This window comes from Bos javanicus, chromosome 3 (assembly GCF_032452875.1).
Source record: "Bos javanicus breed banteng chromosome 3, ARS-OSU_banteng_1.0, whole genome shotgun sequence".
NCBI lineage: Eukaryota > Metazoa > Chordata > Mammalia > Artiodactyla > Bovidae > Bos > Bos javanicus.
In genome coordinates, this window is record NC_083870.1 from 92,345,483 (window position 1) to 92,464,520 (window position 119,038).

At 42.6% G+C, this 119,038-nt stretch overlaps 3 protein-coding genes and 1 non-coding gene across 15 annotated transcripts; 2 read left to right on the top strand and 2 right to left on the bottom strand.

Moving 5' to 3' along the window:
• Nucleotides 1-22,237: 22,237 nt before the first annotated feature.
• Nucleotides 22,238-66,395, bottom strand: TCEANC2 (transcription elongation factor A N-terminal and central domain containing 2). 3 transcript variants are annotated; one of them, XM_061411865.1, is made up of 5 exons: nt 66,305-66,395; nt 65,074-65,217; nt 48,408-48,549; nt 30,622-30,815; nt 22,238-23,274 (listed from the first exon to the last, which is right to left on the bottom strand). In XM_061411865.1, the coding sequence occupies exons 2-5, from the start codon at nt 65,173-65,175 to the stop codon at nt 23,086-23,088; spliced, it is 627 nt and encodes a 208-aa protein (XP_061267849.1). In that variant the 5' UTR covers nt 65,176-65,217; nt 66,305-66,395; the 3' UTR covers nt 22,238-23,085. The 3 variants fall into 3 exon arrangements, with proteins under 3 accessions (XP_061267849.1, XP_061267851.1, XP_061267848.1); XM_061411867.1 differs by lacking the exon at nt 66,305-66,395 and adding an exon at nt 66,050-66,266; XM_061411864.1 differs by lacking the exon at nt 66,305-66,395 and adding an exon at nt 66,004-66,265.
• On the bottom strand, nt 46,379-46,508 carry LOC133245454 (small nucleolar RNA SNORA42/SNORA80 family). Its single transcript, XR_009735711.1, has one exon. It is a non-coding gene; the product is annotated as a small nucleolar RNA SNORA42/SNORA80 family (small nucleolar RNA).
• Nucleotides 66,396-66,470: 75 nt separating the features above from the next.
• Nucleotides 66,471-92,177, top strand: TMEM59 (transmembrane protein 59). 4 transcript variants are annotated; one of them, XM_061411860.1, is made up of 9 exons: nt 66,508-66,757; nt 70,646-70,678; nt 71,690-71,795; nt 73,587-73,681; nt 76,683-76,835; nt 78,892-78,973; nt 80,631-80,715; nt 82,981-83,089; nt 91,534-92,177. In XM_061411860.1, exons 1-9 carry the CDS (start codon nt 66,569-66,571, stop codon nt 91,687-91,689), a joined length of 1,008 nt encoding a protein of 335 aa, XP_061267844.1. In that variant the 5' UTR covers nt 66,508-66,568; the 3' UTR covers nt 91,690-92,177. The 4 variants fall into 4 exon arrangements, with proteins under 4 accessions (XP_061267846.1, XP_061267844.1, XP_061267845.1 ...); XM_061411861.1 differs by having other exon boundaries at nt 66,511-66,757; nt 80,634-80,715; XM_061411862.1 differs by lacking the exon at nt 70,646-70,678 and having other exon boundaries at nt 66,471-66,757.
• A 6,731-nt stretch (nt 92,178-98,908) lies between these two features.
• LDLRAD1 (low density lipoprotein receptor class A domain containing 1) lies at nt 98,909-111,055 on the top strand. 7 transcript variants are annotated; one of them, XM_061411868.1, is made up of 7 exons: nt 98,938-99,099; nt 100,090-100,369; nt 103,544-103,672; nt 105,754-105,891; nt 107,626-107,673; nt 108,040-108,168; nt 109,585-111,055. In XM_061411868.1, the coding sequence occupies exons 1-7, from the start codon at nt 99,001-99,003 to the stop codon at nt 109,731-109,733; spliced, it is 972 nt and encodes a 323-aa protein (XP_061267852.1). In that variant the 5' UTR covers nt 98,938-99,000; the 3' UTR covers nt 109,734-111,055. The 7 variants fall into 7 exon arrangements, with proteins under 7 accessions (XP_061267857.1, XP_061267854.1, XP_061267852.1 ...); XM_061411872.1 differs by lacking the exon at nt 98,938-99,099 and adding an exon at nt 100,886-100,940 and having other exon boundaries at nt 100,252-100,369; XM_061411870.1 differs by lacking the exon at nt 103,544-103,672 and having other exon boundaries at nt 98,934-99,099.
• The last annotated feature ends 7,983 nt before the right edge of the window (nt 111,056-119,038 follow it).

Sequence of the window (119,038 nt, forward strand, 5' to 3'; positions counted from 1 at the left end):
CATACACATAGCTGATTCACATTGTTGTATAGCAGAAACTAACACAACATTGTAAAGCAACTATACTCGGATTAAAAAATAAATGAATGAATACATTCACACTGTTGTGGAGCCAACACCACCATCCATTGCCCTCTCTCCTTTCATCTTTTAAATCTGAAACTCCACCCATTCACCAAGACCTCCCCATTCTCCCCTCCCCACCAGCTCCTGGCAACCACCATTCTGCTTCTTGACTGTATGGTTTTAACCACTCTAAGTACCTCATACACGTGGAATCATACAGTATTTGCTTATTTCAATCAATGTCCTCAAGGCTCACCCATGTAGCATATGTAGAATTTCCATCTTTCTTTGCTGCTGCTGCTGCTGCTAAGTCGCTTCAGTTGTGTCCGACTCTATGCGACCCCATAGACAGCAGCCCACCAGGCTCCCCTGTCCCTGGGATTCTCCAGGCAAGAACACTGGAGTGGGTTGCCATTTCCTTCTCCAATGCATGAAAGTGAAAAGTGAAAGTGAAGTCACTCAGTCGTGCCCGACTCTTAGCGACCCCATGGACTGCAGCCCACCAGGCTCCTCTGTCCATGGGATTTTCCAGGCAAGAGTACTGGAGTGGGATGCCATTGCCATCTTTCTTTAAGGTTGAATAATATTCTATTATTCAGTATCTGCCACACTTTATTTATTCACCCTCTATGAACATGTGGGTTGCTCCTACCTTTTGGCTATTGTGAATCATGCTGCTTTGAATGTGGGTGTGAAAATCTCTCTTGGAGACCCTACTTCCGATTGTTTTGGCTGTATGCCCAGATGTAAACTTGCTAGGTTATAAGGTGATGCAAGTTTTAATTTTTTGAGAGACCACCATACTGTTTTCCACAGCAGCTGTGCTGCCTTACACCCCCACTGACAATGCACAAGTTTCCAATTTATCTATATTCTTGCCAACACTTGTTATTTTGCTTTTTTGATATTAGCCACCCTAATGGGTGTAAGAAAGTATTTTAAAAAATAATTTACTGAGGTGAAATTCACATAACATAAAATTAACCATTTTAAAGCAAACAATTCTGTGGCTTTAAGTACATTCACAATGTTGTTCAGCCAACAACCAATTCTAAAACATTTTCATGACTCCAAAGTAAAATCCCTTACCTGTTAAGCAGTTTCTTCCCATTCTTCCTCCTCTCAGCCTCTGGCAACAATCAATCTGCATTCTGTCTTTACGGACTTTTCTATCTGGACATTTGATTTATAGAACCATACAATATGAAACCTTCTATGTCTGGTTTCTTTCCCCTTACTTAATATTTTTGAGGTTCATCTGTGTTGTACCATCTATCAGTACTTAATTCCTTTACATGCTGTGCTATGCTAAATCACTCAGTAATGTCCAATTCTTTGTGACCCCATGGACAGCAGCCTGCCGGGCTCCTCTGTCCGTGTGGATTCTCTAGGCAAGAATACTGGAGTGGGTAGCCATTTCCTTCTCCAGGAGATCTTTCCAACCAAGGGATCAAACCCGGGTCTCTCGCATTGCTGGCAGATTTTTTTTACTGCCTGAGCCACCAGGGAAGCCCTCATTCCTTTATATGGATGAATAAATCCCACTGTATGTACAGTTGTCCTTTGGTATCTGTGGGGACTGTTCCAGGACCCCTGTGGATATCAAAATGCACAGATGCTCAAGTCCCTTACATGGTATAGAATGGCACATTTTCCAGTATACTTTAAATCATTTCTAGATTACTTATAATATCTAATACAAAGTACATAGTTGTTAATACAATGTGAGTACCGTGTAAATTGTTGCCAGCCCTTGCCAAATTAAAGTTTTGTTTTTTGGAACTTTCTGCAATATTTTCCTGAATATTCTGGATCCACAGTTGGTTCAATCCATAGATGTAGGACCTGTGGATATAGAGGGCCAACTGTACATACTACAAATTGTTTATCTGTTGATGAACCTTTGGGCTGTTTGGGTTTACTTTTGACCCCTCTAGCTAAGTCCATACAGTTGTTTGGAGGGGACAAGTCTGGATGAGGAAGATGGATGCAAGCATAGGTCACTGACGTGGGAAGACAGAAGGGCTGCATTGATTTAGAAGGCAGGTGGTTGTAAGTGCTAGAGGGAGGAGTGAAAAATGTCTCCCCAGTTCATTGCTCTTGAGACAAGCTATAGGGGAAGAGAAGTTTCGGGAGAAGATCATGAGCTTGGTTTGGACCTTGCAAATTTGAGTTGCTTGTGGACCATCAGATGCAAATGCCCTCCAAGGCGTTAGAGATGTGGATCTATGTGCATCTGGAACTCAAGAAAAAGTCTGGGCAGAAGAGGGGTTTGACAGTCATCAGTTTGTAGCTGAGATTATCAGGAGGGAGTAGGGAGGTGGCAGGAGGGAGGAGGCTCAGAACAGGACCCCGAGGGTTCTGGAAGGCAGTTCCTGCTCATCCTGATCATCTTGCTCACCACTGAGTAAGCAGGCCCAGGTGCAATGACGGACACAAACAAGTAGCGACATAAATCCTCGTTGAATGAATGAAACAATCCACAGAGGCCTGAGAGACCTAAGAGGAGAAACCAGAAGACTGTGATGTTGGAAAACTTGAGAGGAATTCAAGGATGAAATGGTCCGCAGTGCTGATGTTGCAGCCGTTATTCTGGGTAAGAACCAGTGACCTTGACTTCTATCTGGGAAAGAGGAAAGCACTGATGACCCAGGCAAGTGACACAGATTTGCAGTGGTGCAGAGTCGGGACAATCCCGAGAGGCCTTGCAGGAGCGGAGCTCGGAGCAGAGAGGGTGAGCTGCAAGGTCCCGTCTGGTCAGCCTAGGCTCTGGTCAGGAAGCCAGGATCTGACTGAGTGACTTGGCTGAGTCCCTTCCCTCTCAGGCATTTGAATGGCCACTCCTGGAGAATCTGCAATGACTGCTATTCATCCTCACTAGCTGTAATCCCACCTCCCAGAGCCTCCCCAGAACCTCCTCACTTCACAGGTCCCTTGGCTCTGCATAGGGAAGGGCTTATCTCAGGGAACACTAATGAGTCCCTCGTTTTTTTAAATATTTGGCTGCACTGGGTCTTAGTTGTGGCATGGGGAATCTCTGTTGCTGGGCAAGGACTCTCTAGTTGTGGCGGTGAGGGTTTAGTTGCTTTGCAGCATGTGGTATCTTAGTTGCCTGACCAGGGAGCAAACCCACATCCCCTGCGTTGCAAGATGAACTCTTAACCACTGGCCCGCCGGGGAAGTCCCTGGGGTCCCCTGTCTATAACTGGCCCTCAGAAGTATGTAGGTGGAGAAGGGAGAACCAGAAGCTTCTGGCTGCTCGACCAGCATTTCCAGGGTTCCATAACTGTTTTCTTCTCCTTTTTCCGAAGTTGAGGTTTTTCATAAGCCCCAGGCACATCAGATGGGAAGAGGAAAGGTATCTGGGAGAGGCTGAGAGACCCCAGGAACACTGAAAGTTAGAGGGAGGGCTGACCTTGCATCCAGATGGCTCACAGAACACCCCCCACCCCCCCCCCCCCCGCCCCACACACACACAACTCCCTGCTAGCTCAGAGGAGATGCCCATATAGGTGGTGGGAGATCTAGACACCCGGGGCTTTGGATCTGGCTTCTCTCTGCTTCACTGAGTGACCCTGGGCTAGGGCTTCTCTTCTCCAGGGCTGCTTCTTGTCTCTACCATGGATTCACTTGACTGCCTCATGCCCTGACATTCTAGAGCTTCAAACTGCCATACTGAGACCAATGTGGACACAGTACAGCACAGCAGATCCCAGCCAATGAGGGGCTGATAGACTCTCCAGCTCCCTCACCCCTTGACTGGGACAACTTTGAGGCACATTCTATGTCATCACCCAGAATTCCTTGGTGGAATCCTTGGTTATCAGAAACTTATTTGAGGGCCTCCCTGGGTGGCTCAGTGGTAAAGAATCCACCTACCAATGCAAGAGACATGGGTTCAATCCCTGATCCAGGAAGATCCCACATGCTGCAGGGCAATTAAGCCCAAGTGCCACAGCTGTTGCGTCTGCACTCGAGTCCAGGAGTTGCAGCTACTGAGCCGGGGCACCACAACTACTGAAACCCGAGAGCCCTAGAGCCCGTGCTCCGCAACAAGAGAAGCCACCAGCGGGAAGCCTGCTTACCACAACTAGACAGTAGCCTCCACTCGCCACAACTAGAGAAAAGCCTTCACAGCAACGAAGACCCACACAACCAAAAATAAATAAATCAGAACAAAAAAAATTTTTGTAAAGAAACATTTGATAACATCCTCCTTTCCTTGTCTCATCTTCCAACATGCCTGCAGGTGCTCTCTCTTGTCTCAAATCCTTATTTTAGGGACTGTTCCTGGGGAAACCCAGCCACAGACAGTGCAATAATAGTAATGGTGAAAGTGAAAGTTGCTCAGTTGTGTCTGACTCTTTGCACCCAGTCCTATCGAGTGCAAGGAGTGGACCCCCTTGTGGACTGAAAGCTTGTTTGGGAGTCCTGGGTCAGGCCACCTCCGCTCTGAACCTGAGGCATTTCAACAGAGACATAGAGGTGGGGGTGCAGCTAGTGAGGGTGTATAGTTGTCATTGCAGATTCTCCAGGAGTGGCCACTCAAATTCCTGAGAGGGAAGGGACTCAGCCAAATCAGTCAGTCAGATCCTGGCTTCCTGACCGGAGCCTAGGCTGACCAGACAGGACCTTGCATCTCACCCTCTCTGCTCCGAGCTCCTCTCCTGCAAAGGCCTCTTTGTGACCCCATGGACTCTGAAGTCCATGGAATTCTCCAGGTCAGAATACTGGAGTGGGTAGCCTTTCCCTTCTCCAGGGGATCTTCCCAACCCAGGGATCACACCCAGGTCTCCTGCATTACAGGTAGATTCTATACCAGCTGAGCCTCAAGGGAAGCCCAGGAATACTGTAGTGAGTAGCCTATCCCTTCTCCAGTGGATCTTCCCGACCCAGGAATTGAACCAGGCTCTCCTCCATTCAGGTATATTCTTTACCAACTGAGCTATCAGGGAAGCAATAACAACAGGAACTGCCGTTTACTGAATGCCTGATATGTGCCAGCCTTCATATTATATAGACCTCATGTGATCCTCCCAACGAGCCTTCCAAGTGGACGTTATCACCTCTATGTCTCTGTTGGGATGCCTCAGGTTCAGAGGGGAGGTGGCCTGACCCAGGACTCCCACTTGACAAGCTTTCAGTCCACAAGGGGGTCCACTCTTTGCGCTCGATAGGACTGGGTGTCGAGGAACCTGAACCCAGGGGCCTGGCCCCAGTGGTTATCACACCCAGAGCAAAGGCAGTGTGGGGCACTTTCAGGCACTGACACTGTCCCCACGACAGCACCATGAACAGTGGCGGCAGTGGACTCCTTCCAAGGTGTCACTAGCCAAGGATACTGATGAAGATGGAGTCCGAAGCTGGAGAGGAAGAACAGGCAAATATGGTGACTGCCATCGACAGGCTGGCTTGTGGCTACTCTTGGGGATTCCTAGCAACACCTGGGGGACTCTTTGAGAGAGATAAACTCCCATGTATGCAGAGTGAGGCTCAGGATCATCGTCCTTTGGACGAAAATCGGACTCCATTTTGTAATCACAGGTCATTAAACTTGAGCAGTGTTTAGGCTGCATCCAATACATTCTTAATGTGTTTGTGTAGACAGACTATGCCTTTGTTTATGGAAGCACAGAGATATTTTGCTTTAGGTTTAAGTTTCAAAGCATGGCTCCATAGTAAATATTTTAATTATATAAAAAGAAAGCTAGGGATTTCCCTGGTGGTCCAGGGCTTAAGAATCCACCTTCCAATACAGGGGATGTGAGTTCGATCCCTGGTCAGGGAATTAAGATCCCACATATCACCTTGCAACTAAGCCTGAGCGCTGCAACTAATGGGCCCTCGTGCTCTGGTGCCCGCATACCACAACAAGAGAGAAGCCCGAACGCTGCAACTAAGACTTAATGCAGTCAAATAAGGAAAAAGAAGAAATAAAAATTAAACTGCTGTTATTAAAAAAAAAAGCTATTTGAGTAATAATGAAGTAATACACTCATGTACACTAAAATAAGCTCCCTTGATGGTATTCAGGAGGCTACACTCCACTTCACACTGGGTCTATTTTCCCAAGTGCAGCTCGGAGTAACCCCCCATTTCTGGCCTCAGTTTCTTCACGGGTGGTAAGTGGAGCACCTGGATAAGCCCCAAGCTCTCTGAGGTCCCAGACTTGACAGGGCCGGTGGCTCTCCCTTGGGGCCGTTCAGCAAATCTAGGCAGGTTCCTGCCCCCACTGTCTAGCCTAGAAGCAGATCTGTAATTGAGCCTGCAGGGTCACAGTGACAAGCACAGCCGTAAATCTCAGCTGAGGAAGCAGCCCCCGGGAGATAAATTGTACTGCGGCTGGCTCTTTCCTGTCTCTGGGGTTAACATGGAGAGAAAGGGAGCCGACAAAACCGCTCCCTGTGGATTAGACAGTCCACAGGCTGTGGGCACCAGGACCCAGGCTACCCTTGGCTGGGAGGGAGTGGCTACAGAATGCTGTTTGCTCCTCAGAGCCCTTGAACATGGGCATAGGGTGGTTTAAGCCAAACAGTGACTTGGTCAGAATGAATGCTTTGTCATGGAGTGTCTACATGTCTCTTTCCTCCCCTGGATTCTGCAGCCAGATACTGTGTCTCAGTCAGCTTGGTGTGTCAGCACAGGGGCTGTATGTATTACTGAATACCCATAAAAGATGATAACAATGAGAACTAATATTGAGTGTGAATTCTGTGTCAGCCCTGTGCTTATTGTTCTACACGTATTATTTACTCCTCACAACAGTGCCAGAAGGTACCCTCAGGAGACAGTTGAGAAGACATAGCACAGAGATGTTAAGTAACTCATCTAGCATCACTCAGCTAGTTGGTGGCTGAGCCAGGATTTAAACCCAGGTAGTTTGGCTCCAGAGACGGGGCCCTGGATCACACTGCGAGGTGGTCACAGAGTAGTCATGACAACAACAGTGAAAACGGACAGTCAGGCACAGGAGCCCACCAGGTAGCCTGGCAGTGGGAGCACCGGGTTAAAGACAAGGGGCTGAGAACGGCCACTGCCGTTTGAGGAACGACGATACGCTTGGTACATAATAGGATGTGCTGAGAGATGAACACAGGAAGCTGGGGCCTGACCCCAGTGAGCTCGGGGGCCAAGCTAAGGAACGTGGGCTGTCTCCTGTGGGAGAGGGCAAAGCAGTGACACAGCCAGGCATGAGGACCCCCTCTCACTAGCTCTGTGACCTCGGGCAAGGCACTGCCCCTCTTGGAACCTCAGTTTTCCAAAACTAAGATCAGGGCATTCGGTCCCAATCACTTCACGGTAAATAAAAGGGGGAAAAGCGAAAGCAGTAACATATTTTCTTTTCTTGGGCTCCAAAATCACTGCAGATGGTGACTGCAGCCATGAAATTAAAAGACGCTTGCTCCTTGAAAAGGAAAGCTATGACAAACCCAGACAGCATATTAAAAAGCAGAGACATCATTTTGCCAACAAAGGTCCATCTAGTCGAAGCTATGTTTTTTTCCAGTAGTCGTGTACTGATGTGAGAGTTGGAGCATAAAGAAGGCTGAACGTTGAAGAATTGATGCTTTTGAACTGTGGTTCTGGAGAAGACTCTTGAGAGTCCCTTGGATAGCAAGAGATCAAACTAGTCAATCCTAAAAGAAATCAACCCTGAATATTCATTGGAAGGAGTCATGCTGAAACTGAAACTCCAGTACTTTGGCCACCTGATGTGAAGAGCTGATTCTTTGCAAAACACCCTGATGCTGAGAAAGATTGAAGGCAAAAGAAGGGGGTGACAGAGGATAAGATACTTAGATAGCATCACTGACTCAATGGACATGAATTTGAACAAACTCTGGGATAGTGGAATACAGAGGAACCTGGAATGCTGCGGTCCATGGTGTCACGAAGAGTCAGACACAACTTAGCGACTAAACAGCAATAACATTCATTCATTCCTGCTGCTTTCTGCCTCTCAGGGCCTGGGCAAGGACTAATAAGACAAGAGACAAAAACGATTATATAAATTGTAGCAGATCTGACAGATGCAGGTTGGTGGGAGGCATGGAAAGAAGTGAACAGACAGCAGTTGTGAGAGTAGCCAGCTGTTTTCATCTAGAGACTACCAGATTGCCTCCAACTTTTATTGTTATTAAAAGGAATAGCATTTGCATGAGGCCTTGCTACTGCCATGTGGCTTTTATCACCTCAGTTGAGGGCCCTCAAACCTTTTAAGTTAGATGTAATTATTTATCTTGGGCTTCCCTGGTGGCTCAGACAGTAAAGAGTCTGCCTGCAGTGCGGGAGACCCGGGTTTAATCCTTGGGTTGGGAAGATGCCCTGGAGAAGGAAGTGGCATACCACTCCAGTATTCTTGCCTGGAAAACCCCATGGATAGAGGAGGCTGGTGGGCTACAGTCTATGGGGTAGCAAAGAGTTGGATACGACTGAGCAACTTCACTTTTATTCAGCTTACAAGTGAAGACACCAAGGTGCAGAAAGGTGAGGTGATCCCCGTACCCGCCGAGCCCTACAGGCCAGGGGCAGAGCTGAGCACAGGTTTGGGGTTCCAGGTGCACAGCCGTGTTCTTTCAGGGTCTCACGTGACCTTCTTTATACTGTCAGCTTGTCAGAGCCAGAGGGCAAACCAAGGGCACGAAGGTACAAGGAGACAGGAAACAGCAAGAACTGAAGACTAGAGGTATTTGAGGTCTCGAGCACTGGTCAATAACCTCGAAGGTCTGACAGGTTATAACTTGTCATTTTACCGAAGTCCAAATCTGAATTCTTTGCTGCAAGACCGATAAGTGGGGCAAAAGCCTGTCAGAAAGGCCATCCGGCTGACTGCCCAGTGGGCGGTTCTCAGCTCAACTGCCCGGTTTTCTTCCTGGGGGAGGCGGAGAGGCCTGGGGTTGAAGTTGCACAGGGTTAGAAGCAGTCCATCTGGGGAGAAATCCCAGCTCTGCCACTTGAAGCTGTGTGATGTTAAGTGACTTCCTGTCTCTGAACTTGTTTCCTGATATGGGATATAAGAATAATAACATCTACTTCCAAGGATGTTGAAAGGATTAAATGAGATAGTCATTCATAGGCTCTCAGGACAGCCAAGGAACTGGGTGGTACAGGGCAGCCTCTGGGAGGGGAAGTGGGAGGCAGGGATGCAGAAGAGGGAGGAAGGCTTACTGCTCACCATATACCTTTTTGTAATCTCTTGTTTTGTTCTAATCATGTGTAGAGGGTCCCTTTTCAGATATATTAATAGAATTTCAAAAAGTGAGATAATGCATATAAAATACTTGGCACAGTCTTGACGTATATCACCCCATAACTCTTAGCCTTATAGTTATTATATATATTAGTATAAAGTAGTTATTATGAACTCTTTCTTTGTGGACAATGACTCCCTCCTGCAAAGATGAAACCCTTGATGGAGCTGAAAAGGAGGATGCTAAAACAAGGGCTGTTTCTTACCTAGAGTTTCACGGAGTTTCAGGGGGCAAATACTTCCCTTTGACTGGGCTTCTTGCTAAGAAAGGTTAGGCTGACACCTGGGCATCTGGAGGATCATGGCAGCCTCATTGGAGTAGGAGACTGGCCTTGAACGTGTGTCAAACCATTGGTCCACAGGCCTGGGCTTGGCGCCTGTCTCTGTCATTCACTGGCAGAATAACCTTGAGCAAGTCGCGGAACCTCTCTGAGCCATCCGATTTTCAATTGACAAATGAGGACGGTAAGAGTGGTCTGCCTTGCAGGGCCATTGGGAGGATTTTGAGAGAATTATGTGGTACCTCTCATCATCACGTCTTCATCTTCATCACTGTAAGGCGTCTGTCCTTCATCTGGACACAGCGGGAGCCAGTAAAAGGTTTTCTGCCAGGCGCAGTAGGGTTGGATTTTAGGCATGAGAGGTCACTCTGGAGGTCAGTGTGGACAGGGGACTGAGCAAGGAGGGGACTGAGAAGGATTCTGTGTGGACCCCCAAGCCCACCCCACCTGACCTCTCTGAGCAACACCTTTGGCCATGAATTGTACTCACCCTGGAAAAGGACTGTTCTGGATGTGGCAGGGAAACAAAATCTGATGTAACTAACAGAGCTTTGCCTTATCCACTTGCCTGGGATGGTATTTATGTTAATCCTATTCCCAGCTAAAGCAACTCACTAATAAAATCGGCGCCTCTGCTCTGGGCTCCACACCATCTGTCAGTTCCGCTCGGGAGGCGCTCTCCCAGGGAGCAAGGAGCCCATGGCTGGGCTTCATGGGCCCTCGTGGGCCAGCCTGGAGGTCCTGTTTACCTTGCACATACATACGAAGCCCTGCTGGGGGCCAAGCCCTGGGCCAAGCACTGGGGACCCGGAGGACAGAAAACAGACAAGGTTGCAGGTGCTCCATGAAGCATGCACTCTGTTGCTGCTGCTGCTGCTGCTGCTAAGTCACTTCAGTTGTGTCCAACTCTGTGCGACCCCAAAGACGGCAGCCCACCAGGCTCCCCCGTCCCTGGGATTCTCCAGGCAAGAACACTGGAGTGGGTTGCCATTTCCTTCTCCAATGCATGAAAGTGAAAAGTCAAAGTGAAGTCACTCAGTCGTGTCCAACTCTTCACAACCCCATGGACTGCAGCCTACCAGGCTCCTCCGCCCATGGGATTTTCCAGGCAAGAGTATGGGAGTGGGTGCCATTGCCTTCTCCATGCACTCTGTTAGGAGAGGCAAAAACACAAGTAAACAAATAAGTGACTAAGTTCAGATGGGGTTAAATCCAATGCAGAAAAAAAGCCCTCATGTGTCAGAAAGTGGCCTAATGAGAGGGTGAGGGGAGACCTTGTTGAGAAGGTGAATCACCCTGGCCCATCAGAGTGTGCCAGGCAGAGGGAACAGAAGCAGATCCCCCAAGGAAAGGCCACTGTCAGCGAGTTTGAGGACAGAAACCAGAGCACTGGAGCCGGGGTAGGAGATGAGACGGATCCCGCCCGTGGCAGAGGTCAGGACATGGGGGACCCTGGAGGCTGTGGAAGGACTGTGTGAGAGGAACTACAGGAGGGTTTTGAGTGGCATGACCTGCAGTAGTTTTAGACGTCACACTGGCTGCTGGGTGGAGAGTCCATTGCAGGAGGGACAAGACTGCTCCCAGGAGACAGATAAGAGGCTCTGGCAACTGGAGATGGGAGAGAAGTAAGGCTCGGGGTTCCCTTTGAGGGTAACAATGTGAATAAGATCCAGAGTGTAGTTTACCTAGCACAGCATCTAACACACCTCGGGAGCTCCCTCCATGATGGCTAGGGGTTTGATTATTAATATTTTGATTCTCCTCTGCCGCACAGCTTCTCCAAAATATTACCCTTTAAAAATCCTGATATTTGATCACCTCAGGTACAATGCTATGGGCACTTTCCCTGGCAGGCTGGCCTCCGATCATGTCCCCAGTGGCCACGTACGCTGCTGACCTCCGAAGTGACCCTCCCAGGGGCCATGCATTTATTTCCTGGCTCTGAAGCAATCCAACGTTTAGTGCCTCCTCAGGGAGCCTTGCTCTCTGCTTCAGGCAGGAGGGGGTGGGACTCTTGCACACAGAGAGATTTTGAACCTGACACAGTCCCTGCCCTGGAGCACATATTAAGGTGGAGTGGGAAACAGTGTCTGATGCACTACTCCGTATTTGTTGATTCACAGCTACCCACGTCGTAAGCCCCTCCTACTGTACCTATAACTTTACTTGGGTATCTCCTCATCTCAAAACCTTTAAACTTCTCCAGGTAGAAACTCCCAGCCCAGAATTCAGGCCCTTCACAGACTGGCCCCTGCCTCTTCTCCAGTCTTCACTTCAGGCATTCTGCCTCTTCATGCACTTTGCCTCCTGCCACAAGACACTTGGGCTTCCCTGGTGGCTCAGTGGTAAAGAATCCGCCTGCCAATGCAGAAGATTTGAGTTTGATCCCTGGGTCAGGAAGATCCCCTGCAGAAGGGAGTGGCAATCCACCCCAGTATTTTTGCCTGAGAAATTCCATGGATAGAGGGCTACAGTCCATGGAGTCACAAAAGAGTCAGATATGACAGTGGCAGTCCATGGGGTCGCTAGGAGTCTGACACGAATGAGCGACTTCACTTTCACTTTTCACTTTCCTGCATTGGAAAAGGAAATGACAACCCACTCCAGTGTTCTTGCCTGGAGAATCCCAGGGACGGGGGAGCCTGGTGTGCTGCCGTCTATGGGGTCACACAGAGTCGGACACAACTGAAGCGACTTAGCAGCGGCAGTAGCAAACAACAACAACACACGACACTTCTTATCGTTCCCTGTTCTCTGACATGTCTCTGACTTGCACTACCTTTCCTTGTACCAAGAATATCACTTCTCCCATTCACTACCTGGTAAACTCCTATACATCCATCAAAGCCCAGCTCCAGGGAATTCCCCAGCAGTCCAACAGTTAGAACTCTGCACTTTCACTGCCGAGGGTGTGGTTTTAATCCCTAATCAGAGAACTAAGATCCTGAAAGCTGTGTGGCAAGGGCAAAAAAAAAAGGTCCAGCTCCAACATTAGCATCTTTGCAAAGCCTTTCTGATTGTCTCCAGACTGAGACACTCAATAGGCAGAGTTGGCCCCCGCTCCACGATACTCCCACAGTCTTCCACCCATTACTCTGGCATGCCAGACTGCTATGGATCAGTGATTCAGTCCTTCCATTGGACTGTGAGCCCCTAACGGGTTCATCTCGGTGACCCACAACAGGGCCTAGCTAGAGGAGGGAAGTGGTCAGGAAATAATTTTGTTGGGTGACAAGGATATCGGTGTGGCCACAGTTACAGGTAGATGAGAGGCACAGGCATGAGGCCAAAGTGGCCAGGAGACACCTGGAGGGCAGGGCCTTGGGTGCCAGGGCTTGGGTGGATTTCAGCCACTGGAGAGAAAGATGAGGAAGAAGAGGAAAACCAAATCCCACTTAAAAGACCTGGGAAGGAGAACTATATGGCATTATGATAGGGGATATAAATATTAATTATGTTTACACAATGTTCTCAAAGGCTATTAGCTCTGGGTTCATTGTCCAACATAAATAAGATAACCCTTGCCATTAAGAACTTCAAGTCTACTAATAGGTAAAAAAATACCTGTGCACCTATAAACATATAAAATTGTCTCTTTCTTGACCTCTGACTCCATCTCATCAAACATTCCCTTATGCAGATGTAGAAATCGAGTCATGGAGAGTTGAACTAGCTTGTCTAAAACTTGTTAACTGAAGCAACAAGCTAATGACTATTCAATTCAAAGGCAGTCATGAAGTGCTTTGGAGGAAGAAATCTCACCAGTCACAGAACTTGTTTTTCATCCAGTATGGTTGCTTGTGTTTTCTGTCTTATACATGGATTGATACTCCATGTATCAATGTATACTGTATACTCCATGTATCAATGTATAATGTATCAATGTATCAATTGATACTCCATGTATCTGTGAAAAAAACCCAGATTGGATTACAACCCAAAGTATAAAATAAATATGAGTCCATACTTACATAAAATAAATAATAACTAGGGGGGAATGGGCAAGTCTTCCTTAGGAAGAATTCTGAATACTGTATGTAGATACTGCACCCTCCTCCAGGAGGTGGAGTTTGATTCCCATCACCTTTGAGTATGGTCTGGGGAGGAGAGTCTGAGATGGAGATGAGCACACAGGAAGTTTATTAGGGGCTGCTCCCGGGTGGAGGGAGGGAAATGGGTAAGATTAGGCAGAGATCAGTTGGGGGATGCAGTAGTAAGACCTCAGCTGGTGCCACAGAGCTGTGAAGCTCCCAGTCCTTCAGAGTCGTGCTGAATTGGGACAGTGGAAATAGGCCTTTATAAACTTGAATCAACCTGCCCTGGGGGAGGGGTCTGACCTGGGGGGAGGTAACTCTCCTCAGCTGAGGGAATTCCCAGCAAGGGGTTGCTGGCTGAGGGGGAATGAGGGTGTCAGTCACAGGGATAAGGTCTGGGCAACACAGGACAGCACCCTCTAGAGCCCACACTTTGTGCCATCCAGCCCCACTTCTTGAGTTCTGGGAGCATCTCTTCTGGGATTCCAGTGGGCCTCTTTTCCTGGGGGAAACTTACAGAGCAAAGTTAGTGAGACAAACTGCCAGCCTCAGCACTGTGACTGGTCTGCAGCTGATACTCATCTTCCTCTTCTGTTACCTGTTCTAGATTCCCTTTACCCTCAGCTAGCACCTCTGCTGGGCTCAGTGACCTACGTGGTGGCGTGATCCTGAGAGCCTGTGGTCACCTGATCCTTCTCAGGCCACGGCTCCCACACTGTCTATCTACGGTAAGTATTGGGAAAGGATCCCCTGGAGAAGGAAATGACTACTCACTCCAGTATTTTTGCCTGGGAAATCCCATGGACAGAGAAGCCTGGTGGGCTACAGTCCATGGGGTCACAAAAAGAGTCGGACACGACTGAGCGACTAAACAATCTGCCAAGGGAATGCCAGGGGATTTCCAAATGGATTAGCTGGGTAGGAAAGATATACCTCTCTGCTCTCCAGTGCTTAACAGCAGCCTTACCACTTCCCGATGATCAGGGTTAATTATGCTGAACGAATGGTGACTCTGCTTCTTGCCTGCTGGTTCCTGGAAACCAGGATCTCAAAGTACCTGGGTGTCAGACATGGTGAAAAGTTCAATAGTCGTCTTGAGGTCTCCCCAGCTGAAGTGTTGCCTCTTGGGAACCAGACCTCCAACCCTGCAGATGCCAGAGTTGTGGGGATTGACGGTGAGTGTGAGACCACTCCTGCTTTCATCCTTGGTTTCTGGACCCATGTATTTATTCTCCCTGTTGGAGACAAAGTGCTGTGTAATGGTCTTTGATATACTGCTTCTAGGAGGATGGCATCCTGCCCTCACAGAGTGTTGTTTCTGAGCTGGTGGCTCAGCCGTGCCTTTACAGACAGTTCCAAACTGGCAGCTTAAGGACAGTGCAGTATGTGGAGGGATGAGTTGCCTCCATGGCCATGTGCCTACTGACGTAGAGTCATGCTGGATCCCACACCAGTAGCTTAAACACCCTGTGATCCTTGCAGAATTGTGCAGGATGAAGCCCTACAAAGAAATACCTAGGATATATGTCTATTTCAGGAAGGATGAATCGCAGCTCTTTCCAGGGTAGAAGGGGTTTAACATAATCAAGTTGTCAAGTGGCTATTTTTCTCAAGGAAGGAGATATATCTAAGATTGAAAGTCGGGTTTTGTTACTGGTAGCTTAAACACTTAGCATCAGCCATAGCTAGATGAGTCTTGGTGAGTGGGAACCCATGCTAATGGGCGCATACATTCTCTCTCTCCATGCCATCATGGTTAGTGTTTATTGACACCCCTATTGCCAACACTGGGATGGTCTTATAATGCATATACATGGTTGTTTAATGCTCCCCCTCCCCCCACCCCCGGTCTGGTTGGTGTTAACACAGAATTCAATGACCTTCACACTCGGAGCCCATTTCCATAGGTCCATCCATACGCCTCTAGCCCAGGTCTCCTTGTCCCTGGTTTTCTAATCTTATCCTTCCAGGCCCCCAACCAAGCAGCCAAACCATGCACTGCTGCCCATGAGATCCAGTAATACTCCATCCTTGGGCCCCTTTTCATTCCACAGAGTGGATGACTATGTGTGCTATTCAAAGCCCTGCCCACTGGAATTATTTTCTCCTCCACTGTCTTTCAAGGACACCCCTATGTGAGGCCTGCAATGCAGCAACAGTCTATTTTTGGCTTGCTCACACGTACTGAGCCTACCCACTCTTAAACAAATTTTGGCTTTTTTTCCTCCTTCAGCTGGATATAAGGAGCTCTCCAGGCAGCCGTAGGTGAGCAGAGGAAGAGACACTGGTGCAAAGGTGGGGGGTGACAAGGTGTCTGGGCCACCTGTTCATGCTGCTGCCTTCTGCCCTGTGGTCCTGTGACCAATCCCAGCGGTACCACATCTGTCTCATGATGAACTACTGCAGGCCTTGTCTGACCTTCCAACCTGGTGGATCTGATAGAATCCAGCTCACAACGAGCAGCTCTGGCTGTGTGGTCAACTTGATGATGCAGAGTCAGACGATCTAACCTGGTAGCAAATCAGGAGCTGTATTTTGAAAAGTGTGTCATTCCTGGCTAGAGATGACATGGCCCTGCTCCAGAACCCCAGGGGTCTAGATGGTGATTCTCCTACTAGGCCTTGTCATAAACTCCACAGGCATCTTTTACCACTACAGCTGCCTCAGATACCACGGGTTCTGCCAGATCATATGGTCCACAGAGCAAAGCTACTTGTCTTACAGCCTGGACCTGCTGCTGAGTCCCGATCTAAACTCTGGGTCCCGATCTAAACAGGCAGACCTGGAGGCTTCCCTGGCTCGGATGAAGAATCTGCCTATCAGTGCAGGAGACTTGGGTTGGATCCCTGGTCTAGGAGGATCCCACATGCCATGGAGCAACTAAACCCGTGAGCTGCAACTATAAGCCTGTGCTCTAGAGCCCAGGGGCCACAACTACTGAGTCCATGTGCCCTAGAACCCTGGAACAAAAGAAGTCACTTTAATGAGAAGTTCATGCACCACAGCTAGAGAGTAGCTCCCACTCCCTGCAACTAGAGAAAAGCCAGCAGTGAAGACCCAAAACAGCCAAAAGAACAAATAAATAAAATTACATATATTAAAAAAAAAAAAAACCCAAACAGGCAGGCTCTGTGTTATCTGATATATGGGAGGATATATGGGAGGAAACAGTACGTATTCCTAGTTATGGAGTAGGCTGCCTCCAAAACCCAAAGAGACATTGTGCTTCCTTCATAATGGAGGAGTAGATGCAACACTTTTGTCTTTTACTTTGGAGGGAATGTGTCTGGCAAATCCCCGATGACTGGCCCCTAGAAATTTCACTGATATGTCAGATATGCAGATGATACCACTTTAATGGCAGAAAGTGAAGAGGAACTGAAGAGTCTCTTGATGTGGGTGAAAGAGGACAGTGAAACAGCTGGCTTAAAACTCAACATTCAAAGAACTAAGATCATAGCATCCGGTCCTATCACTTCATGGCAAATAGAAGGGGAAAAAGTGGAAACAGTGGCAGATTTTACTTTCTTGGGCTCCAAAGTCACTGTGGATGGTGACTGAAGCCATGAAATTAAAAGATGCTTGCTCCTTGGAAGAAAAGTTATGACAAATCTAGACAACATACTAAAAAGCAGAGACATCATTTGGCCAATAAAGGTCCATCTAGTCAAAGCTATGATTTTTCCAGTAGTCATGTATGGATGTGAGAGTTGGACCATTGAGCATTGAAGAACTGATGCTTTCAAACTGTGGTTCTGGAGAAGACTCTTGAGAGTCCCTTGGACAGCAAGGAGATCAAACCAGTCAATCCTAAAGGAAATCAACCCTGAATATTCATTGGAAGTACTCATGCTGAAACTGAAGCTCCAATACTTTGGCCACCTGACGTGAAGAGCTGACTCACTGGAAAAGATCCCGATCCTGGGAAAGATTGAGGGCAAAAAGAGAAGAGGGCAGCAGAGGATGAGATGGTTAGATGGGACCACCAACTCAGTATACACGAATGTGAGCAAGCACCAGGAGATGTTGAAGGACAGAGAAGCCCGGTGTGCTGCAGACCATGGATGTCGCAGAGTCAGACACCACTTAGCAACAACATCAGGCTCCTGAATCTTGGTAGTGTTTTCTCCCATTCTCTGTGTCTCACTAAGGTTTCCAGTATACTTGCTGTTTCTTGCTCATCTGTTTCAATTAGCTGATGGGTTTAGTACAATAGATACGTGTGATATTCTGCAAGATACCTAGTTGGTACAGGTCTTTCAAGACTAGATTGTATGACAACATGAGAGTTAACAGCCCTGGAGCAAGACTGTAAATGTATACTTTTGTCTGTTCCAAGTGAATATGGAGTCTGAGCTTTCTTTCTGATATGGAAAGAAAAGAAAAACATTCACTACATCAGTGGCTACATACTATGTACTGGAGAACATATTAATGTACTCCAGGAAAGACACCACATCTGCCATTAAAACTACCACTTGGCTGATCTTGCTCTGGTTCCCTGTCACCTTCCAAGGTACATCTGATTTTTGTAGGGGACAGACCAGTGAATTAAAGAGAGAGATAAAGGGAACACTATTCCTGCAACGTTTAGGTCTTTAAGGATGGCATTATCTTTGCCATTCCCTGATTACCAGTGAGGTTGAGGATTTTCTTATATGTTTATTGGCTTATTTCCTCTTCTTTGAATTCCTGTAATTTGTAATTGTTTACTTTTTAAAAAATGGTTGCTCTATCTTAGTCATCCCTGTGATCCTCAGACTTGGCACATGAGAACTCAACAAATATGCACTGAATCAAAGGTTTTTCTCTCTTTTTCGGCCGTGCTGCCTGACTTGTAGGATCTTAGTTCCCCAACCAGGGATCGAACCTGAGCCTTCAGCAGTGGAAGTGTTGAGTCCTAATGGGAAATTCCCTAAATCAAAGATTTTAACAAGATGAAAAAGTAGCATTTGATTGGACATCCTGGTCATCTGGGATCTTGAAACCAACCTCCTTAACTTATGGGTAAGCCTATTCCTGACAGCAATTGTATCATTTTGGTTGATTTAAAAAGAAAATACAAAGTCATCCAATCAAATCATCTCTCTTCTGAAACCGAGGCAGCGTCACCAAACTAATCGAAGCTCCAAAGCCTTGTTTTCTGGATGGACTCCCTTTGATAGCAATAATGGGCAGTAACAAACTGAGCCCTCAGCCCATCTGGCTGTGATAAACACATCCAAAACACATTACAAATCTCAGAGTGAGGCTCTGAGGCCTGAGGCTGCAGCAAAAGAAAACCAAGGCTGACAGGCACAAGTTTAAAACCCTGATATTTTATAAATGAAAAAAGGCCAGCTGCCTGTTCCTTCACCACTGAACACGGTAAATGAATTATCTGAGCTTCCTGCCATTTTTCAAACCTGGGACTCTCAGATATCATTAGAGTGTATCATCAACTCTAAACTTCATTTGTCCAAAAAAAAAAAAAATCTCTAATTTACTGAATCTCTAGTGTTTCTTTCCTTTGCCTTAAATTGTTGTTGTTTTTAAATCATTAAGTTTTTTTCTTATGTATCTGTTTATACAGGAACGTCTTTATCTTTTTAAAACACACATCTTATTAGGTCTCTCACTTCCTCAGAAACTTCTCATGCCTTCCCATGATCTGAAGGCCAAAGTCCAAACTCCTTCACAAGGCCTCCAGGGCCCTATCTACTTTTTTTTGCCCAATTTCTCTCCATTCCTAAGACCCTTAAGCTTCTACCACCCATTTTATTGCCTTTACTGAAAGAAGCCATGCACTTTATACCTCTGTGCTTTTGCACACATACTGACCCCTCTGCTAAGAACTCTGTGTGAAGACTTCCTTTCCCTTCAGTTCAGTTCGGTTCAGTTCAGTCGCTCAGTCATGTCTGACTCTGCGTTAGAATGGTGTTAATCACCACTTTCTCCACTTCCTCAACATTGTACATAAATATCTACAGTAAGCACTTAATATGCTATACTGTAATTATTTTCCTGTGTGTTTGTCTCTCCACCAGACTAAGAATTCCTGAAAAGTAGAAACTGTATCTTCATTACTGCAGTTTCCCCAGTGCCAGTCTAGTCCCTGGAACAGAGGAGGTGGGCAACATTTGTTTATTGAGTGAATGAACAGACAAGCTCCCTACTCCAAAGACCAGGACCTCCAATTTAACAACCACAAGAAAAGGATCAATAAGCTGCTGGAGCAGATTCTAAGAGTATTTATTCACCCGAATTTTCTCCAGCAACTGAACACACTCAGAAGACATATTCATGCCTAGACTTACGGGCAACTCAGAGGTCCCAAGAACTTCTCTCACCCCATTTCACAACCTGACCCTTTCATTTTTAAGAGGCTGGAGCTCAGAGGTGCTTCTTAGTGGGTGGGCAAGCTTGGATGGATGTCGGCAGGCTTCCCTTCGGCAAGCACTCAGAATAGCTCCATTAGTGTTCATGGAAATTCTGCACGTGCATCAAGGAGAAAACAGCCACAAATAACACAGCCTGCTTTCCAAATCTCCAAAGCACATCTCTGCAATCATTTTACTTTCCAACTATCACCACCAAAGCCTTTCAGCCATAGAGCGATTTGTCTTCAACTTACTCTGGGCTCCTAAGTTAGCAGAACCCTTTGGCTGTTTATAAATGAAGCTTCCTACTTCCGGTCTCTCTCCCTGCTCCAGCTTCTCTTCTACACAGCCACTTATCCAAAATACTAACCAGTTCCTGCATGGCATCAGTCCAAGTACCTTCACCTGATGCTCAAAAGACCCTTCAAACTTGATCCTGGAAATCTAGGGGTTGACACTTGGGAGACAGGGATGGGCTGAAGATACAAACTGGATTGCCATCAGCATGCAAAAGATGCTTGAAACCATAAGCGTGGATGAAATCAACCAGGGAAGCTATATATAGGCAAATCATCTGAGTTTTGAGGCTTAGATCTGCTATTCACTATCCGTGTGACCTTAAGTAAGTTATGAAACTACTGTGAGCCTTACTTTTCTCATCTTTAATTGGGTATTTTTAAAAATGTCCAGCACAGTGCTGAGCAATTATTATTCAATTTCCCAGAGTTACTAGCAGTGGGAAACTGAACAAGATACTTCTTCTTGGTAAGCCTCAGGGTCTCATCTGTAGCTCCCGCTAGGTATCCACAAGGCACCATGGAACGGGTGCTCAGCAAATGACTGCCAAATAAAAGAAGAAATCTAAAAAAACTGAAACAAAACTTAGTAATAAAATAGATGAGATGATTCAACAGGCTTTTTAAAACTGTATAAAGATCAATGTAAATGCTAATAAATTACCTTAGGAAAAGGATCTAGCACTTAGAAGGTAGACAATGTTAGGCCCTTTCTTTCTGTCCTTGCTTTAAAAAACAAACAAACAAAAAAGTTTCTAAAATAAACAAATCTCTGATAAGCTTAATCCACTATAACAGCAAAAATATAAACACAAGTACATATAAAATCATACAAATACATTCAACATCATTACATTGGCATATTTCATTTTGCTAGACTTTTTTCTTCCCCATCTCCTATTTCCTTTCATGCCATCTTCTGGCTCCCCTCTCTTCCCTAAGGCAGCCAGTGGAAATAGTCTGATACATACCCTTTCATACACTGCTCATATAATCCTGTACAAAGACATATATTCATATATAGGATTCTTTTGCTTCCTTTTTATAAAACTGAATTCTTATTAAAGACATTTCTCTGTAAATTCTCACCCCCACCCCCCTGCCCCCGCACTTAATACATCTTGGTCAATCCTTCAGGTCAATGGATGCAGAAGTCATACTTTCTTTTCAATGACTGACTACTCACTGTCAGTCTTCCTCCTCCCACAATAAAGCTGCACACAATGTCCTTACAAGGATTATGTTCTTTAGGAAACTTCTCCGCTGGGTCAGTGTACAGACGTTGTCTTAAATATGAGTAAATATTGGCAGATTATTTTCCAAGAGGGATGTGGTCATTCATATTCCCACCATCAGTGTAAAAAGGGACCATTTCACCACATCTTCAACAGAAGTTGGCATTTTAATTTTAAATGTTTTCCAGTTTTATTGGTGAAATGGCATTGTATTGTTGCTTTATTCTTCACTTTCTTGAATATTTTTGAGGTTCCGCATAGCTTATTGTTTATTGTCATTTGTGATAAAGATCTTCGATGTACACAACTTACTATCAAGAATATCAGAAAAAAAACTGTGTATGAGAGAGAAAATGAGAGCGAGACGGTGTCCTTGCTTTTTTAATCTATCTCTTCCTTTTCTGGATTTTAAATTTCTCTTTTTGGCCCAAGCCCCAAGGCTAACAGGACCTTATAGTTCCCTGACCAGGGAATCTGGAACCCCTGCAATGGAAGCAGAGAGTCCTAACCACTGGACCAAACATGAATTCCCCAAACTTCTTCCTTTCTACTGGCTCCTTCTTTTCAGATTACAAACATGCTCCAGTCTCCCCTAACCTAAAAAGTCTTTTTGGGGTCTCATTCTATCTCCCTAAATTCCTGCCTAATCATTCTTTATTTTCACCAACTATACTCTTTTCTCACCTCAAAACACTTTTCAATGAAAAAGCCATACCTTTGGTTTTAGGGGAAAAAAGCCCCAGTTTATTATTTTTTTAAAAAAAGCAAGTATCAGTTCCATAATTGTTTAAGCAAGCCTATATACAGGTATTTTGTTTTAAAAAAATATGTATATAATTTTTCTCTTACAGTAATTCATTTCAAGAGCAATTCCATTAGGTATCTTCTACAGAGCCCTAAACCGAGGCAGCCAGCATATTCAAATAAACTCCAAGGAGTGGGCACGCTTCAGGCCAGCTCCTCATTAGAAACCCCAGCATGGGGGCTCTGGAGACCAGTGTGCGGAAGGTCTTCCAGGGAGAGCTGAAACGTTCAGATAAGTCAGTTCTGCAAAGAAGGGGTAGCTGGCGGGCTCCAGCAGGCTCACCCCTGGGGTAGCGCAAAGAGAAAAGACGGGGGAGTTCGGAGAGGCACTGGCGCTATCTAAACTCGGGGGGATGGAACCGAGTGAGCAGCAGCGGTAATTGAGTTTCAGTTACCTGCAGGGTGGTGAAATAAAGCAGTAACTTCATCCGCCTGACGCGGGGGAAGTTTAGAGGTGTCCTTGGCATACTCACAGTGAAATCCGTCACCCTTTCACTGTGTTGGGCGATGGCAACCGTACTGCGCTTCCTAGTGACAGCGAGCACTCGTCCTGTTAGGCAGCCCCAGCGCACTCCAGCTAATGAAGCATTTCCTGCAGGCCTGTCTCCAGGGCTCTGCATCCTCTGTCTGAAGGAATGGCACCATGGGAAAATTTAGCACAGCCAGCATCAACCATCGCCCAAACTCAAAAGAATCTTTGAATGGCAGAGAGAGGCCCATTTTCCTTTCTGCCCAGCCCAGTGCTGGAACCACCCTCAGGTCACTTTTTGTGGGTCTGTACAAACGTGCCGACTGGCAGCATGCCGCTCTTCACCTGCTCCCGGATTTCAGCTCGATGCTTTAATGTGAAGACCAGGGCTCTCACTGTCCGCCGGTATGGCCCATTAATGAGGCGGGAGCAGAGATGAAACGTTTCCCGTTCAATATTTTCAACCAGTAGGTGATCCATCTAAAAAAACAGAAAAATTATCAAATTAGGGCCTTGCATTGCATAAAGATTAAAAGCAAGAGAGGCTGGAGCACTTTGCTCAGAGGCCTCCATTAATCAACTGAAATTCAAGGACATCTACTTCCTGTCACAAGAGAAACAGGAAGAGCAAATTAATTCCACCCTGGCAATTAAGGAACAAGGCCATGTGCTTTGTGACAGGGACCTCATTCACAACCCCTGCCGGGTGGTAATATTTGCCATTATAACAGGAAACTGGCTTGAACCAAGCAATGGGTTCTGGGCTCTGGGCCCTGTACTTTACCAACCAGGAAACGAAGACCAAGGATAATAAATCAGTGTAAGAGTTTATACTTTTTGTTTGTTTGTTTGAAAGTGCTTTTTAACCCCTTATAGCATTTTTAAACACTGGGTCTGGATCCTAAATGTGTGTTAAGCAGTTTATAAATCACTTTTCACATTTAACACTTAACAACTCCTATTATCTCATTTTACAGATGAGGAAACAGGTTCAAAGGTAAAGAAATGCTCCAGATTTTACAACTATTAAGAGAAGTTGGGACTCTGACTCGAACACTCATGTTTCTTCCCTTTTACCATACTCACTGCCCCCATAGCCTCCTGAGGGACCATGTGAGTTTGGAGAGACCCCGACAGGGTCAGCTAAGCAGAAAAGGGCCGAGAGGATAGGATCTGTGGCTATGCTGGGGTGTGCGCCTCAGGTCCAAGCCCTCCTGAAGCCACAGGCCTGATCAAAGAAGGATAGGTCTGGGACTTTGTCCACATGCTCCAGATGTAGGCCAGACTGGGCTGCTGGTTGGGGACCCCCTCACTCCTTCCTTTCCAGGCGCATCGCTCACTCTTTGCCTCCCTGGTCCTGACTCCAGCCTAGCCTGAGCATGCTCAGTTGCTTTCACACACCTCTACACCTCTGCACAGGTACTTGCTCTCTCAGCAAGACACAATGTCCCAGGAAACGCATTCCTATTTGTATGTGTAGCTAAAATACAAAAAGCAAAAAAGCTAATCCTAGTTTAAAGGACTACAAGTTCTTCTCAGGGCTGCCATAATCTCCTGAGCTCCCCATAGTCATTTTCACAACAGAATGGTGTTGTCTTCCCTGAGAATGAATTCCTTGAAAACAGGAAACAAATTTCTCTCTCGTTAGCTTTTTTTCCTTCACTCTTTCCCTCCTACCCAACCATATATTCAGATACTTACTCAGCACTTACTATGTGCTTGGGCTGAGAAAAGAGCAGTGAACAATGTCAATACAGCTCTTGACTTCACAGAGAGCACGGGCCAGCTGGAGACAGACAGGAGCAGACCCTGGCAGTGTAGCGAGGGCTGGGAGAGGGAACAGAATCAAGTTCTGGGGCACTGAGATACAGCAAAGGGACCCAGCCCAGGAAAGAGTGAGTGCTTGACGTGAGACCTGGAGAAAGAGTAGGATCAGGCCAGGTGACGTGGCCATTTGCTTGGTGATAAATTCAGTGAGCTGTACATATATGTACTGTACTTATACTTTAAAAAGGACAAGTTTAAGAAAAAAATGCACCAAAAATTAAAAAAGGATTATCTGACATTTGATAAAAAGTGTCCTAACAAAAAAGAGAGACCAACAGACCAAAATGAATGAAGAATCCTGGAAGAAATGAGACCCAAGCAGGGGAGCAGAATCGGACTGAGAGACAGAGAGAGAGAAGATGAATATCCAGGCCCAGACGTCTGCTTAGATGTAACAGACGAAAGACGTTCAGGGAGGTTTGTGGTCCTGATGACTGACTGATCATCTCCAAGGAGGGTGCTGGAGTGGGTTGGCTGGGCGCCACAGCTCTCTAAAACCCAGATTCCTCGAGCGTTCATGGCCTCCTGGGTGGGCAATGAACTAGCCCCCAGCCTGAGGCAGCCCCCGAACCAGACTACTTTACAAGGTGGTAAGGGTGGCTGGCCCTCTGCCCAGCGTTTGTCCGGCAACATTTGCAAGAGAGGCTCCTCACCCCAATGTGGGGTTCCTCATCCCAGTGTGAGGGTGGTTACTTACTGTTTAGAGATTCACTTAATATAACGGGCAAGAAAAAAGTCTGTTTTTTTCCTTCGTTTTGAGGGGAGTGGTTGTTCGGGGAAGAAGGGTACGTGCTCCTTTGCAAAAATAAATCATGGCCATTCCATTAAATTATAGTGTGTATATATATATATATAAAGAACCTGAGAGTACCTTGAAATTCACAGAACTGAATACTTATTCATACTTCATTCAACAAATAGCTATTGAGTTACCACTGAGTGTGGTCTGATTTAGATATTTGAGACACCCAAGCAGAAAAGACCTGACACCCTACCCTTAAGTCACACCCTAGAAAGGAGAGGTGCGTACACAGAAAACCATGGGGCAGGAGGACCGGAGCTATCCCAGCCATGTGATGGGAAGGAGAAGCAAGCAACTAACGATTCTCATGGATGCCTCTTGTTAAATGAAGGCCAGTCAGAATGAAGACATGAAGAAAAACATTCGTAATACTAAAATGTAAACCATAAAGGAAAGTGATTCATCATGTATCCTTGTGTATAGTGTGTTCACTGCACAAAGTGAAAAACGCCTCTTATAACGCCTTTGGATATTCCAAACCTACCCAAGCTAAGAGTCTTTCCCAGTGGGTCCTAACCTGGTAATTTAGGTAAGCCCCTTTGGGTGAAGCATTGAAGCTGAAGCTCCAATACTTAGGTCACCTGATGCAAAGAGCTGACTCACTGGAAAAGACCCTGATGCTGGGAAAGACTGAAGGCAAGGAGAAGGGGACGACAGAGGATGAGATGGTTGGATGGCATCACTGACTTGATGGACATGAATTTGAGCAAACTCAGGGAGACAGTGAAGGACAGAGAAGCCTGGCGTGCTGTAGTTCATGGGACTGCAAAGAGTCAAACACGACTTAGCGACTGAACAACAATAACAACAACTTCAGGTGAAAGGACCAGAGTCTTACTAAGACCTTGAGAAAAAGGGACTTTGCTATGGGACACACGTACGAATGGGAACAAGAATGCTGTAAGGAACCTAGGGAGATTTATTTATGGGCCAAATCCTTTCTCTGTGTCTCTCGTGATCTGCCTGATCTCTTTTTCACATATTTTTGCTCCTTTTCATTTACCTTACTATCAGTTCTAACTGCCTTATTCTCTCCTCCTGCCATACATCTCTCTATCCATAGCTTCTGCTTCCTGAAACTCCTCCAAGATTCCTTCTGTTTCAAAACTTCAATTGTTGTTTCTTGGTATTTCCTAGGTCAGCTTCCTAGAGACAGAAAATCTGATTTGCCTTCCTTATATATTTGTACCTATGGGTTGAAAATGTGTTATTGAGTTGTCCAATCATGGACAAACTGGGAGAAGATATAAAACACATCCACCCCGAGCTGTCTTATGTCAAGGATTTTGGACTCAGAAGAAATGGGGCCATCATCAATTAGTGATGTCTGCCATGACTGTAAGCTTTTTAACAGCAAGGGAAGAAACTCTTCTTAGTGTGTTTATCGGAAGTGCAGAACTTCCCACACTGTATTATAACTTCTATTTGCCTATTTCCCTCAGAAGATTGTGAGTGCCTCCAGGGCTGATACCATGCTAGATCCATTTCTAAATTCCCCATGCCTAGCATAGGTACTGGCACATATTAAGTGCTCAGTAAATATTTGTTAAATGAATTTCCTCTTTCCCCATGTATACCTCCCTCCTTTTCTGCTCTTTCAGTAAAATCCTATATATAGCAGATGAAATATGTTTCTATTTTATATGTATTTTCTAGTGAGCAAATTCCAACCATTCTAAGGCTAGTTCAACTGCTGTCTTTTCCATGGACTTTTCCCAGATTTCCCCATCAGATTTCACTGTTCTGTCTTTTGTGTGTTTACACCTCTTCCTAGTACCACTATTTCAGACAGATTTCATCTTGCCTCATATTATTTGCAGGCTCTTAGTCAGGAGACAGTAAACTTTCTTAGGATAAGGACTGCAGCTCATCTATGTTCGCATTCTCCGCTGGCACCAGTAGTAGCAGAACTAAACACTTGGGGAATTGAACATCCACTAAAGGAAACTTTGTATGAGTTTTCCAATAGCATGATTGAACTTGTACATATATACCCACACTCCTTTTTGACCATTTGAATACATTTATTAAAGAGCTGGTCAAAACCAGAGGTGCAGTCTGAGGCCATTAAGCAAAGAAAAAACTAACAGTCCCATATGGGGATGTACGCCTGACCTGGGTCTCATTAGCACCATCTGACAGCCAACTGGGCCAACCAGCCAGTGCTTCATAACTCTTAATGATAACAGGCTCACTTTGAGAATCAGATTTATTTTTTTTAATGGCATAATAGGAAAATGATCACAGGCCGTGAGGTAGGAAGGGGAGTGGATAATGAGGAAGGGGAAGTAAGAGAATGACACCACAGGGGACGTTCATATGAGGAAAGATCTAAAATGCAGGGAAGAACAAAGAAGATCTAGAAGGGAGAAAGTAAAGGGGAATGGAGCGTGGGTCTCAACAATGAGTTTTTATTCATCTACTCCATTATTCCAAGAACAAGGAAACAATCCACGAATCTGGAAAGCAAGATCTGTAGAGTAATAGAGAGATGCACATTGGGGCTGTGTGTATATATTCTTCATCTGTGGCTGTCACTACTTAGACCAAAACAAATATCATGGAAACATTACTTTCTATAAAAACGTAATAAGTAGATTTGAAAAAAAAAACACATGCTAAAATCAAATTGCAAAAGCTTTTAAGTCACTGGGCCAATAACTTACCCAATGGTTTACTTCTGCCTGATAAAATACATTTATGGAGATCTGATGTCTGATATGAATGCACTCAGCATTATTTATTGTCAAAGACCAGATACTGGATTAGATGGTTCATTGATTTACCCTAACATGAAAATGTTTCAGATGATGATGGGTGTTAAGAGTTAACTTTAAAAAGTGTTTGTATTTATCTTTTTTGATGTATCAAACTATATATAAAAATACTATAAAGTGCTGTTTATGCAAGGAAAAGAGATTGACTTTCTTTGGCCAAGAAAGACAGTAAGATGCACGCTTCTAGTTTTTAAAATTTACTCTTTGTGAGCAAAACCATTCAACTATGCTTAATCTGATATTTTTTTCTAATTATATTGGAAAGCACTAACAAATGTATCACTTTTTTAACTCTGCTTTGTAACACTTGAGTGCTTACCACTTGATGTGCCATTTAAAGGATAATTAATGGATAAACTAAAAGGATAATTATTATGGAGTTTAATATAGCAGGCAAACTGCTCATTAATCCTTACAAGCATAGCTTCGTTATTATCATTTACTTAAAAAGATACCATAGGGAACTGGTATTTACCACCACATTAACTACATATTATATATCCACACTCTATGTTTCTGCAATAATTTTGGTTTATTTGAAAAATAAACTTCTCTTAAAATATCAAATATCAAGTCTTGTTGGCTAATCAATGACTCTGGAAAATTAGACTTACGATCTTCGTATTTTTTTCTCTCTTCCAAGGGCTTAATGTTCATATTAATGCTTCTTTAGGAAAAGTTAAACAAACTTACAGTATATTAATTCACTGAACCATCAAATAGACAGTAAAAGTTAAAAACACAAAAAGTAGAGATAGATAAAAATAATAGAAAACTATATACAAGATGATACTGATACTGATCAAGATTAAATATAACATAAAAATAAATAATTGTCAATTTTGTGCAATGTCATTTAAATAATCAATAAAAATACTTTACGGAACAGCTAGCACATAACATAACAGACTCTTAATAAACCTGGGATAATCATAACTTGACCACAATTCTTTGAAAAAGCTATAATAATTTACCAACAGGAAATGCACCAAAATGTTAACAAGATTATGTCTGGATAGTAGGTTCAATGGTGACTTTATTTTTCCTTTCTATATTTTTCCATTTTCTATCACATTTGTATTAAAAACTCAAAATTTTATTTTTAAATAAAGTAAACAATATACACAAATCCATTTGCCTTTCTTTTGTGGATGCATAATTGAGACAGAAAGGTTAAAATATTTTTTTAGAGAATATAGTGACAGATCTAGTCGAGTATTTAAATCAAACTTCTGAATTGCTTCTTTTTTGTTAACATTATTAAATCATTCTTTAAGGATACTTTATTAGGGGTACCTTGAGAGGAGGAAAAAATACCAATGTTATATGTCTGATTTTCCCAGAATACTAACTGAATATAAGATTCATTTGATGATGATGATTGATATTATTGCTAATGAACAAAAATTTCTCTTCCAGCATTTGTACCTCAAACCACTAACACCATCTAACTGCTGGTCCCAAAGATGATAGAGATTATGTCTAGTCAACTGATTATAAGCATTAGAACTAAAGGTAGAATGCGGACAAAAAATGTAGTAGTCTTTTCAAAAAACAGTTATTTATTGTGCCATTGATATTGCATAAGAGTCCATCTCAGAACTTCTGCTTCAGTGGGAAAGAATTTTACTTATTCATTTATTTTTGTTGAAGTATAGTTGATTTATAGTGCTTTGCCAGTTTCTGAAATATAGCAAAGTGATTCAATTATATGTATGTATATGTGCGTGTGTGTGTGTATATATTCTTTTCCGTTACTGTTTATTATAGGATATGGAATACAGTTGTCTGTGGTATACAGTAGGTCCTTGTTGTTTATCTATTTTGTATACAGTGGTTTGTATCTGCTAATCCCAAACTCTAATTCATCCATCTCCTAATCTCTTTCCCCTTTGGTAATCATAAGTCTGTTTTCTATTTCTGCGGGTATTTCTGTTTTATAAATAAGTTCATGTGTGTCATATTTTAGGTTCCATATATGAATGGTATCATATGGTATTTGTTACGGAAAGGATTTCAAAAATCGGAAAGAACCAACATTCATGAAGTGACTTCTAACCAATAGGCACTATACTATTCTTTTGTACATGTAGTTCATTTAATCTTTCCAAAAATTTTAGGTAGTAGGAATTATAATCTTCATTTTACAGATTGAAAAATAAAGTCTTTGAAATGTTAAGAGACTTGCCTAAGGTGTCACAACCAGTACATACGTAAGCCAGTGTTTTAATCCATGTCTTGCTAGTTCCAATGCCTGCACTCCTTACATAACACTGTCTCCCAGAATGTTTACAAATCCAGAATCTTTAAAAAATAAAATTAGAATAGTTATGGTCCTAAAGAGAATGAAAGTTCATTGTGAAAATGTGAAGGTCATTTAACCAAGAATATCTAATAATCACATTCCAACCAAGACATTACCTCTAATTCCAAGGCTTCTGAGAGTAATTTCTGGGCATTTTTCCTAAATGTCTCAGTTTTGGCATCACTTCGGACTTCTATGGAAGGTCTATTGACATGTTTTTCTATGAAAGTTCTCCACTCAGTGTAAACTTCTCTGGCAAGACAAGCCACTTCTGAATCTGAGTGTTGACGCATCTTGTTCACAGTATGACCTGGAACAAGAGAACAGAAACCAAAGGAAACATTGTTCTGTCTTCTGAGAAGTGTAGGACTGGAAGGACTGATGTGTGGCCCTTAGCAAGTCATTCACATACCTAAGGATGTAGAGGCTCTTGTGCAAATGAAGACCTCTGTCTCAAAGGCTGAGCTAATGAGATAATCACTAGGGAAGAACCACTGGGTCAGCTAATGCAATAAGTCATAAAACAGAAGCATGATCAATAGATACTTAAAACGGAACAGCGAAGGTACCAACTCCTTAATCCAAAACTTGTAATGAAAGAAAATGAATTAAGCATTTATCTTGTCTTTTCAGTACATGTTATATTTTAGGACAACCAAACAGTCCCAGTTATTGATAAAATGTTCTTTATTCAGCTAATGAATATGGTAAAATTGACAGTATTTAAAGAAATTTTTGCGGCCCACAATGAAATAATTTATTTAGGTGACAATCAATAGTGGGTGAACACAGTCAATGAAAAATTGATGGGGAAATCTACAGTGGAAGGATGGGCTGTCATCACCTCCACTGATCAATCTCAGCGTCCTGAGTGGGATTATCAGATGGAGGCAGCACTTCACAGACCTACCTACAAAGTAGTCTTGCACTCTCTTTCTGAGGAAAAAATGAACTACAACCCAACTAACTCATCATTCAAAGCTAACCTCCAGTTAAAACAAAATACGTGAGCCAGAGGAGTAAGTTAAATTATAGCACAAGAGACAAATCCAGAATGTGAGGCATTCTGCAGGACAACAGACTGGTTTCTTCAACTGTCAATGACATTTTTTTATAAAAGGCAGTAAGGTTATAGATTGATAAAGATTAAAAGAGTTTTTGAGTTCAAACTATCAAATGTGATGTGCAATCCAAATTCTGAATGGAAAAAGCCAATCAAAATACACTTGGAGATAAACAAGGAATATGCATATACACTGGTTATTAAATTATGCCAAGGAACTACTGTTGATTTTGTTAAGTATGATAATAGCATTGTGGCTATGTAAGAAAACGTATTTTTTTAGAGATGCATACTGAATGAAGTATGAACTAAAATGACCAAAGGTCTGTGATTTTGCTTTAGAATACTTCAGTAACAGCACAAAAACACAGGAAGGGGAAAGATAAAGTGAATAGGACCAAATTTTAATAGTAGGTGTTCTTTGGAAGGAATGATGCTAAAGCTGAAACTCCAGTACTCTGGCCACCTCATGCGAAGAGTTGACTCATTGGAAAAGACTCTGATGCTGGGAGGGATTGGGGGCAGGAGGAGAAGGGGACGACAGAGGATGAGATGGCTGGATGGCATCACCGACTCGATGGACATGAGTTTGAGTGAACTCCGGGAGTTGGTGATGGACAGGCAGGCCTGGCGTGCTGCAATTCATGGGGTCGCAAAGAGTCGGACACGACTGAGCGACTGAACTGAACTGGACTGGATGAATCAAATATAGGTGAAAGGCCTATGTGAGTCTGTATTCTTGTCTTTATTTTTGTGACTGTCTGAGATTTTCATAATAAAAATGGAAAAAGAGGGAAAAGGTCGAAAACTACCATAGCAAAAATACTTAGATAGAAGTAAACACATAGAAAAGCCAAAAAAAAATCAAGTAAGTACTTAGAATTAAAAAGTGTAAGAATATCAAGGTAGGTGTATTTTTAAAAAAATCAATAGCTTTTTTATGTTAGCCATAAACAGAATATAATAGGGGGAAAGTCATGCTTAAACTAGTGAAAACCATAAACCACTTAGCAGCACATTAACAAGAGGGGGCCGCATGTGCCCGTGCTTGCTGTTTGTGTATGTGCCTGTCTCCTTCGTAGCTCTGGAACCACTTCTAAGCGCCACCTCCATCACCACGGCCGTTACCGCAGGGCATGTCGCCTCCAGATGACTCCAGCAGCCTGCTGGCCTGTCAGCTGAAGTTTGGAACCCTGAATGCCATCTTCCACACTGCAGCCAGAGTGACCTTTATTTAACTTTATTATTTTCTCTTTCAGGGATATTTTTTCTAAAACATTAATCTGACCATTACACTCCCCCACTTAAATCTTTCAATCCCATACCCAAATTCTTCTCTCTTGTCACACAAGGACCTTCACAATCCGCCACCCTCCCGTCTCCCTCCCAGTTTTGTTTCCAGCTGTCAGCCTGCTGTCGTGTGATATTCTAGCTACTGCAGTTCCTACTGCTACTGCTGCTAAGTCACTTCAGTTGTGTCCAACTCTGTGTGACCCCATAGACAGCTGCCCACCAGGCTCCCCCATCCCTGGGATTTTCCAGGCAGAGTACTGGAGTGGGGTGCCATTGCCTTCTCCGCTGCAGTTCCTAAGACACTTCAATAATTTTCTCACCTCTTTACTTTTGAACATATACTCCAAAGAGCATTTTGTCTGCCTAGAGTATGTTTTCTTCTTTCTTCATCTGGTTAACTTCTATTGTGCTCTAGTTCAGGAGTCCTCTCATCCTCGAAGTCTTAATAACCCCCAATCTTGGTTGGTAACTCTCCTCTGTGATTCCTTAGCATCTTACGCTTCTGTTCATCACAATAACTATTATAATTAGTTGTAATTATCTGATCAGTTATCTCTCTTGCCACCAAAGTGAGCTCCTTGAGGGCATGAGCTGTGACACATTCATCTTTGTATCTCCAGCAGAAAACACAGTGGCAGGAAGTAGGGGTCAGGAGAATGGGTGTATGGTAAATGTTGAGGAATGAGAAACCCGTATGAAGAAATACATATGCCTTTACTAAAATATGCAACAGAAAATCTGAATGAAAGAGGAACATATATCATATTATATGATGGAAAGACTAGTACAGAGATGTCAATATAAAAATTAATTTGTAGTTTTAATGTAACTATGATAAAAAACGTCAGTAGGCCACTTTTATTAGAATACATCCAAACAGCTTTACACTCATTTTATTAATTTTTTATTTTATATCTGAGTAGTAGGCCTCTTGAGAAACCTGTATGCAGGTCAGGAAGCAACAGTTAGAACTGGACAAGGAACAACAGATTGGTTCCAAATAGAAAAGGAGTACGTCAAGGCTGTATATTGTCACCCTGCTTATTTAACTTATATACAGAGTATATCACGAGAAATGCTGGGCTGGAGGAAGCACAAGCTGGAATCAAGACTGCTGGGAGAAATATCAATAACCTCAGATATGCAGATGACACCACCCTTATGACAGAAAGTGAAGAACTAAAGAGCCTCTTGATGGAGGTGAAAGAGGAGAGTGAAAAAGTTGGCTTAAAGCTCAAAATTCAGAAAACTAAGATCATGGCATCTGGTCCCATCACTTCATGGCAAATAGATGGGGAAACAGTGGAAACAGTGGCTGACTTTATTTTTTGGGGCTCAAAATCACTGCAGATGGTGACTGCAGCCATGAAATCAAAAGATGCTTACTCCTTGGAAGGAAAGTTATGACCAACCTAGACAGCATATTGAAAAGCAGAGACATTACTTTGCCAACAAAGTCCAAAAGGTCCGTCTAGTCAAGGCTATAATTGTTCCAGTAGTCATGTATGGATGTGAGAGTTGGACTATAAAGAAAGCTGAACGCAGAAGAATTGATGCTTTTGAACTGTGGTGTTGGAGAAGACTCTTGAGAGTCCCTTGGACTGCAAGGAGATCCAACCAGTCCATCCTAAAGGAGATCAGTCCTGAGTATTCATTGGAAGGACTGATGTTGAAGCTGAAACTCCAATACTTTGGCCACCTGATGCAAAGAGCTGACTCATTTAAAAAGACCCTGATGCTGGGAAAGATTGAGGGCAGGAGGAGAAGGGGATGACAGAGGATGAGATGGTTGGATGGCATCACCGACTCAATGGACATGGGTTTGGGTAGACTCTGGGAGTTGGTGATGGACAGGGAGGCCTGGCGTGCTGTGGTTCATGGGGTCACAAAGAGTCGGACACGACTGAGTGACTGAACTGAACTGATAGCTGATTAACAATGCTGTAATAGTTTCAGAATTTTAGACTTATTTTAGAAAAACAAGAGTATAAAATACTATTTTGAAAAAGAGGAATTCTGAGGTATAATTAGACTTATAAGATACTAGAACATATTATAAAGCCACTAAAATTATATGGACTGGCACCAAAAAAACAGATCGATAGATCTACGAATTAAAAAAACGAAGCTCGGGAGCAAATCCTAGTGTACACAAAATTTAATATATAATAAAAGAGGAATCAATGAACAGAAGAAAATGGAGAATTCAAATTTGAGAAGATGGTCAAAACATTTAGAAAATTTCTCGGATCACGCCAACTGCACAGTTCAACACTCGCTGGATTTATTTACTTCCCACACGTCGACTGAAGGCCTACTCTTCGTATGAGGAACTACACTAGTCGTGTGGGGCTGAATGAGAAACCGTCCCTGCTTTAAAGGTTCTGTGAGTAGCATCCTGGAGGTGAGAACAAAATGTAACTTTTAAGGGAAGACAAGAGTCTTTAACTTGTGTCTACCCAATTATCTGTCAAGAATTTTTACCAAGTCTTTCTACTGCCCAGGGAAAGAAGTATATCAACACTCAGTACACAGAGGAAGGGGAAGGGGAGGAATGCGGAGCCCTCGTTAGAAATGGCTCAAGGTGCTTCCTAGCCGGCGATGCTTAGTGAAGTGCTTCTGAAACACATGGCATTTAAAAGTTGAAGTCAGTACTCAACACTTTTCTTTTCTGGGCAGAGTTCTCCATATCCTTGAGATTATTCATTCGGAAAACAATTTTTTGTGCTGTTGGTCACTGTTGTGGATGCCAAAAATACCAAGATAAATGAGACACTGCAGGACCTCAAAGACCTAAATTCAGAGCATTTTATAATTTTATTTATTTTTGGCTGTGCTGGGTCTTCGTTGCTGTGTGGGCTTTTCTCTGGTTGCGGCAAGCAGGGGCTACTCTCTAGCTGTGGTGCACAGACTTCAGTAATTGCAGGAAGTGGGCTCAGTAGTTGCGGCTCCCAGGCTCTAGAGCACAGCTTCAATAGTTGTGGCGCATGGGCTCAGTTGTTCCACATTATGTGGAATCTTTCCAAATCGGGGACTGAACAGGGGGAATGATCCTGCATTGGCAGGCAGATTCTTTATTACTGAGCTTTCAGGGAAGCCCCAGGGCATTTTAATACTTATAGTGAGCACCCACTAACTGCCTGGTGCTGTAGATACACATGAGTGAGACACAGACTCTGGAATTTAACCTACACACAGCCCTGCCAATGTGTGCAAATTAGATTCATGTATAAACATATTCATTACAGTACTGTGTACAGCAGCAACACGCTAAAAACAACCTACAAGCTCACCATTAAGGGTCCAATTTGTTAAATGAAAGGAGTACATCAAGGCTATATATTGTCAGCCTGCTTATTTAACTTACATGCAGAGTTATATCATGAGAAATTCCAGGCTGCATAAAGCACAAGCTGGAATCAAGATTGCCAGGAGAAATATCAATAACCTAAGATATGCATACGGCACTATCCTTATGTCAGAAAGTGAACAGCCTCTTGATGAAGGTGAAAGAGAAGAGTTAAAAAGCTGGCTTAAAACTCAACATTCAAAAAAACTAAGATCATGGCATCCAGTCCCATCACTTCATGGCAAATAGATGGGGAAACAATGGAAACAGTGAGACTTGATTTTCTTGGGTTCCAAAATCACTGTAGACGGTAACTGCAGCCATGAAATTAAAAGACCCTTGATGCTTGGAGGAAAAGCTATGGCAAACCTCGACAGCATATTAAAAAGCAGAGACATTACTTTGCCAACAAAGGACTGCATAGTCAAAGCTATGGTTTTTCCAGTAGTCATGTATGGATGTGAGAGTTAGACCATAAAGAAGGCTAAGTGCTGAAGAATTGATGCTTTTGAACTGCTGTGTTGGAGAAGACTTTTGAGTCTCTCAGACTGCAAAGAGATCACATCAGTCAATCCTAAAGGAAATCAATCCTGAATACTCTTTGGAAGGACTGATGCTGATGCTCCAATACTTTGGCCACCTGATGGGAAGAGCTGACTTAGTAAAAAAGACGCTGATGCTGGGAAAGACTGAAGGCAGGAGGAGAAGGGGACGACAGAGAACAAGATGGTTAGATGGCATCATCGACTCAATGGACATGCATTTGAGCAAGCTCCAGGAGATGGTAATGGACAGGGAGGCCTGGTGTGCTGCAGTCCATGGGGTCACCAAGAGTCAGACATGACTGAGCGATTGAACAATGAATACTTTGCAGCCACTAAAGACTGCAATAGCTCTATATGTAGTAACGTGGAAAGATGATTACTTTATTCAGGTTCTCAGAAGAGCCTGCATAGTATAAGTCAATATTTATTTTTAAAATTACATTTGTATACACACACACACATACACATATAAATACATATATTTGCTCACATGCAGAGAAAGAGTCTAAAAAATGTTGTAAAGAAATTATTTACGAGGGTCTCTTCTAAGTAGTGGGACTGTGTGTATCTATGCAGTTCAACTCAAAATCTCATGGGTTGGCTCAACCTGTAAGGAATCCTAAAAAAGCTGGTAAATGGTATACTATAGGTGCATTTGAGTGTCTTTGGAATAGAGATCTTTCCCTTCATGTGTTCCCCACCTTATCCTTTTCTCTTCCCAAGAAAGGCACTGTTGATGCAGTTTTCTCCTTGAGAAATGAAGATGCAGAAGTCCCTCAAAAAGAGAGTGCTTCTACTTGTCCACTGGACCTTTTTATCGTGATGTTACTTTATCACTCTGTGGCATCTGGCACTGCTGCCTTCTTCCTTCTGAAATATTCTCTTCCACCGCTTTTTGAGGTACCACCTGTTAATGGTTCTCCTCTTCCTTCTCCATCTCTTCTGCTGGTTACGTGCCTTGCCAAACCTTTAATTACCAGTGCAGCCTAGCTGGGGCATTGTCCTTGGCCTCTTCTCTTCTTTCTTCAACTGTTTTTCCTGAGTAATCTTACCCGCTTCTGGGGCCCAACTACCATCTGCAAGCAGATGACTTCCAAAGGCTCTCACTGAGCTCAAGACCCACGTATCCAGCCCCTGCTGGACAGCTCTACTTGCTTATTTTGCAAGCCACCTCTAGCTCAGCATTTCTAAAATGGAAAGTGGAACTCATCACTTCCCCCTCAGTCCCTCCTCCTGTATTTCATGGCAGTGCTACTCACTCATCGTTTTTATCTCCTTAACATTTCTTATAACTTTTCCTTTTTCTCACTTCCCGCTTTAGTCTCACTGCTGCCCTGATTCAGGTCCTCATCACGTCTTCACCGGTCTACTGCAATGACTTACTAACCAATCTTTGTCCCCAGACTGGCTTTCTCCGATTCATCCTCCATATTAAAGTTAATTAACCTTTTAAAAACACAATTTGATCACATCATTCCCTTACTGGAAGCCCTTCAGTGGCTTTCTCCTCTGTCTTCAAATTAATTTCTCAGTATAGATTCAAGCCCTCAATGCCCTGGAACCTCTTTGGCCATATCTCTTACCATGTCTCTCTCTTTCTTCAGTCTCAACCTTCCTACATCTTGCCCCCCAGGGACAAAGTTCTAGTCATAGAGAACAGTTTGCATGCCCTTGTTTGGGGTCAGGCTGTCTGGCCTTCTTAAATTTCTGTACCTTAGCTCACAGTTTCCTCTGCCTAGAAAGGTTAAATGCTCATTTTTTCCTCTAAGCTTGATGTAAACATCTTGGGGGCAGAACTCCACACCTTACTCCTTACTCCAAGATACATTCCCAGCTCCCAGCACAGTGCCTACCACAAATCATTCAAGAAATGTTTGCTGAACTGAATCAGTTATATTAAAAAAAAAAAAAAGTTTACATTTGGCTTTCAAATTGGCTTTGTAGTAACATCTGAATATGGATGCAGCTGATTGGGAAAATCACACAATTGCAAACAAAATAATGGAACTATACTCTAAAGTACTGAATGAAAAGGTTCTAATTCTTACCCACTGCTAAGAATGCTTCTTGTTTACTACTCCAAATTTTATAGGAATTATCTCATTTTTTAATAACTAAAAAATGAATTAAATACTATTGTTATATCTCTTTTTACAAGTGAGAAACTGAAGCTCAGCAAAGCAATCTGCCCTGGCCTCACAGCTAGTAAGCGTGGAAGCCAGAATCTGAGCACAGCTGCCTGACCCTAGAGTCTGCACACTTAACCCAACACCCTGTCCTCCTCAGTCATTAGGGACTGGCATATAGGGAGTGTTCAATAAAGCTCTGTTGAGATAATGTTGTTCACCTTCTTGATATTCCCAAATCAGAAGAGCACAGGTCCTGAGAGGTGGCCAGATGGCAGAAAACGTGGGCTCTCAGGGCAGGACAAGTGATCACTGCTCCTGGCCCGCAGGGGGCAGTATACTCCACAGTGTCCCCCACTGCAGCCCCACCCAGCCTGGTCAGAAGGCTCTCCCAACACCAGGCAAACACTCCAAGCAGGGCAGGTCTAAGGAGAATGGGGGGTGCAAGATTTGCCAGTAACAGGGTGACAAAGGGAGGAGTGTCAGCAGGGAAGGCATTCAGTCTGGGGCAGGAACAGAGAAGAGAGGAGGCCTAAGGAACCGCCTTCTATAAAACACAAGGCACAGTGAAACTTTAGATCAGAAAATGAATTTCGCGATAAGAATAATGACAGTTAGCCACTGCACTGAACACTCTACACTTAAGTCAATGAACTCTCAGAACAACCCTATGAGGTAGGTGCTATGATACGCTGTTTGACAGGTAAAGAACCTGAGGAACTAAGAGTTTAAGGAACTTGCACAGGACACAGCAAATAAGCAGCAAGGCCAAGTTTCAAATGTAGGCAGTCTGGCTCCAGAGCGCAAGTATTAAACCTATACTGTTGCCTCCAGTGATCATATAGTCCTACCTCCTCCTGATTCAGATGAAAAAATGAGGCTCCATGACCTTTCCCCAAGGTCACAAGTTGGTCAGTAGCTACATCAAGGAAGTTAATGATCTGCAAAAAGTCATTATTTGCTCCATGAAGTTTATGTTTTAAAGCAAGCAGTGCCACTGGCTGGTCTTATGATCTAGGTCAAGTCCCCTGGGTTGAAGAGTATGGGGTTTCTGCATCCCAGCACATTGTTAAGAAAAACTCCCTGCAGGAAGTGGTCTTTTGCTCATTTAACAAACATAATCAAACACTTAGTTAAGTACCAGACCCTGTGCTAGAACTTGGGATAGAATGTTGAACAAGACATAGCCCTTTATTCAAGGAGCTCCACAGAGGTCTAAGCACAGGAGAAGACATCTAAACAAAAACAAATGCAGCCAAGTGTCACAGGTTCTCAGACAGTGTTGAAACGGGAACCCAAAGGAGAGTCAAAAGGACAGAGAAGTCAATCTGGCTGGCAAATGGGCCAGGGAATACCATGCAAGAGGCAATTCTTGTCCTAAGTCTTGACAAGCGGTGGAGTGAACAAGAGCAGAGAAGCTGAAAGAGCAGTGTAATTGGAGCGCTGTGATAGGCAAAATGATGTTCCCAAAGATATCCATGCCCTAAGCCTTAGAACCTGTGAATATGTTGCCTTACAAGGAAAAAGGCGTGATTAAAGTCAAGGACCCCAAAATGAGGAGATGAGTCTGGATTACCTAGGTGGGGCCAATCTAATCACATAAGTTCTTAGAGGCAGAAGAGTGGGTCAGAGACATGAGGTGTGAGAAAAATCCAACCCACCATTACCAGCTTTGGAGATGGAGGAAGGGAATCACAAGCCACAGAAAGCAGGTGGCTTCTAGAAACTGGAAAAGGCAATGAAACCGATTCTCCCCTAGAGTCTCCAGGAGGATTGCAGCCCTACTGACACCGTGATTTTAGCTGAGACCTGTACTAAAGGTCTAACATACAGAAATGTAAGATAATAAATCTAATGTTTAAACCATTAATTTTCTGGCTTTTGAATAGTGGTGCTGGGAAAGACTCTTTAGAGTCCCTTGGACAGCAAGGAGATCAAACTAGTCAATCCTAAAGGAAATCAACCCTGAATATTCATTGGAAGGACTGATACTGAAGCTGAAGCTCTGATACTTTGGCCACCTGATGCTAACAGCTGACTCACTGGGAAAGACCCTTATGCTGAGAAAGATTGAGGGCAGGAGGAGAAAGGGGGTGACAGAGGATGTGATGGTTGGATGGCATCATCGACACAATGGACTTGAATTTGAGCAGACTCCGGGAGATAGTGAAGGACAGGGAAGCCTGGAGTGCTACAGTTCATGGTTCACAGAGTTGGACACGACTTGGCAACTGAACAACAATAGCAACAACAATTTTGCGGCAGTTTGTATGGCACTATTCCTAGACAATGAATACAGGAGCGTCTCAGTAGTTCAGGATTGCTAAAACAGTGTGAATCTATAGAACAACCTGAGAAAGGAAGGCCGCTGGAAAGTACCTTGCCACTAAGTTACCCTGTGAACCTGGGCAAGTCAAATCACATACCCAGTCATTCATTCACTCACTAACTCATTCACTCACTCAACAAACACTTTTGCTTCACAAAGAAGATTATGTTTCCTCTGGGCTTTAAAGGTCCAAGGTACCCAGCTCAAGCACCTTGAGCCTGCCAAGGTGCATCTTTGGGTTTCAGGAGGTGGCAAGACATGGCCTAAGTCCCTCTTAGCTTTGTAGTTTATTTTGTTTCCTGAACTGGGGCAAGTTACATTAAACTCTCTAAGCCTCAGTGTTCTCATTTGTAAAATGAGAAAATAATAATATTTACTTTATAGAATTGTTATATAGATCAAATGACGTCATAGTGTGTTAGTCACTCAGTCGTGTCCAACTCTTTGCGACCCCATGGACTGTAGCCTGCCAGGCTCCTCTGTCCATGGGATTCTCCAGGCAAGAATACTGGAGTGGGTTGCCATTTCCTCCTCCAGGGAAGTCATAGTGGGGAAAGCATTTTGTAAGTATAGGGTTTTTTGTTGTTAATCAATTATAAATGAAAATCAGATCAATATGATTGACTTAAAACCTTTCCCAGATTATTTATATCTGCAGTATTGCAGAAGTAGAGCATGCTCTCCTTGTAGGCTGGGTGCAAGGCTTAACTACACTGCCTTACCAGCCATTTACTGACACCCCCTGCCCACTGGTTTCCTTTATAATAAAGGTATTCAAGCCACAGAGGCCCGATTAAGAGGCAGATCCAAAGGCTTTTGCCCAGCTAGCCCTCAACTTCCCAGACCACTTGAGAACCGTGAGGCCACTCACTTTCCCTGTCTCTTAAAATACTCTCCTCCTTAGTCCACAGGTCACTGCATGGCCCTGGTTCTCTTCCTCTAATTACACTCCATCCACTTCTTCAGCAGCTCCACTTCCTCTTCCCACTTTCCTTCCACGGATATTCTCCTCATTTCAATCCTTCAGCCCTTTAATCTTTTCTTTTACTCAAAGAATTCATCCACTTAAATGATTTTAAGCAAACGCCTCCAGGCAAATGTGTTCCAAACACAGATTTTTAGTCTAAATATCTCTCATCTGAGTTTCAGTTCTCCATCTCTAACTGCCTATTGGACATTTGGTCCTAGAGAGTTTATGTCAGAGCAAACACTGACTAAAATGAAAATACTAGGAGAAAACTCCCATATGACGTACACGAGAAAAGGCACTAAATTCTGATTTAAAAGAGGTGAGCTTGAGCAGATGGCAGAACCCATAGAGATAGTCCAATAAAATAAAGGCACATATGGCTGGGATTCAGGGCACAATGGCAGTCTGCTAACCAAGAAAGAACACTGCCCCAAGAGACCTGGGTTCTCATTACATCTCCGGTGCTAACCCACTATGTGGCCCTGGGTAAGTCACTTCATCTGTCTGAGTCTGAATTTCCTTGTTTATAAATTGAGGTAGCTAAATGGATTTATAAGTTTATGACATTGACATTTATAAAGTTCAAATACAGATAACAAAAATTATAAGATCTCAATAGACAACACAAAAATTCACACAAAGAGGGCAGAGTGCCAATAAGCCAATAGAAAACAATCCATTCTATACAGCAAATGAAAACAAGATGTTATTGGAAATGGTACTAATGTAAATTAGAACAGTAATTCTAAAAATCTAAGATTCAGAAATGGATCAGGACAGGAGACGCATATCCAGGAGTTGTCTGAATTAAGGCCTCAGTTAAGTAAAGAAGTGAACAGCCTCTCTGGCTAAGTGCTCTAAAGCAGAGCCAAAGACTGAGGTCTCCGAGCTTTATGGAACAGTCCCCTCTGAGAGGACAGGGAACAAAGATGGAAGAAACAGAGAGAGGCAAGAAACAGGAATACAGAAAGCTAGAAATACCATGGAGAAAACCTTGTTTGATTTTGTCATTTTCATTCATTTGATGAATATATCCTGAGCATAGGCCACATTAATGCTTAAAACACACTGGTGAATAAAATACACAGCATGGTCCTGCTGGCATAGAGTCACTGTAAATAAAAACAACAAAGTAAATAACCAAATAAGTAATTACAAACTCAGACAAGGACTTGAAGGAAATAAACATTGATAAAATAGACAAAGAATTACCAACAAGTTCAGTGTCATTTATGTTAACAGAAAAGAGAGTAATCAATGGTCTCAAATTCATGGTTCTGGGAAGATGAGAACTGAGACAAGACTATTGGATTTGGATAGGATGAAATCACTTGTGTCCCGAGAGAGAAGAACAGTGGTTGTGGGTGAAGCCAGCACGGAACGAGAGAGTGGAAGAGCCAGAAATGGGAGTTGCGATTATTAATCATATTGAAAGGAATCTGACTATATAAAGAAGAAGAAAAACAAGGTATCTGGAAAAGATGACAGACAATTAAAGGAGAAGATTTAAGTGTATGTGAAGGCAGAAAGCAAGCACATGAGGCTATGAGAGGCATCCTGGCATTCTCATTTCCACAGCCAATTCCTGCAAAGTCTGGTCCATTCTCCCTGATTAAGGCCTCCCTACGAACCTGTTGCTCAACAGGTTGGCTTCTCTATTTTTAAAATTAGAATGTTTTTCAATCCCATATTCCTTTCTGATATTGCCACCTCTCTCTTTCAATACCAAACTTCTTGAAAGAGTTGTCTATTTTCACAGTTCATTTCCTTACCTCCTCTTCACTCAAGCTTCTGCCCTTAACCATGCCTTTGAAACTGTCCTTAGCAAAATCATGAATGACCTTACTTTGCAAAATCCAACATGCACTTTAAAATTCGTTTCTTTGGCCTTTGACAACGATGGACAGTGCTGACGAATCCCCTCTCAGAACCACTCTTTCTCTTTCCACAGCAACATTCTCTCCTGTTTCCCCGGTCACACCTTTCCCATCTCTCACAAGCCTCTTGCCTGTTGGTGTGCTTCAGGATGTGGGATTTGGCTCTTTGCTTTTCCTACATACTCTTCCCGGGCAATTGCCTTGCTTTCTCACTACATGCTAATGGTGACTCTCAAGTATATATTTATAGTCCCTCCTTAGCTCTAGCCTTATATATCCAACATTCTGTTGGATATTTCCTCTTGGATGTCCCACAATATGTCAAACACAGTGAGTCCAAAATTGAACTTACCATTCCCCCCACCTCCAAACATGCTGTTTCCTATCCTAGTGAGTAGTGCTGCCATACACCTATTTGTCCGTATCAGAAATCTGGGCCTCAGCCTTCACTCTTTTCATTCCCCAACATCCAATCAACTTCTAGGTTCACTGGATTTTAATGCATTTATGTCTCTTGATTCCAACCACATTTCTCCATCCTCATGATTACAACTCCTTCCAGGCCACCCTAATTTCTCATCTAGATGTTTTAGTAGCTTCCTAACTGGGCTTTCTGCCTCCAGGTTTGCTTTCCTCAAACACTCTTCCCCTATGGCAGAGACAGGTATTTCTAAACGGCAAATAAGAATTCAAAAATCCTTTGATAACAACCACTTATGATCTTTAGGATCTGAGGTTTTATAGTGGACTAAAGCTACACTTTCACTGCAATACAATTTGATTCTGGATAAAAGTCATCTCAAAAAAAATAAGCGGAGGCTAAAGGCATAGGGTTATCCTAAGGGCCGACTAATAGCAGCACTACTGAAATACTCTGCTTTGGGTCAGTGGTGAAATGAGAGAGCTAATGCGGGGACTCTGATTCTGAGCTAGGATCCTTGAGTGGGGCAGTAAAGCATTTCAGGTCAGAAGTGGTTCTTGACTACTGGCACAAACAAAAAAAGAAGCTAACGCCCTCTACAGAGAAATGTTTCCAGTTTAGCCTCACAGAATTCCACATATTGAAAGAAAATAATGAGCTCACAATTAAAAATCAACAAACAAGGAATTCTCTGGCAGTTCAATGGTTAGGCCTCTGTGCTTCTGTTGCTGAGGGCCTATGCTCAATCCCTGGCTTGGGGAACTAAGATCCTACAAGCCTCATAGCACAGCCAAAAAAAGAAAAATCAACAAACACAGGGAAAGGCAAACACCAGGAGAGTCAACAGAAACAATAAACACTAGAGTTAAACCCTAAGGACAACAAATATTAGAATAGTCAGATGACTACAGAAGAACTATACACTATATGTTTGCAGACATAAAAAGGCACAAATAACATTTAAAGTGTGTGTACAAATAACATTTAAAAGAGACAGATTTTGGGAAGAAAGAAAGCTTGCAAAAATTAAAAAAAATGGTTTCAGGAAGAAAGAACTCAATGAATGGGTGAGATAGCAAATTAGAGTCAACTGAAAAGAGAATTGGTGACTTGGAAGATATATCTCTAAAGAAATTGCCCACAATTTTATGAGAGACAAGGAGACACATGAGCTAAAGAAAATGGAAAATTAAAGCTCTAACCTATTTCTAATTGTAGAATCCCAAGACAATGAAAAGGAGGTGCTTTGAAGAGATAACCACTGTAAAACTTCTACAAATGAACATAAATCCGCAGGTCCAGAAAGAAGAATATATCTAGGTTAAATTTAAAGAAACACATGCTGTGATAGCCAGTCTACAAGACAGCCCCAGTGATCCTCACCTCTTGGTGTTCATAACCCACGTGTAGTTGTCTCCCAAGCTGTACCCAGGTTGGTCTGTGTGATCAACAGAATATAATGGAAGCAATGGTATGTCACTTCCAAGATAAGATGATAAAAGATACTGTGGTTTCCATCTTGGTTATTCTCTCTTGGATCACTTACTCTGGAGAAAGTCAACCATGATGCCATGAGCAGCCCTATAAAGATATAAGCCCAGGCATAGGGCTGATAAGAAACTGAGGCCTTCTATAAGCAATCCTGTAAGTGACCCATTAGGAGCAGATCTTCAAGCCCTGCTCAAGCTTTCAGATGACTACAGCCCCAGTCAACAGCTTGACTGTAACCTCTTAACAGACCATGAGTCAGAAGTACTCAGATAAACAGCTCCCAGATTCTTGACCCTCAGAAAACCTGTGTGAGACAACAAATACTTTAGCTGCTAAACATGGGGGTAATTTTTACACAGAGACAGGTAACTAATACACATGCTAAGACAACATTTTCGGGTTTTTTTCCCACTGTGCAACCCACTTCAGTGCCTGCAGCCTACAGACAGAGGCCAGGCAATGGTTTGGGGCCAGTTTGCTCTGTCATGGGATGCTATGAGAGGCCTGGGGGACAGCCTGCCATAAACCCAAACTCATGCCTAAGACCAAACAGTTTCAAATGACTTACAAAGAGTCTTTTCCATCTGATCCAGACTCTCTAACTGATTACATTTCAAATATACCAGACTGCTTTTAGTCTCTGCAATGCACCATGCTCTCTCTGTACAGCTCACATGACATAGTCCTGCATGACACATTCTTTAACATCTTCTCTACTCTCAACACACGTACTCCTTGATCTAACTTCTCCTTATCATCAGAGCACTCACAGAAATCTCATGGGACAGGGACAGGAAGGACTCTAAAGGTGGGAGAATGTAAACATTCTCAGGCAATGATACAAATGAATCTTCAGGCTAGCACCTAACATAACTACAAAGGAACCGAGGAACCCTTATATTCCACACAACCTTAGGCAAGGCCTGGGATAAGGTCAAGACTCAAATGTTGGATGGTTTCCAGGTCCTCCTAAGTCATACCCCCTTGCTGTGGTTTCATTATGATCCTTGAATTGAAATTCCTGAACATCAGACACGCCCATTCTTGAAAGCATACTCGTAATTGTACTTAGCATACTTGCAACTGTACTCAAAGGACAAACAGAAATGATTTTTAAAACTGTCATCTGTTCTGTAGTGTAGGATAATTCCAGTCTATTATGTCGATATTTAAGATCTGATTGTAAGTGTATTTGCGGTGTGCCTAAATATGAACATATATATACACATATGTACATGTACACATCATAAAATATTAACCACTAGTACCCTCTACTGGTGGAAATACCTTATCTGCTCATATGAATGGTCTTATTGCCCTCTAGTGACCACAACCTATAAAGAGAAAATCCAGCAGCAGATGGGAGAATCTCCTTGGCTATAATGATAGGGTTTTATGTTCTTTAAGCATCTAATTTTCTCAGATTCTGGTTTATATTACAGGGGTGCAACTCTCAAGACTCTTGGGGGAACCTCTGGGGGATTTCACACAGCTCTTGCCAGCTGTTAGCGCCAGTCTGAAGCTACTCTCTCTCCTGCTTCTCATGAACAAGAGGTCAAGGGGAGGCAGAGAAGGCAATGGCTGCACGGGTGAGGGCAAGCACAGCAGCTGTGAATGACTACCCTGGACTCCCTGGGGACTTGGGAGCAGCTTGAGGAACACATGTTGGCCCTCCCTTGCATATTATTCACAGTTGTGTACTGTACTAGAACGGTAATTCGATGTAGTTCCTGACTTACCTCTTAAGATAACTCCAATGCTGTAATAAGTGATGTAAGATGCTATCATTTTGCTTTTACAAACCATGCTTTGGAAGTTACTTCTACTTAAGACAGAAAAGCCAAGATTTAAGTGACCTGTTGCCTCTTCTACGGAGTTTTTTCTGAATTCCCCAGATGTAAGACTACTCTGTTCTCTGTGCCAGCATACACCTTGCACAGATCAGAATGGTACCACAGACATTATTCATATATTTTAATTTTTAATCTAAACTATTTTACTACTTACACTTGTCTACTTGCTGGTTTCTCCACCAAACCCTAAATTCCTTGAGGTCACAATCATGTCTTCTTCATTTTTGCACACCCAGCATCAAGCACACTCAAAACATTACCCACAGATCATGCAATAAGTACAGAAACTGAAGTAAGCATTTAGAAACTTTTATAGTAGTCTGACAAAGTACTTCCACATCTGTTGAATCTAATTTTTTTAGAAATAGGGCTTGCACTCTGCATATTTTAATTTCATTTAATTGTTAATTTTATTATACTATAAAAGTATTAGTCTACAATCAATGGAGAATTTTTTAAACAATGGTCTCTCACCACAGATAGTTTGAGAAGTACTGATATGATAGATAACTATGTTTGCGAGAGGGAGGAAGGAGGAAGGAGATAAAACAGAAGTACTTCTCATAAAATTCAGAAGGAACATACCTATCTTTGTTGACTTTAACACTTCTCTGGAAGGTATTTTCTTCTTTAATTCTCGTAAGGCTTCGACTAGATTCTCTTTGCTTTGATCAGGAAGCTCCAACATAGTTTTCCATCTTTTTATGTCTTCTATAACCACAACTCTCTGGGAAAAAGAAAAGTCATTTGGAAAATGGAACATTTTCATTAGAAAGACATCTGCCTTCACCTGAGCTAATGGGGCTCCTACTGACATATGAATTATTGATTATGACCTGAACCAAAGCACAGTATATTGATGGCCCCAAATGATGGGTAATTGCTTAAAAGCAGCCCCTGCTTACTGCAAATCAGGAAGAGAGTTACATCTATTAGGAAAAGTGCAAGTTTTAATCTTACCATGTCGGACACCACGGGGCACTTAGCACTGAGAGGCAAAAAGGAAGAGAAGAAAAGAAAAACGATGCTGAGGTGAACCAACCCTATAGCTCACTTAAGTGTCTTAATCCATAGGGGAGGACAGAGAGCAGAGAAGTCATAAAGACATAGTTATTTCAACAATAAAAAGCACACTTCAACAGCTTCCTACTTCCCAGATGGTAAAACTCAAACCTTCTCTTGTATGAAGAATTTTTAAAACTTCAAACACAAAAAGTTAGAGTAACTCGACCACTTATAATGAAAGAGTTACATTTTGCCATTTCACATAAAACAATAAAACACTGTATAGTTCAAGTCTCCTTACACCCTTTACCCTTTAATCCCTTCCTTCCATATCTAGAAAAAACTACCATCTTAAAGTTGACATGAATCTTTCCATTAACTGTAAAATATTAACAAGCAATCCAGGTGAAAGGGATGAGGAATGTCTTTGTACTATGTTGCACTTAAAATTATTTTCACTAACAATTTTTTAAAATAAACTGGGAGACAAAAAATAAAGTTGCTTTTATAATAACAAAAAAGTTTTGTTTCTTGTTTTGTATCATTATACCTCGGGGTGGTGGGCCGGTTAGGGTCTGGGAAGGGGCACAGGGGCTTCTGGTTCATGTCCTGTTTCTTGATCTGGATACTGGTGACACAAATGTGTTCTGTGAAAATCTTTAAGATGTACACTCATGATTTGTCTACTTTTCTACATGCCTGTGATAGTTCAATAAAAAGAAACCCCAAAAAGTCTTCATTTACCGCCCTGGGCAGGGTCTAGCCTAGCTGCCTGTGCTGGGAGAAGGGGATGTCTGGGGACTTCTCTATTTCCCCATCTTTGCTTCTCCTCCTTCCCCAGCTGCTTGTTTGCTTTAGTCTCTGATCCTTCCAGGTTTGAAACTGGGAAAAGGAGGAACAGTAACAGACAGGAAAAGCCTTACTTTTGGTTGCGATGCTGTGCTCACCAGGTTTCAGTACTCTCTAGACTTGGCAGATAGTCAAAAGCTGACTCTCTCTCGTGAGCTGTTTCTGTGGTCCCATGGCGGCTCCCAGGGTTGAGCTCTCACCTGTGGTATTCCCACAGCACTGGCAAGGTCTCTTCCAGCCAGCCACATACAGGTCTACCCTAAGTCTCCAGCTTCTGGCAACCAGCTTCATACATTCTCTGAAGGGGTCCCATTACCCTTCCAAGGATCCTTGTGAACCAAGCCCCTTTAATTCAACTCCAGGTTAACCAGTATTATCTCTGCTATGCCCGCATCTTTGCCCTGAAAAACTCTGAGCATAACAGCCTTCCAAATGCAACCACTTCCCTTTCAGTGGCATCAGTAAAAACCTTCTGGTTTTAGACTTTCCCAGGCACAGGTCTGGTCTCTGTCTACCAACGCCAGGAACTGAGGTCAAGTTCTCCAAAAGAAAATACCACAGCCATCCCATTTTATCCAAAGGAATTTTCATTCCTTTCTTTCTTTACCTTCAACTTTCCTTATTACCTAAGATAGGTGATAGGTTCAGGATTCCAAAACTGGTCTTCACATCATGCCTTCACAAGTTCTGCACAGATGGTTTAGAATAACTTTTGGGAACACCACTTTATACCTAATGCTTTGTTCTCAAGGCTTCCCAGGTGACGCTAGTAGTAAAGAACCCATCTGCTAGTGCAGGAGACCTAAGAGACATGGGTTCGATCCCTGGGTGGGGAAGATTCCCTGGAGGAGGGTATGGCAATCCACTCCAGTATTCTTGCCTGGAGAATCCCGTGGACATAGAAGCTCGGCAGACTACATTCCATGGGGTCGCAGAGTCAGACACGACTGAAGCGACTTGGCATGCACACACACACACTTTGTTTTCAGTCCTTAGGAACCCTAACCAAAATTGAGACAGAGGACTTTTCTATGGCCTGTTACAATATAAAATAACATTGGTGTTAAATGGCATGAAAGACAAATGAATGAAGCTAGGTAAGGGATATTTTCGGAGAAGGCAAAATACTGAAGACCCACTCCAGTACTCTTGCCTGGAGAATGCCATGGACAGAGGAGCCTGGTAGGAGTCCATGGGGTCGCTAAAGAGTCAGACATGACTGAGCGACTTCACTTTCATTTTTCACTTTCATTCATTGCAGAAAGAAATGGCAACCCACTCCAGTGTTCTTGCCTGGAGAATCCCATGGATGGTGGAGCCTGGTGGGCTGCTGTCTATGGGGTCGCACAGAGTCGGACACAACTGAAGCGACTTAGCAGCAGCAAGGGATATTTTCAGTAGGAAGTAGATATAAATATATTATGCAACTTGCACTTCTCACTCAATATAGTTTGACTCACCCATACTGATGTGTATAAACCCAGTTGATCCATTTTGATAGTATTGAATATTATTCCATTATTTTTATATACAATGTCTCAGTGTATTAAAATCTATTCCCCTAATGCATATTTAGCATTTTCTCCCCCTCATATTTTTCCTATTATAAACACTGCTTTAGTGAACTCCTGCCTATTATATATTCGTATGTCTTCTATCCTTCACTTTCAACTTTTCTGGGTCATGCTTTAGTAACTTATGGCTGCTTTATTTTGCTCCTCCTTCCCCATCCAATCTGAAAATTTCTATTTTTTAATAGGCATGGTTAATCCATTTGCATTTATCATCATTCCTGATATACTGGACATACTTTCTCTTTGCCTTTTTTCTTCCTTTCTTATCTTTTCTTTAACAGCCCGAGTTTTCCTTAATCTTGTTTTTCCTCTCATGTCTTGGAAGTTATACATTCTATTTCTATCATTTTAGTGTTTGTCCCTACAGTTTTTAAGATACTCAATGAAATCTATACCAAGTCTCTACATTATAGAAAACTCCTGTTAGAAATATATGTGGTCTCTTTGCCTGTCCTTCAAGTCTCTTAACTTTTCTGCCATATTTCTAGTTCTGTGGGATGCATTCTAGTGATTTCCTCAGGTCTAGCTTTCAATTTGGGCTTCCTTGGTAGCTTAGATGGTAAAGAATCTACCTGCAATGCAGGAGACCCAGGTTCAATCCCTGGGTTGAGAAGATCCCCTGGAAAAGAGAATGGCTACTCCAGTATTCTTGCCTGGAGAATTTCATGGACAGGGGAGTTTGGCGGGCTACAGTCCATGGGGTCGCAGAGTCAGACATGACTGAGTGATTAATACTTTTTTTTTCAGCTTTCAATTCAGTATTTCTCTCCATAGCTATGACTTTACTTTTAACCTGTCCAATGTATTTGTCAACAAATATGCTTTTTCATTGGACAAATTCTGTTTTTTTTCTCTCTAAATCTGCCCATTTTTTTCATACTATCCTATCCTTACCATTTCTATTCCTTTCTTTATCTCTGTGAATATTTTTAACACATTTAAGATCTCTTTTAGACTGCTACCTATGTTTCCTGGAGTAGAAATTCTATTACTTAAATCTACCTGCTCATTCTCCCTCCTGGTGATTTATTTTACTGTAAGTTTTGTAAGTTTTGACCATGAGTACACTTTTAATGTTTTCCATGGGAATCCTATGTACTCTAGGCTTAGAAGTATCTTAACATGGAAATCTCACCTTTGCCTTTGTCAAGGCCCTTGGATTTCCCTGGTTCTGGACCAGTTTTTATGTTAATTTTTCAGCTCTGTAGACAGTATGAAGTTAAATACACACACACACAGTAATAATCGTGAGGTTCTAGTTTATTATGGGGTCAACTTTTTTTGAACCCAAACCCTGACACGATACAATCTTCATGCTGATTCCTTAGACTAGTGGATGGAATTTTTCTAGTTCATTTTTCAAAAATATGGTAGCCCTATGTTGACTTCCAGGTCCTTATCTGCTATCCTCATACTGGCCCTAAAATCCCAGCCCCCAAACTCTGTACCTGGTTTCCATAAAACTATATAGAAGCGTACCTTGTATTACTGCACTTCACTTTACTGCACTTTGCAGATATTGCTTTTTTTTTTTTTTTAACTAATTGAAGGTTTGTGGCAATCCTGCATTGAGCAAGCCTACAGATGCTATTTTTTCCAACAAATGCTCACTTCGTGTCTGTCATATTTTGATAATTCCTGCAACGTTTCAAACTTTCTCCATTATTATTATATTTATTATGACCTGTGATCAATGATCTTTGATGTTACTATTTTAATTGTTTTGGGGGGTGCCATAAACCATGCCCATGTAAGACAGCAAACTTAGCTGATAAATATTTTGAGTGCTCCACCAACGAGTCATTTCCCCATTTCTGTCTGCTCCTTGGGCTTCCTGATTCCCTGAGACCCAGCAATACTGAAATTAGATTAATTAACAGCACTAAAATGGCCTCTAAGTGTTAAAGTGAAAGGAAGAGTAGCTTGACTCTCACTTAAAGTCAAAAGCTAGAAATGACTAAGCTTAGTGAGGAAAATATGTTGAAAACCAAGACAGGCCAAAAGCTAGGTGTTCTGCATCAAATAGTTAACCAAGTCATAAATGCAAAGGAAAAGTTCCTGATAGAAATTAAAAGTGCTACTCCAGTGAACACACAAATGATAAGAAAGCAGAACAGACTTAATGCTGATATGATAACATTTTAGTGGTCTGCATAGATCAAACTAACTACAACATTCCTATAAGCCAAAGCCTAATCTGGAGCAAGGCCCTAATGCTCTTCGAGTCTATGAAGGTGAGGCAACTGCAGAAGAAAAGTTTGAAGCTAGCAGAGGTTGGTTGATGAGGTTTAGGGGAAGAAGTTGTTTCCATAACATACAAGTGCAAAGTAAAGCAGCAAGTGCTAAGGCAGAAACTGTAGCAAGCTATCCAGAGGATCTAAGACAATTAATGAACACTACACAACAGATTTTCAATGTAGATAGAACAGTCTCATACTGGAAGAAGATGACATCTGGAACTTGCATAGCTAGAGAGGAGAAGTCAATGCCTAACTTCAAAGATTCAAAGGACTGGCTGACTCTCTTGTTAGGACTAATGTAGCTGGCGACTTAAAGTAGAAGCCAATGCTCGCTTGTCATTTTGAAAATCCTTGGGCCCTTAATTATGCAAATTACTCTTCCTGGGCTCTATAAATGTAACAAAGCCTAGATGACAGCACACTTGTTTACAACATGATTTACTGAATAGTTTAGGCCCACTGTCAAGACCTATTACTCAGAAAAAAAGATTCCTTTCAAAATATCACTACTCATTGACTAATGAACCTGTTCACTCAAGAGCTCTTACAGAGATGTACAATGAAACTAATGTTGTTTTCATGCCTACGAACACAACATCCATTCTGTTGCAAGGAGTAATTTTGACTTTCAAGTCCTAGAAATATATTTCTAGGATACACACATGGAGAAATACATTAGAGATACATTTCGTAAGGCTATAGCTACCATACATAGTGATCTTTCTGGTGCAAAGTAAATTGAAAATCTTCTGGAAAGAGTTCACCATTCCAGATGCAGTTAAGAATATTCATGATTCATGAGATTAAGTCAAAATATCAACATTAACTGGAGTTTGGAAAAAGTTGATTCCAAACTTCATGAATGACTTTGAGGAGTTCTAAACTTCAGTGAAAGAAGTAACTGCCAATGTGGTGGAAAGTGCAAGAGAACTAGAATTATGAGTGGAGTTGAGGATATGACTGAATTGCTGCAATCCCATGATTAAACTTCAATAGATAAGGAGTTACTTCTTATGGATAAGCAAAGGTTTCTTGAGATGGAATCTACTCCTGGTGAAGATGCTGTGAAGTCTGCTGAAACGACAAGGAAGGATGTAGAATATCACATAAACTTAGCTGATAAAGCAGCAGCAGAGTCTGGTAGGATTGACTTCAATTCTGAAAGTTCTACTGTGAGTAAAATACTATCAAACAGCATTGCACACTATAGAGAATCATTCATGAAAGGAAGGGTCAGTTGATATGGCAAACTTCAGTGTTTTAAGAAACTGCCGCAGGCGCCCTAACCTTTAGCAACCACCACCCTCATCAGTTAGCAGCCATCAATATCTAGGCAAGACCCTCCAAAAGGCAAGACCCAGCAAAAAGATTCCAACTCACTGAAGGCTCAGATGATGGTTAGCATTTTTTAGCAATAAAATATTTTTAAATTAAGGTATGTACATGTTTTTAAACATAACGCCATTGTACACTTAACAGATTATACAGTATAGTTCAAACATAACTTTTATATTAACTGGGAAACCAAAAAAATCCGCTTTGTTGCAGTGGTCTGGAACCAAACCTGAAATATCTCTAAGGTTTGCCTTCAGCTCCCACTTATAGCTCTGCATTTGGATTTCCTCTCTCTTCCTGGCACCTGAGGGTTTCTCTTTTTTCTTTTCAATCTCAGGTCTGTTCTGGAGACTTTTTGCTGGTGGTTTTTTTTTTTTTTGGTCGCACAATGTGGCATGCGTGATCTTAGTTCCTAACCAGGGATCAAACCCGGGCCCCTGCAATAGAGTCTTAATTGCTGTATGGCATGCCAGGGTAATTCCTGTATTGGATATTTTTTATTGAGCATTTCTACATGGCTGGAATGAGGTTGGGGGTTCCACATCAGATTATTTCAACATATGGAACTAGAGACGTTTAAGCTCTTTAGCATGACATAAAAGGCCTTACATGACCTGGCTCTTGACACCCTTTTCAGCCTCACCATTGGCTCAACATACATCAAACAATTTGAAACTGCCTAAACAAATCACAGTATTTGACATCCTCTGCCTGGGATGCTCTTTCTTCGCCTGAATCACATGATAAACATCTGTTTATTCTTAAAGACATTAAAGAATCAACTACTATACAAAGACTTTCTTGCCTCTCTCCAACCACATTTAACCAAACTCCCATGGAATCTGCAAAGACATCAATTACTGCATACGTGCTTTCTGCAAATAGTTATCTACAAGGCTGTCTTCTCCACTAGACTATGAACAAGTTGAGGGCCAGAACAATTTCTTATTTCTCTATCCCCAATGCACAGTAGATATAAGAAGAAGAAGTGAAGTTGCTTAGTCGTGTCCAACTCTTTGTGACCCCATGGACTGTAGCCCACCAGGCTCCTCCATCCGTGGAATTTTCTAGGCAAGAGTACTGGAGTGGGTTGCCATTTCCTTTTCCAGGGGATCAGCAGATGTAACTGAACAGTTATTTCTACCCTCAAGGACTAAGTATAGTGGTCTTCAGATCTGAAATATTAGACCAAAAATAGAGAAATATAGCAATTAGTTTCAGAGAAGAATTCTACATACTTACAAAGAATGTTTCTCTATTTCTGTCCAAATATGAGCCCCAAAATAGATACTGCAAGTTCTTATCTGAAATATTTAGAGGAAAAAAAGGGAAGTGGACATGAAATATCAATGGGAAAGCTACTATGAGTAGTGGAATGGTTACTGCCAGAAAGAAAAGGTGCTTCCAAAATCCCATTTGGTCCTATAGTTGTGGATGGCTGAAATACAAGGTTTGATAAAACCAATGAGGGAAAATGCTTCGCTCATGAGCAATAACATGGGCATCATTCCACTGGTGGGGGCAGGGACAATATTGGCTAGTCAATCCTATAAGGGGAGTGAAGGCTTACAGAGCATTCTTAAGTGCAGAACCTAAAATAACAGGCATATTTCAGACTCTTTCAATTTAAAAAATCTCCTATTGCAACCAACAGAAGAAATCACTTTCCCTTAGGGAGTAAGAAGAGATTAACCAAATTAACCTTTACTATTCAAATGTACACCACATGAGCTCTATTGAGTAGCACTTTCATTGACTGTGATAAGGCTATGGCAAAATTACTTCTAATATGCTGATAACAGAAGTACAATGGTCCTAATATCCCAAGATTTTTATACCTCCTTTGCTGGCATTCAGAAACCTCCAATTTTTTTTAGTTCTCCCTATAGGAGGCAGACTGTGGAACCAGATTGTCTAGTTCAAATCCCAGCTCTACCACTGAGAGCTTCATGACTTTGGACAAGCTACTTAATCTCTCTGTGCCTTAGACTTTTTTCATCTGTAAAATATAAATGATAAAAGCATCCATTTCACAGTGCTATTATTAGAATTAGAATTATTATGTGTAAAGCACTTAGCACAATGCCTGGCCCATAGGAATAGGCTCAATAAATGTAAGCCGTAATCATTACTATTATCATCACCATCACCACCATCATTCTCAGCTCTAGGCTTACTACACAAGCCTCTTTTTTTTCCATATAAGAAAAGAGAGAACTACTTATTAGTTTTTATTTTGTGCCAGGCACAATGCTTAGCCCTTTCAACATGCATTTATTTATTTAGCCCTCATAACAACCCTGAAGGTGAGATACTATTTCTGATGTTACTGATAAGGAAATTGAGGCTTGAACATTCAGCAAATTCTTAGCATTAAAACATAATGGTGGTGTGTGGGAAGTCACTTGGAAAAACGTGGATCTAGCTAACTCTCTAGAATTCAAATTTAACTTGTTTTTAATTTGTACTGAGCACACAGGAAAGTAACCATGCGCGCATGCCTAAAGGAAAGGGAATAGGAGGTACAACTTATTGAATGGCTAGATGTCACTAACTTCCCTCTACCTAGCCAAATCTTTCCATCTATTTAAGGCACTCTAACCCCTAAAACAGACACTGAGCTCTCTCCTCTCTTAACTCTTGATCCTTATTGTCTAAACAACAATTTTTTAATGGATCATATATGATTTTGTATCATTACTTATTAATGCTGTCCTAAGAAGAAGTCCCATCAAGGCTTATACTTTTATCTTAAATTTTTCTTATGTTCTTTAGAGTACCTAGCATAGAACTGAGTATAAAGCTGTTTCACAATAGCATTTGTGGAGCAGCCTACTGTCTAGACCCAGCAAGAACATCCCCAAATAATAATGATTATTGTTTACTCAATAAATCTTTACATACAATGTGGCCGACCCTGTGTTAGGCCTTAGAGCAGAATCAGAACACAGTATGATACTGCAGTCCCAGTCCTAATAGTTCATGATAGACTGGGGAAACTACAGGTAATCAGGCAATTGCAATACAGTAAGGTAAGTGCTAAAACAGATATTTGAACCAAGTGCTAAGAGAACATCAAAGAGGGAAAGATTAACTCCCCAGAAAGCATTTCAGGATTCACTTTTTTAACAAGTATTTACTAACCACTTAATATGTGCCGAACACTGTCTTAGGTCCAAGGGTAGAGAGGTAAATAAAACGTCCAAGGTCCCTGTATTTATGAAGTTTATAATCTAAGATTCACTTGAGTGGGTTGACAAATGAGCAGCAATTCACTCTGCAAAAGATGCAGGAAAGGGGATCAGCATCAAGTCAAAGCCCTGGAGACATGAAAAAGAGGAACTTAGAAAAAGAAGAGCAAGAAGTGAGGCGTGGCTGGAATGCATTCCTGTTAAAGGGGAGCTATAAGAGATAAGGTGAAATGGCACCTCAGACAGAACAGAAGAGAAAGGGTTTCATATGCCAAGTCCAGGCGTTTAAAGTTTTAGCTCATTTGGTCATTCAGAAAAATGCACCATGGCCTTCTATATGCCAAGTCCCATGACAGCTTCTGGGGCCACAAAAACATTAAGACAGTCTTTCCAGATGCAGACAGTATACCAGGACACACGCATGGAAAGGAACACGTTTCCATCACAATACTGTAAAGTAATTATCCTCCAACTAAAAAAGAAAAACACCTTTTACATAGCACAAGTACAACAAGTGCACTAATGGGGCATGTTAAGAAACGGGATAGCTTAGAGAAGGGAGTTGTTACATTGGCTCTGTATTTGAGGGACAGAGGGTTGGGGGACAGAGGGTGGCGAGGAAAGACCTTATAACAGAGGAGACTCTTTACTAGGTCACGGGGACAAAAGATTTCATAAAGTAGCTGATAACAACAAACCCTTACATAGTACTTAGTACTAACCAGGTACTGCTCCAAGCACTTTACATATATTGACTCATTCAAACTTTGCAATGAGCTTATTAAGTAGATGAGGCTTCCCTGATAGCTCAGTTGGTAAAGAATCCACCTGCAATGCAGGAGACCCGGGTTGATTCCTGGGTCAGGAAACTCCGCTGGAAATGGGATAGGCTACCCACTCCAATATCCTTGGGCTTCTCTTGTGGTTCAGCTGGTAAAGAATCTGTCTGCAACGCGGGAGACCTGGGTTTGATTCCTGGGTTGGAAAGATTCCTTGGAGAAGGGAAAGGCTATGGACTCTGGTATTCTGACCTGGAGAATTCCAAGGACTGGATATTCCAAGGACTGCCATGAGGTCGCAAACAGTCGGACACAACTGAGCAACTTTCACTTCAGTTCAGTTGCATCGACTCTTTGTGACCCCATGGACTGCAGCACGCCAGGCTTCCCTGTCCACCACCAACTGCCGGAGCTTACTCAAACTCATGTCCATCGAGCCAGTGATGCCATCCAGCCATCTCATCTTCTCTCATCCCCTTCTCCTCCTGCCTTCAATCTTTCCCAGCATCAGGGTCTTTTCAAATGAGTCAGCTCTTCGCATCAGGTGGCCAAAGTATTGGAGTTTCAGCTTCAGCATCAGTCCTTCCAATGAATATTCAGGACTGATTTCCTCTAGGATGGACTGGTTGGATCTCTTTGCAGTCCAAGGGACTCTCAAGAGTCTTCTCCAACACCACAGTTCAAAAGCACCAATTCTTCTGCACTCAACTTTCACAGTCCAACTCTCACATCCATACATGACCACTGGAAAAACCATAGCCTTGACTAGACGGACCTTTGTGGACAAAGTAATGTCTCTGCTTTTGAATATGCTATATTTTGAATGTGAATTCCTCAGACAACCATTTTGCCTTTTTGCATTTCTTTTTCTTAGGGATGGTCTCTATCCCTGCCTCTTGTACAATGTCACGAACCTCCGTCCATAGTTCTTCAGGCAATCTATCAGAATCTAATCCCTTGAATCTATTTGTCACCTCCACTGTATAATCCTAAGGGATTTGATTTAGGTCATACCTGAATGATCTAGTGGTTTTCCCTATTTTCTTGGTGATAACTTTTGTTCCAAGGAGTAAGCGTCTTTTAATTTCATGGCTGCAATCACCATCTGCAGTGATTTTGAAGCCCCCCAAAATAAAGTCTGACACTGTTTCCACTGTTTACCCATCTGTTTCCCGTGAAGTGATGGGACCGGATGCCATGATCTTCATTTTCTGAATGTTGAGCTTGAAGCCAACTTTTTCACTCTCCTCTTTCACCTTCATCAAGAGGCTTTTAGTTCCTCTTCACTTTCTGCCATAAAGGTGGTGTCATCTGCAAATCTGAGGTTATTGATATTTCTCCCAGCAATCGTGATTCCAGCTTGTGCTTCTTCCAGCCCAGCATTTCTCATGATGTACTCTGCATATAAGTTAAATAAGCAGGGTGACAATATACAGCCTTGACGTACTCCTTTTCCTATCTGGAACCAGTCTGTTGTTCTATGTCCAGTTCTAACTGTTGCTTCCTGACCTGCATATAGGTTTCTCAAGAGCCAGGTCAGGTGGTCTGGTATTCCCATCTCTTTCAGAATTTTCCAGTTTATTGTGATCCACACAAAGGCTTTGGCATAGTCAATAAAGCAGAAACAGATGTTTTTCTGGAATTCTCTTGCTTTTTCCATGATCCAGCGGATGTTGGCAATTTGATCTGTGGTTCCTCTGCCTTTTCTAAAACCAACTTGAACATCTGGGAGTTCACAGTTCACGTATTGCTGAAGATCTCTAGTCTTTCCCATTCTATTGTTTTCCTCTATTTCTTTGCACTGATCACTGAGGAAGGCTTTTTGTCTCTCCTTGCTATTCTTTGGGACTCTGCACTCAAATGGGTATATCTTTCCTTTTCTCCTTTGCCTTTCGCTTCTCTTCTTTTCTCAGCTATTTGTAAGGCTTCCTCAGACAACCATTTTGCCTTTTTGCACTTCTTTTTCTTGGGAATGGTCTTGATCCCTGCCTCCTGTACAATGTCACAAACCTCCGTCCATAGTTCTTCAGGCACTCTATCAAAATCTAATCCCTTGAATCTACTTGTCACTTCCACTGTATAATCCTAAGGGATTTGATTTAGGTCATACCCGAATTATCTAGTGGTTTTCCCTATTTTCTTCAATTTAAGTCTGAATTTGGCAATAAGGAGTTCATGATCTGAGCCACAGTCAGCTCCAGGTCTTGTTTTTGCTGACTGTATAGAGCTTCTCCATCTTTGGCTGCAAAGAATATAATCAGTCTGATTTTGGTATTGACCATCTGGTGATGTCCATGTGTAGAGTCCTCTCGTGTTGTTGGAAGAGGGTGTTTGCTATGACCAGTGCATTCTCTTGGCAAAACTCTGTTAGCCTTTGCCCTGCTTCGTTTTGTACTCCAAGGCCAAATTTGCCTGTTACTCCAGGTATCTCCTGACTTACTACTTGTGCATTCCATTCCCCTATGATGAAAAGGACATCTTTTGGGGGTGTTAGTTCTAGAAGGTCTTGTAGGTCTTCACAGAACTGTTCAACTTCAGCTTGTTAGGCATTACTGGTTGGGGCACAGACTTGGATTACTGTGATATTGAATGGTTTGCCTTGGAAACAAACAGAGATTCATTCTGTCATTTTTGAGTTTGCATCCGAGTACTGCATTTCAGACTGTTTTGTTGACTATTATGGCTACTCCACTTCTTCTAAGGGATTCTTGCCCACAGTAGTAGATATAATGGTCATCTGAGTTAAATTCACCCATCCCAGTCTTTTAGTTCACTGATTCCTAAAATGTTGATGTTCACTCTTGCCATCTCCTATTTGACCCACTTACAATTTGCCTTGATTCATGGACCTAACATTCCAGATTCCTAGGCAATATTGCTCTTTACAGCATTGGACTTTACTTGCATCACCAGTCACATTCACAACTGGGTGTTGTTTTTGGTTTGCTCCATCTCTCTATTCCTTCTGGAGTTATTTCTCCACTGATCTCCAGTAGCATATTGGGCACCTACTGGTCTGGGGAGTTCATCTCTCAGTGTCCTATCTTTCTGCCTTTTCATACTGTTCATGGGGTTCTCAAGGCAAGAATACTGAAGTGGTTTGCCATTGCCTCCTCTAGTGGACCACATTTTGTCAGAACTCTCCACCACGAGCTGTCCATCTTGGGTAGCCCTACACGGCATGACTCATAGTTTCATTGAGTTAGACAAGGCTGTGGTCCATGTGATCAGATTGGTTAGTCTTCTGTGAAATTGATTTTCATTCTGTCTGCCCTCTGATGGAGAAGGATAAGAGGCTTATTTTAGGTTATTATAAAATAATGGCTAGAATTCCCTGTGCTATACAGTATATCCTAGTTGCTTATCTATTTATTTGGGCTTCCCTGGTGGCTCAGCTGGTAAAGAATCCGCCTGAAATGCGGGTAACCTGGGTTCGATCCCTGGGTTGGGAAGATGCCCTGGAAAAGGGAATGGCTACTCACTCCAGTATTCTGGCCTGGAGAATTCCATATAGATTATTATAAAATAAAATAATGACTTTCACTTCACACTTCATTTATTAAATAGATATTATTATTAATCCCATTTTACAGATAAGGAAAGACACAGAGAGATTAACTTGCCCAAGGTCACACAGGTAGTTTAAGTGGCAGAGCTGGAATTTTAACACGGGCAGTTTGGCTCCAGAGTCTGTGTTAATTACCACACCATACTGCCTCTAAGACAAGAGAAAAAAGCCATTCAAGGAAAACAGAACAGCATATGCAAAGGTGTAGAGGTATGAAAGAACATATCTTTGAGAAATTGTGAGTGGCTGACAATGGAAGGTACATAAGAAGAGCAGCAGGGCAGGCAGGTACCAGGTCACAGACAGCCTTTGGTGTCATGTAAAGAAACGTCTTTATCGAAAGGTAGTTTAAAAGCACTGAGGGAAGGGTTTCCTTTGGCAAGGAGGTGACCTGGGTAGATTTTTTTTTTTAAGCTTTATTTCTCTGACTTAAGTGTGGAGGTTGGAATGACAGTGGATGCCAAAGTCAGGGAGACAAAGTTAACAGACCACAGAACTGCTCTAAATTCAAAAAGATTTTGAAATGTAAAGAGAGAGATGTAAGGGCAGAAAGGATTCTTAGGAGACAAAATCGAAAATCGGATATAAAGAAAAAGAATTAAGGGTGGTTTCTAAATTTCTAGTCCCAGTTACTTGGCATATGGATAAAGTTAATACGGGAGGTTTGGAAGAAAAGCCATTGCACTGAAGGAGAATGTTACTTTACATGCTTGTTGTTTATTCTGACTCCACAATCTTCACATGACATATTCTCATCATCACACACAGTGATTCTCAACTGGGGCCCACCTGGGGACACCAAGGGCAGAAGGGACAGGTGAAGGTATATTAGAATCTGGGTGTTTGTATGTTGAGTGTACATGTAGGTCAATTACTACTATCCCTTTTTTTCTTCCAGACAGTCTGATACTACAGTCCTGCCCACCATTGTCTCTGAGAATTATATACAGTAGTGACTATATACAATATACAGTCTACAATTATTTGTGGATAGTCTGACAAAACAATTTAAACACTTGAATGTGTTCTGCTGCTGTTGCTGCTAAGTCGCTTCAGTCCTGTCTGACTCTGTGCGACCCCATAGACAGCAGCCCACCAGGCTCCCCCGTCCCTGGGATTCTCCAGGCAAGAACACTGGAATGGGTTGCCATTTCCTTCTCCAATGCAGGAAAGTGAAAAGTGAAAGTGAAGTCGCTCAGTCGTATCTGACCCTCAGTGACCCCATGGACTGCAGCCTACCAGGCTCCTCTGTCCATGGGATTTTCCAGGCAAGAGTACTGGAGTGGGGTGCCATTGCCTTCTCCGAAATGTGTTCTAGGAATTCACAAAACCTCAAAACTAGGGGAGATTTTAAAGATCATCTTGAGCTTAGTAGGTCTCAACTAAGGGCTACTTGTAAATGCATGAGGGCATTTTTGGTCATCACAGTTGGAGGCGCTACTGGCATTTAGTGTCTGAGGGCCTGAGATGCTCAACTTTGTAAAACTCACAGGATGGTTTCAAATGATGAAGAACTGTCTTGCCCAAAAGGACAACAGTATTTGTTTGAAGAAACTCTGACATAGGTCAACCACATTTCCTAGATAAGGACAAAGTGAGATCCCAGTTTAGAAAATGACTTGCTAAAGATCACCCAGCTGCACAGGAGGGCCTAGAACCCAGGGTTTTTGTTTACACTTCCCTATATTGCTTTCTAATCTGGGTCTGGTAAACCTGTGGTATATCTAAAAGTCCAATGGAATACTTAAGTCAAGTACTCAGAAGGCCCCCCACACCATCACAGTCTTTGTAAATTTTTCTCTAGCCCCCGATCCCACTCTCTTCAGAAACCTAGGCCAGAGGTGCAAGTTTGGCAGTCATCAGCATGGCAAGCCTTAAGATGAATAAGATTACCCTAGCCAAATACATAAAATGTGACAAAGCTCTGTAGAGCACAAACATTAGCAGTCTAATGGAGAAAAGAGGAAGCAAAAAAGGAAATCAGAAAGAAAAAGTCTGTAATGTAGAAGGAGAGGTTCAAGATGACAAAGGGAACTAATTGCAAGCACTTTTCTGCTTGTTTTTAGTGAAGTAACTTGTTGTTCAGTCGCTAAGCCATGTCCAACTCTTTGCAACCGCATGAACTGCAGCACTCCAGGCTCCCCTGTCCTTCACTATTAAGTGAAGCAACAATTACCATTAATTGGGTTCTTACATTCATTGATTCACTGTTGGTTGTCTATACTGTATTCATGATGCCTTGCCTCTTCCTTGCCAACATAAGTCAGACAGTTTGAGGCTGCAAAGAGTCCAGTTTAACAGTCTCTTTTTCAGTCTCAGCTGTGGCTATGAAGGCCACGTGATACAGTTCCGGTCAATATGATATGAGGGGTGGTATCATCATCCAATCTTACTGAGTTTGTACGGGGTACACAAATCATATTGAACATTCCATTTAATACACAAGAACATCTTGCAAAAGAAGAATAATTTAAGATAATATATAATAATAAGATAATAATATATCCTACCAGTTAGTGAAACATACCACAAAGCTAAAGTAATTAGAAGGGTGTAACAAAGGTCCAGAAATTGATAAATAGTGCATGGTGGAAACAAATTTGGAGCAGTCAGGAACACGGTGGGGAGGAAGCACATAGGTCTTCCATAGTAGAACTCCTCCAGACCTCCTTGCCATCCCAGTCATCTCCACTCCCGGATCCCCTCTCACCTTCAGAGATTCAATGGTGGCCTGCTTGTAAATCTTTCCTCCAGGATCTTTCTTCTGAGGACTACTCTGGATTCTGGGTGTTCGAATGACGAATTTATCCATTCCTAGGGGACTCCAACTACCTTCACGTACTTGTACCGTGTTCTGCTCAACAAAGAGGGCAGGTTCTAAAAGGTCATCAGAACTTCAGTGATGTGTGCTCCCTAAAGTGACATAATTGGGTTCTACATACTCTGGAAGCATTCTTGAATTATTAGGACTCGGGTGGAATTTAAAATAAGATTTCCTCTTAAAAATGAAACATCTTCCTAAAACTGAAAATTGTATACAATGATCGGTCTACTTCCTGAATTAAAAGGTACCTAGTGCACACTCGGTAAAGAATCTGCCTGCAATGCAGGAGACCTGGGTTCGATCCCTGGGTTGGGAAAATCCCCTGGAGAAGGAAATGACAACCCACTCCAGTATCATTGCCTGAAAAATCTCATGGACAAAGGAGCCTGGTGAGCTGCTGTCCATGGGGTTGCAAAGAGTCGGGCACAACTGAGCGACTAACACTTAACTTAGTGCACACTGTAAAGGGGCTACCAGTAGAGGGCCAGGCGTTGAACCTGGTGACTTCTAAAGCCTCTTCCATTTTAGGTTGCGTTGTGGTAGGGTTAGCTTTCCTCCAGGTTCAGTGAAGCTCTCAACTACCCTACTATAGCCACAACCCCAAGGGTTCCCCTTGTAACCAATAGTCAACAACCTCCTCCAGATCTCAGCAGGGTCCTCACAACAACCAATCATCTCCAGGAAATGCTCCACGGTCAAAGGACCCTAAAGACTGTCCTGCTCTAATCCCAGAGCAACGGGAAACACCACCTTCCTCTGCCTTCAGCACTCAGGAGCCCAGGAAGGGGAAGGCTAACGATGGCACGTGAGACCCACCAAGAAAAGCAGCCCTGCCAAGCAGCTGGGCCTCTCCGGCACGCACCCTCTGAGGGCCCAAGCCTGGGCCTTAGGGGGTCGTAACACCTTTCAGGGTTGGCAGTTTCTCGGTAAAAGCTCCGCCAGGCAGCTGAAGTCCAAGGCCAACCAGCGGAGGTTGGGGCGGGCGGGGTGAACCAAACCACATTCCCCAGAATACACCGCGAATGGGCAGGCTCGGGACCGCCTAGGGCAGCTGGTAGTTCCCCGAGACCAAGTTCCCCAACCACCGTGCGCCTCCCGCTTGAAGAGAACTACATACCCCAGCATGCCTCGCAGAGGGAGGAGTCGTTTCGCTCTAGTACTCGCGATGTTTGGATCCACTTCCTCTCGCCAACCTAGAAGTTCGTAGACCTAGAGGTGGGGCGGGAGGCGGCAGTTTCGGACGGGTCAGGGCGGAGCTGAGACGACTACAGAGGCGGAAGCAGCGGCCCGCGGGGCGGGGAAGGGGCTGGTCCCGGAAGGAGGAGGAAACCTTGAAAAGAAAACAGCAACAAGCTGTGCTGCTGTGACAGAGGCAAACAAAATGGCGGTGCCGAAGGGGAGCCTATGGCTCAGGGCCCAACTGGGGATCCCGCCGCTGCTGCTGCTGGCCATGGCCCTGGCCGGAGGCTCGGGAACCGCTTCGGCTGAAGCGTTTGACTCGGTCTTGGGTGATACGGCGTCTTGTCACCGGGCCTGTCAGTTGACGTATCCCTTGCACACCTACCCCAAGGTAGGGCCCGTCCGAACCGGGCTACAACCCTTCCCTGGCCGCCCATCTTTCCGCTCTCCCGCACCTCTGTCGTTTCTGGGAGCCTGACTGTTGAACCCACCCTTCAACCTTTGTCTCCCATCTCTGTGGCCCGTTTTCTTTCCTAATCCTACCCGCATCCCACTCCTCCTGTAATTACCGGAAGTTTGTGCCGCACCTACCCTGTAATAGGTCCGGGACAGAAAAATAAGCAAGACAGGACCCCCCTTTTTTTTTTCTGGGGCTTTACGGGAAAGGGGGGTGGGGCGGAGGAGGATCCAGATGATTAACGCAGGGTCCTCACTTTCCAGGGATGGCGGGGCGGAGGGGAGGCAGTTTCAGATACGCCAGTCCTCTAAAAGATTAGTTCTTAACCCCCTCTTCCCTTAGCGCCTCTCTGGGCTGGAAGCCAGCAGTCTGTATAGTATGAAATGTATTAAGGAGTTGGGAGACATCAGGAAGGGCTTTCCGCCTATGTTGAGTAACTGTGTGCTAGGTGCTGACACTGGGATTGGGATGGCTTAGAGAAAAAGCAGTTAGGTTTGTGCATTCAGAGAACTTACCTTTCGGTGCAGCAGAAGACAGGGGATTAGTAGAATGGGAAAGAAACGAGACTGGCGCTCGCCACGGATCACATATTACGAAGAGAGTGGACCCTTCTTCCCCTCCTTGTCCGCCCCTAGGTGCAGCCTTTCCTTTAATTCCATTCCACTTCTCAAGTTGTTTTTGCAGCTTTAGAACTGTTGACTGAGCATCCTAAACTGCGTGGTTTGTCCCCCACCCTTCCAAATATGTGATTTCGGTGTAAGCCCCGCCCCGCACACCACTGCCTTTCTTTATAACAGCTTGTGCTGGTCTTTCTACCCTTGTTTTTACTTTGTCTTCCCTATGCTATATACTTAACCATGTGGCTAGGCCTCTTTGCTCTCTCAAATTACAAAGAGACTAGGAGGAGTTTAGGATGTTCCTTATTGGCAAGTGCTTTCAGGCTTTTGAAATGAAAAGTTCTAAATGCTGTTTCTGCCCGTATGTCTGTTTACTGCTGGGTTTTACATTGCTTGAGGATTATCAATCTTAAAGAAAAAGTGTGGGAGAGGGGATTATCAAATTATCAGAGACAAATATATCATTAGCAATCAAGAGAGAGAAAAATGAGGAATTCTGACTTCTAGACTTTTAAATCAATGTGTACTGCTCCTGAATACATTATTTTCTTCTCTTTTTATAAACCGCTCATAAGTAAGAGGATTGTATGAGGAAATTAATAATGATTTGGCCTGGAATTGGGCAGAGATTTATTTTGTATCTTTTTAGTGTTTGGATGTACTGGCCTTCCCTCCCACCCACCCCTGCCCTTTTTTTGAGATTTTCCTAGCATATTTGTAGTTACTTGAGTACATACGTTGGAGAATAAGCAATTTAAAAGATGAGACATTTCGGGAACCTCTGAGTACTTTTATAATATCCACTAGTTTCTAACAATTGATGTGATATCTATAAATCTTTCTTTCTTTTTCAGTAAAGCTATTCTCCCTAGGAACTCTAAATCACCTGGTTTCCTGTCCTGGACTTAAAGTTTATAAACTGCCTGCTGTCTTATTAGCCAGTATGATGGGAGATTTACCTCCGTTATCCCTAATTCTCACCCTGCCAAGTTGGGCTTGTCAGCTGAGGAAATCAAGGCTCTGACAGGTTCAGTGCCTAAGTCACATAGCCAAGAAGTAGTGGAGTAGCAGGAATTCAGTCCTAAAACTGGCTACACTGTACGGCTTTCTACTAATAAAGTTGTAGATTAAAAATATTTAATTATTTCATTGATGTCCTTTGGTCCTCCGTCAAATTATTGTGCTTTATGATTTGGAAAAAAGCAGTGGGTGTTACATTATTTAAATTTACAAGCTCCTAAAGCCTCTCTTCGGAGAAGGCAATGGCACCCCACTCCAGTACTCTTGCCTGGAAAATCCCATGGATGGAGGAGCCTGGTAAGCTGTAGTCCATGGGGTCGCTAAGAGTCGGACACAACTGAGCGACTTCCCTTTCACTTTTCACTTTCATGCATTGGAGAAGGAAATGGCAACCCACTCCAGTGTTCTTGCCTGGAGAATCCCAGGGACGGGGGAGCCTGGTGGGCTTCCGTCTATGGGGTCACACAGAGTCGGACACGACTGAAGCGACTTAGCAGCAGCAGCAGCAGCAGCAGCAGCAAAGCCTCTCTTGGTCTGATATTTGTGACCAGTAAATAGAAATCTCATTTTAATGACTCTTTTTCAAAATTATTTGTTGCAAGAAAGCATGGTACTTTACTTGTTTGTAGTAGGTACTTAAAAATTATCATATTTCACCCTTTAACTTTCCTCAGAAGTAGAATTGTGTAATTTGTCTGGGTCCAAATATGGGAGACATAAGTCCTGTTAATAATAAAGGTAATTAGAGTCAGCCTGGTCATTTTTAAGAGTGTGGGCTCTGGAACCTTACAAACCTGGTTTCATTCCCAGCCTTACAGTTACATATCTGTGTGTCCTTGATAATCACTTCTCATGACTTCATTTTGTCAACTGTAAAAAACAATATCTTGTGGAGTAAGTGTGAGGATTAAAGATAATATACATGGGACTCTTAGCACAGTACCTAACACATATCAACAGATAGTTGTTTCCTTTGTCAGATGTCATAAGGCCAGTTTGGTATGTGCAGCATATTAGTAGTGCTGAATAAGAGAGAATAGTTAGCTTGACTTAGCTTAGGATAAGAAAATGTGTGTAAAATCTATAGATAGTAGGGTTCCTTTAAGGAGGATTTGGTCTAAATTAGAGAAGGTATATTTTATACAAGCTTGCCAGTAACTTTGGATGCATAGGGCATGAAACATTGTCTAAAACATGAAACACTGATTTAGAACAAGGATATGACTTAATAGCTACCAGTTGAGTGCCTGCTGTGTGCCAGGTGTCCTATGATATATTGTTAACTCCGTACCTGGTACATTGTGGGTGCTCACAAAATATATGATTAATGTCATATCTGTTTATTAGTATAGCATAATTTTAATGATCCTATGGATATAAAATAATATGTAAATAAAATAATAAAATATAAAATCCTCATCATATTTCAGGATTGACATATAAGTATTGTCACTGTTCTACAACTAAGGAAATTGAGGCTGAGCGAGATTAAGGCCCTTGCCTGAGGTTGTGCAGAATAAGTGATGAGGCTGAGCGACTAACCAGGGCTAATTCCTGAGCCTAGACTCTTTCAGCATGCTACACTCTCTTCTGAAAATCGTACTGGAGGGCTTACTGGATTGGTTTAATAAAATAAAACATATCTGAAAGCAAAATGGTTTGCAGTATAGCTCATACTAATGAGCTCATACTTCTCCATGCCATAGTAGGAAGTATGTGATGCTCCAAAGACATGAGAGAATTCTACTGTCTTACAAAACCTACTCAGGTATAAAATTTACTTTAATGGTTAAAACTCTTTCGATTTCACTGTAACAATAAATGCATCTAGAACCGACATCCAGAAATGCACTACCTTCAAAGTTGTATAATAAAGATTGTTCAATATTAGACAATTAGGATGAAATGGTTGGATGGCATCACTGATTCAATGGACATGAACTTGGGCAAACTCCAGGAGATGGTGAGGGACAGGGAAGCCTGGTGTGCTATAGTCCATGGGGTCGTGAAGAGTCTGACATGACGTGGAGACCGAACAATAATAAATACTAGACTGCAGCCATCTCCTCTTAACGGATTGTTGCTGCTGCACAAATTTTACTAATCCTGCTGGAAAGAAATGCATAACTTTGTATTCCATTGGTTGCTAACTGGTATATGCACATGCTGTTTCCTTCCTTATTAGGTGCCTGCCAGTTTGTACACAGTGGATCACACAGTAAGTTGAGGGGACTTCCCCACATATACTGGTTTGTTTCAAATACTATACATTTCACCAAAGAAAAGCCTGTTGAAGACATTGTCATTAGTCTTACTGAGCAGTTCACATTTTCTAGCAATGAAGAATCTTTCTTAATCTTGAGCTCTCACACAAATACAATGATGCCTACAACTGTTGTTTTCTCTTTTTAAAATATATTATTATGATTAACACTACTACCATTTATTGAGCACCTTTAATGTTCCGGGCACTGCACTAGGAATAGCTGTCTTCCAGCATTATTGAGGGGTTTAGAGATAATTCATAGCTTTTATTTCCTTTTTGACGTTTGTCAGTAGATAGGTAAAGTAATGTGCATGCTGACCTGAAAGGTTTTAATCCAAGTCTGGCTGATTCCAGTGGCCTTTTCCATGTGTCACATGTTGCCCTTGTTTGTGTTTTCAGTTCAGGTAAACTGAGTTTAAAAAAATCCTTTCATTTAAGCATTTTTCTAAATGTGTACCTCACTTTGTGGGGGGCTTTATAGCACTATCTGCTTTGTAAAACTAGTCATGATATTTTTCCTGATAGGCCTGATGATTTGTATAAATATTTATGTGGCAGAAGTACACCATTGGTCCTAAAGTACTTGTTTTCTCATTTTTGCCTCTATTAAAGTTCTGATTATGTCACTGTTATTTTTATTTTCAACTTTTCCCCCCAAAATATGACTGTGGAATGTAGGAAAAGGGTGATGTTTTTATGCGCTCGGTTTCTTGATATCACTTATTATTTATTTGTTTTGGATATCACTGTTAAAATAAGAAATTAAAACTTCTTTATATGGCAGACTATATAGTCTTAAGTATTACCTGACTTCTTTATTTTTTATTTCTTTCAGTTATAAAACTTTTATTGGACAATTTATTATAAACCCTACTAACTTTGCTTTCTTTTGACTTTTTTTCCCCCCCATAAGGGAGAAACGCTATTTTTTTGGTTAATCCTCCCTGTTCTTGACCTCCCTAGGAAGAGGAGTTGTACGCGTGTCAGAGAGGTTGCAGGCTGTTTTCAATTTGTCAGTTTGTGGATGATGGAATTGATTTAAATCGGACCAAATTGGAATGTGAATCTGGTAAGATGCTATGCTAATGACATCAGCAGTATATAACATTGGTGTTTTCTTTGAGTTGTGTTACGCTTTTTATGTATTTTCTTCGGAAAATGACAAGCATACTATTTCAACTAGGCATCAAGCATATTTTAATAATTATAAAGTTGAACTTCTAGTAGCTGCTGCTAGAAATTTCATGGGCTTCAAATTTCATCTATTTGTTGAGACAGTGTTTATTTTGTACTATAGATAGGAACACCTTTGTTTAACCAAGTATTTGGTTTAGACAAATGTAATAGTGATTACCCTTCTCATAATTCATCACCATCCTTTCAGTGGATAGCATAATTTTCCTAAGCCTTTCAATCATAGGCTAGTTGACTTAGCTCCCAAGTTGTTTTTTTTTACTGAATCAGGCCTTTGACTCAGTATTTAATAGTGTATTCTTTGTGAGTCATGCCAATAAAAGAAGTAACTAGAGTCTTTGTCATCTCTTAAGCCACTATTCTTACCTTTTGCCCAAAGCGATGTGTTTAATAAAAGAAACCTGTAATCAGGACAAAATTGATATTTAGCTTTTTAAAAACCATAATGGACTTTTCTTCATTCATTACCTTACACTGTTTATTCAGTGCAGTAGGAGGTAGCTTTCTCCCTATCACTGTGCTACTATTTCCATCTACCTGTGTAGTATCATAACCTCTTTTTTTATGGCTCAGTCTCCTAACTGGCCAACTTTATATGTGCATAATACTGTTCAGTTTATTATCTAGTACCTTCGAGAAGTGTACTACAAATGCATGACTGGGTGGAAAGAAAAATAAAATTGCGGTCTAAAGTGTTATATCACAGGAAAGAAAATGCTGTAGTGAACTAAATGAAGAGTGTACATGTGGTAGAGACTCATTCCAAGTTTGGAATCCTGCTGTAGAACATTTTCAAAGTTCAATTTTCTCAGAATTTAGGATGTTAGACTGTTTTATTTTTCTTTGCCTTGTGAATACCCTTGCTGCTGAACTCAGTGATCCAGTTCTTAACAGTAATATCATATATTTGTATAAATACTAAAGTATATCATTTTGTTCAACCCCATAAAGTAGGTGGTATTAATTCTGTTTTAGATATAATAAAGATCAATAGTCAGAGAGGTTAAATAGCTCTACCTAGGTCATATACACCGGAGAAGGCAATGGCACCCCACTCCAGTGCTCTTGCCTGGAAAATCCCATGGACGGAGGAGCCTGGTGGGCTGCAGTCCATGGGGTCGCTAAGAGTCGGACACGACTGAGCAACTTCACTTTCACTTTTCACTTTCATGCATTGGAGAAGGAAATGGCAACCCATTCCAGTGTTCTTGCCTGGAGAATCCCAGGGACGGTGGAGCCTGGTGGGCTGCCATCTCTGGGGTCGCATAGAGTCGGACACGACTGAAGCGACTTAGCAGCAGCAGGTCATATACACAGCCAACAGATGATGGAGCCAGAATTTCAGGATGCCAATTCATTGTTTTTTCTTTTCTGCAAACCTTAGCTATGAGGTTCACCTCATATGAATGTCATCATAGCCAGAGCCTGAGTGTGTAATTAATAGGTTTATTCCTGAAACATTTGACCTGTGGGAGGCAGAAGATATGGTATTTTAGTAAAATAAAACATTTGCTGTTATTGCCAAATATGAAAATTCATATTAATGAAATACTTTTTAAGTATAATAAATTGCTTTATAAAGTGCTAAATTCCTTCCTTTCTATTCTATCCCTTTTCTTTCTCTCCTTCTCTTTTTTTCTTGTAATTTACTGTTTTTTTCTTCCAGCATGTACAGAAGCATATTCCCAATCTGATGAGCAATATGCTTGCCATCTTGGTTGCCAGAATCAGCTGCCATACGCAGAATTGAGACAAGAGCAAGTACGAAACAATACTGCCCTTCAGAAATGCCTGCTTAGATCGCACTTTGTATTGAAATGTATATTGTTCACATGATCCTATTGCAGTATTATGTTTTGTAATTAGTCTTCAGCAAACAAATTATTTTTGCAAATAGAAAGTCAGTTATTTTTGTATAAGGCTTTAATGTTAAGCGGTATGTTCACACCCATAATCTCATTTTGTTTTTTTTCTTAGTCCAGTGACAATATTATCCCCATTTTGCATATGAAAAAACTGAGGCTCAGAGAAATGGAAAGTTCCTTTTATCCTATCTGCCGTTACCTTAGATCAGCATCATTTCTCATCTGTATTACTAAATTAGCTTCCAGTCTGTTTTCCCACTTCAGCCTCTTCTAGTCTATTGTTTAGTCTGTGTCTGGATATTTATTTTCTAAATGGAAATCTCATGCCATGATTCTTCTATCTTATATTCTTTAGTAGCTTCCCATTATATACAGGTTTAAGTCCAAACCATTTATCACAGCCTGGCTTCTGATTGCCTCTTCTATATCATCGCTTAGAATTTCTACCCCTCATACTCTATCCAAGTATTCGGGGAAAAGTTGTTGAATTTTATTAACTTTGGCATAGGAGATACAACCACATGGTACAGAACTCAAAGGGTGAAAAAGAAAAAAATATGTATATATATACACACATACAGTTGACCCTTGAAAAACAGGGATTTTAACTGCGAAACCATTTACACTTGAATTTTTTTTTCTTAATAGTATACTGCACTACATGATCTATAGTTGGTTGAATTCTCAGATGCAGAATCACAAATATGGGAGACCAACTATAATCTGTGTATATTCACAGATTTCAGCACACCTAACCCCTGCCATTGTTCAAAGATCGTTGTATAGTGAAAAGTTTCCTACCCCTGTATCTCTTAGCCACTCCATTTTCCTCCATTAATGTAGCCAAGGTTACCAATGCAGAGGTATTTTATACATATACAAGGATACATGTATTCTTTTCTAAAATATAGTTAAAGACTGTCTACTCATTTTTTTCCAGTACATATATATTTCATTATATGGATGTATCATTTATTTAAGTAGTCCCTTAGACATGTAGGGTTGTTTCTGATGGAGAAGGCAATGGCACCCCACTCCAGTCCTCTTGCCTGGAAGATCTCATGAATGGAGGAGCCTGGTGGGCTGCACTCCATGGGGTCTCAAAGAGTCGGGCACGACTGAGCAACTTCACTTTCCCTTTTCACTTTCATGCATTGGAGAAGGAAGTGGCAACCTACTCCAGTGTTCTTGCCTGGAGAATCCCAGGGACGGGAGAGCCTGATGGGCTGCCATCTAAGGGGTCACACAGAGTCGGACACGACTGAAGCGACCTAGCAGCAGCAGCAGCAGCAGCAAGGTTGTTTCTGGGTTTGGTGGGCTGCTGTCTATGGGGTCGCACAGAGTCGGACACAACTGAAGTGACTTAGCAGCAGCAGCAGCAGCAGGGTGGTTTCTAATTTTTTAGATGTATGTATAATGTTGCATATTTTTCACATTTATATTTCTAGAATAAAATCATAGGAATACAATTGCTGAGTTAAGTATATGCATTTTTAATTTTGAGAAATAGAGCAAAATTGCCTTGTATGGAATTTCTATCAAGTTTTAAAATTGAGATATAATTCATACTATAAAAATCATTCTTCTGAAGTACACAGTGTAGTAGTTTTTAGTCTATTCCAGACTGTGCAACCGTCATTACTATGTACTTCCACAACGTTTTTATTATCAAAAAAAGAACTCTCTTACTCATTAGCAGTCACTGTCCTTTCCTCCTCCTCCCAGTCCTTGGCAATGTAGTACTTTTATTACAGTTTTAATTTGTGTTTCTCTTACGAGTAACTTTAAACATATTTTCTAATTTTTAAGACCCATTTTTATTTCCCTTTCTCTTAATTATGTACGTACTGAGAAGTTCTTAATGTTTGTAATATATTAATCGTGACATTATTTCTTGTTTCTTCTATTCTGTATCTGCCTAGTGAATCCTTTTGACTCGGGGCAAGTATCATGTCCTCTGTGAAGCCTCCTTCACCACCTCTCACCCCAGTTTGGGTCAGATGCCTCTCCCCCGACACGTGTATCACCCTGTGTTTCACCCCTGTCCTACGTAGATTAAACACAGACACGTGGATAAATAAAACACATGGTTTCTGACTCTTAAAATTTATAATCTCAATGAATGCTTACTTAGTGAACTAAGCAATGAATGATTTCACAGCTTTTAAGTGGGGAAATTAGATCACGAATACAGATCTCTTCTGATTCTAAAAGCTCTTCTCTCTTAATAACCCCATACTGTCTTTCTTTTGAAATATAGCTAGAACCAAAGCTGTCCCTAGAGTTCAGCGAATGGTATCTCATGCTTATTCTCTAGAGGGGCCCACTGCTGTAGAATTAGTCAATGGTCAGAATTAAAGGGGAGGCGATACCAATTAATGTAAAAATCTCATCAGTAGCTTACTGTAGGTAGTCAGCCCATAAATATTCCCCTCACTCTGCCCTGCTACCAGATATCTCACATTTTATGCATACATTCCTTGGATTGATTTTTTCCCTTTTTTCATTGGTGTGTGTTACAGGATGGTTCGTTTTACATGAAAGTATTAAAGATTTGTCCCTTCCCCTTCTACCTCTTGAGGCCTTGCTAATCCTTATTTAATCAAAAGAGAAGAATTAAGATTCTCTACATTTTTGGACCTAATTCAAAAGCCTGTTAATTTGATAGAGGTGACAGGTAGCTTATATTGTATTAGGTGATACATTAAAAGATCCTAGGAATTTAAACTCTTATGGTTAATTGCATAGATAATGAAGAGTTTACTCTGATGCTAATGATGATAATAGGATCACTTGTTTTATACTCTGTCCATATAAGGATTTGATTATATTGTTCTTTTGTATATATGTATATAAAAAATAATATATTTCACCTTGATTTAATTTTTTTTTTTAAGCTCATGTCCCTGATGCCAAAAATGCATCTACTCTTCCCTCTAACTCTGGTAAGATCATTCTGGAGTGATATGGTGGACTCTGCACAGAGCTTCATAACCTCTTCGTGGACTTTTTATCTTCAAGCTGATGATGGAAAAATAGTTATATTCCAGGTGATAACTGTGCTCCATAGATTCATTTAAATACTAGCAGTAGTAATGTATATATTTTAAATGAATGTCTTAGCATAGAATCACATACTTAGTCCCTTACAAATATTTATTATCAAATAATAATTACTTTTTAGCCTGCATTAAAACCTACATTGGGCATCAGGACTCAATGTGATTAACTCCTCCCTCTGCCCATTGGAAATCTATTTAAAGCCCATTGATGTGTATCTAACAAGATCTCTGAGTCTTCTAAATTTTAGAGTGGTTAATTGATAAAATGAAACCTATAGATATAATAGCGGAGAAGCCAATGGCACTCCACTCCAGTACTCTTGCCTGGAAAAAAGGAGCCTGGTAGGCTGCAGTCTATGGGGTCGTGAAGAGTTGGACACGACTAAGCAACTTCACTTTCACTTTTCACTTTCATGCATTGGAGAAGGAAATGGCAACCAACTCCAGTGTTCTTGCCTGGAGAATGCCAGGGACGGGGGAGCCTGGTGGGCTGCCGTTATGGTGTCGCACAGAGTCGGACATGACAAGCGACTTAGCAGCAGATAAAAGAGAGAAGAAAAATTAATGTAGTTTGAATATAAATAATGGTGTGTGTTTATACCACATATGGATATTAGAGAAAAGCAATGGGACATAATTTTTAGTCGTTAATAGTGCTTTTCCTCTTAACTCTGATAAGAGAGCTTGTTGAAGAAACGTCTTGCCTTCTAGAGAGAGAACTTTTCTCCCAGTTCATTGTTTATCATGGGATATGATAATTATAGCTGCTGTCTAGTGAAGGTTCATGTGTACTAGACATTTATGTATATTGTCTCAGCTCTCCAAACAACTTCATGAAGTTGCATTACAGCTGTTTTATTGATGAGGAAACTGTGAAGTTAACTTGTTTAATTAAGGTAACACTGCCAGAAGTAACAGAATTAGGCATCAAACCTGGGTTACTTTAGCTCCAAGGCTCATATACCACCCTACCATGCTGTCTTCTTTTTAATTTGGTTCTTAAGTTCTCGAATTTACCAGCCAACGAATTATGTTATGATGCTTTCTCAGGAAATAATGAAAGTAAACCTTTTAATTATTATTGCCAAGTGAGTGGCTTACTGTAAGCCTAGTATGTGATTTTTAGCATCATCCTGAGTCTTGGGTACCCTGTAATTTGGTAATGTGTGAAACACAGAAGGAATTTTCTCTTAAGTTCATGAATAAGTTCTATTTGCTAAAGCTACTTAAGTTGACTCTTGAAAGTAGAGTCCTTCATTCCTGATTAGATGTACGGTTAACTGTTTTTCTTTTTGTGTCAACTTAAGAATGATTATGATGGAGAAACCCCCTACTCCAGAGCATCAGAGCTACGTGAAGATGTAAAGTATAGAGTTGTTTGCTGTGTTTTTAGTCGCTTAGTTGTATCCGACTCTTTGCGATGCCATGGACCGTAGCCAGCCATGTTCCTCTGCCCATGGGATTTCCCAGGCAAGAATACTGGAGTGGGTTGCCTTCTCCAGAGGATCTTCCCAACCAACCCAGGGATCGAACCCACATCCCCTACATTGGCGGGCGGATTCTTTACTGCTGAGCCACCAGGGAAGCCCTAAAGTATGGAGTATTGAGCTATAATTTATGAGTTACTCATAGGTAGAAAAGAATAGAATGTTTCAGATGAGAAAAAATAGAGATGTCTAACCAGAAATTTTGGCAGTCTGCCACATTATTCCTGATCAGCTAGAGTTAGAACTCATTTTTTACAGGATATGATACTTAATGCACTATGTTGTAATCTATTTTTTTATTTTATTTTTTTATGTTGTCAGGAAATTAAACTGACTATTCTTGACAATGATAGAAGTCTGTTTCTTTGCAAGACACTGGATCTAGTGTTTAGCACAAGCAGTTAAAATATACTGTAGTTACTGTGTTTTATTTTTTATACCATACTTCTATTACTTTTTCTCAATTTGAATGTCTATAGAGATGATATGTTATAGAACTTGGTACTAAGAAAGGCTTAAGAAGTACAAACGACTTAATTGCTTTCTTATCATTTTAGTCTAAGCCAGAAATCCAGTATGCACCACAGTTGGAGCAGGAGCCTACAAATTTGAAAGACTCATCACTAAGCAAAATGTCCTGTAAGTTTTATTTTCAGTAGCCTAGGATTAAACACATTAGCAGTCAAATCTGATGCTTGTAGAATTGGTTGTATGATTGTTGAAAGGTGAATAAATGACTTAAAACCGTGGTCCTCTGGAGAAGGAAATGGCAACCCACTCCAGTATTCTTGCTTGGAAAATCTCATGGACAGAGGAGCCGGGCAGGCCATAGTCCATGGGATCACAAAGAGTCGGACATGACTTAGTGACTGAACAACATATCCTATATAGATATACCTAGGGCCTTTATTTAATATCCTCTTATTGTGCAAGTATTTTTTAAAAATATTTATTTATTTGGTTGCTTCAGATCTTAGTTGCAGCACATGGGATCTCTCGTTCTGGCTTCTCTCTAGTTGTGGCTTGCAAGCTTAGTTGCCCTGCAGCATGTGGGATCTTAGATCCCCCACCAGCATTGAACTGTGTTCCTTGCATTGGAACGCAGATTCTTAACCACTGGACCACCAGGGAAGCCCTTGCACAAGCATTTTTATAAAATGTGAATTGTTCTTGTGTGTGTGCTTAACTTACAGAGTAGTGTCAACAACAGCAACAAAAAACTGTGGTCCTCAAACTTTACTGTGCATTATGATCTGATGAGCTTATTAAAAGCATTTCTGAGCCCCCCCTCCAAAGTTTCCAATGGACTCAATCTGGGATAAGACATGAGAATTTGCATTTCTAACAGATTGCTGGGTTCTGTTGGTGGTCTGGGGATCACACTTTGAGAGTCACTATTCTAAAAACATGTAGTTTTCCTTTAAGGATGTTATGAGTATGAACTAAGGAGATGTTCTGGTATCTTCCAATAAACTAACCAAATAGTGAAACTACCTGAAAATACATTTTTATTCTCTTTTTATTTCTATGCTAGAAGTGAATTTAAACTCATAGAAATATAAAACATCAAGCTAAAACTATGCTTACCTTTTTAAAGCTATTAGCTCATTCCTTATCTTAAATACTGATTTTATTAACTCTTTAATTATTTTGGTAGGTGAATGATGGCAGCACACAGCACAAGGCCATCTTTAACTGTATCTTTTTATTTTTTTAAGATTTATGTATTTATTTTTTAGCTGTGCTGGGTCTTCATTGCCTCTTGTGGGCTTTCTCTAGTTGCAAAGAACAGGGGCTACTCTTCATTGCAGTGTGCGTGTTTCTCTTGTTGCAGAGCATGGGCTCCAGTAGTTGTGGTGTGTGGACTCAATAGTTACACCCCCCAGGCTCTAGACAACTGACTCAGTAGTTGTGGTGCATGGGCTTAGTTGCCACGCCACATATAGGATCCTCCTGAAGCAGGGATCAAACGCTGGTGCCCTGCCTTGGCAGGCGGATGCTTAACTATTGGACCACCAGGGAAGTCCCATCATTAATTTTAGATTTGAACAAACCATTCTATTATTACATTCAGACATAGAAAGCATCAATGTCAATAAAAATTTGAAAATAAAATAGGAAATTCATAATGTTGTATAGTATCCAGTTGGTTTTTAATGTGCCAAAGGAACTTGCATTCATTATACCAGATTACATTTACGGAAATAACTGGGTACAGTGTGTATATCTAGAAGCAGTCATTTGAGACCCCCTTTTGGAATATAGGGTATCATTAACTTGTACCTTATTATTTCAGCAGATCTGCAAATGAGAAGTTCACAAGCACATAGGAACTATCTTGAAGATGGAGAAAGTGATGGCTTTTTAAGATGCCTGTCTCTGTATGTATTCATCTTCACTTATGTGTACAGAAGATAAAATCTGGCTTATATCAGACAGATGCAGTCCTTTTTATTATTTTAAAGTTATATTAACTGCTCAAAAGTAAAAAAAAAAATTTTTTTCCATCTTTTCCCTACCAAAACTGTACTTTTGGATATTTTGGTTTGTTTAAAAGGTGATACTCACTCTACTTTAATAAAACACAAGGTTTTTTTCCTGAAGTACAGAAGCACTCTTGTTCTCGATGGGAGTCTTTGATTTATGTTACAATATGCACTTCTTCAGACATCTCAGTTAAGCTTTAATTAATTTAGTTGGAGGGCCAACTGTATTGAAAAAAACAAAATTTTTAAAAATAAAAATAAATAAATTCTCCCACATAGTTCAAACTTAAGTTGTTCAAGGATCAACTGTATTTACATAGCATTTATGTTTTATTAGGTATTATAAGAATCTAGAGATGATTTAAAGTGTATGGGAAGATGTGTATAGGTTATGTGGAAATACTATGCCACTTATAAAAGGGAATTGATCACCCTCAGATTTTGGTATAGGAGAGGGTAGCAGTCCTAGAACCATTGCCCTGGGAGTACCCAGGGTTGGATTTTCATTTTTATCTCCATGGCCAGACAGGAGGCTAGGGGAGGTGGATAAGGGCTATAGATTAAGGAGGGCTTTGTGTTCTATACTGAGTGTCATCTCCATGCCAAAGATTCTTAAGGGTGGCAAGGGAAGGTGGACTGGCGAGGGTAATGGGTACCTTGTGCCCTCTTGGGAAGAAATATCAAGCTTTCTAGAGTGAGGAGGGTTTTATCAAAGTATGCAACCTTTTACTCCTCCAAGGAGTTCTGATATGAGCCTTCCCCCGACACCCACCTGCAGCCCCTCGCCAAACAAAGGGACAGTAGCACTTGGTGATAGTGGTCTACCGTGCCAGACAGCAGGTCAAGCACTTGAGTAGAGGTGAACAAGTGGACTCTAGTGTCTCCAGTGTAACACTTCAGTAGTCCAAACTGCATGCTTCCTGTAATTTCTTAGAGCAGAAATAGTTTCTTGACAGGTTTTAATCAGATATCAGATACTTTTTATTTTAAAGGCTAGGTAAGAAAATAAGAATTGAACTTCAAAATTTCCCCTTCCTTTAACTTTTAAACCTGCTTTTGATTTTGTACCAAAAAAGGGGAGTTTTTCTCTCATTCAGTGTTTTGGATTTTGTTGCAGTTTGATAAGTTTTATGAAACCTAAGTTATTGCCTAATCTTAAGTTACCATTTATTCTTTTTTTCCTTTTTGGTCACATCACTCAGCTTATAGGATCTTAGTTCCCCAACCAGGGATCGAATCCAAGGCCCCAGCAGTAAGAGCAATGAGTCCTAACTCATTGGAATTCCATCAAAGAATTCCCTACAGTTTATCCTTAATGCTACACTACCTAGCATCTTACTGGTGCCTTAGTATCCTAATAACATTTTGTCATTATATGTTATTCTTTTAAATCTAACATTTTAAAAATAGCTTTTTCTTTGAATCTTAATCTGTTGTTTGGGAAACAATAGGTCAATTATGGAAAAAACTCCAGTTACTAATTCTTGTAACTAGCCTTCTACACTGAGATATTTTAATCATAAGAAAAATATAACTATCTTTTTTTAGGATATGCTGTGATGAATACAGAATGCCTCATAATAGATATACTCTTGTAAATTGAAATTCAAGTAAATTGTGGAGAGTTAAATATTTGAAATATAGTAGAGAACTTCTGGAAGCCTGTTGTGAATCCTTTTATAAAACAAGTTATTGTTTCATAATTTACCTATTCTGTACCTTAATTCTTTGGGCTATTGGGTTTTCGTAAAGAAAATGTTAATACCTTGCAAATATATATTTGTATAGGAGTATACAGTTTATAAAACACTTTGATTTGCTTCATCTCATTTAGTAATTTTAAAAAATCCTTAACAGTAATTTGCTTTACTTTTATATATTTAGCAGAAAGCCAATATTTTTTTTTAATTTATAAAAGTTATATGGCCATGTTATAGAAGCTTGAGAAATGGAGGAAAGGACATTATATCACCCTAATATAATAGCTATTATAATGTTTTCTTCTGTATGTTTTTTTAAAATAGTTTTAAGGGTAGTACACATGAAATTTTGTATTATTAAACTAAGTATACAAAATTGATTGCCTTTAATTGTAAAGAACCTTCTGTTCTTAATATTATGCAATTTTAACAAAACTGTTGAATTTTTTTTTTTTTCCAGTAACTCTGGGTGGATTTTAACCATGACTCTTGTCCTCTCTGTGATGGTGTTGCTCTGGATTTGCTGTGCAACTGTTGCTACAGCTGTGGAGCAGTATGTTCCCTCTGAGGTAAATTTAATTCTAACCCTTAGGCCATTTGAAGACTGAGCCATATCATTTCCTTTTTTAAATGTTTTGTTTGTTTAACTAGAAAAGCAAAACCTTTCTACTAATAGAATGAGAGAAAATTTGGCGGTTTTAATCACACACATGGGGGTTGGCACACACGAGAATTACAGGTTTGCAGCATAAGCATCACTTCCCAATTTTTTGTCGTGCTAACTACTATAGTGACCGGTGTACACTGGCAGACTTGAGTTCAGTGTCTCTCTTCTCCCTAGGTCTTTTTTTTTTTTATTTATTTATTTTTTTATTTTTGGCTGTGCCACATGGCTCGAGGGATCCTACTTCCCCAACCAAGGATCAAAGTTTTGCCCCCTGCAGCAGAAGCACAGAGTCCCAACTACTGGACTGCCAGGGAATCCCCTCCATAGGCCTTGGAGACTGAAAAAAACCCATTGACATGTTTCTAAGGTGATATATAAGAAAGAAGGCTTGTGGAACCACTTCACATTTTAAATTTAACATTGCCACAAATGTTAAGGAATAATTGTTGCTTTAGTAGCATCAAGGCTGAAATGTTTGATTTTGAGTAATGTGTTTTGCTGTACTCTGAGAGAGATGGAACACTGTCTTGACTTTCTTGTTAATTAAAATTTAACTGGCCCAGGAATCATAAGGTAAAGGACTTTTGTTTCAGAAGAAGCCTCTAATTTGATGATTCAACTTAGCTTTAAAGGAAGAAAAATTATTTATGTAACTAAACATGAGATAATAAATTTTATTGACATCACATCCAACTGAAATAAACTTTAGTTCTCGTGTGCCTCCAAAATCCAGTAGAAAAAGAGTGAAAAGAAGGAAGGAGGGACATTTAAATAGAATCTGATAATAAGTAGTTAGCATGTCCCTAACATGATGCTTGAACAGTACTCTTATGTTCACAGACTATAAAGATATGCTGTAAGATTTACCCATGAATAATGATTCAGATAATATTTTTCATGTTTTTATTAAAACCATATGGGATATAGGCAGGCAGAAACTGGGACAGGATAATGTTGATAACTAATATTTATACAGTTGTTCAAAATTTACAAAGTGTTTTCATGAATCTTACATGTCCAGCACACCTCTACAGCAGGTTTTATTATTCATTTTATAGATGAGTAAATAGCTTATGAAGTTCAGATAACTTTCCTGGGGTTGCACAGCTATCAAAGTTTTGAGCCTGGAATTAAGCTCCTGTCTTTTGACTCTGCAACTCCTATGTCTTTTCCTATATACCATCTTTCCTCCAGCTGATCAACTATTTAAGTGGCACAAATAATAAATATATGAAGTGTTAAGGAAAGCAGAGAGTATGTGTTGGATTGTTAGGATAGGTCATGAGGGTCTTGACCTGAACTTTGAAGAATGGTATGGATTAGCAGAGAGAGAAAAGTGGACGATTTTTAAACAAATGGATAAAGTTAGATAGGATTGCCTTGAATTGTGGAAATATTAGAGAATGGGTAAATTTCTAAAGAACTCATCTGTTTATGATACCATCTGAACATCCTCTTGCTTATTACCTACTTGTGTTCTTGTTTAGTTCTGATGTCCTTATTTTAATCATTTTTTTGTTATTGATAAAGTAGAAGTTAGACATCTTACATAGGATTGCCTTTGCCTGTTAACTTACTTTTGAACTGCCCCATGCACTCTAAATCTTCATGGCAGCAAAGCTACAAACCTATAGTAATAAATATTTGTTTTACCCTCCATCACTATGGAAATTGATAATGTGACTCATATAGGAGCTCATCGTCTGTGTAACCTCTTTGACACTAGGAATTTGAATACTACCAGCAACACATGGTTCATGTTTTTGAGCCAGGATGCTCAAACTCTTACTGAAACAGTTCCTAGATGGACATTTCATAGTTCTTCCTCTCTTAATCTCCTTACTTGACTTACAGAATTGACATCTTCTGGTGTTGTTTGGACATAGCAATGCCTCTCATTGGTGTTTGATTGCATCTTACAGACCTGGGAATCCGTCCCTCCTTTTTAGATGACTTTTGAGCTTTCTCTTTCTTTTAGATGTTGTCTCTGCTGTGATAAATTTTGTCTTGATTGTATAGTTTTAATTCTGTGAGAAGTTCTCTCCCCTTATTTCCAGGTTGCTTGTAGAGCATCTCACTGTTTCTGCATATGCCCCCCACACCCCTGGATCATGAAGCCTAAAGCATTAGAACCACATGTGGAGTCCTATTAGCAGTTACTACATTCCCTCCTGATACCTGCATACGGGTGTCACTTTGCCCCTTTACTCTTGCCTGGAAAATCCCATGGATGGAGGAGCCTGGTAGGCTGCAGTCCATGGGGTTGCTAAGAGTCGGACACGACTGAGTGACTTCAGTTTCACTTTTCCCTTTCATGCATTGGAGAAGGAAATGGCAACCCACTCCAGTAGTCTTGCCTGGAGAATCCCAGGGACAGGGGAGCCTGGTAGGCTGCAGTTCATGGGGTTGATAAGAGTCGGACACGACTTCACTTTCACTTTCATGCATTGGAGAAGGAAATGGCAACATTCTCCAGTGTTCTTGCCTGGAGAATCCCAGGGATGGAGCCCATCTGTGCGGTCGCACAGAGTCAGACACGACTGAAGCGACTTAGCAGCAGCAGAACTCTTCTTCCTGTCCTTAACAATCAAGAATATGGTGACACCCTCAAAGAATATATACTTTTCTAAAATAAATTTTCGAGAAAAATGTATCAAAGACAGCTATTTGTATTCACTGCTTTTAGACTTTACTTTTATTTGAAACCACAGTAGCTGAGTACTAATGTTTTTTCATCTCTATTTTTAATTATGAAAGGTCTATATATTTGACATAGAATTTATAAAGTTATATATAAAGAAGCAGGAAAAAAATCACTCATCTAGAACTATTTTGTATTGCCATTTTAGTGGATTTCTTTTCAGTAAACTATATCAGTACATATTAATGTTTTTAAAATATTGCAGTATAGATACTCCTTTTGTGATATTTTCTCCTTAGTTTACTGTAAAAATAGCTGAGAATTTAAGTCACCTACTTTAAAACTTTACTTTCTTAAAACCTTTTCATTGATTTTATTTTTTGAACATAAATTACTTCTGACCCCTCTCCATAGTAACATGAGAGTGCATTTTAACTTATATAAGCAATGAGCAATGCTGTTTATATTTTGTTAATATAGTTTGCATATATAATCCTGTGTGTTTATAGGAAATCAGAAACCTGCTGAAAGAATATGTTTGTCTTCAGTTTGGACCTGGTATCTTGAGCTCAAACATGAAATATTAAAAGCTTCCTTTTCAGTCACTACAAATAAAGCTTAAAATGTTTGTAATAAAGGCCAGAAATGTAGTCTTGGAAACTTATGAACAGCTTTGCTCTTCTTATTTAGGAAAGTTGTGAAATAACTTATCTTTAGCCTCTTTTGCACATAGTAAATATTCATCTCATATTATTTAAGAGTAGTGCCAGAAAGAGTAGGCACTGGTTGATCTTAAAGCAGTATCATTTTGAGTAACTTGACTTATAAAGATTTTGATCCTTATTTCTCCGCTTTCCCCCCTGTTCTTTCACATGTATGATGTCATTTTTTGGGAAACATCATGAAATAATGCTTTTCTGTTGTTGAACTATCTATTTAAGATAGTAAAGAATTGTCATTCATAGTGATCCTTGTCAGGCAGGTCAAACCTGACTTATAAAAACAGGGTTCAAGTATTGGATATTCCTTTCTAGAGATCAAGCAGCCTCAGAAAAGTCCCGAAACAACAAATAATCATAGAAATGCTGCCTCTGTTATCTTATTATCTGTTTGCTTCCTTTTTTATTTGTGAAACCCATGATCATCAGATTTCACATGGTCAGTTTAAAAAAGTTTTAAAACACTCCAAATAATATTCATGTTAGTAAATCACATATACTTACTGGTAACATACAGTGTGCCAGGCCCTGTTCAAGAGATTAGAGAGACAATGAAGAATAAGATCACAATGAACAAAGTTAAATGTTAAAGATTTCAAACACTCGTGTAGAGTGAAACATGTTTTAAACTATAATAAACATTATTTTCTTTGTCTTAAAAAAAAAGACCAAGAATCTTGCTGTTTCAAATCTAAGTCTCAAGAGAGACAATCAAAATATTTTATAAATGCCAGAGCTACCATAGCTTTTTAATCTAAATTCTGTTAAGAAATTAAGCTTTGCTGTTTTTTGCTGTTTTTTGCTGTTCTTTCTCAAGCCTTTATCGAATGTAGTGTTTTTGTATACATATATATAAAAATAGTATGTATAATATATATATTTTAGAAAACCTATGGATTTTTGCCTAGTTAAAAAATGTATGACATTTTGATTCCACTTGTCTAAGTACGACTACAACTTCTATTCTAAATTTCTAACTTATATTCACTCAAAACTTTGATATAGTTCCATTTTTTCTGGCATCTAATGTTATTGCTTGAAGACTAGAAAGCTTATTAGTGGTTTTTTTTTTAAATTGAGGCTTCAAATTTCTAATCCAATTTGAGAATATAAAGAAATACTTGTAACAAAGTAACAAATACTTTTGTTGTAAAACAAGACAAAGCAAAATAGGAAATTAACATGTGATATAGTATTATTAACTAAAGTGTGGATTTTGTTCAGATTTCACAAAATTTTATGCTAGAGTCCCTTACTTGTTTCTTACCTTATTCAGGATTCCATCTTGTATTTAGTTGCATTGAGCAGCTTTAGCTGCATGTAACAAACTCTGATAAATTCAGAATTTTCATTTTTATTCTGTTACAAATATTTCCTAATTGTCCTTGTTATGGCTTCTTAGATACATCCATCATTTAAAAGGGACATTTAATTTCCAAATACATGGTGTTTTTAAAGTATCTTTTAATATTAATTTCTCATTTTGATATTTATTTCTCATTTAAATGCTTGCTTCTCTGCAGTTTTTTCAGTCTTTTAACTTTATTGAGGCTTTTGATGGCTAAGTCAAAGATCTCTCTTGGTAAATATCACTTTGCACTTGAAAATATGTGAGTTATTTTCAGATATCTTTTGATACTGATTTCTAACATAATTCCACTGTGATAAGAGAACAGACTTTGTAAGATTTCGGTACCTTTAGACCATGAAATTTTTGACCTTTGTTTTATGCCTCTGCATATGTTCCAGGGTCTCCTGGTTTATATCTATGAGAACTTGAATTTGTGTCCTACTGTGTGAAAATTGTATAAACCTTAATTATGTTGACTTAGCTCATAGTTGCTTTTCAGGTCTACTATATCCTTCTACTTCTCTATTCTATTAATTTTTGAGAGTTTGATATTGATACACCAGATAAAAATCTTAATCTGTCTACTTAAAAAATATTTGTAATATATAGTGGAACTATATGTAACTTTGTATTTTCCAAGTCTTCATAAATGTATTATCTTACTTTCATAATTTAAGAAAGAAAAAAAATTGAGTCTAGAAAAAGATCTATGTATAATAACTTGCCTAAGATTGCCAAACTGGTTAGTGAAAAGCCAGGCCTAAAACCCAAATACATATTTAGTAATTAAATTTAAGTTTTAGAAGTAATACATGTGACATAAGGGGCTTCCCTGGTGGCTCAGATGGTAAATAATCCTCCTGCAATGCAGGAGACCTGGGTTTGATTCCTGGATTGGGAAGATCCCCTGGAGAAGGGAATGGCTACCCGCTTCAGTATACTTACCTGGAGAATCCCATGGACAGAGGAGCCTCACGGGCTACAGTCCAGGGGGTCACAGAGAGTCACACGACTGAGTGACCAACAGTGAGCGACTAATAAAATTGATTTCCTCTTCCTCCATTGTCAGTAAACCAGTCAGTAGTATTAAAACATTTTCCCATGCAGTTGCGTTTTTAAAATTTTCTATTTTTAGCTTTTAATAATTTTAGACTTTTATCTGATGTCCTTCTACTATAGATGAGGAGTTTAGCTCCCTTACACTGCCTCTCACTTCCATCTCTTCACTTGCTAGTTTTTATAATGTGTATTATTATTTCGCATACTTGTAGTGAATGCTTTATAAATTTCTATTGACTCCTTATTACTGCTTTTCTCTTTCTTCCGGTACTCTTAACTCTCAATTTTCATTAGATCCTTGAGAAATAAAATAAATTCATTCTTCTTATATATACTTTCAGACTCTGCTATTAGTTGATCTGAAAACTTAAAATCCACTAGATAGCATTTACAACATTATAACTATGTAGATATTCAAAATAGAACCAAGTACAGTGGTGGTTAGAGTCACATGAAAGCAAGTTATAAACCTGAATTACTTAAAAGTGTTCCCAGGAGAATCTTCCAAATCTCTCTGTTTAACGGAACGTTTTTGTTTTTGTTTTTGTTCTGGCTTTCTTCCCATAAAAGTCATCTCATTTGCCACTGTTTCTTGTATGTTGCTTTCTTCCTTAGATTCCTCTTTACTTTTGCTGGAATACCTTAAGTAATTTTTTTCATAAAGGATACTTGGACAGTAAACTTTCCAACTTAACACATTTGAAAATACCTTTGTTGTACCCTTGTATTTGATTGATAATTTGGAGAAGGAAATGGCAACCCACTCCAGTATTCTTGCCTGGAAAATTCCATGGATGGAGGAGTTTGGTGGGCTACAGTCCATGGGGTCGCAAAGTCAGACACAACTGAGCGACCAGTTTGATTTTCACTTGAGAATACAGAGTAGCCACAAAATCACTAAATGTACTGGTTAGAGGTTATCCATATGCTCCCATCCATTTCTCTGCACAGATTTTACTCTTTCTCCTTATTCTTTTAGATAGCTTCTTCCATACAGATGTTTGAAATCATTTAAAATTTCTGTCACTGTTTCAAGGCTTTTAAATGTTAAGTAGAATTGTGAAAGTTTTTCTTTTATTGTGCCTTAGAGCAAATTATCACCCAAATAAAACCCAAATTATTAATTTGGATTTTAAGGAGCCCTCACTGGATCAGATCCATGTCCAATCCATCAACCATTGAATTTGTCTTGAAAATTTTCTCTTACCTGGAAAAGTATCAAGTACTGGGCCACCTCCTTGTTGAAGGATTATTGTTACCTTGAAGCAGTAGACAGCAGACCACATCAGAAATGTGTTCAAGTAGGCAGCCATCATGAGAATCACTTCTAGAACATTTTCATCACTCCAGAAAGGAAACGTATGCTAGTAGTCACTGCCCATTTCCTCCAAGCGTCTTTACCAGCCATAGACAATCCATATGTCTTTCTGGCCTTTTTCACTGAGCGTTACGCTCCGTATTGTTGCACATATTGGTATTGTAGATACTTAAACTTTGAAGGTGCTCTTTATTCAACACCGACTAAAAGCATCTTTCCAACACTAATACTTCTATGTGGTTCTCTGTTTCTTTAAATACATATTTATTTTTTACTTATTTATTTATCTGGCTGCACTGGGTCTTAGTTGTGACATGTGGGATCTTCTGGTTGTGGCTTGTGAACTGTTGGTTACAGCATGTAGGATCTAGTTCCCTGACCAGGGATCAAACCTGGGCTCCCTGCTTTGGGAGTGCAGAGTTGTAGCCACTAGACCAGCATGGAAGTCCCTGTCTTTTTAATATAGTTAGTTGCTCTGTCAACGTCAGCGCTTCAGGTTTTAGCTCACAGAATCAGATTTATTGCCACATGCATTAACAACAAAATCTACCCCACCTCTTAGTAAAATCTTTTCTTTTTTTACCTTTAGGAGATAGACCTGTACCTAAATAGAGGTACTTCCATTATACTTCAGTGAGTTTTATGACATTTGCCCTGATACTGTTTATGCTTTCCTTCTCTCATTTTAGTATCTTTTTGAGTATGTTAGTAACAATTTGAACTTTTATACATTTATGAAGACCTTTCTGTCAATGTTAAATTATTTCGTGTATATTTTTTGTTCTACTCACAGACTTAAAATCGTACATACCATTTTCCATATATGTTAATTTAGAACGTTTAGTAGCAGAGGAACTTACTCCAAATCATTTGACCACTTGGTTGGAGAGATAAGGTCTTAAAGGAATTGATCACTCAAGGCATCAAGCATCTGTAATCCATGCTCCAAAATCAATACCAGGTGTGGTATGACCACACTTAATCCTTTTAAACCTGAGCAGTTTTTCCTGATACTCAGTTGTTAATTTGTAAGTATTTTAATTCAGGACATGTGGAAAATTTTTATTTGACCAGCCCCTGGGAATTGAATCACATATCTATAACACTTTGAGTAAAAGGATTCTTGAGGATGTTTATAGAAATTTTTTTTTTTCTTCAACTAAATCTTAACATAATAAATTGCTATTTGAAGCCTTACTTGGAGAAGTTCCTAATTATGCAAATTGCTAATATTCATTGATTTTTTTTTGTTTTGCAGAAGCTGAGTATCTATGGTGACTTGGAATTTATGAATGAACAAAAGCTAAACAGATATCCAGCTTCTTCTCTTGTGGTTGTTAGATCTAAAGCTGAAGATCATGAAGAAGCAGGGCCTCTACCTGCAAAAGTGAATCTTGCTCATTCAGAAATTTAAGCTTCTTTTTTTTTTTTTTAAAGAAAAGTGGAATAGACATCTAAATTTCCATTCCTCATAAAGCTTTTTAAAATGGTTTCATTGGATATAGGGCTTAAAAATCACTATTAAATGCAAATAAAGTTACCCAAATCTGTGAAGACTGTATTTGCTGTAAGCTTTACCTTCAATTTTTTTCTAGTAATTTAAGAGATGGCTCTTCGGGATTGTATTTTTATTTTACTAATATCTGTAGCTATTTTAATTATTATTTGCATTGTTTTTGTTTGTTTCCTTGCTTAGCCACATTCTGTGAGCTGATCATTGTTCTTCCCTACCGCCTGCCCTGTCAGTCACCTTAGTTAATAAGCTGAATACTCAGTAGGATGTGATGCTGTTGCTCAGAAATGGCCGACAACTTGTAATTTGAAATTTAGTAGAAAATACCCTTTAATACACTACATTTTCAGTTGTATTGAACTGAAATCATTAAAATTTTCTTTGAATAATTATGTGCTGAAATTTGAGTTAATATGCAGCTGATTTTCCAGATTTTCCCTTTCGCCACTGCCCAACCCAGAAAATAAACAGGAAATGTTCTGTGTGTTTATTGCTATATGATCAGGAAGCAAATGAAAGCAAAAATGATCTTCTCACAAGTGTTCTTTATGTTATTTTTCACAGGCTATAGATTTTTCTGTTGGATGGATCTTTCCAAAGAACTGTTTTTCTCTGTTATAAAGCATGTCAAGTATAAGTTATTTCCAAGAACTTCATTTTGACAGTAAGAATTTGACTCTAGTGATGCAGGACTAAGTTTAAATTTCACTTTGCAGAAAATGGTTGTTATTATCATTCCTTTATTATCAATAATACAGATACAGAAATAAGAATGACATCAGGTAACATAATACACTTCAGTCTTACAGTGATTCAGTGTCATTATACCATGAAATCTTAAATGACTTTGCAAACCAATATTTTTTCACTCACATGGGCATTACTGGCAACTGCAGTAGGGCCAGTTGACTAAAGAGTGAGTCACTAACTTACCTTCAGTCTAGTCGTTAGCTTTCTCTGAGTCAAAAGAAAAAACAATTAACCAAGTAAGGCTTTGGTCACAAGATCATAGGTTTTGGTTTTCTAAATAGTAGGTTGTCTAGATTTGGTAGATAGAGGGTTAGAAAGTATGTGAACACATTCAAATGGGGAAAAGAGAAATTACTAAGTGTTGCCAAGCAGTCATTGTCTCTTTCTTATTTTGTGTCAAAATACAGTTATATAAACAAGAAATGGACTGGATTTACCTTAGGAAAAAAAAAAAGAAGCCCGGTTGTCTTATTTACCACTTACGGCACACACTTAACGTTCGTTAATCAGACACAGGTTTAATTGTGGTGCCAAGTGAAGGAAACAGGGATATGTCCATAATGCTGCAGATTTGTAGGAGTCAGCCTACAGTTAGGAAAGGCCTCCCTTATAAAAACAACAATACAAGAGATAACAAGAGCAACTATATGACTGTCCTATATTCTTCAACCTTCCCTTGGTTTTGTTTGTCTCTGCTTCCTGAATGAAGTATGCCAAGACATCCTCATTCCTCTTGAAAGTATTGATCCAAGTTTAGACAAAATTTTCCCCTCTTGTTATGAGACAGCTCCTTATATGTAAAAGTACCCAGTCATTCCTCTATTTGGTAGGCACTCAGATATTTGCATCCTGTCTTTTTATTTTAGTATGATTAACCAGACATTTTCAAAAACAATTTTACTTTAACAAAAAGAAAAATTACTACCCCCTCCCCCAAATGTATACAGCATTAAACTATTTGACTTGAAAACTCCAACAGAAGCAATAAAACTGGCCCTTTTTCCTAAAGTAACAGTTTGGCCCTTTCGGTGGACCCAACTGTGCTTAGTTTCCCTTAGGTATCACCTTTCCTACCACACAGCATCTTAAGAAGCTTACCTTTGCTCATATGCAAATTATCAAAAACACTTGAGTCGGTTCAATCCTGCCAGAAGGACTTCCTAAGGTCCTCCTTGTTTCAGGTCCCTGGTCTCAGAGATAGGCTGATTCAGATGATTACAAAGGTGGTAGTAATCCTAAGAATGATCTAGGCCAAAGATTCCCAATCTTTACACAAAACTTCATGGATACCTTCTCAGTACAGTATATTTTTTATCAATCAGGAATGATCAGATTATCTGGTCTATTGATCTTAGAAATCCTTTTGTGTTATCTGCCAATCTGAGCTACGTATTAGCATGTTGAAACCTGGTACTTTGACTCAGCCAAAAGCAAACAACTTTATCCCTTATTATCAGTCTGTGTGGCTTTATTTTAGGTAAATGTGACATTTCCACTGTGATTTTTTTAAATACATAAAATAATTCCCATTATAATTTTTGTGGGCTCTTATGTATTTTAGGATCACATGAGGGGAATCATTAATACAGAAATTTGTAGACCTTTTTTAATAAAGCTAGTCAGCCCACCCACCAACCTTTGGAACAATCTATACAATTCTCAGCTATGTCCCCACTGTCCCCACACCATGGCAGTGATTTTGCCAAGATATCCTATTAGAGATCCACATTTTAACCATTCAACAACCACTTAAGAGCCTGAGTGTCAGGCCCTATGCTGGATTATGGGGCTGCAACAACAAAGACCCAGTACCCAACTCTGGTTGCTCAGGTTTTAAAGGAGACAAACTTATTAATGTGATATGACCAGATAAGCATGAAGTACTCTGGGAGGACCCCTAACTTCAGTGATACCCAAGCTTAAACCTAGAGGGAAAAGGAAAGCCAGACAAAATACAGGGAGCAGTGTACCAGTGAGGATAGCATGCTCACATCTAGAGGCATCAGGTGGGGAACTGCAAATGGTTTAGAAGCCTGAGATAGCACATGTAAAAATAGCAATAGATGGTGCTGGACAGACCACAAAATAAAGGACCTTAGTAAACCTGGACCTGGTCCTGAGCAAGATGGCAAGCACAGAAAGGTTTTAAGCACGAGAGCTGCAGCGCTGTGGAACAATGCCCTGGACAACGGTGCTCCTGGTAGACTAGAGGGGCATTTGGGAGGACAGCAACGTCTTAGCTCTGTAGTTACCTCCAGGATCTGTTAAATTTTGTGTTTATCCAGCCACAGAGAAATGGGAAATCCCATTTGCTTCCCAGGGTTGTTTTTTTGTTTTTGTTTTTTAATGCCCAATAATCCTATTTCGTTTTGTTTCACATACATTAATATTTTTGAGCTCTTAAGTATAAGGGTCTCTGTTGTTCCACATTATTGTTTGGATGGTAAGCCTACTCATTGGGTCATAGGCACAATCTGAGTATTGCCAAGCAAACTGGAAGGCTGTCCCATGGACTCCTAAGCTTCTTACCAGACTTCACGTTGGGCTAAATTTTTAAACCACAGTGCTTGGTCTACTTATTATTGTCCTCAAATTCTAGGTGTGCCAGCCCAGCTTCTACTAACCCAGGGTATTCCTGACCCCTTGCCTCCACATTACCAGTTGCAGAGCAGGTTATGTTTGCATTTGAGTATCATAAGTAGAAGCTACCTTTTTTATCTTTCTTTCTACTTCTAGACTAGAGTCTAGGGGTGGTGGTATGTGAAAGAAAGTTACATGGCTCAAAATAGCCTGGAGTTAAAACTCCACTCCAGGTCCTCCCCACCATTCTATGCACAACAAAAAACTCTCTCACCTGAAGAAAAAAAAATGGACATTAAGGTTGATTAGCCCAGCTCCCAGCCGGTCCAGCCTCCAGCAAAACTCCAGAATTCCTTGCCCCAGCCATTTAGAGAGAACTACTCCAAACAACCTTGGAGAAGAAACAGGCCCCCTTAAGACAGTAGATTTCCACATATATGCCTATATATACTTACTATTTTCTTAGCTTAGTGCAGCAGCTCACTAATCTGACTCCTGCCCCTTCTCGCCTCACTAAAGGTGATCTGTTCCTGTAAAGTGCCGGTCTCTTTCACTTTTTCCAAACCTCGCCTTCTCTAACTCCCTTACCCTACAGTATTACAGTGACAGAGACAAAAGATTGAGATAGTGGGAAACGCAGCTTTCTGTGAGAAGCTAGACTGCACAGTTAGTGTAGATTTTCTGACTCTTTGCAATAATTAAGTTCTGAAGTGCTGTTTGTATACCTTCTCTGAAATGTATAATTGTTGAAGTCAGCTTTACTATTTCACTATTAAGTATTCTCTTCCTGTGATGTTAATGAATTATCTGTTTAGAGCAGGCGTTCTTGACCTTTGTCACGCCATGGACCTTTTTGATAATCTGGTGAAGCCTATGGACTGACTCTTCCTCAGAATAATGTTTTCACATGCATAAAACCAAGCATAAAGGATTGCAAAGAAAACTAATCATATTAAAATACAATTGTTATTTTCAAAATTTTCCAATTATGTATATATGTGCTTCTTTATTAACACATAACATAAGGCCTAGTGGTGGTTCTCAGAGAAGGCGATGGCACCCCACTCCAGTACTCTTGCCTGGAAAATCCCATGGACGGAGGAGCCTGGTGGGCTGCAGTCCATGGGGTCACTAAGAGTCCGACACGGCTGAGCGACTTCACTTTCACTTTTCACTTTCCTGCATTGGAGAAGGGAATTGCCACCCACTCCAGTGTTCTTGCCTGAGAATCCCAGGGATGGGGGAGCCTGGTGGGCTGCCGTCTATGGGGCCGCACAGAGTCGGACACGACTGAAGCGACGTAGCAGCAGCAGTGGTGGTTCTGAAACTACTGGAATTTCAAAGTAATTTCAAATTTTATTTTGAAATCTCGGCAACAACTGGAATATGTAAATATCTGATTTCTATTGGTGATAAAGTCACAGGAACTGCTCACAGTACTATCAATCGTTGACTGTGTTCATAATTAAAGGACATGCTATATTTCAGTTAGAAGTTAGTGAAAATATTTAACTTTTTTCTCTTCCAAGTTACTGAAACTCTGGTTTAGGGGTTGTCTAATTTTACTTTACTTGTTATTTTGAGAGTATAATATTTTTATTTGTTTGTTCACTTCTAAATGATTTGGGCTTATTTTACTATTATATGTTTTATATACTTGAATTGTTTGGCAACATTGCAGCAATAATTGAAGGCTTGGGTGGAAAGAAATCAGCAACTGATTAGAAATGAAAGGTTTCAACAAAAACTCTTGAAAATGTTACCTCAAGAGATACCATCATGCAGTCATTATTGGAGCCCCACATCTGAAAATTTCATAATGCTTAAGTATGTATGTGTCAAATAAAATTTGGTTCATCTGCACTGAGAAATATTATAATGCTATCTTGTAAAAGTGTCTACTTATATATTTCATGGGAGAAGGCAATGGCACCCCACTCCAGTACTCTTGCCTGGAGAATCCCATGGATGGAGGAGCCTGATGGGCTACAGTCCATGGGGTCGCTAAGAGTCGGACACGACTGAGCGACTTCACTTCCACTTTTCACTTTCCACTTTCATGCATTGGAGAAGGAAATGGCAACCCACTCCAGTGTTCTTGCCTGGAGAATCCCAGGGATGGGGGAGCCTGGTGGGCTGCCGTCTATGGGGTGGCATAGAGTTGGACACGACTGAAGCGACTTAGCAGCAGCAGCAGCAGCAGATATTTCATGATGAAGTTTGTATATTGATTCCCCATGACTTTTGCAAAGCCCTTTAGAGTACTTTCACTGTCACCTTTAAATGTGTCTTTACAGCATCCTTCTGGGAAAGCAGGATGGGGTTTAACATCTCCATGTTAGAACTGAGGAAACAGAGTCTCAGCGAGGCAAGGCATCCAGCCAGGACTCCCAGAGTTATGGAAGGTACAGTGATAGATGCTGAAGCAGGGACTGAACCTCACCTCTAGGCAGGTCTGGAAGTCGATGTGACAGGTGCCTGGGTCAATCTAGTTGTGGTGCCCACTTACTATTGACCAACCCTGAGCTGCGCCCTGGACTACAAAGTAGTCCCCACCTCAAGCAGACCTCTTTGTAATTATAAACAAACCAAGCCATTCAGAAACAATATTGTATTCTCCCAGGGTGCAGAACACCTTCACTTACTTCGTTCTAACCACAAAATTCTGAGGTAAGTATTCTTATCTCCATTTTCAGATAAGGAAACAGAGAGGCTGTGACTTGCCGCCTTAAATTAGATAGGTATTAATTTGGCAGAATCAGAATAAAAACCCAGGTTTCTCTGACAAGCTGAGATTTGCTGATCTTATGGGCAGAGGATCGCCGCTAGCTATAGCCAGGGTCAGATGGAGCCCTAGACCATAAGGATTACGCTGCTGCTGCTGCTAAGTCTCTTCAGTCGTGTCTGATTCTGTGCGACCCCATAGACGGCAGCCCACCAGGCCCCGCAGTCCCTGGGATTCTCCAGGCAAGAACACTGGAGTGGGTTGCCATTTCCTCCTCCAATACATGAAAGTGAAAAGTGAAAGTGAAGTCGCTCAGTCGTGTCTGACCCTCAGTGACCCCATGGACTGCAGCCTACCAGGCTCCTCTGTATAGGGAAAGACAAATCCGAGGAGGTGGGGAGAGTTGGAGAAGGCTTCATGGAATGAGATTATTGCCTGGTTCTGGACAAGAAAGATGGATTTAGAAAGGTGGATGGAGCCAGCAGAAATCACTCTAAGCAAGTGACAAGCTACATACTGGGAGAGAAGTGTTTGATCCATGCCACAAAAGATTCAGATTCAGCATAAAGAAACCCGTAAGTCAATAAGAAAAAGATAAGTCACCTATAGAAAAATGGACAACAGATAGGAAAAAGCCTTTCACCAGGGAAGAAATCCACATGACCAATATATTTTAAAAGGGCAACATTACAGCATGGGCTGGGGCAGGGCTTTTCAAACTGAATATGCATTTGAACCTCCTTGTTAAAATGCAGGTTCTGGCTTGGGTCTGGATGAGATTCCATCTCTCATACATGATGAGGTCCTGCTGGTCTGAGGACCATACATTTAAGAAATGAGGAGATAGGTAGAGGTAATGTGTGAACTTTTCAGTCACCCACGTCTATAATGCAGCTGTGCCTCCTTTCAATTGTGAACCTTGGGCAAGTAACAATGTTTCTGTGCCTCAATTTCCTCAACTGTGAAATGGAGATAACAATAGTCTCCCTCACTTGTGGTCGGGAGGACTAAGTGGGTTAACATATGTAACACGTGTAGTGCAGCATGTGACAAAACAAGTGTTCAATACATGTTAGCAACTGGTGGTGGCCTAGGAGTTACTAGAGAAACGCAAACTAAACCGTAGTGAGATACCATTTCTCACCCACCAGAGGCGGATGTCAGAAAGTCTGACACTTTCAAGACTGAGGAGACAGAAACTCTTGTCACTGCTGATGGGGGTGCAAACCAGTACAGCCTCCTGGAAGAGTGGTCGGGTAATATCCGGTGAAGTTGGGGGGCCCTGCAGGGTGATTCTAGATGTATGTGTATGTGTATTTCTAGAGAGTGTGTAAAACCTAGCCACTGGAAGCATACGCGGCATGTTCGAGAAACTGGTTGGCTCTGGGGAGGGAGGGAAGGAATAATACAACTGGGGAAAAAAAGAGGACTACAGTTTTGCTATACTTGATGGAAAGATGACTAAATTTTAACATTATTATCTCTGGATGGTGGGCTTCCCTGGTGGCTCAGATGGTCAAGAATCTGCCCGCAATACGAGGGACCCGGGTTTAATCCCTGGGCCAGGAAGATCCTCTGGAGGAGGGCATGGCAACCCACTCCAGTATTCTTGCCTGGAGAATTCGATGGACAGAGGAGGCTGGCGGGCTTGAGGCCATGTGGTGGCAAAGAGTTAAACAGGACTGAGCAACTCAGCACAGAAACATACACATCTCTGGATGATGGATACATGATTATTTGTTACATTAGTCTTCCAAATTTTTTGTATTTTCTTACGTTTTTAAATTTTGTTTTTCAGGGAAAGAGAGGGGGAAGAAGGGAGACATTAGAGCAAGTGGACTGAGTGGGTCTGGTATAGTGTTGGGCGTTGAGTGGGGAGGACAAACAGATCCATCTACGGGGGCACCACTTTTCTTCAGGAATGAGGGGAAAAGAAGTTTAGAGAGACAGATGAGAAAGCTGAAACTCGGGTTAAGTGACGTATCATTTTAGTGGAAAATACATATTCTTTCCACATAGGTTATGTATTTCATTGAACAAACATCAGTGAAAACATGATCCCTGCTTTTTAGCCACTGGAACCTTAATTCTGGGTATTTCTGCCTGGATTTTCATGCAGATGGGGGGACCTCCATCTCATCATCGATGTGGGGGAAAATCACACACTGAAAAATTCCTGAGTTCAGCTTCCCTCTCAACCCCACACTGTGTGATTCAAGGGCAATTTCTCACTCTCTGAACCTCAGGCTCTTCTGTCACATAGAGAATTCTGGTGTTGGAGCGTGGCTGTCAGCCTGCAGAGGGGGAAGAGGCCAGGCCGGAGCAGGGCCCTCCTGCCCTTTCCTCTTCTTGGGAGGCAGTCTGGGAGGAGCCTGCCCACAGGGAGGGTGCAGCTGGGAGAGGCCTCCTGTCCTTCCTCCTCCTGGCTACCCCTGGTGACAGGCCGGGAACCTGCCGAGTTTTCTGCATTGCCAGGGCTGGAGACAGGAGCTGGGAGCCAGAGACATGAACAAGATCTTCCCCCAGGTAAGAGCTGCCCTGAGACGGTTCCTGACCTGGGGCAGGGGGGCGGGGTGCAAACACCAGGCTAAGGGTGGGCAGTAAAGAGGGGAGACACTGAGATGACTCGGGTCCCCCACCGCCCCAGAGGCTCTCTACCAGGTTGTAGGGAGATGCAACAGGTGAACCAGGTACATGGTTCAGGTGGTGAGAGCTGGGAGGGGACAGGAGGCCAGGGGAGGGAATGATTGACATTAAGGGGGCCGCCTGGGGAGCTTCTCCAAGGGGGTACCCCCTGAGCTGGTTTGAAGGATGAACGTTTGCCAAATGGGCAGTGGAGGAAAAGGCTTTCCAGGAGAAGAGCACAGTACAGGCCAAGGCGTGGGAACATAAAGTAGACACGAGTGTGGAGCAGCCGAGTGGGAGGGCCAGTGTTCCCACCCAAGGCTCTTGGTGACGCTTCTGGGAAACTTTTCAGTCCAGCTCCCTGAGGCTGGACCTCCCCTCCCCTCAGCCCACCCCACATTCTGTTCTCTTGGGCAGGGGGATGCCAATGGCAGTGCTGCTGCTGGAAGCAAAGCCCTCCCTGGAGGGGAAGGTAAAGGCCGGGGGGCCTGGGGCCAGCCCCTCCCCCACATGGGACTCCCTTGATGCTGGGCTGTTGCTATGGAGACACAGAAGCGGCTCCCTAAGGCTCCCTCTGTCTCTCAGGCCTCGGCCCGTTGTTCATGTCATCCATTCCCAGTGTCCCGGCCATCTGTACCAACAGCCATTTGCTAAATGCATAAGCACATGTGAGCACATACTGTGCGCTGCCCACCCCGCAGACCTACAGTGCCCCCCAAACCCATAGAGGAGAGAGCTCTAGAGTCCAGTCCCTGACTCAGGGTGACTCAGGTGGGTCTCCACCTCTGAGGGATAAGGTGGGAGGGATCTCACGTTTATTGAGCACCTACTCTGTGTCCAATCTTGACTCTCACTTGACCACTGAGGGGAGAGACCCAGAGAGGAGCTACTACTAATAACTATCAAGGATCAAGGCCCTACTGTGTGCCCAGCAACATGGGGCCTCTTCTATACCCAATGGTCAGCTCTGAGGAGGTCTCCTGTTAGGTGCAATAGCAGATGAGGCAGCTGAGGTGACGTGAGGTCGGGTGGTTCAGCTGAACTGGGATCCCGCACGGATGGGAGGCGTGAGGCAGGGTTCAAGTTCGAATTAGGGTCCCTTGGCTTGCAGAGCCCCAGTAACTTTTTGCTCCACACTGGCGCTCGTTTATTTCAAGCCTGCTTCATGAAGGGCCTGGTGTGGAATAATGGGCTCCTTTTCCCGTCTGTCCCCAGGGGAATCAGCACTTAAGGGCTTTCAGGCTTTGAAGTGCGACCTTCACCTGGCCATGGCCCCCGAGACGCTTCTGTGACCCCTCCTGCCCAACCTGTGCTGTGCAAATATTTGAGAAGCAGCTGCTTGGCTGACCGACCAGGACGCTTCTCCTTGCCAGCCTTCTCGCTGTCTCCCTGGTTACCCGAGTTTACAAGGGAGCCACCGACCGAGGCTGCAGGGAATGTGGGTTTTAGATTTATGCTGCGTCTCCTCCTCTGTCTCCCTTCCCAAGGTACACCCACCCCAGGCTTCAGCCACACTTGCTGTCCCCCATATGCCATCAGGACCTCTACCCTCCTGCGCCCTCTACCTGGACTGCGCTCTCCTTGCACCTTCCCCTCACCCGCCCATGGAAATCCCATCCTCCTTCAAGCACCCAGGACACCTCATTCACCACACTGGTCACCTGGCTGTGCGAGCAGCTGGGGAACAGGTACTGGTCTGACTGATAGACCAGCACAGAGCAGACTGCTCTGAAAATGTGAGTGGACTGTATGAAGTGACCCGAACTGACCTGAAGTGGGTTCTTCCCTGGATCTCTAGGTCAGAACATTCCCAAAGCACCTATTGTGTGCCTGCTGCTGGGCTGACCTCTGAGGACACATGCCCCTGCCCCTTCCCTCAGATAATAGTCCCCGGGGGACAGAGGAGTGCTCACACTCTTCTTTTTATGTGTCCAGACCTTGTCTTCTAAGTGCAGCTGCAAGCTTTTGGAGGGCAAGGATCAGAGTTGTGACTGCTTTTATGTCCTCTACAGAGCAGGGCCCCTAGTCACTCAGTCATGTTCAACTCTTTGCAACCCCATGAACGGTAGCCTGCCAGGATCCTCCAGGCAGGAATACTGGAGTGGGTTGCCATTTCCTTCTCCAGGGGATCTTCCCAACCCAGGGATTGAACCTGGGTCTCCCATGTTGCAGGCAGATTCTTTACCATCTGAGCCACCAGGGAACTTAGTAGGTCCCCAATAAGATTTTCTTTCATTATTTCACAAGCCAGAAAAAATTCAGGAGCAAAGTCACTTAAAGGTGTCACTATCCTTTCCAGATTGGCACATAGTAGATGCTCAATAAAGACAAATAGTAGCTAGAACCTTCATAACACTTACTATGTTCCAAGCCCTGTTCTGATCCAGTACCAGCTCAATCCTCTCAACAACTCTAGTGTAGGCATTAGAGCCCCATTTCCCACGTGAGGAAAACAGGCACAGAGAATAAAGTGGCTTCTCAGTGTGGCCCAGCTGAAAAGTGGTGGAGCTGGGATTCCAACCAGCATCCTGGCAGGTTCCAGAATGAACAACTAGTTGACACCGTGGAAAGAGCACCAATTTTGGCAGCAAATAGATGTGGACTGACATAACAGCTCCACACAAGGGGACCTGGACTTTTCCTTCTCTGAGCTTCAGTTTCCTCGTCTGTAAAATAAAAGTTGTCTTGAGTAATTAAAATAATGGCTATGAAGGGCCTGCTTTGGTTTCTGCCCTATGGCAGGAACTCAGGAAGCAGGTGTCCATGTCTCCTTCCCTATCTCCTGAGGAGACAGACTCATGGAAGGACATGGGGGTTATGGGTGGAGCAGAGACCTGGGGCCCTCGTCCCGACTGCCACTTACCAGCTGCTGGATGTGGGCCAGGGCCAGGCGTCTGGTGGGGTGGGTCCACAGGCAGAGCTGAGAACATCTCAGTGGGCTTGGGAGCGCCCTTCTCCAGGGAAGCCTGTCCTGCCCCAGCACCCCAGTGAAGAGAGACCACTTGTAGGGGTCAGGGCAAGGGTCCCTGGGCCCCCGCACTGGCTGCTCCATCACTGGTTTCCCACCCCACACAGCGAACTGCAGCCCTTGCTGCTGCTCACGCCGAGGGGCCTGCCTCTCAGCCTTCCTGATGCTCCTGCTGACAGCTCTTGCAGCTCTGATCTCCCTGGTCGCCATCCTTGGACCCCCGCCTCGCACGCCAGGTCAGGGCGGGGAAGAGAGAGTGGGTCAGACTTAATGGGAGGGTAGAGGGAACACAGAGCAATGGGGGAAACTGATCCTGTCTGGCTTCTCCACAAAGTGACATTTGAACAGTTCCTTGGGGTGCATGTACAGATACACACCGACACTGACACGCACACATCTCTGAGCTTCCATGTGCGCACCTGTAGCTTGAGCTACTGAAGTGGACCCAGCTATGACGCCACCTCCTTCAGGAAGCCTTCCCCGCCTGCCTTGTTTAGGAGCCTTGTTTCAGCTCCCAGTGCTCTCACACTTCCTCTCCCCCAAGCCCGATCACCCCGAGTGGTGTTGTCTCTCTGCTTGTCTGTCTCCACCACAAACGACGGGGACCTGTCCAGTACATCCCTGAGGCCAGGCAGGCTTCAGCATGAGCCCCAACACCAAACGTGACCTCATGAAGCTAACAGTTTGCAGAGTGACACGGAGGTTAACCCAATAAGCACTTTAAGGCAGGCTTAGTGGGAGCTCTGAGCGTCTGGGGTGGGACTCTGGCCAGTCCAGGGGTCAGGATGGGCACCTTGAGAAGTGAACGGCACTGAAGCATGCAGGGAAAGCGGGGTTGGTTGGTGGAGGGGGTGGTGGGAAAAGCATCCAGGCACAGGGAATAGCATGTGTGGGGTGGGAGGAAATATGAGGAGAGGGTCAGTGGACTCGATGGACAGGGCAGCGGGTAGGGCCGGGGGCCCAGGGCCCAGCGCCTCTAAGGCTGCATTGGGGAAGGAGGTCACCATCTAGAGAGCCATGGGAAGGAATTAGCTGGGAGTGGGATGTCACCAGACCTACCTTTCTGAGAGATATCTCTGTTGCCTAACAGGACGTGCTAAGGGGACTCAGTGAGGATAGGGGTAGAATCCACCCTCGTGCCTGTGCATGGACACTGCAGGTAGATGTGAACACATGAAGAGCTGCCTCCATGCATGCACCCGTGTGTCTGTGTGTACATGTGTGCAAGCATCCGTGTGTATGCACATGTTTGTATGTGCAGGTACATATCTGTGTGTGTTTGCCCTTGTGTGTGCATGTCTGTGTTTGTGCAAGTGTGTCCAAGCATGTATGTCTGTGAGCAGTTGTGTGTGTGTGACAATGTGTCTCTGAGAGCCAACACCTCACACTAGCTGAGGCAGTTCCAGGAGATGAGCTGTGATTCACATGCACACAGACCCACATAAACTCGCCCCCACCTCCAACCCCACACACGTGTGTCTGCATGCACAACCCGCAGAGCTGGACCTCCAGGCTCCTCTGTCAGTTTCTCTCCCCTAATTCTTTGGAGCAGCCCTAGGGCTGGGTGCTCCACGCAGTGGGACAGAGGGAAGACTCTCAGAGGGACAGACACTCAGACAGTCCCCACCAATCCTGGGCACTGCGGAGGCAGCCCGACCTCAGGAAAGAGAGAGGCAGCAGCCTGGTTATTAGCTGTGTGGCCAGGCCTCTTGAACCTCACCGAGTCTTGCTTTTCTCATCTATAAAATGGGGCTAGTGATGGCATGTCACAGGAGGGTTCAGGGAAACAATAGAATAAAAATATGAAGGTGTTTGCAGCCTGTACAGCTGTCCCAGATATAAGGACTGTGGCATAACGGTTGCTAGCTGGCTCCAGGATGTTGCCTCTGACACCCTCACCTGCACCAGGAGCCCTGCGATGAAAACCGCTTCACTAACTCGAGGCCTGTCCTGAGGAGCTTCCCGTGAGATGGTTGTTCAATAGCCATGGGAACCATGACTTTCTCTGCACTCTCTTTAGGGTTATCCACACAGAGACTTTTATGTAATCTCCCCAGCAGTCCCACGGGGTGTGTGCTATGCTCCCCACTTTGCAGACAAGGAAGAGGCACAGAGAGGTCAGGTCACCTGCCCACGGTCACACAGCCGGCAAGTGGTTGAACTGGGGCTTGCACGCCATCTTCGACGCTGAGCTCAGGGTCTTCCCTGTGGCCCCAGCTCCTCGCTCCAGCTCAGGTGGGGCCCAGGGGGGGAGAACTTGGTGATGCCCTTGTGAACACCACCCTTGACCCTTCTGGGGCTCGCCCTGCCCACCCAGGGGCCCAGGCCTGTGTGACACAGACGAACAGGACGGGCTTCCTGTGCGATGACCGGAGCAGCTGCATCCCGGCCAGCAGCGTCTGTGACGGCGTCCGCGCCTGTGCCCACGGCGAGGACGAGGAGGAGGCCTTGTGCCGTGAGTACCTACGCCAGGGCCCCTTGGGAGTTGCCCCCAACTCCAGCTCTCCCTGCAGCCAGACTGAAGCTCGAGCACCCTGAACGTACCAGGCACCCTTGTGTGCTTCTATGCCTTTGGTTGTATACTGCCAGGAACATTTTCTCCCACCCAGTCACACGCACACACATATGCTCACACGAGGGAATGCCTCCATTCTGGGTCTGGAGAAACTTTATGCAAACTTCATGGCAGAGTTCAAGTGTTAACTCCTCCAAGAAGCCTTCTCTGACTCCCAAACTAGATGAAGTTCCCTTTACTGGACTCTCAGCCCCTGTGCTTATTACCTGTGTCCCAGCCCCAGTCACATTGATTGTCAATCTCATTTGGCACGTTTGCCACCCCCGTCAGACTGTGAACTCCTCGGAGGCAAACCTAGTCTGCTTGATCTTGGGGCCCAGGGCTGGAACAGGGCTCTGCACAGAGAAATATCCGGAATGATTTGTTGAATAAGTGATGAAATTAGTGAATCAACCAATGAATGAATGGGAAGGTCTAATCCCAGACCTTAGACCTGGAAGTTCTCAAGAGAGAGGAGTGTGGCAATTGCCACAGAGGAGGGAAAGAGATTGGTGAGTTAGAGTGGGTGGGGTGGGGTAGCTTATGAGAGGAGGGTCATTGTGTCGTGAGCCCTCAAGACCAGAAGAGATCTTAAATTCATCTAGCCTATGTTCCAGCTCATGCCCCAATCCCCTCTGCCACCCAGCCTCTGCTTGCTCACTCCCAGGATAGAAGCTCACTACAACTTGAGGCAGCCGCTCCTATCACTCTGGTTTTCCAATGGGGACGTCTCCCTTGTACTGAGTTTAGGGCTACCTCCCAATAGCACCCTTGACTGGTTCCAACTGTAACCTCGCATCAACCCCTGCCCTCCAAGAACCACACGTCAATCTGTTTCCCATGACGGTGGCACTGCGTGGATTGGAGATTACTTTGTTGTCCCGCATGAGTTTCCTCGTCCCTGAACTACCCTCTGAACTCCCAGTCACCCCATTGTGATTGGTTTTTCCCACCCCACCAGCATCCACAGAACACAAACCAACTGCCCGTGTCCCTCTCCCTGGACTAGCTCCAGAAGCATCTGTGACACTTCCGGCTGGCTCTGGCCAGTCCAAGGAACAAAGACTTTTCCCCTCCTAAGTCTGGGTTATATCTCTAGTGATGTGGCCTGAGTTTGTGTTAATTTTTGGTAGCCCTGTCACACTGCTGTCTAACACAGAACCCACTTTCAAGAAGGGTGCTCTGATTCCCTCTCACAAAACATGTGAACCCACATGCCCTGAGTTCTGGGATCCAAGTGCAAGACTTCACACTTATTCTTTTAAAAAATTATTTACTTTATTCATTTATGGCTGTGTTGGGTCTTCACTGCTGGTCTGGCTTTGCTCTAGTTGCAAAGAGCAGAAGCTACTCTCTAGTTGCAGTGCTCGGGCTTTTCATTGCGGTGGTTTCTCTCACTGTGGAGCATGGATTCTAAGTGCAGGGGCTTTAGCAGTTGCAGTGCATGGGCTCAGTAGCTGAGGCTCTCGGACTCTACAGCACCGGCTCAATAGTTGTGGCTCACAGGCATAGTTGCTCCATCGGATGTAAAATCTTCCCAGATCGGGGATTGAATCGTGTCTCCTGCATTAGCAGGTGATTTCTTTACCAGTTAGCCACCAGGGAAACTCCACATTTATTCTTGTTGTGTTCCAGTTGGAGGAAACTTCCTGGAGGTGAAGGAACTTGAACCTGGACTTGCAGGTGGGATGGTTTTGGACAGGTGTCAAGAAGGACATTTCTGGAGGGAGGGGCAGAGTAAGACATGGTGTGGATGGGAAGGAGCAAGAGCTGAGTAGGAGTGAGGAAGGGAGGAGCAGCTCTGGGCATCCTGTTGGATAAACAGGGAAAGAACCCTCCTCTCCCCTTGATTGACCTCCTCCCCAGGAAACCTTCTCCTTGTGCCCTTCCTGGATGCTCAATGACCTTGGGTTTGTCAGCTGCCAGGCTGGTCAGGACAATCTACCTCCTTTTAGCTGTGAGACACCCGCAGCCTGAATGTACCGGCCTGCCCGTACCTGAACTGCAGCCAGATGTGGACTTGCTCCTGCTTCATCTCTCCCTCTGTAGGAGGTGTGCCCCAGAGCCTCCCCGGCTTTCTTGTGGCTCACTGTGGAGACCCTGCTTCCTGGATCTACTCAGACCAAATGTGTGATGGGATCAACAACTGTGGGGACTGCTCAGATGAACTGAGCCCAGGTCGGGGTCTGGGCACAGGCTGGGCTGGGCAACTGGCCAGGCAGCGGCCAGAGGGCAGAAGTTAACCAGAGAATCTCTGAGGTTTCCCCTGCGTCCCCTGTTTTCATTCTAGGAAGATGTTTCCCACTTCTGCTTGAATGCCTCAAGTGGCAGGGTGCTCATTACCACTACAAGTGGTTCCTTCCAGAGAGTTATTCTTCTGTGGTGGGGAGCTTAGTTTCAAGGTCTCAAATGAGGAAGCCAGGGAGCCCAGAGGGCAGTCACAAGAAGAGTACCTACGTGGCCCAACTGGGATTTGAACCTGGGCTTCCCTCATCTCCTCTGCACCACCCAACAATCCTGTGAAGAAAGCAGGGCAGGAATCACTGGCCCCACATTATATGTAGGTAAACTGAGGCCAGAGGGGAGAAGCGACTTAGTAAAATGAGTGATAAAGAGGGAGCTTGTGTATAAACCCAAGTCTCCCAACTCTAAGATTTGAGTTCTTTCACTGCCCCAGAGTTTGCTTCCAATCTCTTCCCTAGCATTCAACCCATAAATATGTTCTGAGCACTGTTGGGGCTGGCCTGGTGCCAGGTCCTGCTGGGGGACAGCCAGGGGTCAAACATATGTCCTATCCCCAGGACTTACATCATACTAGTGACTAAAGGTAGTGCCAGGGGTCCTGGAGAGGTTTTTGTTGGAGTGGGGGAGGGGAGAAGAAATCATCAAGGGAGACTTCTCAGAAGAGGCTGTGTTCAAGCTGGCCTTAAAAAATGGACAGGGTTTCACCAGGCAGAGACTGGGTGTGCAGCGGTGAATGCTGGAGGCCCAGGGTCCAGGTTAAAGAAGGGAGGCCTGCAAGGTTCCCTCAGGGAGTTGTAAGTGGGCTGGTGGGACCAAATTAGGGTGAGAGAGGAGGATGGGAGATGACGGGCATTAATATTTGAACACTGACCGTGGGCCTGGCACTTGGCCTATCTTTCTTAGTAACAACCTTGAGCAGATGAGGAAACTGAGGCTCAGACAGGGTGAGAGACTTGCTTGAGGTCACACGCAAAGTCACATAGAAGTTTAGCCCTTCTGGATGGCACACATATGATACATATACCACTTCCTGCTGCTTTGGTATCTAAGGCAGATATTACTAGGCTTGGATACAGCCTCAGTGCTTTTCTCAGCTCAATAATCCTAGTGGGGCCCACTGATGGATCACATGAGATGTACATGAGACAGGGTACTTGTCACCCTGCCACAAGGATGCCACCCCAGGAGGCTCTGAGCTGAGTTGGGGAGTCTAGATTCTCTCTTCTGTAGGAAATAAGGAATACAGTCAACCTGTGTCAGATAGGGTAGGGCTGGGGGGCTATGGCCAGCTGCAGGGCTTAGGAGTGCCCCAGTGCATGGGGCATTCCAGCTGTTCTTCTGTCTTCCCAGTGACTACCTGCCCGCCCTGCGGCCCTGGGTGGTGGCGCTGCCCCTCGACTGTCTTCAGATACTGCAGCTGTATCCCCAGGAGCCTCTGCCGGGATCATGTGCAGCATTGCTTCGACTGGTCTGACGAATACTCCTGTCCTGGCCCTTGACTGAGTCACCCAGGCCAGAGTGGGCTGCTGGCTGGAATGGGGTTGATAACCCTTCACATGTGCTATGAATCCAAGAACAGAAAGGAGTGTTTGAGATCACGTAGAGAAATCTACACACCATCGTCTCTGAATAGGAATTGCCTCTCCTGCTTTCAAGTTTTTCAACCTCTGCTTGAATTCTTCCAGGATGGGGGGCTCATTACCATGTTAGGTAGCTCCTAACAAAGATGAGGGAAATCTGCTTCCATGATTTGCGGCCTGCCTCTGACGACACACAGAGGAAATCTTCTCCTTTGCTCCAAGACAGGCTTATAGATACTGACCTTGCCACTCCTTGGAGAAAAAATAAGTTTTGAGCTTGAACACCAAGCTGAGAAGTTTAGACCTTCTGGATGGCACATATACGATATTTAATGCCACTTCCTGCTGCTTTGGTACCTAAGGCAGATATTGCTAGGTTTGGATACAGCTCAGTGTTTTTCCCAGCTCAATAGTCCCAGTGGGGCGCACTAATGGATCACATGAGATGTACATGAGACAGAGTACTTGTCACCCTGCCACAAGGAAGCCACCCCAGGAGGCTCTGAGCTGTAGGAAGAACAGCTTGAGGAGTCCCTCCTCAAGCCCTTCTATCCCCTCTCCTCTGGACCACTTCCACCCTCACCCCAAGACCACCTGCCCAACCAAACATCCCAGGTTCCTTCAAGTAGGGATTGTATTTCAGTCCCGAAGCCTGAGTGAACCAGCTATTTCTTGGCATACATTCCAGTTTTACAGCACCCAGGCAGGCAAGGATGGATATATCCATTAAACAGATGAGGAAACTGTGGCCACCAGGATCGTACAGCAAAGTCAAGCTCAGAACTGGGACTCAAACACGGTCCATGGTGTCCCGACCCCAAAGTCGTTTCTGCTACCAATGTGACCCTATCTTGGCCGGGGTGGAGGCCAAGAGTCTCTGGGTTTAAAAATGTAGCTTGAGCCCCAAGCATCCAGTATCGTGCATCGAACCTGGACTGGCAACTCGGGAGGGTATGGGGAGGGAGGAGGGTTCAGGATGGGGAACACAGGTATACCTGTGGGCGGATTCATTTCGATATTTGGCAAAACTAATACAATATTGTAAAGTTTAAAATTAAATAAAAAATGTAGCTTGAGGGTCAGAAAGTGTCCCACCCTCATTCTGAAAGATGGACTTGGAATCTGGCTAATAAGAGGGTTCCTGTTGATGGAGACAGACATATCCCTGTTGGAAATTAATATAATCAATTCTATGTATCAGTCTTCTGTGAGTTTTGAACTAAAAATGGACATCTGAGAGACAGGTGAGCTCCAGTTCATTCATTCATTGCCACTGAGTCAATTCATTTGCTCACTGAACAGTCTCTGTGTGCCTGTTCTGTGCCAAGCCCAGTGCCAGGCACCCTGAAGTGAACAGACCTGGACCCCAGCGCCCGAGGAGAAGAAGGTGTCACGGAGGAGGCACCTCACACTGGAAGGACGGGTGGGGCAGCAGGAAGTGCTGGGCTGAGGGCACCAAGGAGGGGCCTTGGAGAGCCAGAATGTGGCCATATTTCTGATTCAGATGACTTGAGGGCCAGCTCGTGGAACAGGACACCACAGAGATCCCACCTGAGCGAGGCTCAGCCTGGGTTCTGGCACCTTTGGCTGAGTTTCTCTCCAAGGGCAGCACAAATGGGGCACAGCCGGTATGCTCGCAGCATCCTCGGTTCCGAAGACTGATCCAGAGGAACTGACTGACCCCTGAGGAGGAAGAAATGAAAAATCACTTGGACAGAGTGCCAGGCGGGCTATAAACCACGGGGTAACAAAGAGTGGGACACAACTGAGCAACTAAGCATAGCACGGGGAACAAGAAACGGTCCAGCAGCTCATGCCCAGCGTTCACATGCCAACATGCTCCCGATGCCCAGAGCATTGGTTGTTGAAAACCGGGTCACTGAGGAGAGGCCATGGGAACAAGAGCCTACGCTAGCTCCCACTGAAACCACACAACTTAGGTTAGGGCTCATACTCGGCCAAAGCCCAGGCTGGGACTTGAACCCACTGTCTTTTAATTGAGGTCACACGCCTGGTCTCAGGACTTAATGAAGCTCCGGTTCTTTAGGTCTCTTCACAGAAAGAATTCAGGGAGAGGTAAGAAGTGGGTTTATTTAGAGAGATACATATTCTACAGACAGAATGCAGTCCATCTCAAAAGGTGAGAGTGGCCCTGGGAGAAACACTCCACACACAGAGCGTTGGCCATCTCAGAAGGTGGAGGACCTGAAACATGGGGTGGTTAGTTTTTATGGGATGGGTAATTTCATAGGCTAACGAATGGGGGGATTATTCCAACTATTTTGGGAAAGGGGAGCTTTCCAGGAATTGGCCCTCCATCCACTTTTTGACCTTTTATGGTTAACCTCGGAACTGTCACGGCACTGCGGGTGTGTCATTTAGCACATGCTAGTGTGAGTGTACAGTGAGGTCCACTGGAAGTCAAATCTTCTGCCAAATTGGACCTAACAGTTCCAATCGGTCTGTGTTGTATCCTCAAGGGCTATGCCATTCTTCTAAAGGTTGTGCCCTGACGGTGTTTCAATACCAGTCAGCCTCAGAGTTTCAATTGCAGGAGAGGCCCAGTTCCCGCCAGGGGCTGGTGGTGCAAAGGTTGGCCCCTGTGGGAGAGAGATGGGGAGACCTCAGTGGTCATTCAGTCCTGAGCTTCTTCAGTGGGCTGCAGCTTTCTCAGAAAAATACTCAGAGGCACTCAGTTGCACATAATTCTACCCTCCGCTCCCAATCAAGGCCATCCATGGGCCTTTACAGGAAGGGGAGCCCCTTCCCAGGGCCTGAAAGTGGGCTCCTGCCTAACACTCAGAAATGAGTTGTCTGAGAAGGCACACAAACTGACAAAGCAAAAAACTTGACTGTGAGTGGGCCCCAGGATGGAGAGCAACAGGGAACCCAGGAGGCCTGCTCTGCCACATGGCCCCCGTCGTATTATGGTAATGGGGCCAACCTCTGGGTTGTCTCTGGCCAGTCATTGTGCTTGGCCCATATTTGGTCTGACTCAGGGTCCTTACTGATGGGACCTCCTGTTGTGAGACAACTCATGAGCAAGTTATCATTGTGTCTGGCCAAGGCGGATGGTTTCAGTCAACCGTTCCCTGACAGGCCCGTGGGGTTAAGGTGTTTCAGTTTATAGGATGAAGAAACCAAAGCTGAGACCAACTTGCCTGAGTCCATTCAGCATGTCAGTAGCAGGGGGAAACCAAAACCCAGCCTTCTGGGTAGACACGGTTGGCACTTGCTGAGTGCTCACTACTAACCAGGCACCGTGTTAAGAACTTTACCTCTCATCCTCCAACAAGGCTCCGAGGGTGGTACTGTGCTTGTGCGAGGTTTAGAGAGGCCAGGCAGCTTGTTGAAGGGCGCACGACTGTGAGCGCAGAGCCAGGGAAACAGAATCCTGCGGGATCGCCCAGAACAAAAGCCTTTCCATGCCTCACCCCCTCATTTCTCACTTGGTCTCCTAGGCCTTTTCCGAGTTACAAAGAGCAGACTCCCGCAGTTACTATTAATAACTAGGGATGTGAAGAATATAGAAACAAAGGAACAGCAGTTAAACAAGAAAAGTAACGAGAAAACAAGAAAAGTTAAGAAAGAAAACTAATAATAGTTCAGGGATAAAACAGAGTCCTACTTCCTCCTCAAGGCATAAACATGACAATCTGATGCCTATCTTTGAGTTGTTCTGTAGCAACTCAGACCCCCACACTCAGATGGAGGCTGGTGACCACAGACTGAACACAAGCACTAGACTCCAGACTCTCCAGAACCAGAGGGTGGATGGTGAAGATTCCTGAAACACCACACTGTTACTTCTCAACCAACCAATGAAAAGAAAGTCAGGAATCCTGGAGCCTTCATCCCCAATGTTGCCTTTAAAAATGCTCCCCTGTAAAAACAAAATGCTCCCCTGAAAGCCATTGGGGACTTCGGGTCTTTTGAGCCTAAGCTGCCTGTTCTTGCTTGGCCATGCAATAAACCTTTCTTTGCTCTAAACTCTGACACTTCCATTCATCTGGCCTTACTGTGCCTCAGGCACGTGGACTTGGGTTTGACAACACCAGGAGTCTGGACACTTAGCTATGGCAGTTGGCTGTTTCATGCTAAGTTTCAGGAGGTCTGGGAAGCTTCCAGTGGCAGTGACCCCTGAGCAGGGCCATGGAGGAGCCAGAGACAGGGTAGACCAGGCTGAAGAGCTGCAGGGTGCCAGTGCAAGGAGGGAGCCTAAGGGCATGAGAAGCAGTCCCTCGCGGCTGGATTATGAAGAAGAGTCTTGGATTCTGAGCAGGAGGGGTGAACTTGACCCTGGACATGCAGGGTGCTGGCAGAGGTTTTCAGCAGAGAAAAACACATTTGCTTCCTTTTCCTGGAAGAGAGGCTGCAGAGGCTCTCCTCAGAAGGCTTTCCTTTGTACATGGATGTCATGACCAGACTACTTTGCAGGCAGGAGGGGGAGAGGAAGAGCCAAAAGGTGAATTCCCCTAGGAAACAGTAAAGCTTCCAGCAGAAGAAAGGGCAGGGCCTTTAATGAGTATGTCGACAGAAGGAAAATATACAACTAAAAGTTGCAAGTTAAGTTTTACTCAGGGACCTTACTGAAAACTATAGTCCAGGAGACAGCCTCTCAGACGGGTCTTAGGAGCCACTCTAAAGAGATAAGGGAGGACCCCAGATATACAGGTTTTTTTTTTCTTGCTGGGAACACAAACAAAAACATGTAGTTGAACATCAAAAAATTACTGCTAATCACAAAGAAAAGACATTTCAAATGAATGATTTGGGCACTTTTCTATGCATGGGAAGATACAAGACTCTGGGTTCACTGAAATCATTCTTTACATATCCTTTGTAACTCTCTCGGGCCAGTAACCAAAGCACAGAGTATTTCCTGGTTTTCTCCATTCTATATTCCCCTCACGGTGCACCATTGGTGGGAGGCTGCAGTGGCTAATGGCTCGATCTTTACAGAAGTGGTATGTATAGTAGGCACCATTCTTTGTTTACTGGAATGGCAGGCAACAGTCCCTGTCTACAAATATTAGCAATATTTGCTGAGCATTTAGTACATGCCAAGCACTATTGCAAACTTCTGTGTCTTAGCTCTTGTACCTCATTTTACCTTACCCTCATAAAGGAACCTGGCTTGGTATTCGTACTTCACAGGGGCTAAGAGAGATGAAGTTGCTGGACTAAGACCACACAGTTTTTAAAGGGTGGTGCCAGGATCAAACCTTGATAGGCCCAAGCCCAGCACCCACTACCTCCACTCCTTGATGGCTCACTCTTTCTTAGCCAGGACTCCCTAGAACAGAAAGCTGAAGCCTGCGCCAGGGGAGGCAGCCTGTCAACAGGAGGTGGCTGGTGCTGGCCGAAGAGTGGTGTTTGTTCTTTTCTGGTTTATTGGTTCTTCTTTTCAGAAAGAAGCAGGTGCTGTAGCAACCTCCCAAACAGCATTCCATAAGCTAGTCCAGGAAGCCGCAGAGCCCAGGGTGATCAGCCAGGCCCCTCCCTTGGTTCACATCAACAGAACAGGGGATTTAATGTCACAGCCTGCAGAGAGAACTCAGGCAGCCAGCGTCAATATTTGCCATGTCCCAGCCTCCCTGGCCCCAGCTCCAAGATCAGTACGTTAAGTACAACAGGTTCTTCTCTGTGCAAATACACAGGGATAGATAAATGGAATTTAAAATGGCTCAGGCTTCGCCACAGGGTCTGGACTGGAAATCTGGCCTGGTTTAACCTTCTGCCATCACTGTTTGCCTGGGGCTCTCCATTCATCCTTAAATTCACCAAACCACATACATCAGAGCTGGTAAGAAGCTCAGAGTCCAGCCAGATTTCTGGTAGGAAGACACTGCTTCCTGGAGAAGTAGAGAGGGAGGGGACCAGCCCGAACTGGAACTGCCTGGTAGCCATCTCTGGGATTCTGAGGGCCACCCAGCAATTCCAGGCCAGGCAGAAGCGATTTCTCTTCGAAAAAGAGCGATCTCTCTTCTAAAAAAAAAGCAGTTTCTCTTTTTTAAAAAAGTTATTTAAAAAACACACATTTATAGTTATATTTACATTTAGTGAAATACACAGATCTTGAGTGTATAGTTCAGTGAGGTTTTTTTTTAATTGGGCTTCGTTGGGTCAGTTGTGGCATGGAGGATCTTTCATCGTGGCTCATGGACTCTCTGATTGCGGCACGAGTCTCAGTAGTTGTGGTGTACAGGTTTAGTTGCTTCGTGGCTTGTGGGAACTTAGTTCCCTGACCAGGGAACAAACCTGTGTCCTCTGCATTGCAAGGTGGATTCTTAACAACTGGACCATCGGGGGAGTCCCTCAGTGAGTTCTTTTAAAAAAAAAAAAAAAAAACAGGTTTATTGAAGTATGATTGACAAACAGTAAGCTATACATATTTAAAATGTACTCTTTCATAAGTTTTGGCACACATATATACCCATGAAACTATCACATAATTTCATGTCCATCGTGAACATGTCCATCACCCTCAAGAGTCCTTGTGCCCCTTGGTAATCCTTCACTCTCACCCCACCCTGATCCTCACTTCCATATTTAGACAACCACTTCAGAGTACATCATGAGAAATGCTGGGCTGGAAGAAGCACAAGCTGGAATCAAGATTGCCGGGAGAAATACCAATAACCTCAGATATCCAGATGACACCACCCTTATGGCAGAAAGTGAAGAAGAACTAAAGAGCCTCTTGATGAAAGTGAAAGAGGAAAGTGAAAAAGTTGGCTTAAAGCTCAACATTCAGAAAACGAAGATCATGGCATCTGGTCCCATCACTTCATGGCAAATAGATGGGGAAACAGTGGACACAGTGGCTGACTTTATATTTTTGGGCTCCAAAATCACTGCAGATGGTGACTGCAGCCATGAAATTAAAAGACACTCCTTGGAAGTAAAGTTGTGACCAACCTAGACAGCATATTAAAAAGCAGAGACATTACTTTGTTAACAAAGGTCCATCTAGTCAAGGCTATGGTTTTTCCAGTGGTCATGTATGGATGTGAGAGTTGGACTGTGAAGAAGGTTGAGAGCTGAAGAATTGATGCGTTTGAACTGTGGTGCTGGAGAAGACTCTAGAGAATCCCTTGGACTGCAAGGAGATCCAACCAGTCCATCCTAAAGGAGATCAGTCCTGGGTGTTCATTGGAAGGACTGATGTTGAAGCTGAAACTCCAATATTTTGGCCACTTGATGTGAAGAGCTGACTCATCTGAAAAGACCCTGATGCTGGGAAAGATTGAAGGCAGGAGGGGAAGGGGACGACAGAGGATGAGATGGTTGGATGGCATCACCAACTCAATGGACATGAGTTTGGGTAAACTCTGGGAGTTGGTGAGGGACAGGGAGGCCTGGTGTGCTGTGGTTCATGGAGTCCACAAAGAGTTGGACACAACTGAGCGACTGAACTGAACTGAACTGATTTTCCATCAGTATAGGTTAGTTTACACTTTTCTAGAATGTTATGTAAGGGAAATCATACTGCATATACTGTTTTTTTGGTCTCTCTGGCTTCTTTCACTCAGAATAGTTCTTATGAGATTCAACCACATTGTAGCATGCCCATAGTCACTGCTTTTTATTGCTAAGTAGTACTCCATTATATAGATGTACCATCAGTTGTGAATTCCAGGCTTAAGAGATGCACTCTCCATTTATCCATTCATTTGCTAATAGGTTTTAAGCTAGTCTCAGTTTGGGCTATTACAAATGAAGCTGCTCTGAACAGTTTTGTATAAATCTTCGTATGGACATATACTTTCATTTATCCTGGAAAATAGAATAGCTGGATGTGGTAGGTGTATGTTTAACTGTTTATGAAACAGTTTGTTTTCCAAAGTGGTTGTATCATATTCTTACCGACACTTGGTAAGGTGGGTCTTTATTTAATTTTAGCTGTTCTAATGGGTAGGTGGTAACATCTCATTGTTTTGCTGTTATTTGTTTGGTTTGTGAGGGTTTTGGCTGTGCTACCGGACCTGCAAGATCTTAGTCCCTGACCAGGGATAAACCAGTGCTTCCTGCAGTGCAAGCGTGGATTCTTAACCACTGGACCACCAGGGAAGTCCTAGCAGCATCTCAGTGTGATTTTACTTTGCATTTCTCTAATGACTAATGATGTTGAGTATCTTTCCATGTGCTTATTTGCCATTCATATATCTCCATTGGTGAAAAGTTTGTTCAAACAGTTTCTAATTGCTTGCTTTTTCATTATTGGGTTAAAAAAATTTTTTTTAAATGTATTGTGGCTGTTCTGGGTATTCATTGCTGCACGGGCTTTCTCTCTACTTGCAATGAGCAGGGGCCACCTTTTGCTGAGGTGCTAGGGCTTCTCATTGCCGTGGCTTCTCCCGTTGTGGAGCACAGGCTCCAAGGCGTTCAGACTTCAGTAGCTGTGGCACATGGGCTCCGTAACTACAGTTCCTGGGCTCTAGGGCACAGGCTCAGTAGTTGTGGGGCATGGGCCTAGCCCCTCTGCAGCATGGGATCTTCCCAGACCAGGGATCAAACCCGTTCTCCTGCATTGGTGGACTCTTTACCACTGAGCCAACAGGGAAACCCCATTACTGGGTTTTGAAAGTTCTTTATATACTTGGAACATACACCCTCTATTAGATTATTATTTGCAAATACTTCTTCCAGTCTATGGCTTGTCTTTTCATTCCCTTAACAGTGTCTTTCAAAGAGCAAATTTTAAAATTTTGATAAAGTTCAATTTGTCAAATTTTTTCTTTTATGGATCATGCTTCCAGTTGTTGTGTTTAAGAAAAAATTACCTAATGCAGGTCACAAGGGTTTTATACTATATGTTCTTCTAGAGTGTTTATAATTTTAGGGTTTTTTTCTTTCCAAGAAAAACTCCATTTTATAATGGAATGATAAAAAAAGCTCCATTCTTTTGTTTAGATAAATTTCAGTATTGTCTAAGCTGATTTCTCCACAGATACTCTTTCTTTGAAAAGCCATTGACACCAAAAGATTCAAGATCAATTTGGTTTCATCCTTAAGGTCTGAAGTAAAACAATTCTTTGCAAGGATTTATAAATTAGACATTCATTGGTTAAACTTCAAAATATCACTTTGAATTGAATAATAGTGAATTCTCTTAACTGCTGGTGAGATTCTGGCAAATAAACTGATCAATTAGACTTGTTCAGTAAAGCCATTTTTAAAGCCTAGAAAAAGAATCCAGGGGTTTCCAACGACTCATCCTC

Coding starts and splice junctions, on each gene's coding strand:
- TCEANC2 (XM_061411865.1), bottom strand. CDS start 65,175: ATGGATAAATTCGTCATTCGAACACCCAGAATCCAGAGTAGTCCTCAG. Junction 48,550..65,073: donor CCACCATTGAATCTCTGAAG/GTGAGAGGGGAT, acceptor TCTTTTTCCCAG/AGAGTTGTGGTTATAGAAGA. Junction 23,275..30,621: donor CAGAAGCCTTGGAATTAGAG/GTAATGTCTTGG, acceptor CTGTTTTTTTAG/ATGGATCACCTACTGGTTGA.
- TMEM59 (XM_061411860.1), top strand. CDS start 66,569: ATGGCGGTGCCGAAGGGGAGCCTATGGCTCAGGGCCCAACTGGGGATC. Junction 76,836..78,891: donor GAAAAATAGTTATATTCCAG/GTGATAACTGTG, acceptor TTATCATTTTAG/TCTAAGCCAGAAATCCAGTA. Junction 83,090..91,533: donor AGCAGTATGTTCCCTCTGAG/GTAAATTTAATT, acceptor TTTGTTTTGCAG/AAGCTGAGTATCTATGGTGA.
- LDLRAD1 (XM_061411868.1), top strand. CDS start 99,001: ATGTCAGAAAGTCTGACACTTTCAAGACTGAGGAGACAGAAACTCTTG. Junction 105,892..107,625: donor CGAGGAGGAGGCCTTGTGCC/GTGAGTACCTAC, acceptor GTTGTGTTCCAG/TTGGAGGAAACTTCCTGGAG. Junction 107,674..108,039: donor ACTTGAACCTGGACTTGCAG/GTGGGATGGTTT, acceptor CTCCCTCTGTAG/GAGGTGTGCCCCAGAGCCTC.